This window comes from Parasteatoda tepidariorum, chromosome 3 (assembly GCF_982258835.1).
Source record: "Parasteatoda tepidariorum strain Cologne lab strain chromosome 3, Ptep-v5.0, whole genome shotgun sequence".
NCBI classification, from domain to species: domain Eukaryota; kingdom Metazoa; phylum Arthropoda; class Arachnida; order Araneae; family Theridiidae; genus Parasteatoda; species Parasteatoda tepidariorum.
The window spans coordinates 117,680,046-117,824,224 of NC_141757.1; positions in this window are offsets into that span (position 1 = coordinate 117,680,046).

Consider the following 144,179-nt stretch of genomic DNA (forward strand, 5'->3'; position numbering starts at 1 on the left):
AAAATAATAAATTAAAGGGAAGTTATGCGCTATAAAATGGCGAATATGTCATTATCCTGGCTGTCATTTTCCAGGCTTAGGAATTCCGTGACATTGAAGTGTTACCAGAAATTTTTTTTAACTGCTAATACTGTAAGGAGGGACAGGAATGCTAATACTGTAAGGAATATCTCATGAGAAAATATACCTGATTTAACACAAATGAATAAATAAATGAGTAAACAAACAAGATTGCGAAGTTATATTACCTTTTTTATACTTCAAAATGTTAGTAACACTGTAAGAAAAATATAACAAACCTGAAAACATTAGGAAAGCACGCGGGAAAACAATATCTCAGTTTCATAAATCATATTCAAAATGCAACCTTTTTTTTCTAAAATGAGGAATATCACAATCCGGAGGGACTATGTCAAAAGTTTTAATGTATCCCTATCAATAGTTTTTAATCATTGTAAGCAATCATTGTTCACTTAATTTAGATTATTCTGTCAATTAATCACGTAATCCTTATCTATTTGAAATACTATCGAAAGTCGTAAAAATATAAGAACTAGGATCCTATTCGTAAATTTATTTTAAATAAATTGAAAGAATTTAGAATATTTTTACTTTCATTAAGATTAAAAATTTAATTTTAATGAAAAGATCTTCGAAATAGATTTTATCTCAAGACAAAACCAAAAAAATACAACAGTATTTTTTTTAATCTGGAGTTTCCATTTCTTATGTTATATTATCTTTGCTTTTAAGGTTTCTCTTATATATTTTTTACTGAATTTGATGGAGGCCTACAAATTTATTGAAAAAAAAAAGATTTGTTGAAGAGCATTTATTTGACCAGCAGTATATTCCCAAACTATTATTTACCAATTATTTTTATAGATATCTATTTCATATATATATATATATATACACAACCCAGCATCAGTTTTTCCCCCACCTCCGAAATAAGCTTAAGCTGTCATCTTGAATTTACCGAGAGGGTGATGGGGTCAAAAAGGGTAGAAGCTTATGCAGTATTTTCTGAACAAATGAGGATCTTTCCCGTCTACTTTTCATGCTCTTTCGAATAACCCCAAAATCAAGTTAACTAGACTAGTAGTTCAGAAGTTATAGATTATTTAGTAAGTTATGTATAAAAACTTCTTAAATACTTATAATCTCTTACTACTACTCCTACTTCTACTTCGTTTTCTACTACTTCGTTTTCTACTACTTCGTTTTCTACTACTTCGTTTTCTACTACTTCGTTTTCTACTACATCCTTTTCTACTACTTCATTTTCTACTACTTCTTTCTTCTACTTATTTTTACTACTTCTATTTACTACTTACTTCAGACATCTTACTTATAACTTCTCGTCAAAACTTTTAATAAATGCCCTTTTGTATGAGACTACAGTTTTTTTAATGAATCATATTCATGTTATCTAGATAAGTAAATCGCATGAATTTTTTACACTTAAATAAATTAAATTTGAAAACAAGTCTACAGAACCAATAGTTTTGAAGATATATGTAAGATTTACGTATTTATGAGTATAAATGAAAAATTATAACATTAAATTACTTCATTATATATTATTTATGAAAAGTTATATAATTTGAAAATGACCTAATTTAGTTTCGCGCGTTATACCCTACGTGGGATTACTACTTTACTTGTCTAGATAGGTATTTCTAATGTGTAACCAGGTATAATTGAAAACAATACTTTTTAATACTTTAACTTTTATAACTTTCCTTTCAACTTATTTTTGGTGTCAATGGAATTAGCATGATAAAAACACTGTATACAATGGTTCACTTCTCCGCGAAATACAGTGATGGAGAAAAGGAAAAAGTTACTGAAGAAAGTGATAAACTTAAAAAGAGAGGACTTAGATGGTTTTATTTCAGAATATAGACATAGAGTATGATATAAAAAAATCATAATCAAAATGAAATAATTAGTAGACTACATTACAAATTACTTTATCTGTCATAATAAAATATCAACACTAAGATAGTTGTTAAAAAGTATAAAGTTGGTACAATTTTTAAATCAGTGACCAATGTAAGATCCTTTGCTTTCTATTACATTTATCCCAGATAGAGTTCGTAAAATGATGGTATTAATATTGTTCCAAGACATTTTGATTGCATGAATCAAATCCGAATTGCTCTTGAATTGTCGACTATATCTATATACAACTCTTACTAATATTTTCCAAAGATATTTTGCAGGATTTAGATGTGGGATACGAGACGGCCTCTCAAGGGATTTAACGTCATTTGCCTTTATCCAGGATTTAATTGAGTATGAAGCATGGATTGGCGCAATTTCCGTTGTAAGGTCCAGTTACCAGATGTTATAAAAGGAGAACAGACAATGAATTATCTCCTAATAAATCCCAATACATAATTGAAATTATTTTAACCTGTATAAATAAAATTGGAGTTGAATCACCCACTGAAAAAAACGGTCTGAACTCTAACGGACCCACCACCAAATTGATGTTTGGAAAATGAAGTTCAGTCCGTAAGTAGTATCAAAAATTAGTCATATGGTTGATTCAAATTAAACTTCTTTTCAGCTGAAAAAGACCGCATCACTCCAATTTGCACCTTTAAGATGTTTCTTTGCAAATGCTAAACGAGACTGTTTGCATAATTTAATAAGCAGAAGTTTTCCTTTAATATTTTTAAGTTGAATGATCGGATTATTACTTACTTCAATTATTCAAAATTTCTAACCTCGCCGCTGCTACATGCTAAGTTCATTTCATTTTTTATTTACGCAGATGACACCTCATCCTGACAAGAAAGATTCCAGATTCGTCTTTCTGGCCTTGATGATTTTTTTTTTGCCTTCCAATACGCTCTGAACTGCCAAAGCTTTCAGAATTCCTGACGTAATTATTCACTGCTACCTTGGACCTTCCTATTTTTTTGCAATTTGAGAACCACTTAAGCCAATTTCTTTGACAATTAAAACTCTACTTTGTTCAACTTACATTGAATGAATTCTCTTTAGTAATTTATTGCGAGTGCAAACTACCAAAATCTTCTTTTATACATCTTGGATTTGCTTCTTGTAACTGAGCAAACCGCTTTCTCTCATGTTTTTTGTCTGATAATGATGTAATTAGCATCGACTTTTATCCTATTTTTTTTTCAATGATTTTATCAATTTTGCCGTTATTTAAATAACATGCGGAACAAATATAAAATTGATATTCAAAGCAATTAGGCTTCACATTTTCAAGTTTTCAAATCTGTCCCGAACAGCAGAAAACAATTCCCAGTGTTTTTCTAATTCTTTCAGTATTGATATCAGCTTATCAACTGTATTTAGTAAGACATATTTTTTATTATGATATAAAGTTCTCCCAAAAATAGATATTTTTAGTAGAATGTAAGACTCTTGAGAATTAAAACCTATTTTCATAAAGATGAAAAGTTTTCGTAGAGGTGGAACTTTAAGTATCCGACTAATTTTGCTTTTGATAAAATGTACGATATATTTTACTTCGAAATAAAGATTTATATTTCATTAATTCATAGTATGTAATATTAATTTCATGAAAAATTTTATATTCTATTTTAGCCAAATATCTTAATTAAAATGAATATATGACTTCAAAATAAATATAACATATATTAAATGTTCGAAATTTATGAAAACATTTTGAAATATCGAAAAAAGTATTTTTTCAGTCCTAAAACATAGCATTGAAAGAATTTAGAAGCATATGTCAAAAAATCTTATTTGTTATTTAGATTAATTTAGAGTATTTCGATCTCGATAAATATATTTTACTTGCGAAAAAAGTGCAAAATCTATTCGGAGAAGTGTTTATAATATTTTTACTTTTATTTGGATTAAAACTCCATTTTAATGATATCTTGTTCAACATAGGTTTTATGTGTTTCAAAAAGAATCAGAGAAAGATAATGCAGTATTTACTACTATTATGCAGCTTTATTTTTGTTAAGAGTTCATTCATTTTATTTCAGATCTTAAAGAAGTGCAAAAACACGTCAAATAATATTTATGAATGACTGTTTTGTGCTAGATTCATTTTCATTAAGTTGTAACGTTTTTGAATAGTTAAAATTTGATGTGTCGATTTAAAAAGTTTTTTTTATTTGTTTAGGAATAAAGGCATATAATTTATAAATTCTGTGCAAGTAATATCTAATAAATCTAATATCTGACTAAAAAGTTAACCAAACAGAATCTAGCTAAGAATATTCAGTAATTCATCTAAAGGAAGGGATGAGCATCATGGTGGGGGTGTTTTTCAAGTTTTGACAGAATTCCCTAAGTTCCTGCGATTGAAAACCTGAACTCTGGTTGCGGTTGGAACTTTTGGTTGGAAAACTGAACCTGATGTACGCGAACATTTTTGAAAACGTTCCTCTCTCCAATCTTCAGCAATGTTTCGGGCAAGACCCAGTTCGCTTTCAGCATGAGAACTGCTCCAGTCCCACATCAAGATTTGAACAGGCAGGATTTGATGAAATAAGTGCCCTAAACATGAATTGACATTCTCAGAGTCTTGAGTTAAACCCCACAGAGAATGGAACTGATTCGAATGAAGATTTTGTAGTCAGCCTATCGAATACTCACATCGACTGCGATGTCAAAACCTGAAAACTCCTATGGGCAATAATCAAAGTCTGGGGATTGGGGTGGGAATCCTGTACAGACATGTGACGATGCAAATTATGGGGTAAGCAACATCAATTTATTTTATGCATTGGTATTTCACGAATTCTTGCATTTCAGTGCTCGGATATTTTGGACCAGATAGAGCAATTTTTGAACCTTAAAAATTATCTCAGGAACTGTAAATAGAGCATATACAATAAGCTGCAATGACTGAAGAGACACTTTCAGTTTTAGAAAATTTTCAAGAAATACGATGAAATAGGAAATAAATATCAAGAAATAAATATCTTATAACTCAAGAGGTCTTTAGGTCATACAATTTTAGCAAAATTTAAAGTTTCCAGAAGTTTAAGATGAAGGTAATAAATTATAAAATAGTGTTTTTTAACATCGTATGTCAGAAATTATTGCAGTAAACTATTAACGTGCATCGATTACTTTGGATTAATTATTTGCAATTATAGTTGGATTAATAATTTAAAATTTTATTAATTGATTATTTTCAATAGTTGCATAATAATTCATACGCCTAGCTTAAATATTTATAAAGATATGGACATTTTTATTAACAAATTTCTTTTGAAATAATGATTTGAAAACAGAACGTATGATCACAATATATATACATATCACATATGATCACATATGATCACAATATCAGCATTTTTGAGTAGTTGAATATCGCAATATATGAGCATTTAAAGCAGTTCTTACATAATCGGAAAATGTCTAAATTAAATCATCGTCTTGTGAATCGTATTTGGTAACTTATGAAAGAAACCTAATTTGAATATCTTGAAAATTTAAAATATTTCAAGTAATTTTATAAGTAGGTTTTACAAATTTGAAAAGAAAAAGTTCTGAACAATAAGGGATTTTAAACAAATGTCATTATGTACTAATAAGCAAGATTTATTAAAAATTTCTTTTGTTACATAGACGACTGTTTTGAGATAATATCAATTGTGCATAAATTAAGTTTTACGATACAAAAGAAAATTTGCAGAAAACTTTTCCTTAACATTTTTTCAAAAAATACAAAAGCTGTTTACAAAATTTCGTAAAACTTTTTTGATTTTCAATACATTCAATCTTCTTTTTCAAAAATTACCAAGCATAGATCACAACAAAATTATTAAAAAAAATATTTCTGCGCATGTGCAATAAAAAAGGTCTCATTTATGTGCCCATATAAAGGAGACCTTTATATGATATGAGTATGCGTTATTTTTAACGATTTTTTCTAAAAATTTTTCAAAGATAATCTTGTTGTTACTGAAAAAGTTTCTCAAAGATTTTGTCTAATTTCATTGAATTGTTTCCAATTATGAAAAAAAAGAAGACATTAGTAAAAATGCAGGCATCTCCATTAATAGTTTCACTAGACCTATTAATGGAGCAATGCTTTTCCCTCAACTCAATCATAGATTCAAACCTCATTAATAAGTACGTGACATTGAGAAATCACATGATCTAAACACTTCTAAAGTTATAAAATAATCCTCCAGGTAATTCTTATAATATCAAACTGAAAGGAACTTAATTATTGGAGGGCAGTATATGTATAAACACATCGGACAAAAAATTAGTTACCCTTAGAGACAACATCAACAACCCATAAAACATAATTAATAGCATGTAACACCGCCTCTGGATACAATAACCACCTGGATTCGGTAAGGAAGTGAGTCCACAAGGTTTTGCAGGTACGTCGAATCCAGTATAGGCCACTCGTTGAGGATTTGATCAACCAAATTGCAATAATGTTGATTTCGGCGGTTTACCCGTTGTTCCAACATGTCCCACAAATTTTCCATGGGGTTCAAGTCAGGTGATTTGACAGGACAGTCGAGATGTAATTGAGAGACTGAGTGTTCATTAAACCAGTAACAATATTCTTCCTGCCCGATAAACTTCGCTGTTGTCATCTTCAAAAATAAGGGTATCGACAACACACTCCTCATGAAGATGTTGATAGAAAGGCAGCATCTAATCATCCAGAATGTTCAAAGAAATATGTTGGTTCATGTTAGTGGCCACCTCAGTGAGAGGGCGCAATCCTTACTAAGAAAAACACCCTCAAAGCATGACAAATCCATCCTCGGCTTGAACCTGACCTTGCACACAGTTCGGATGAAATCCTTCATTTGCTCTTCGGTGCACTCGAAGACATGAGTCTTTTGAATAAAGGCAAAAACGTGATTCGTTAGCCTATATTACATTCCGCCAGTCAGCAACTGTCCACGATTAGGGACTTCTAAGCCCACTGAATTCGCACAGCTTTACGTGTCTGTGTGAGCAATGGCCTCTAACGAGATGTTTGACTCCAAATGTTCATTACATGCAGCTCCAGTCGCAATTTTCTCACACTGACAGGTTGGGAGGGAGCTTCATTTATTAACTGAAGCAATTCCTGTCGACAATGCTTGTAGACACGTTGAACAATCCGCATCGAAAAACCGACAAATCCTGCAACTTCATTCACCGTATGACCATGGGCACGGCCAAACACAATTGCCTCTGTTTGCAACTCTATCACATCCTTACACTTATCCATAATTACACACAATTTCCTCTTCAAACAAAAATATTTCACTGATAGCTACTTGCTTTTGATCACGTTGAAGCAGTGTTCACGTAGTTGAGTACGTTACTTGACCACTGCGCCATCTAACGAAGCTTAACGATTTGGTGCTTGCGCGATAGGACGACTAATTTTTTATCCGGGGAGCTTATATATATATATATATATATATATATATATATATATATATATATATATATATATATATATATATATATATATATATATATATATATATATATATATATATATATATATATATATATATTATATATTATATATATATATATATATATATATATATATATATATATATATATATATATATATATATATATATATATATATATATATATATATATATATATATATATATATATATATATATATATATATATATATATATATATATGCTATTAAAAATTGGCTTTTTAATCATTTCATAAGTAGAAATTCTAAAATTGTAGGGAATTACATTGTAACGTCATTTATTTTAATATTCCTTAAAAAATCTTAGCGTTATTGGAGAAAAAAAATAAGAAGAAAATATTTTGGAAACAAATCAAATTTGCTTGCTTCACTATTAAAAATGTTTTGTATGAGACGCTGCAATAATATTGTAGATGTATAATTGAATTAAGCGTAAAATTACGCATGCAATAATAAAAAAAACTGAAAATACATAAAAAAATTAAGATTCTTCTTTTCCAATTGTATTGTCTTTCCCTCTGTTGAGAGTGATTAAAACTAAAAATGTAAAAAAGAATTTCCGCGAGTTGCTCCTTTTATATTAACGAGATAAAGGAATTCCTTCAAATAAATGTGGCACCTTGCATTAGAGAAAATTAATTTTGAAATTGGTAAATAAATTGTGAATTTAAAATCTAACATTTTAAATCTAACATTTTAAAAATGGTACATTACATTACCTACCAGGTTCTAACAATGCTATTTTTTTCCGTTCTACGCCTTGTTTCTGTTTCAGATATAATTCCCAAAATTGTTTCATTATGTTTTATGAATTTCAGTCATTTTCTTATCTTGATATTTGCGCTTTAAAGCCGTATCCAGTCAACATTACAATAAATTCCATACTCCTTCAAATTCTACTCTAAACTTAGATAATAACCAATTTAAAATGCTGAAGAAACACTATAAAATGCACCGATACAAAAGTTTCTGATCGAAAAATGATAAAGTGCTTGGTTTATTTAAGATTTATTACTTTTGAAATATTAAAGAGAAATTCCAATAGAAACAAATATGCAATACTTGTATATTTTTTTCATTTCGTTTAAACTCCCATGCTCTAATTCTAATGTGGAAGAATATTAATGTGTAGACTAAAATCTTATCTAAACTAATTATACATCAAATGGTTTGAAACTAGGATATCTTACTTCTATAGATTTTTATAAAATTAAATTTTACCGAAAAATATAAAAAAATTTTTTGGTTAAGATTATTTTTATTGAATTAAAGTAATGCAGAATTATAATATATTGTCCTTAAAAATGGACGGTAATAAAAATTTTATCCTGTTATGATTAAATAATATATTAAGCATTTAAAGTTTTATTTAATAACATTAATAACAATTAATATTTGATTTTGAGAGTTATTACGTTTTGAATGGGAAAAGTGTTTTATCTTAGTTGCTTAGTCTTAGTTGCTTAGTCTTAGTTGCTTAGTATTAAATTAAAAGTGTTTTATAAAGGTTGCACTGCATTAGCTTCAATAATTGCAATTTTTAAAGCAAAAATAGAAATACTGCGTTATTCTTAAAACAATATATGTAACTTATGGTTCAACAACTATATTTTGTTGATTTAGATTGATTCACATTATTGATTTTTGTCGATGATTGAAAGTTTGTGGTATTAATGGAGTTACAATATTTATACTTGTATCAGTATTTTGTGAACAGTTAATATAAGTTGTTACAATTGTCATCTGTTTGTCGATTGCGTTATAATCAAAACACTTAAGTTTTATTTTTTTAGTTTCCTTTTAAAATTGTTGCATAAAATCTTTTTTTGTTAATAAGAATGGAAATTACGAGCGTCGTATATCTTATGATAAATAGTCATCAAGACTTAAATGGCCGCTAAAATTCTAGTTCGAGGAACTAAAAATAAATTAAGAATATAAGAAAGGTAAAAAAATGAATTGTAAAATTCGTAACTCATCTTCAAATCACTAGATTTTAATTCAAATTTATTACAAGCATAAAATTTACAGTCTGTACTGTTAAAAATCCGCGTACGATTGAAACTGTTAAAAATAATGAATTATAAATCTAGAAGTACTGCAAGCATAATTTATAATTTTTCTGTGAAAAAAAATGACTGATTGAAATAAACTCTTGAGCAGAGATTTATCATATTGAGATGATGAATAATAATTTATGTTGTTTACAAATAACACACAGAACAGTTTATGTTTGTGACAGGCTGGGGTGAATAACTGGATGATGAATACTAATAGGTTAACGAGAAATATTGTTTTCTTTTGTTTTTCTCATCAAAATCGCTCTAATTATTTACGCCTTTGGCTAACAATTTTCTGAAAATATATGGTATAATAAATAACAAATTATGTATCTAAATCTGAGTAAAATCAAATTAGTGATGGAAAAAAAGTATTCAAAGACGTTATACTTGCCATAATAATTAATAGAAATAAGTTACTTTTTAAATACGCCCAATATTGTACAATGTTTTCTATAATAACTACATTGAAATGCATATTTTAGAATTCTTTCATAAAAGGAAGTAAACGTATGTATCTTTTGAGACCAAAAAATAAATATATTTAGAGAGGAGAAACAGCGATATCGAGTTCTAACGAATCACTATTGATGCAGGTAGCATTTTGCTGCATTGTTTTCTTGGAAGAAACATAAGAATAAACTAGGAAAAGCAATATCGGGTGAAGGAAGCGCATGAGTCAAGACAAGTTTGTGTCGTCGTGATCTTTCAGGAATCCTTTTCTATTGTTGATAAAACGGTGAGGGGCAATCGAATGTGGCATCTGTGCTGTACTTTGCGAGAGTTGAATAAGAGGATAAGGCTATCATCTTCTCACAGAGTACTAGTTCGTATGTTACACGAACGTGTACTACTACATACTTTACTAATACGTATTTTACTCGAACGTATATTATAACGCGTATGTGTACTACTACGTCTACGTGTACTACTATGTGTACTACTACGCGTACAACTGCGTATTTTTATGTTCTGAACACATCCTCCTAAGTTTCGCTTTAACTACTTTCATATGAACTAATTAATCGGTGATACATACAACCTAAAATTTTTGCACTGCAACCCTACAGTAATTCTGTCGCTATTAGGCTTGTCTGCTTCTTATTCGAGTAATCTATATGCTTGAGAGTTTTGTGCTAATATGCGTTTTGTGCTAAATTATTATTATAATAATAGCATCACTATTGTTATTAAATTCTTACAAATATTTGTAAATCCTGTTTAACTATTGAAGTCAAATTCTTATTTAGAATCATATTTAAACGTAATTTTTTAAATTTTTTGTAATACAGTTGGACCCCGATTTAACGAACCCCTATTTAACGAATTTCGCGATTTAACGAATTTTTTTTCAACCCCAGCAAAAACAGAGTCAAAAACCCATAATTAACGAATAATTAACCTCGAATTAACGAATTATTTCAGCATCCGGAACAAATATTTTTCATTAATTTTAATCAGAAAAATATTGCATTTTTTTTGTAATTGGCAGATTCTAAAGGGAAAAAAATCTTTCCTGGGAGGAATAAAATAGAAAAAGTGCATATTCGTCTCAAACAAAAGAAACGCCCGCTACAGGGGAAAACAAAATTCGTCTTGGGGAGGTGGGCAGAGTTAATAAGACATATTACACATGCAAGGTCATTTTCCGGGGGTTTGTCACGTGGGCTATGAGTCAAACAGGAAATTCCTTTCTTATCCTTGATAGTTGTTTATAACTAGTAATTTTTAATCATACATATGTACAAAAAAAAAATTTTTTCGAACCCCGATTTTACGAATTACCCCGATTTAACGAATAAAATTTCCGGTCCCGATGAATTCGTTAAATCGGGGTCCGACTGTATTTAACTGCCAATAGTTATCATAGAAAGATTTTTCTTAAAACACGTCATCTCTTATGTATATTTGGATGTATATATTGTTGTAAATTGTATTTATTATTTAAAAATTGTTTAATTACATTTTTTGATAAAATGTTTATTGCATTTATAATATTTTTAAAGATGTAAAATAAAATTCACTTTCATCCATCTACCCAGAAGTGAATTTAGATACTTAAGACATTTTTTAATTTATGTATAATTACTGCAATCAAAAACTGCAATTAAAACTGATTCGCATGACGCGTTTGCATTTATTAATGGCACGATGTACACCAATGTTTCTTTCAAAAAATTTTCTAAATCATTTGCAATATACTTTCTTTAACTTGCTATTCCCTAAGGTGCAAATAATAAATTAGATGCTTCTTGTTTCAAATTACGAAATGAAATCTCATTAAAAACAAGTTTTCCTTGCATCAAGTTTTCAAACCTGGAAAATTAATTAAACTCCTTGATATAAATCAGTAAATCATTAAAATGTTTATAAACACTTTCTGTATCACAATTAAATAAATCTGATTATTACGAGGTAAAGCTCAAATCAGCTAAGCGTTTAGTTATTTATAGTGATGCAATAATATTTGCGATACATTTAATTAATTTCAGTTTCAATTCACTCCATTTCTGAAAGCAAATTCGATTTTTTTAATCTCCTGATGTCAACCGTTTAAATTAACGGCTTTTCACTTTCGGAAAATAATTAAATATTAAATTTTAATATATATGTAATAATTATTTCCTTACTTCGTAGAAATACAGATTGAAAAGGATACCAAAAATTATTTTGGTTTCATTTTGCAAATTTTAAGGTAAAAGGCAGGAAGCTAAGATTTAGTTTTAATAATAAGAAATAATTATTTTTTGTTTTGTTTTTCGAGTAATAATTAAAATTATATATGTATATATACACACTACTGACCATTAAAATTGCTACATCAGGAAAGTGACACACCACAAACATGAAATTTGCAGGACGGATAAAGCATGTTGTGGTATACAAATGATTATCAGCTCATTCATTAAAGCAAGTGGTGGTAGCGACCCGTGCAATGTACATAAAAGTTTCTCATACAAAAAGTTGACAGCAAGTTTCTCATACAGAAATTGAATCAGAGCGTTGTTCTTCGGTAAAAAAAGGTTTAATGTCTCGTGTAAGAAGGCGAAAAGCCTACCAGCGCTTGTCTGAGTTTGATCGAGATCGAGTTGTCGCCTACCAGGATTGCTGTTTATCGCACCAAAGTATTGCTGCTAGCATTGGTCAACATATAAGGCCTACTTCTGGATTACCATTATATATATATATATATATATATATATATATATATATATATATATATATATATATATATATATATATATATATATATATATATATATATATATATATATATATATATATATATATATATATATATATATACAGGGTTTTCAGGTTTTATATATACAGGGTTCAAAATTCATGACTTCGAACATAAACAAGATATTTATATTCTGCCTTTTGCATGTATTACTACAACTAATAAAGTTTTTTTTCAATAGGCTGAAAAATTATACGTGAGGATGTGGACACCACAACAGAAAGCTCAATGCATCTCATGGTTCATAGAGACGAAATCAGATACACAGGTTCAACGGAACTTCAGGACAAATTTCCAAAGAGATCCACCATCCAGACTCTCCATCCGTGCATGGCACATAGGCTTCATGAGCACCGGATCAGTATTGCATAAAAGTGGAGCCGGACGACCCAGCACAATTCCAGAAAATGTGGAGCGAATACGGCCATGAGACGCATTGAGTTTTCTGTTGTGGTGTCCACATCCTCACCTAAAACTTTTCAGCCTATTGAAGAAAAAAACTTTATTAGTTGCAGTAATACATGCAAAAGACAGAATATAAATATCTTGTTTATGTTCGAAGTTATGAATTTCTGAAGTTGTAAGGATAATTTTGGAACACCCTGTATATATATATATACAACAAAATAAATAAATACAAGAAAACACAAAGAAAGTAAAGAAAAACAATAAGTTTCATTTATTGCGCATAAGCTGCAAGTAAACTGAACTCATTAGATAAGTTCAAAATGAAGATAAAACAAAGGAAAGTAATAGACATATGCAAAGGGGGGGATAATAATGAAACAAATAATAAACAACTGATTAAAAAAAAGATGAAATTTAAAAAAAAAAAAAAAGAAAATAAAAGATATAATCTTTTCATCAGCCCACGCGATTATATCCTCAAAAAAGAGTGCTTTCTGATATTGTATCAATAATATGGCCAACGCAAAACATATTAATACAATAGTGTGAGAAGCACTCAAAAAAAATTTTTTTACAAAAATTACAACAAATTAAATAGAACACAATAAGTAAAAATAACACGTAAAAACAGAAAATAAAATAAAAGAAAAAGAAAAAGCAGTATAAAACAAAACAAATACTATAAAGCGAGTAGCATTATAGTATTTGTTTTTCATTATTATTTCCCCCCCCCCCTTTTGCATATGTCTACTATTTTCCTTTGTTTTATCTTCATTTTGAACTTAAATATATATATATATATGTAAGTTCAAAATGAGGATAAAACAAAGGAAGATTACAGACACATTAAAAAAGGGGGGAAAATAAAAATAAAAATTACAATAAAAATAACAAAAAACTGGAAAAAAAATAGCAAAAATAAAAATCCGAAAAAAAAGAGATAATTTTTTTTTAAAAATCCTGAAAATAAGAGATGTAATCTTTTCATCAGCCCACACGATTATATCAGTAAAAAAAAAGTACTTTCTAATATTGTATCAATATAGGCAAAGCAAAATACATCAATACAATAGTGTGAGGAGCACTCAAACAATTTTTACAAAAATTACAACAAATAAATAAGATAGAACACAATAAGTAAAAATAACACGCAAGAACCGAAAATAAAATATAAAGAAAAAACAGAATAAAACATAATCTATAAGGCAAGCAGCGAATTCAAATCAACTTACATGAACGGGAAATTTTTCAAGAATGACTTAAAATATTTTCGTAACAAGATTGTCAGATTGCAAAATATGAAGACAATAGCGCAAATTGAGCGTAACTAGATGAGTTTTGTTTTAAGGTGCGTTCTTGCTGCATTACTGAAGTGCGTTTGATTTGTTAGTTACCAAGGATGGGCTTGAAATGGATGTGCGCAAGGTAATATTATACTGGATAATTTAATGAAGTTGACTATAAATAATTTTAGAAATAAAATAATTATTTTAAGAAAAAATTTAAAATAGAAAAGAGAAAGAAACTTGAATTGCCTGTTTCGCACGCAATTTTTGCCACGGATTTGCCCGAAATGGATTTGCAAATGGAAAAATTATATAAATTAACAAAGAAATCTTTTTAGTAAATAATTTTAGCCACGAATTTGCCCGAAATGGATTATATTACTCCAAATAATTTTCATTTTTTTATCTTCATTTTGAACTTATTTTATGAGTTTTATTTACTTGCAGCTTATGCGCAATAAATGAAACTTATTAATTTTCTTCGTGTTTTTTTGAACTTATTTTGCTGTATATATATATATATATATATATATATATATATATATATATATATATATATATATATATATATATAAGCTCCCCGGATAAAAAATTAGTCGCCCTATCGCGCAAGCACCGAATCGTTAAGCTTCGTTAGATGGCGCAGTGGTCAAGTAACGTACTCAACTACGTGAACACTGCTTCAACGTGATCAAAAGCAAGTAGCTATCAGTGAAATATTTTTGTTTGAAGAGGAAATTGCGTGTAATTATGGATAAGTGTAAGGATGTGATAAAGTTGCAAACAGAGGCAATTGTGTTTGGCCGTGCCCATGGTCATACGGTGAATGAAGTTGCAGGATTTGTCGGTTTTTCGATGCGGATTGTTCAACGTGTCTACAAGCATATATATATATATATATATATATATATATATATAAATCCAGCAAAAACAAATCTGTAGGTCCAGCCTCACTGCTGGTAGTCAGCAGCTTAAAGTGACGGGTCTGTGCAGGATCTAAGTCACTTTCGATAGTACTAAAGTGAATTGCTGGCCTCCTGTCTACCCAACAAAGCTGGACTACCTCTTCCCAGTAAACCCAGGATTCGTCATCTAAAAAACGCAGGGTGAGTGATTGCCCGACATTTTCCAGCAGAGGTTAATCAATGAATCAATAATTGAGGGCCAGCAATTTATATGCATCTAGCACCATTCCTTCAGTCTATTGAGATTTACTAGTGGCCATTGACCTAGTTACAGGTTCAATTAACACCCTCAAATTATCTTTATTTAATTAAATTCAATTAGCTAAATAAATATCTAGCTATCTAATACATATTTGAATAAATTATTAATAAATGAACTAAGAAAATATTTTTAGGTAATTTTTTCATTTAAATTGATTCTTGTAAAGAAAAATATTTTTTACACAGTTCAACCACTTTGTCCAGATGATGTGTCTTGCATAATCTATGTTTCCACTTAATAATAAAACTGCAGTCCAGTTTTATATCTCACAAGTAATTGTTCAAGTTTTAACTTGTAATCAATAAATGTATATAAATTACTAAGCATAAAATAAACATATAATGAAGCTGAAAATGGATTTTTAAAATAAAAGCTGTGCATTTCTAAGGAATCTAGCGATACTATTGTACCCTAAGCAAAATTAAATACAGCCTACAGCCGATAATATTAAGAAGCTGTCTACAGATGATGATTTAGTGCGGAACTGATCATGAATTCATGTTTTACTGATTATATTTAGTCTTGCAGCAAATTTAGCAAAATATAAGTGTATGGTACAAAAATTTACTAACATAGTCATCTGATTATCTCATGTAATGAATTAAATGTACCCAGAAATTAGCTAAATATATAATCAACATTGTATCTTGCATACATTTTATTATACAAAGACATATAAATACAAAGACATCCATAAACAATACAAATATTACACAAATTTCTATTTATATTTAATATTTAATTTTAAAAATAATAAAGACAATAGAGAAATAAATATCTTTGTCTACATAGAATCACTTGGAATAGCGTAGAAGAGTTCTGAAAAACTTCAATAAAACAACTGCAACAAACAATGCTTGACATTTTCAATATCCTGAAAGAGAGGATATTAGAATAAAAATTATGCAAGTCATATATTTTAAACAACATAAGTATTTTTATGAAAATGTGCCTTTAAAACTAAAATTTCCATCTTGAAAAGTTCTTGCTTTCATCAATTCATTAATAATTTTCGACTCATCAAAATACATATTGTAACACCATGCAAACATACACCTGCTTTTTAATTTAGAAAGATATTGAACATAAAATTCCGTTTTGAATGAAATTATAGAATACTGACTCCCGAACCCCTTAAGATTGACACCTAGTACATGAAAATCTGACTGTTAAATGAAAAGTTATACAGGGTGTCACTTTTATTTTTTACACTTCTTTTCTCAGAAAATACTTAATTTTCAAAAACATACTGTTTTTTTTCATTATTTATTTTATGGAGCTCAATTTTATTACTTTTAATATTTAAAATAATTATGATATTCTAATGTAAATTATTGTTTCAAGGAAAGGTATAGAAGAAAAATTACTTTTAAACATATATTACTTACATACACGAATTTATCAATCGTATTTCTTTTTTTCTTTACTTTTATGATTAAATTTGTAATTGTATTATTTTGACAAAAAACTTCAAAATTTTCAACATTTTTCATATTAAAATGGGCATGAAAACAATAATATGTAATGAAATCAGTTCAGTAATAAATTAAAAAAGGTTGCTAAAAATTTGCTAGATAAAAAGGCTGATAATTTTCCAATACTTTAATAAATTTATATTTCTGTGAATTTTTAAATTACTTTAATGGTGATGCTTTGTGAAATTCATATATTTTCTTTCCTTACATAAAACACAAGAATTAGATAAGAATAATGATGGATTTGACTGTGTAGCGATTTCCGTAATTTCTCTATACAACTGGCATAGATGTAAAACATAAAATGAAAAGTTTACATAAATATTAATAACATCTCTGAAGAAATTTCTTTTCTCCAATTTTTTTTATTTATTTAGTTACTTTTTTTAACTAAATTTTTTTTGTTCAATACTCCATTACTACGCCTACTACGGAGTTATCCCTTGGAATAAAAAACGGCAAGGTGCTTCCTCACAGAAAAGGGTACACTGAGTTTTTAAAGGGCTCTTAATTAACACCTTAAATATTTAACAAAATGTTTACTACTATGTAACAGCTGAATCTGACTTTCAACGACTGTAAAATTACCATCTTATACTATTTTACATGTGCATTTCAAAAAGTAGCTCTCACCCATTATCAAAATAAGAAAAATTAGTTGTTTATGGAAAAAAAAGACATGCTAAAAGAAAATCATTGTGCGCACTTTAAAAAAGATTGATTGTTATACTTGAGAGCTTTTTCTATGATTTAAACTAAAAATTATGTGAAAAATACATATTTAAAGGGACGTTTAAAAAAAATATTTATTTCAAAATTTAACCAGGTGAGAAACATTTAGAACAGAAAAATCCTAACAGAGTAAATATTTGTATTGGTATCAGAATCAAACCTATTAACACGAATAATTTTAAATGTGTGTAATTACCATTTACACATATAATTTTTTTAAAGGAATATTAACAGACAGTGTCATCAAAGGGCAATGAGGACGGATGGCCCTTCTCGAGGAAGTACACGGCATACTACATGCATTTGCATTTTCATTTGATACAGAAAAATTAGTTGTCATTTTCAGTAGATTAGTATAGCAGGGGTTCCACATTAACCACTTTCAATATATACTTTTCGAATTCTTGTAAAAAAAAACTTTGTAATAAGATACATAATCTCATTACACAATCTCACATTAAGGGTCACAAATGAAAATAAACAATCCAATCTAATGAATAATTCGGAGGAGAACTGGACTGAAAATATTTAAACCTGTTTGATTGCCAGAGGACAGGAAAGTTAAAAAAGAATCTTTAAAAACTTTAACATTTCAGTATGCAATTAAATTGGTTCTGATGTTTTCCATCTCATTTAACTCATAAGAAAATCGTGAGATCTCCATAATTTTTTTGCTTCTTTCGCACTTAAATGTTAGTTTAGAGATTCTCAATGTGTTTGCATTTTAAACTTCTGTTTCAAGAAAACTTTTCTTTTCGAAAAGGTGTATTTTTTCCCAAATAAAAAGATTTTCTACTATTTAAGAATGGATAAATAAGTGAAATGTAGGTGTTATTAACATTATTTTTTAAATACTATAAATTAAATTTACTTACACATTTTATTAAGAATTTTGTTAACTTTTACGAGGCATTTTACTTGTTTGGATTAAAAAATTGTTCTTATCGCAAAAAATTGTTATCGAAATAATCTTATCGAAAAAAATTGTTCTTCCAAATAATGTCTTAGCAGATATTCAATATTGTACAGTTCGCAAAAAAAAAAAAATGAATCACCCTGAATAACTTTCGTTCTAATGATCGGATTTTCACGAACTAAGTGTCAATCTTAATGGTTTCTGGGAGTGACCTCAAATATGTTAATTAATTAGTGCTAACTATTAATTAAGTTACGAAATCGGACACAAAAACGTACTTTCTCTGAATAAACATATATTTTTTTTTACATATTTGGAAACTAAACACTTGAATTAGGGGGGTAGACAAAATTTTAAAAAATTGGGTGGTAAATTGGGCCGCAATAAAGGTTTATATATTTAGCGATAGTCCAGAGAACCGCCAAAAAAGTCGCCTGCGCAAATAAATATTTTAAGATAACCCATTGACTAATTCAAAAGAGGAGTGCTTAGTTTTACTAGGTTGCTACGCAACCAAGCTTTGATAGTAAAAAAATTGAAATAATGTTCAGTGATTGCTCGGAGAGGTTTAATTTATTGTTAATAGAAAATATCTCGAAGTTTCTTGGCAATAAACAATTTTTTTAGGGAATTTCTGTCCAGAAAGCAAAAAAAAAAAAAAAAAAAAAAAAATTTAATCTCCCTTGAAAAGTACATTTGAATCGATTTACAAATTATTTATGATAGTTTTTAGAATTTAGATACATGAACTTTTTATCTGATATTATTTAGATTACACTGTTTTTACTATATTTATTCGAGGATTTTATACTAAAGTCAAATGAACATAACTTATTATAGCTATATACAAAATTTTAGGGATAATCATTTTTACAGCTTTAATCGAGTCTTCTAGGCAAGAAAGTTTGAAGGAAAAAAAGTGTTTGAAAAATAAAATGTAGATGGTATAATAATTCTAATGCACATTCACAAGGTTTTCTATAATTTACGATATTTCTTTCCTCTATAACTCAAGGAATTGCTGAATGTTTAGTGTCATTATAAAAAGATTGAAATATGTTATGTTTAAGAATATGATATTGAAATAATATGTTGCATATTGTAGGATTCATTGTTTAAAAAATCGCTTCATTCTACTAGATATTTAGGTTACATCGTTTTCTTTGGATAAAGATGATTAGCAAATAGCATCCTCATGTTTCGATACATTCTGAAACTTATACGTTCGCCATTTCACCATAAAATGTCGCACAGCATATTCTTCAATTACGATAAGCTACATTTACCACCAAATACTGCTACTATGATTATTTATGCTTTCTTATATATATCTGATACTCTCCTTTTAAACAGAGCTAGTAAGATCCTTAAGATACTGAAATGGGCCCCAAAAACTTAAAAGATAAAATATTTAATTTCATTACCTCAAAATATCTGGTGTCAAAATGTTAATTTTTAAGTTAAATATAACTTTTACAATATTGATGTTCGTACGTTTTTAAAGACCATATGAATCCTGATAAAATATTAAAATGCATATGTTTACTTTAACGAGTGTAAAATCCTTAGCAAAATAATGATCATGACCCAAATGTAAAACAGTATAATTGACGATAAAAACTCAACTGGCTTCAAAACATGTGAAGAGGGAAGTAAAAGTCGACATGTTTCGAGATTTCAAATATAATCGCCCATTCTCAAGACTTGTCAGGCTTGGATAACTTGTGACTTTTATTATTGGACGCTCAAAACATGTCTATTTTTATTATCATCTATTATTTTTTTAAATCAATGAAGTTTTTATATTTTCGATTCAGTTTCTTGGGATTATCCATTTAGTTATACAACATATTAAATTATTTCACTCGATATTAAAATAAGTTTTACATATGTTATAGGGACAGGATCTTAGATTGAAGAAATAATAATTCACTACTTTGCAAAAAAATCAATGTAGTAATTTTTTTTTTTTTGCTGCAACCCATAACGTTTTAATTTAAGTACATAAGAAAATTCCCTATACAATTGAAATTTCAAAAGTCGAATGTGAAAATGGAATGTCCCCTAGTAACCAGGAATCGAAATTAAATAGTTACAAGGACAACTTTTTTAAACAAGTTAGCGTTTCCGTCCTACTCGAAGTTGTTTGAAAAAGGTATTTTTTATATATCGATTCCAAAGTTTATTCTACATATATTTCAGGGTATACTTTCGGAGTATTTCGATCGAGTTTATTTTTACACCCCTATTTGCTTAAAATTATTAAATAATTTACTTAAAATAAATTATTCAAGCTACAAGATTTAATGCATTTATAGTATAATAATAAACGGAGCTTCCAACGCATATCCTTAACCTTAATACCGCTATCATTAAATAAATGGAATAAGCTTAGATAAATAATAAAAGTTAATTTTTCCCTCGTTTTAATTTTCAAGGAATAATATGTTTCGATCAGACAGATATTATTCTGGAAATAGCGAAATTATTGAGTAGGTCCCTTGGAGCAATATCATTCTTATCCTCTTTTGACGAAATATAGGAAAAATTAGTTTTCACAGTTTCTGTAAAAGGTATGTTAGCCTACTTGTCACGTTTTTTTTAATTTTTTTTTATTAAAATAAGTTTGGAAATTGTGTATTTTTTATAGCATTTTTTTTAAAAATCAGATGACTCTAAAATTGGCACAGCTTCGGAATCCTTACAAATTTCAATTTTTAGTATTTCCTGCTTAATAAAATAAGGCATTTTCCTTATAACAAATTATACTACAATAATATCTTGGAAATCATGCTAAAGTAAAAAATTAAACAAAATAGTTTAGTATATTATCAGAAAAAAATCTACTTGGTATCATAAAGCGTGAAAGATATAATGAAATAATTAGTGAATCACACGTGGTCAGATAATAAAAAATTTAATTTCACAACTTAGATAGTAGGACGACATTTAAGATACTGAGATATTTTAAGACATTAAAAAAATTGGCTACGTATTCCACAGCTTTTTATGCTCGGTATCTTTATCCTCTTTGTAGTGACTTATAAAACATCAACACTATTTTAGATAATCTAAGTTCAAGTCACAACAAAAAAAAGACAATCAGTAATTTATATTCTTTTTTCAAAAAAAATAGTATGCTAAGTAAATAATCAGCTGTTTTGCATGAAATAATTTTAACGAGCTGAATGTTTTTAATTTCTTAACAAGGTTTTATTCTTAGCTAGCAGACAATAATTCTTTAAAAAAAAACTTGACTATAATTTAAAAAGGACACCTAAATTATAGAAAATCTAAATTGAAGTTCTAAAAAAATTTATTAGTATATTAATGAAGAAATAATAAACGTAAAATGGTAAAGAATAAGATTTTTAAAATGTTAAAATTTAATTAAATAGTTGGTAAAATAGTTTTGCGATACACTTCCGGAAATGTCTTTTAAGATTAGGATGATATAGGGTTAACCAACAAATGAAGGAGCATTTCATAGATATTTCTTAGAAATAAGATTTTAAACGTTTTAATTTAGATTGATTGGTAACAGTAGCTTACTACCTAACAATAGGAAGTCATCTAACATTGCATTTAGTTATCTGGTCTTTGAGTCTTCTCTGAAAAATTTTTTGAATTTGTTAGTATCTGTTCAACGCCTTGTTTCTTTGACAAAATTATAAGGTCAGTGTCTGTTGTTATCCATTTAAATTACAATTAATTGCATATAATAATGCTTTTTTTTTCTCATTGTGAGAAAAAGAATTCAAAATATGGTCATTGAAGTTACGTTTTATTTATTTTAAGCATCATAACATAAGCAAGTACTGAGATTAGGGGGTGTTTATTAACTGGATTACCGAACGATGAAAAACCAATGAATAAACAAGTGTTCCTTTACTGGGATTTTTTCAAGTTAATGAAAATAAAAGAAAATTTTTAATTTTCTTGTACCTTTTGTCATATTATAAATCAAAATTATGTTAAAAAAAAAAAAAAAAAAAAAAAAAAAAAAAAAAAAAACTTCTAACCAGTGAAGGAACAGGCATGTTCCTTCACTGAGAATAGATTTCCCAGTGAATGAATAGTATGTGTGAAATATGATTTTACATGGATAATTAGTAGTTCAGCGACATAGAGGACTCCTAAAATTCAGTTAAATGTTGTATGAATAGTTCCTATACAATTTCATTTAAATATGCAAATTTAATTGCTAAATTTATTTAAAGAATTATAATAATAATTAATTTATTATTTATCTTTATAAATGTAGTGATTAGTTATTACAACATACCTTAGACTCCTTAATAAACTATGTTTATTAACTAAATATAACAACTAAATATAATAATAAAAGCTTGAATGGAAAATTTCTTTGCAGGATTTTGTGCCAATAATTAGCTAAATTATTATCTTATTGGCGTCTTTAATGTCCTAACGGGAACTGGTAGGAAAAATCCATTTAAGGAGAATTATCTAGGTGAAAAATGGGTAAAGTTTTTTTAAGGCGACATCCACCGATAACTCAGTGCAATGCGAAGATAATTTCAAAAGGCAAAACTTCCGTTAGAGAATAATATTCGAAATACTGGTTTTAAGAACTTCAGAAGAATCTTTAGGAGAGAAGTAGCCCTGGCATCCTTTTATAAAGTGATTGCATTTACAATGCGAATGAAACAAGAGTTGAATACTGCCCTTAAACGGGAAAAATCTGCGGCCTTAAAAATTATAAGGATTTATATTCTAAAGTACCTAGGAAAGAAAAAGTACCTCCATTGGTAGTTTTTCCTTACAGAAGAATTCGTTGAGATATTACAGAATCAGTCCCTGCTACATTTGGAAAAAGCTATTAATGAAATGAAACGATGACCGCAGCAACATTTTACAAATATATTGCAAATGTTTCTACCCATGGCTAATTAAAAATGCAATGAAATTCCTTATTTTGCTTCTTCTGGATAGGTATAAATCTCGTATCAATTTGAAACTGAGCAAGTTTTGTTCCTCAAAACAAATTTTCTGGTTTAGTTTTCTACCTAATCCATGGAAATCTCTCGTTAGATCTTGAAAACAAAAGAATTGTAAAACAATATGTCTAGAAAATTTTACATCCATTTTTAAATAAGATTTGAGGCATCAACTGATGAAGTTAAAATGCTTTTATGAAATGCGATATTTTTCCATTCGATGTAGAAAACGTTGACTGTAACAAATGCATGCAAAACAGACACCAAGAGTTATTGAGCAGGACAACTTATCAACAAAACACATGCTTCGTGAGTAACGATGCGCTATTTCTTCAGAAGCTTGAGAAGGAAATCTCACAAGTTATGTTCCAAATTTTTAAAGGAACATTGACAGAAAAGTTTAATCTCCCAAATATCGAATAGCCTGTGCTTTTCTCAATATTGAAGAATTTATTTCAAAAAGAACAATTGTATAATCAAATTTTGGCTCTGAAGCTGAGACAACTAACATTAATAATGAAATTATCTTGAAAACTGATTTTGAGATAAGTCCTCTTGAGGCATTGTTAGTTGCAAAAACAATTGGTTTCATAAGTAACTACTAGATATAAGTCAATGAGAGATTGGTTTTACTCAAACTTCGAAACTCCTTTTTCTCATTTATTATCCAGTGAGGAATTTTGGAAATGGAACTGGAAAATCAAAAGAAATTTCGAAGATACATTTACATTGGACAAAAATTTGGAAAAAAGAGGAAGGTTAAATCAAAAGAAAAAGAAATAAATTACTCATGACGAAGAGAAAAAAAATACTTAAAAAGATTAAGAAAAAAGCTTAAAAAATATGGGGAAAAGAGTAAACCAAAAAATAATCGAATTATAATAATAATAAAAACATCATCGGATTACACAATGATAAACATTCATAATTTAGAACGGACTATTAAACTGTGAGAAGAAAATGAATTTTTTTTTTTTTAAATTATGTATTCAAACACATTTTACTTTCCATTCCATGACTGAAAAAAAAGTAATATTTTCCACATTAACTATGGTTATATGTCGTAATTCAAAGAAAAGTCTTGTTTTTAGACATTTGCGTGGCCTATGGATTCCTAACGAGCATCAAACATTCTTAAAATTAAATGTTCATTCACTGGAAAATTTAGTGTTTATTCACTGGTAAGAACTGTTCCTTCACTTGGTCATCTTACTACTTATTATTTAAACCACCAAAAGCTTAAAACAATATTATGTAAGTTATCTAACCTTTTTTTACATAATTTGCATTTAATAACAAACATGTCGACACCATCATTTAGCTAAAATTACAAATTTTGAAATTTTTATGAATGTTTTTAAAGGCAAGCTAAGCTTAAGTGTTCCTTCATTGTTTAGTTTACCCTATAATATGTTGAGAAATTTGCGATGTTGTGAGAGATGTTTAAAAATGTTGACTACGTATTTTTATTAATATTTATGAAATATATATTCAAGAAATTGATAAATATATTATTCCAAATCTATGCATACGTATGTATATTATTGAAATTGTATTAGTTATTGAAAAACAAAATAAAAAATAATCTCAAAACTAGACATTTGTTGAATAAAGTTTTTTTTATTCAAAATTCTTTACTAAATTGCAAATAAATTATTAAATGACTAAAAAAGAAACATCGTATTTTATCGTGTGAAAGAAATAAAAATAAAATCTTAGCAAACGATTATTAGCGAAAAAAATATGAATGAAATTTTGCACTACGCGCGCGAAGTCAAGTTCCTCCCAAGTTTATCACATTTTAATATTAATCGCCCCAATTAGTTATTTCTTTATAGTCGCCAAATTATTTTTTTAAAAATAATCAATTTTAATTTTTCTCAGCTTCTAATAAATAAAAACAGTTGCAACTTTAGATTTTTCAATTGAAAAATATGTAGATTAATACGGTATAAAAAAATTCATACCCTATAATTCAATATTTTTTCATCCTCAATTTAATTAAATAATAAAAAATAATAAATAATAATTAAAAATTATTTTTTGCATGAAATTATCTTTGGGTAAATGAGTTTTATGAGTGGGTGCAATTTTTTTTGAATTGCTTCAATAGTTTTGAAAATATGACTGAAAATGCAAAAAGCGAAATTAACATTAAAGGGTACGAACTTTGAATCGCTCTCCTGACCAAACTATGGGGACCACATTTCCCAGATTGCGGCTACCCCCTATATTTTGAAGATAAGAAATCCAAATATGTAGAAAAAAATGCATGTTTATTCTGAGACATATAAGTACGTTTTTGTGTCTGATTTCGTAACTTAATTAATAGTTAGCACTAATTAATTAGCATATTTGAGGTCACCCCCAGGAACCATTAAGATTGACACTTAGTTCGTGAAAATCCGATCATTAGAACGAAAGTTATTCAGGGTGATTCGTTTTTTTTTTGCGGACTGTACAGGTTAGTTATAAGATGCTTAAAATAAGTACTTTGTCGTTAATTATTTCTCTCTTTAACCTACTTGTTTTTAAGCTATGTTAACAAGATAGGTTTTTAAATATAATTGTGTTTTCACAATCAAAATCTTATTGTACTTAATAAAATTTAAAAAAAATATTTTATATGCATTAATAAAATTTATAAATATAAAAATTATTTTTCATTGAATGGGGGAGAGAATTATTAAAATGAAAATTACTATCCATTATTAAAATGTAACACTACATAGAGTGACCTATCACCTCTGCGCCACCTATTTTATGCCTTTTGCATCTATACAAAGGTTTTCAAAGGTCCTTGATCATTATATAGTAAAATAATCATAAGTATAATTCTTTATGCATCATTCCGAAAACAAATATTTCAATTCAGCACACATTTTTTTAAAAATTTTGATTATTTTTTTTTGTTTGAATAGAAAAAAATATTCAAATTTTTTTAGAAAAAGTTTTCAGATAAAAAATTAAAGCAAATAAACAATCTTCGTCAGCATATATGGCAGTACTTTTACTTTCGTTACTGGTACCGCCGGTACAAGTAAAAAGTACGTACTTCGTTACAAATTTTTGGTTACTTTGAATTTTCGATTTCCCAGAAATGTACTTTTAAATCGTTACTTTTTTAAAGAATACTTGTACTTTTACTCGTTACTTTTTAAAAGTAACGTTGCCATATATGTTCGCTACAGATAAAAGGAAGTAAGGTACTGGATCTAGTAATATAATTTTTTCATTTATATTCTTCATTCAGTACATTCAGTACATTTTTATTCCCCGTGGGACTTTTTCCCCTTTATTGTTTCTAGGAAGGCATTCTATGAATTTGAATAAAGTGTCTTATCTATCACACCACCCATATTGAAACCACCATATATATACCACCTATATGTTTTAAAAATTTATCATGCACAATTTCTTTCCCACCACCAATTAAAACGTTAGTTTTTGGTAAAGGAATGTTAAGCTATAGCGATTACTATTATTCAGTTTCAACGAAAACAGAGATGACAAAAACGTTCCTCGAAATCATAAGGAATTAGAAGGTTTAACCGCTATTCATGACTATTTGTAGTTTTACCCAGCTATTGAAACTTTTCTAACTAGCTTTTCTTATTTGCATGAACTCAGTGTTTTTAAAATCTTTTGGACTTTTTCTCTTGGTCCCAAAGACTGAAGCATAATGAGAATTTACTGTATTTTAAAAATGAATTTGCTTAATACATTAAAATGTCCTTAATCCTTCTTTAAAATCATAATTCTAATAATAATAATTAAAATAATACTTCTCAAAATATTAAATTATTTATGCACACCAATGATTCTGCAGATGATAAAAAAATAGGTTGATTGGTAAAGCAATTAAACTATTAATAAATTTAAAAATTCGTCTATATCAGTGGAATTGATTGGTAACAGTTGCTTTTCTTAATTTCATTGATTTAAAATAGAACAGAATTTAATTCGAAGAAAACTCTTCCAATTGATTAAAATTAAATTTTGGTCCTTTTATATGGTTCGTCGCCTATTGCAATAACTTAAAATGTCTGCGCTTAAACTCTCACTGTGCTGCTGTCAGACTGACAGGCAAACAACATTTATTTTGCTCAAGCCGAAATAGATTATGTCAATAAAATAAGAAAATTATCTGTAAAAAAAAGTTGCTTAATTTTTTCGTTAAGCTGTGTTTAAGCTGTACTTGTTAATTTAGATTTAAATTAGTGTTCAATGCTATCTAATATTAAAGCATATTGTGTCTAATAAACTAATAATTGTATCAGTCTAGCACTTTTATACTAAACTCGATATAAGAATTTGATATTTAGCTTAACAAAAAAAAATTCCTTTTAGTGATAAAATGACTAAAATCTACTTTCAGAGATCTGCTTGATGTCAATCGTAACTTGTTTGTCAATAGAATACGAGTTGAATTTGGAGCACTTCAGCAACTTGGAAAGTGAAGTTGATGAGCACAGAGACGCAGTAGAGATTTTAGTACTTTACTCAGTTGGAAAATAGTAGAAATTTCAATTGCAAGTTACTATTGTAGCAAACATGAAAGCGAGTTAATTCAATTAATAATACGCACATTAAATAATAAAACTTACAGAAATTCACGGAGAACTGGCACAGGTTTTCTAACATTTAAAGAGCTAAGCGAAAAAAAGGGCCTTATTTTCATATAAATATTAGCTTGAGATATACAGAAAAATATTTTTCGCTTAACTTTTAGCAAAAATTTAAAAAGCATTACGCAACGGGCACCCATAAAGTTTGAATAAAAATTATAATAATATTTTTCAGAAATTAGAATGAGAAAAATAACTTGTAGGCCAGGAAATTTTATTAACGGAATTGTCAACAGTAAAACAACAAAATTTTCTAAGTTAGGCTCTAGGATCACACAATATAAGGTTAGCGTTGAAAATCTTTCAAAGAGTTAAATGAAATTTATTATTTTATTTCCACTAAAAGATTCTCTGCAAAACATTATTGTAAATTTAGCTTTCAGTGAATCTGAAGCTTTTCTTATTTGCATGGACTTACTGTTTTTCAAATTTTATAAATTTTTTCTCTTTATCCCAAAGACTGGTGCATAAGTGAGAATTCACTGTACTTTATAAATGAATTCGCTTAATACATTAAAATGTCCCTAATCCTTCATTAAAATCATAATTCAAATAATAATAATTAAAATATTACTTCTCAAAATAATATTAAATTATTTATGCATATCAAAGATTCTGCAAATGATAAAAAAAAATAAGTTAATTGATAAATCCTTTTAACTATTAATAAATTTAAAAATTTGTCTGTATCAGCGGAATTGGTTGGTAATAGTTGCTCTTCTCAATTTAATTTGTTTAAAATAGAAACAGTTTCACAAAAAAGCCATTTTTGAAATTTAATTTATTTTGAAGAAAACTTTTCAAATTGATTATAATCAAATTTTTGTCGTTTCCATATGGTTCGCCCCCTAGTACAATAATTTAAAATATGTGCGTTTAAACCCTCACTTTGCTGTGGTCAGACTGACAGGCAAACAACATTTATTTTGCTCAAGCCGAAATAGATTATGTCAATAAAATAAGAAAATTATCTGTAAAAAAAAGTTGCTTAATTTTTTCGTTAAGCTGTGTTTAAGCTGTACTTGTTAATTTAGATTTAAATTAGTGTTCAATGCTATCTAATATTAAAGCATATTGTGTCTAATAAACTAATAACTATATCAGTCTAGCACTTTTATACAAAACTCGATATAAGGATTTGATATTTAGCTTAACAAAAAAAAATTCCTTTTAGTGATAAAATGACTAAAATCTACTTTCAGAGATTTGCTTGAAGGCAATCGTAACTTGTTTGTCAATAGAATACGAGTTGTATTTGGAGCACTTCAGCAACTTGGAAAGTGAAGTTGATGAGCACAGAGACGCAGTAGAGATTTTAGTACTTTACTCAGTTGGAAAATAGTAGAAATTTCAATTGCAAGTTACTATTGTAACAAACATGAAAGCGAGTTAATTCAATTAATAATAAGCACATTAAATAATAAAACTTACAGAAATTCACGGAGGACTGGCACAGGTTTTCTAACATTTAAAGAGCTAAGCGAAAAAAAGGGTCTTATTTTCATATAAATATTAGCTTGAGATATACAGAAAAATATTTTTCGCTTAACTTTTAGCAAAAATTTAAAAAGCATTACGCAACGGGCACCCATAAAGTTTGAATAAAAATTATAATAATATTTTTCAGAAATTAGAATGAGAAAAATAACTTGTAGGCCAGGAAATTTTATTAACGGAATTGTCAACAGTAAAACAACAAAATTTTCTAAGTTAGGCTCTAGGATCACACAATATAAGGTTAGCGTTGAAAATCTTTCAAAGAGTTAAATGAAATTTATTATTTTATTTCCACTAAAAGATTCTCTGCAAAACATTATTGTAAATTTAGCTTTCAGTGAATCTGAAGCTTTTCTTATTTGCATGGACTTACTGTTTTTCAAATTTTATAAATTTTTTCTCTTTATCCCAAAGACTGGTGCATAAGTGAGAATTCACTGTACTTTATAAATGAATTCGCTTAATACATTAAAATGTCCCTAATCCTTCATTAAAATCATAATTCAAATAATAATAATTAAAATATTACTTCTCAAAATAATATTAAATTATTTATGCATATCAAAGATTCTGCAAATGATAAAAAAAAATAAGTTAATTGATAAATCCTTTTAACTATTAATAAATTTAAAAATTTGTCTGTATCAGCGGAATTGGTTGGTAATAGTTGCTCTTCTCAATTTAATTTGTTTAAAATAGAAACAGTTTCACAAAAAAGCCATTTTTGAAATTTAATTTATTTTGAAGAAAACTTTTCAAATTGATTATAATCAAATTTTTGTCGTTTCCATATGGTTCGCCCCCTAGTACAATAATTTAAAATATGTGCGTTTAAACCCTCACTTTGCTGTGGTCAGACTGACAGGCAAACAACATTTATTTTGCTCAAGCCGAAATAGATTATGTCAATAAAATAAGAAAATTATCTGTAAAAAAAAGTTGCTTAATTTTTTCGTTAAGCTGTGTTTAAGCTGTACTTGTTAATTTAGATTTAAATTAGTGTTCAATGCTATCTAATATTAAAGCATATTGTGTCTAATAAACTAATAACTATATCAGTCTAGCACTTTTATACAAAACTCGATATAAGGATTTGATATTTAGCTTAACAAAAAAAAATTCCTTTTAGTGATAAAATGACTAAAATCTACTTTCAGAGATTTGCTTGAAGGCAATCGTAACTTGTTTGTCAATAGAATACGAGTTGTATTTGGAGCACTTCAGCAACTTGGAAAGTGAAGTTGATGAGCACAGAGACGCAGTAGAGATTTTAGTACTTTACTCAGTTGGAAAATAGTAGAAATTTCAATTGCAAGTTACTATTGTAACAAACATGAAAGCGAGTTAATTCAATTAATAATAAGCACATTAAATAATAAAACTTACAGAAATTCACGGAGGACTGGCACAGGTTTTCTAACATTTAAAGAGCTAAGCGAAAAAAAGGGTCTTATTTTCATATAAATATTAGCTTGAGATATACAGAAAAATATTTTTCGCTTAACTTTTAGCAAAAATTTAAAAAGCATTACGCAACGGGCACCCATGAAGTTTGAATAAAAATTGGAATAGTATTTTTTAGAAATTAGAAAGCGAAAAACAACTTGTAGGCCAGAAAATTTTATTAACAGAATTGTCAACAATAAGCAATAAAATTTTCTTAGTTCGTCTCTAGGACCACAAAATATAAGGTTAGCATTGAAAAGCTTTCAAGAAGTTAATTGAAAAATTTAAATTTCCACTAAAAGATTCTCTGCAAAAAACTATTATAAATTTACTTTTAAAGAGCTAAACGAAAAGCAGTTATAACTTGCTCGGAAGCAGTTATAACTTGTTTTCTCAATAGAGTACAAGTTAAATTTGGAGCACCTCTGCTACTTGGAAAGTGATCAAATATACTTTTGAGAAGTTTTATTTGTCAATAAAATGGTATTGTATTCTGTCTATAGTGGTCAGGAAATGATTGTAATTTAAACTGTCAACAGTCACAGAGCTCCTGTAGATTTTAGTACTCAAACTAGTTGAAAACTAGAAATTTTGATCACCAGTTACCAATATGAGAGCGAGTTCATTAAATTAATAATAATAAACACAGTAGGTAATAAGAAATCTTATAGAAATTCATGGAGAACTGTCACAAGTTTTCCAACATTTTCAAAGCTAATAGAAAAAGAGTTGTTTCTTATTTTTATTGATAAATAATTTTGTTTTCATATTGTATCGAACTTTTATGTATTTTCGTAATCCCTATAAAAATTGTGCTTTTTTTATATGAATATTAACTTGTAATTCACAATAAAAACATTATTCACTTAACTTTAACAAAAATTATGAAGTAACTTAACATTGATTTAAGAAAAATAAAAGAATTTATAATATTTTTTTTTTGTGTGTAAGTGGGGTTAACCAATATACGATTAAGCATGAGCAACTGTATGCTAAAACACTTTCCATAATCCTTATTTTTTTAAAATATTTTAAGTTGTTTAACAATACACAGCATGATTCTTTGTAATTACTTATATTAACATTTACGAAAGATTTTCTCATCTTAATTTAAACTATCTAATATAAATTATTAGACCTTTACCTATTTTTACACTTGAACTTAGCTCAAAAATTTTATTAAAATTAAATACATAAAACAGAAAACATTTTTAATATTACTGTACTAACAGTAATTAGTTAACTAAATTCTAAATATTATTTAACTTAAAGCAATAAGTTTTAATGAAAATTCTTGATTATTATATAAACCTATTCTCATAATATACTTAGCTAAACCTGATTTATATCATATGCTACAACAGATTAGGAATTGCACTTAAAGCGTCATCGTACAGCAGAATTTATATTTGTATTTGGCGTGCTACTGCTCGGTTGTCGCCAAAACTTTGGCGGCGATCTTGGCGTTTATAAAACATTTGTCTGTAGCTTTTCATTGAATTAACTTTAAAACTTTAATTTGCTGGCAGCAGACAACTTTAATTTGCTGGCCCAGGGGGAGATTCAGACAGACGCGATGGGGCGGTTTGTGAAGTGCGGGCCCTGCTATTCCTACAATGCTGGAAAAAGTTCAGAGGACTGCCCAGCAATCAACCCAGCGGACAATAATATGCACCGTCACGTTTCAATCAGTACAAGCAGTATTTCGCCAATGGCCAGAACTTACGTTTTGGTTGTATATATATATAGATATATATATATATATATATATATGTCTGGTATGTTTTGGAAGCGTTTTTCTTAGATAAATTGTACTCACTGATATGACAATTAACATGAACTAGTGTATTTTAATAATCTGTATTGTCAGGTAAATGTCTTTCATTTTACATCGTAATGATAAATAAGCTGTAGATACTCTTATTTTCAAGATGAAAGCAGTGCAGTTCATCGAACTGGAAGAATATGTGTCGGACTTTAATAAATACTCTTACACAGTATTGCATGTATTTTGGTCTGCAAAATCACTTGATCTGAACCTTACTGGAATTCTTTTAGGCCTTTTTGAGCAGCATTAACATCAGAATTCCACTATGTTTTGTAGAGTTGTGCCATAAAATCTTCAAATACTAACATAAAATAATTGCGACGTGGCTGCAAAACCTCATGGATTTCCTTTTTTTCTCTTTTTTTTGTTGCAAAATTAATGTGGTTATCAATACAATAGGTGGATGTACATAGTATAAAACAATGATTTTTATTGTTTATATTAGGACGACCATTTTTTTGTCCGGGTAATTGAACTTATCAACTGAAAATTAAAACTATGGAAAATTCATATTGGTTTGAAATTATGTTTGATTTTTGTTTAGATGAAAGTGAAAGTGATTGAATTAAGATGTGTATTAAAATAGGCTTATTTGATAGGAAGAGTTTAATATTACCTTGAAAAAAATAAATTATATAAAGAAAACAAACATCAAATTTCCCCAAACTAAAATTATTCAGCAACAAAAGTGCAAAAGTGTCGATCTTTTGTGTTTCTTTTAGTAAATGAAAGCCATATTAAATTGTAAATAATACATTTCATTTTAAAAATACTTCTTCATTTTACTCTCAAAAAAAGTTTGGGTTACATTTGGAAAAGAAAGTTTCTTTTGATCTGAAACTTTGTGAAACTTGTTTCAGAAATTGTTGTTTGCTGTTGTGACGCGGTTTCTTAAATTGATTCCTTTTGGCACTAGCGCAATAACTTTTAAAGGAAATGCTTTGTTAAACTCTCTTAAAACTTGAAATGATTGATCACAAACATAGTAGTTTTGTATTCAAATAAATGGCATGGCTGGATAGAACTTTTGTAGTTACGCTTTCATAATAGAACGCGCTCAAAGAAAATCCTTGCTGCATACTGAAAATAAAATGGTAACATTAAATATCAGGTAATATATACAACGATTGGAGTAATTTATTATTTCAGTTTTCCTTTTCGGGTTGTTAAGTTGCTTGGAAATAATTTCTGAAAAATGTTTTAGAATGTGCTTGAAACTACAAAGTAATATTCGAAAGGTAATTTGAGGTATTTGCTGGGAAAAATATTAAATAACTTAATTTGCATTTTAAAATGTTTGTGAATTTATTTCTTCTATACTTACTTTGCATACAATGATTATTATAATTCGTATTACTATAATAGAATTACAATTTTTATATTTAATAATTCTAATTATCATTTATATTGTTTCAGCAAACTTCATAAATATTATAAAATTCGTTACCATTCCATAATGTAATTTTAAATATGTCTGCTGAACCGTATTTTGATTTTTCACATCCAAGAGTCTCAATTTTAGATGAAGGCTTTAAATAATAATGTAGTTAATATATTATTACGAATTTGCTTCGAAGTTAAACTTTTTCACCTTCTAATAAACTTGGACTTAAAAAAGATTAATTTTAATTTATATTTTGTTTCAATCTACACAAATATAATGAAATATTTAATAAAAAATGTTTATAGCATTACGCTGAAACAAAATTCTGTTCGTTATAAAGTTATATAAGTACTATGAGTACAACAACTATTGCAATTTAAGATCAATTATTTACTATATTGAGTTTACATTTAATTACAAAAACAAAGCATTTACTATTTTTGAATTTTGAATGCAAAAAATTGAGTTTTAAAGTTTTATTCAAAAATTAAGTTGAGGAGTCATAGTTTCAATAATTTGGAAAATATTTCAATTTCGTTTGTAAATGTTGACTTGGAATGCAAGATTGGGAAAAAACAGGTCAAATGTTAATTATTTTGTTTTATTTGTACTTGCTATCTTATTTTTATTGTACTTGATGTCTTATTATTATTATTCACTTATACATTTCTCTTATATTTATTTTCTTCTCCTTGCCAAGGCTTAATACGTTCAATTCTTTATAATCTTGTTGCTAAGGTGGTTGCCAAACAATAAATAATTATCTTTGATTTGTAGAGACAGCTTCGGAGCACTATTGGCAAATATATCATTATTTGTAAATTTAATGAATGCCGATCAGTATGAAACTTAACATTTTCAATATTTTTTTGACCCTTTGTGGTCGTACTTTGTTTATATGTAGTTATTATATTGATAGGGATTATTCTCTGTTTTAAAAACATAATTTGTGGAAAAAATATTTTTCTTACGAAGAAAACGTTACACTCATCATTTAAATTTGTTAAATATTACTTAAGATTTTATCCACCCCCCATGGACTTAAGCAGAAACAGTATTATTTAATATATAATATCAGTAGATTTCTGCACTGGGATGATTAAGTGCAGTGTGAGTGGAGGGGACCGAGATACATCATATAGGTTACGTACACAACGTATGGGTTAAGCACGCTTACATAGCTAGAGAGTTACTAGCTTTAGTATTTTTTTTTTATTGTTTTCAAAATATTGCAGAAAAATACTTTATTGCAATATTCTGTTCGATCACGTATTGAATATTACATATAACTGAAACTTTATTCCCTTCTAAAATATATAAATGTGAAATAGCAGTCATTCAAGCGCTAAAAAATATGTCCCCATTTTCAATACTTGCTAGATGTGCATAAGAAGAAACAAAAGTGATTTGGGCTCTAAAACGTAAAGTTGGCAACAAAAATTGGAAAACTAAAGATGAGATATATGGCTAGATAAACCACAGTGGCCGAGAGAGAAATAAAAGGAAAAAGCAGAACTAGAAAAACCAGAGTGGCCGGGAGAGGCAAATTAGTGTAAAATGCATTTCTACCCACGATGAAGAGGTCGTGAAGAATTAATGTCGTTAACAGGAGAATTATCATTTATATGAATACAAGATTCCAAATCATTATGATGAGCTGATGCGACTAGAGTGAAAATAGTTTTGGCCATTTCGAAATTGAATTTATGGCCAAAATTTCTACGATGAGCAGCAATTGATGATATCTCGCAATCTTGAAAACGGAAATTTCTATCATGTTCCTTAAGTGTAAATTTGATTTAAGAAATTAATTAATTAACTTTTGATTTTAAATTTGGACCAAAAGAATTAGCAATTTTATATTTATTTATTATTTTTAAAGCAAGTTATATATTTTTGAAGCGAATGAAATTTTCAATCACATAGTATCTAACCGTTTCAGCTCCTTAAGATTTTATATTTAGCATATTCAACTTGTAATTTTTTGCAAGAATACAAATTTTAAAATTCGCAATCCTTTTTTTTATACAGAATATGATGTTTTTTGCTGTTATGTTTTGTTATGTTATATGAGAAATCTCATAAAGTTTTTACCTTTGAGTAATTAAATTTCTATAAAAAAATAATATAATAAAATTTAAATAATACGACAAAACAAATTAGTGAGCGTTCGAGTATATTTAGCAAACACTTTAAGTTTGAAAAGCTTCTAGAAGTCAAATATATTTAATTTTTATACCACCACACATCTCTTGAAGAAATAAAATATAGCAACCATATAAACATAAGTGTTCAACAAAATTCGTTTCAACAATTGCTGAATTTCGCCCAGGAGCGAAAGCGATTCCTGATATTTGTTAAAGCAACAATAGAATGAAGACACTCAAAAATGATAAAGTGTTTTACTTTTCTTTCATTTTTAAAGCTCACTTCTGCAGAAGAGGAAAATTGATGTTGGAAAGAAAATATCTTGGTTTTTTCCGCAAAATTACTTTGTTTTGTGATTGGCAAAATAAAATAAAAGTTTTCTGTTTGTTTTTGGAAATTGGCTTGTGGTTTCAAAAATTCCCACAAGGCTTCAAGTGTAGAATTCGCTAAAGAAATAAATATGTGATTTATAGATTGAGTTGAATTCTGATCTAAATCACTTTATTTGAAGAGTTGTAGGTCGCCTTTTCAAAAAAATAGAACTTAATAGAGTTCTATTTTTAAAACTATTTGCATTAATATAAATTTATTTTTGAAAATATGATTTGAAATGATGAGAAACAAAATTGTAAAACTTTCCTTTAAGGTTTCAATAGTAAAATATGCTGAAGGAATAAATTGTAATTTAAAGATTGATTTGAATTTATATCTTAAGCATTTAACTTGTAGCGTAATAAGCCATTTGTGCAAACAAAATATAAGTTACAAAGTAGAAATAAGCAAAAATCTTAATTTTTTAAACTATATAAATATAAGAATTTTCCATATATAAGGTTATTGCTGACCCATCACAACTGTTAGTTACAAGTGATATAACAAACATAACCAGGTAAAGCTAAAAACTTCGAAATGAAACAAAATTTAATCTATGCTGCGTTTATGTTGATTGATGTGGGTATAAAAATTTCTTGAACTGTGTAAAGATAATAACTTTTGTTTAGCCGTTTGTGAGTAGGGTACAAAGGAAAGGAAAAAAGAAAGATGATAGTAAAGTAGGGGGAAAACCCCAGGTGTGCACAACGTGGATATTGAAACATACTAAGTGGATTATTTTTTCAAGATAATCTATGAATGAAAAGAAAGATAACCTATTCATAAATTAGATTTCCCCTACATTTTTTATAAAGAAAAAAAAAACAACTTAACAAATTACAATAATTTTAAAATATATATCATGCAACCATTTTTCTAGGTGCCACATGACCATTATGTATTAGAATACTTTAAAAAATTCTTACTAGGTATCAATATTAAATATTATTAAACAAAATGTATATGCTTCATGATTTAAAATTGAACATTGAATTAAAGATACAATCCCAATCAAGTAAACAAATATTTTTTTAAAAAGTCATATATATAAGAAAATAAATATATATACAAAATATATATATACAAATACAAAATATATATACAAAATAAATTAATAGAAGGAAATCTTATTTCCATATGATGTAGCTAAGAAATTGAAGGGAAATATTCTATGACCTTAAACTGACGGTTTCTTGAAAAATTCACAAAATATTTATGAAGTTTTACATAAGCCTGAATTCTAAATGCATTTTCAAAAGAAATACAAGTTTAAGATTTCCTATAAAAAGTGTTTCCTTTAAATAAATAAAAAATTGCTTTAAGAATTTCACACATTTTATTCGTTTGAAAATCTAAACATTAATACAAATTTAGAAAATAGTATACAGTGGTAAAAATTTATTCAGAGTCTTGATTAATTGTATATAGTCATTTATTTTGCAGTTATATGTCATTAATCTATTGGATTTTCTTAGTAAATAATACAAATAAATTACACAAATAATAAAAAAAGGAATATCGAAATGGTGTAAAGAATGTAATGATGTGTAACATGATTATAGATATTTGTTAAGTGGATTACTGTTCGAAAGCTGATTAACAATCAAGAAATATTAATTAAAAGTGTTTTAATAAATCTGATTTTTACTAGTTTTGTCTGTTCTACATAGCTCAAAAGAATTATCTGATAATTTTCAATATATTTTTAAATAGCACTTCATTTAAATGTAAAAGTTAATCTTTAATTAAGAAGTTACGGAAATTTTTTTTAATTTTTAATTCCAGAACTGGCTTTAATTTCAATAATCTGAGAGGTTTGACGCGACTTTGAACTTCCGGTGTGTCTCTTCGCTTATATCTGGTGTGTGACCAGGCTTGTTAATCTAGAAAGTTTTATTGTTATGATTAGTGTTTAAATTTACGAGTAATTTTACCATTTATAAGGTCTTCTTTAGTTTATAAATTCTGAAACATAAAAAGCCTTAAATAAATTTAGGAAACCTAATATCAGAGCATAAACAACTAAAAAGATTTGCCATGTTACGAATGTTATTCCCTATTTGGCTAGATTTGTGTTAGATATTGCAGTTTGCTATTTCTTAAGTAGCATTATAACATGCTTGTGGAGTTTTTCAAATTCGTTTTCTGATAGAATTAAACGGAGTGAGCAATAGTTTAAATGAAGGAACGCGTAATATTTTAAATATTGCAGGTATAGTAATATTGACGAGTAAAAATAAATCTTGGAGTAAAAATAAATCGTCGGAAGTAGGAACACGGAAATTGTTCGATAAATATGGAATTTATATGAGACTTGTTAAAAACAAAAAAAAAGTTATGTAATTGTTAAAAGTTGGAAAGCTAATTTGGCAAAAAATACAAGTAAAAATATTGTTTGTGAAAAAAACAGTTTATCTCGTGATATTTACCAAAATTTGATAATTTACTATATCACTAACATTAGTTTGCTTAAAGGAACAAATCGCTTTTCAATATTCTTGTTTAAGGAGAATTATAAAAACAATCGAAGCAGAAAATTTTCTAAGCAAATTCTATCATATTTGTATGATTTTAAATCAGGCGATATTTACATTTAGGCATTATCAATGAGTTTTTAAATGTATTGTGTCCGCGTGAATTCCCATAAATAACTGACAAACAAGGGGCATAGAATGATTAGCATATAAATTAAGCACAACGAAGCCTAATAGTCTACTAGCATGAACAATGATTTGCTAATCTCTCAACAACTTGTGCTTTTGTCTTATTTTGGCAATTTAATTTATTCTGAAGTTCTTTTATTACAGTTTATTGCATTCCTTCAATTTTAAGAAAATAAAAATATCAAAAAATTTCCTACGAATAGTTACTTATTTAGTTTCAGGATCTTTTCTTCTACGGGTTAAGAAAAAAACTTCAGAAAACAGTAAGGAGCATTATTAGTTAATAATAGAATAATAATAGAATAAACAATATATGCGGTTGCATTTTTTTTAAAGCCAACATAGCCAATAACTATAACTTATTTTTAGTACTGCGAAATGTTTTATCATTTACTAGAATGTTTCTATAGTTTAAAATGAATTTTCCACTTCGCAAAAAGTTTAATTTGAACTAATTTTGCCATTAAAAAAAGTGTTCTTTATGGGAGAGTAAAGAGGAAAATAATGCGTATGCCTGAACTCTTGGATTGAATTATAAATTTCTGTTTTAATCTATTGTTTTATAATATTTTCTTCATATAGTTTCTTAAAAATATATTAGTAAATTCGAAAATATAATTTATTAAAGATATAGAATGAAAAAAATATATTTAATAGTTTCCTTAAAAAAACAAAAATAGTGTATTTTTTTGTTCTAAAATAATATTAAGCAGAACCAAATAGAATAATTTTCGTTTTAAATTAACAATAAATAGCGTTAATGCCTGATGTTCTAAATAATATACTCAAAAAATAGTATTTTATGTATAGTTTTAAATTTATTAATTTTAGTTAAATTACAATGTTTCTTTTAAAAGAAAACAAGCAATTCAACTAGCAATGATACAATTCTCGCTCTTGAAAATGAAACAAATATAAAAGAAATTTTTAGATTGCTTAGTAAACTTTAAAGCTGTTATTATGATAGCTCAGTACATTTTGATTTCCTTTTTTTACTTTTTACATCGTCAGTCTATGGCAGTTAACTTTGATTACGTAATTCAAATTTGTTTTCGAATTAGCGTTTCCGATTTCTGCACTATTAAATCTCGCATTTCATTAAATCTGATTTTATCTCTAGAAAATTGAATCCAATTATTTGACAATTATGATACTCAGGTATTTCGGAAAATCGGTAACACTGAATTATTGGAAGATCTTTTCAAATCTGTCTAAGTTTATCAACATTAAACTGCAAGCAAAATTGACCAGAAGCAGAGTTAAATAAGGCGTCGTTCACATAGCTAGTTGGATAGCTGGGGGTAGCGAGTTCAATCCTAGTGGCTGAATAAATAACTGGCGTTTGTATTTGGCAAGAGGCAAGTCTTTAGTTGCTAAAAATTTTCTCGCTTGCTGAGATGTGAAAGTTTGGATAGAAGGATACCAGTTCAAATACTGTCCACTTCGTCTAACCGAGATCAAAGTTACGTCACATTCCTAACAAACCATTAAAAAATAATCCTAAGGATAGGGCTAGTTTCATGACCGTAGCTGGGGGATGATGCTGATCAGAGTAAGGGGATAGTTATGAAATTTTTAGTAATTCTAAGATCCAAAAAAATTTTAATTAAAAATATTAATTATAAAATACTATTAAAAATTAAATTTTAATGACTTTATTTCATTTTTTTGCGAAATAATTATTTTAAATTTTTTTAATTTTTTATGCATTTTTTTTTATTTCCGATTTTCTAAATTAAAAAGTTTACTATGTTCACGTATATTTGTTTAAGTAATAAATATATTTAAAACCTCAAACTGTTGTTTTTCAAAACGGGTTTTTATGCAAATTGCTGAAATAGGAAATTGTTTTTGAACATAATTTGATTTTCCAGAAATAAACCTCATTTCTTTGAAAAAACAAGCAAACAAACCAGTGTATTTGAAATTTTTCATGGTAAGAATTGCTTGAAAAATATATTCCAAACAAACTTAATTCCTAATTTTAATTTCAAAGCATAAGAAAAACATCAGAAGATAAAGTTTGGAATAGCGTGCGCAATAGGTAGCATTTGACGAGGAAAATATTTACCTAAGCCTTAAGCAAGTACATATTTGCCTACAAACTTTTCATCTTTTTCGGTACGCCATACTCTAATAGAAAATAAAAATAATTAAATAACATGTCAGAACATGCAATCTACCATATATTAGTAAAATTTGCATTTACAAATAAATTTAAACGCGAATGATTTCTTGTGCTACTTTGTTAGTTTTGCATTCATGATTTTAAATTTGTTTATTATTTTTTTATTTTGCGCATATACTTTAGAAAAAGAATGTACAAATATTTATATAAATTGTTGAAAGGGAAACAGTTTTTCAAAAATAACAAGAATAACACGCAGGATTTCTTAAAAACTCTTTGTTTACATACTAAAAATTATAATTATATTTTTATTTTCTATCAACAAATAACTTTTTATTTTGCTACAAAAATAGAAAAAAATAAAAAAAATCACTTATAAATCTATAACGAAATTCGATTTCTAATTTAAAAATAACTAACTCTAATTAGAGTTCAAAAAATTTTGCATTAAATTTGTACTAGTTATTTTAATAAAAATATCTATTTTTACTGAAAATATTTTTTTAAAAATTTAATAGATAAATGAATTATTAGAGAAATGTATTTTAAAACTGTGGAGCTGCCGAATTTTGATTTTCCGTCAAAATGTTTTCCTTTTTTCTTTTTCACCTTGTGCTGCAAACAACAATTTAATCTTTAAAGTTTCGTATTTGCTTGAAAGAAAGAGAAAAAAAAACTTTCAGAGATACGGAAATATTGAGAAACACTTTTTCTAAAATAAAATTACAATCTTAACAGCTTTCACTCCCTCCCGAAATATATCAAAGCTTATATCTTGCTAAGATACGCAACCAACGCTTATAAATGATGTTCTTCATTAAATTAAGTCAAACGCAGCCTAAAACTGAAGATTACTTCTTACGGTTTTTTAGATTAAATCTTTATAAAAAAAACAATTAAATAGTTGTTTAATTGCTTAATGTAACTGTCTCAATAGAATATTTACTGAAATAAAAGCTAAGCTCTGTTCTAAAAAGCAAAATTAATAGCTAAATTGTACCAAGGTAGTGTGAAAAAGCGTAATGAGTCACAACAATGTTTAATTAATTTTGATAGTAGGCATTACTTTTAATATTGTGCTTGGTGCAGTTTGAATATGTACCAAATATACTAATGTATACTATTAATATATTTAGTACTTATGACAAAAGCACCCGCACTGTGCAATTTTAATATAAATACTGTTTAAAGAGGTTTTTTTAGTATAATATAAAAATTTTAGTGGGCAGTACAACTAAGTTTTTTACCAAACTGTACATGGTATATATTATTAAAACTAAACATATTAAAATCTATTATAACTATATTTTTTTCAAATGGTATAAGATAAAAAAGGCAATATTTACGAAAGAAATAAGCAAAATTTAGGAAGTTATCAAACAGCAATATTCAAAGATAATAAGGTGCAAAAAATTTATTTTACACTATGAAAAAACTTGGTCAAAACTATTGAAATATTGTGAACTTTACCGTGTTTCTGGCTGTGGATGAGGACCAAAAAGCAAGGTAATTTTTACCAATGCTGTTTGATAATGACTTTAGCTAAAATTATTGCAGTAAATGCTGTAAAAGTTAGCAATTTGATCATGATACCTTAGAGCATTGCATAAAAACCATTATTCAATTTAAATTTACTTTTCATCTAAATTTACTTTTCAGCTTTTCAACTTTGATTTGAAAGATCAGAATTTCCGCAACTCCCCCCCCCCCCCAAAAAAAACAAATTACTAAAATTACTGTTTAAATACTGTGTATTTTTGGTTTTATTACTGTGTTACCATGTTACCAGTGTTTCTTTTTTCTCCGTGTAATGGCTACTTATACAAAATTTGAGCAATTTATTTACAATTACGTGTCTTTTTCTGTAATTTGCTTAAGTTTTCTTTAAAAAAATAAAAATGACGATAAAGCTTTTAATGATCAACTTACCTTCAAAAATAAAAAGAAATTCCGAAATTATGTCATCAAGTTTATGCCCTAAAATGCCAAAAGTTCAGTTTAATCGTTTAAACGAGTAACTAATGTGCATTAAAAAAGTTAAAGTGCTTAATAAGTGTTTTATGTCTATTCCAATAACTACTCTTTTTTTTTAATTTGCCATCCATTTAATCCATATTTTTTCATTTTATTTTATTAAATTAAGTCATTTTGCAGTTTCTCAAAAAGAAGGTTGTTCGCAAATTCATATTTCTTTTGTTAATTATTTAAGATATTTTTATTGACAGCAATTTGTGCTCATATTAGAAGACGTTTTAATCTTTAGGGGGAGCATAAAGGTCGAGATGCTCTAAAGATTTGCTTTATATAAACCTTCAATGATTTCTGTTATTTGCTCATGTGTATTCCATTTATGTTATTTAATTTTTTTAATCCCTAACCAACGAAACAAATGAGTTATACTTTTAAGCTACCTGTTTGCAATCAAATTTAGTAATTGTTGAAAACAGTTTTGATTAAAAAAAATTCAAAATGAAAAGATTTCGCTGAATGCATTGAAGACTGTATTTAAATTTAAATTCATGAAATCCAGTAATTGACACTCTCAAAATTGTCCTGGCAGAGAAAGTTACATCTATGAAGCAAGTGTTTACTTCTTCTGAAACAGTTAAGCGTTGACAATCAAGTAATTGACACTCTCAGAATCATCCTGGCAACTTAAGTTGCATCTGTAAAGCAAGTATTTACTTCTTCTGAAGCAATTAAGCGTTAACAAGGTAATAATATATCCAGAAATAGTTCATTCCGACATGCATAACTAATAAAAAAAATCATTGTCTACTCCTCGTTTCCCTATTTAAAGAATAATTTTATTGAAAAAAATATTTATAAATTTTCCTTTTTCTTAATTATATATTCTTAAATTAACTATCTTTGTAATTAAAATTCTTTATGTAAATGTTTCCCTTTGGATGGAAAAGAAAGTGGGCAACAAAAAGAAAGCACTTCTTTGACATTAAAATTCCGCATTTTCCAGAAAGGGTCTCTTCTCTAAGCTATTCACTAAGCAAAGAGTCGGGGTGCATTCCCTTAAGTTTCATGTTTAAGCTTAATATATATATATCATGTCATGTCATGAAACTGTCATGAAAACAGCATTTTTATAAATTATCTGAATAATACAATTAGACGAAACTACTTGAAAAATTAACTATCCTTAAAGCTAGCAAAACTCATAGTTTAAGTACAAATGTAAAGCGGACTAGATGCAAGATTACTTAAGTAATCAATTGAAATAGCGTTATATTTTATCGTCACAGTTAACGTTAAACATATATGCTTATTCTTATTCATCCAAAAAGAATTTTAATTTCAAGGTCTTTAAATTTATTAAATTCTGATACTAAAGCATTTAACACGAACTATTAATATTAATAATAAATAATTGTTCCCATATTTTTTGACTCCGAATTTCAAATTGCCAAACTTAATCTAACTTAAAACAAACTAAGCTAACTTGCTAACAAACTAAGCTAATTTGAAAATATCATAAATTTTATCCAAAAAATATTAATTCTTAACGGTTATTAGTTTCATAAAGGCAAGTTTGCCAACACGTAGAACAACACCAGAGTATGATTCACACGGGTCACTGGCTGACGATAATCCACATATTCGCATCGAATATAACAATATCGTGAATATCATACAGACCGATAATGATTCCCTGTAATATTACTTTGAATGATTCAAATTTTTTTCTGCTAAACAAAAATAATTGACACCAGTGTAGAAATTAGATTAATTTGGAAAATATCGCGATATATTTTTAACAATTCATCGCCATAATGAAAATTATGTACTCATTAGTCATAAGTATGAACAGTTTGTGTTGGAATTGCAGAAGATGAGAAGTTGGTTACCTACAACGGATAGACTTCTTAAACGTACATAAATTACGTATTTGAGTACAAACAGTAAAGTTTTAGATCAGTTTAGTCTCAACTCCTTGGTCTAAATACTAAGAAAAGTTATTAATAGCACAACTCTTTTGGCTAGACTTAAAAAAGTTAAATAAAGCTGGTTGGTAAGCTAAACTCCATTTAAATTTCCAGTTCGTGGCAAAGAAAGGCAAAGACGGATTTTAACTATTCAACTCAAAAACTCATTTACTTGGCTCTGTTTCTTTTCGTTCTTGAACATTGCCCTTAAACTAGATTTTTTTTTATTTAAAATGTATTTTTTACTGTTTTATTATAACCATGTGTTCTATTAACTTGAAGAAACTTATAATACCTAAAGGTTGTTTCGTTTTATCCAGAAAAAACCTTACAAATAAAATTTATTGGCTCAAAATTATTAATATCGAATAAGTGTACAGTTTGGTTTTCACAAACTTATTATTTTGATTCATTTTAGATCAAAGGTGCCATTGAGACAATTAGCTTATCTGTTTAATTTAATTTAAGCATGTGTTGTTCTAAGCATTTTAATAACAAATTCAGTATGATTCAAACTAAAATGTAAGATCTAAAAATTAAACTCTCTCTTACTTGAGCAATATGAGTTTTCTATACTTACTATTTCCTTAATTTTTGCTTGCTAGATGTCAAATCTCGAAATACTTGAAATGTTACTTAATTAAAGGATGGCCTAGCTGGTCACCGGAGGTGGCAAGTACTTTAGAAAGTTTTAAAATAAGAATTTCAGAACAACATCAAAATAAATCTTATCCTCTATTTAAAAAGTGCTCTTTTCACTATTTGTTTATCTGTAATTATTTTAACTGGTTTTTTCCAGTGCAGGTACGCCAATGTAACTTTTTCTATTAAATTAATTACGCTTTCTTTTTTATAAGGATGTTAGGTCTTTAGTTTCATTTCATAGAGCATAAAACTGTACTTTGATTTACACTTCAATAATATTTCGTAATTCTTTAAAAAAAATAAAAATATATATAATCTAAAACTAAATAAATGTATAGAATTTGCATTTCGGATTTTAAACTGGGGTAAGGAAGCGATCTTCTTACAATGATGAAAGAAATACATAGAGTGAAACAAAAGGAGAATTATTGCTCTAATATGTTAAAACATCTCGATGTTTAAAACCACCCATATTATTCGAAAGTCTGCAAATGACACGAGGGACGAAATTCATTGGCAATAGTTTCTATTGAAAACACAATCTCAAAAATAACTGATTTTGAAGAGTCTAAAACTGTTTGCGTTTGCTAACGAAGTAAATTTTAATGTTTTTGCTTTTATATCTGTAAGTCTTAATAGATTATGCTCATTAAAAATATTACCTATAATAAATATTTTTATAGCATATTTGAAATGATATTTTTATTAATTAAACTAAAGACTTTTTTTTTCAACTCAAATTCCTTGTCGCATTGAAAAAATCTTGGAAATAATGTGCATAAAAAGTGAACACCCCGAATAGTTTCTGATCTAATAATCTTATGTTTATATTTTGAAGTTCATTTCTTACCGTACGGGGAGTTATTCTTTAGTATACTATTGGTCTTGTGCTGTCGATATTTTAAGCGAAGAAATCAAACTGAAAAACAAAAACGTACTTTCACTGAATAAACGTACCTTTTTCTAGGCAGATTTGGATTCTTTGGATATAGACACAACATGTTTAACTGGAGAAGGATTAAATGTTTTGGTCCCTTAATGCTAATTCAATATCCGGTATGCTGTATATCCGGAAAAATTTTAAATAATTAAAAAACATAATAGCAAAATTCTTTCATGCTTTAATAGAGCAATTGTTACATAATAATTCGTCACACTTAAGTATTTTTATTTTATCTAATAATTGCTAAGAAAAATAGAATAAAAGTTAAGCAAATATTTAAGTTATTTTTAAAGGTGTAGATTTACCGATAGCACCCAAAATTCAAATGGATTCGATTAAATAGCATTTAAGAATACACTTTTCTTACTTCCATTACACAGAAGCTATACGGGAGTTTATATTGTATTTTGTTATTTTAAGCAACGAAGGTGAAGGGAAATTTCGTATACTTCACAAATTGATTTATTTTTACTCTTTAAAAAATTAAGCGAAAATGACAATTTTTAAAAATTGTCTTAAGCTATCTTTGGGGAAGCAAATTTTGATATTGTATTTAAAAATCATTTGATTTCTCAAAAAATTTCTGAAGGTGTAACAAAATATTTGAAATGTTCAATAAGCATTAAAAGGCTCAAACTCTTACACTGTTTGAACTTTTGGAACCATATTTCTCAGATCGCGGCTACTTTCCTCCCTAGTTTGCGAGTGCAAAAATTATTTAAGACTTAAACTTCGAACCATTAATTTTCAGTGCCAAAAAATATAATTAATAAATCAAAAGTTATGGTATTCCTTCTTTTTTTTTTACTTTGAGTTCTTGAAACAAGAATAAATGAAAAAAAAAATTAATTTAGAACTAGATACCTTAAAGTTTCTATTTTGATTTGAATAAATATTCTGAAAAAGAAACCGTTCATAGAAATAAAATAAAAATCTTTGTTCCCATTTTTGGAATTTTTAGAAAAAGATACAAATATAAAAGTCGTTTCAATACTATTGAAGTCTTCTAGAAGCGCAATTTTCCAGTACTTCAAAGTGTAGAAAAATGTGTTCGAAATAGTTTTTCTAGTGTTAAAAAAGTCTGAAAAATCTATTGATGGTTTGGCATATAAAAGAAGTACTTTAAAGAAAAATTCTACGTTAACATCTATATTCCAGAAAAGGTCTTCCTCATCTCTTTTCTTCTTTTTTTAAGTTAAAATAACGATTTTTTTCGTTAAGCTGCAGTATTTTTGTATTTTAAAAAACTATTTTGATAGAAGAGTTTTACTTATTTATAACAGTAGAGTATTTTGTCTTTTTATGCTTATAGTCCTCAGAGGGAAAAAAATCCCACCCAGAATAGCTCTTGATATAATACGGAATTTCAGTTTTAAACTGCAAGTTTTTCTTTTCTCTTTTTACCTCGTATCACTTCTTATGTATGTATTTTACGTTGAAAAGGTGGTTACTTAAGATAAAATTGGACAGAATGTACTTTTTCATGTTTTATTTTTTCATCTGATTCGGCTCTCTATTCTTTAAAATATGGATGAAGTGCACCGTAAAAGAATTCTCAGCTAAGTAACTTTCTGTTAGACACAAAATATGTTCTAGTCACTGACTCTAAAAATGAATTTGCACCCTTAAAACTGTATTGATTAAAAAAATACAGATCTGCCTGTGAATGCTTTCCTTAAAGTATCTGTCCACTGACCTTAAATTAAAATTTGTCTCGTAAAAATGCTGGAGACTCAGGTGATTTATTTATCAGATCAAGGCTGACCAAGGTTTGTTCCGTTAAAAAAGTTGAATGAATGGAAGTAGTGTAATGGTGGTACCTGTCGAGGAGGAGTTTATTTGTTGTCCATGATCATGAATGCGAAGGTAGTGCAAGAGAAACGTTCTCATGCCCTTGCTTGTAACGAATCGTAGATCCGTCCACAGCTCAATGCTGTTAAAATCTTTAATAAGCTGGAAGTTTCATTTAACTGTAATTTTCAATAATTTTGCTGTGGTTCGTTTCAATTTCAGGCCATAAGCTTTTATCTTGAAGGAATTTGGCCGTATACATTGATGACCAAGTCTCCGAATTTAACAGAAATTTCTTATAGCGCTACTACAATCAGCAGATCAAGTGAAACAACTATTTTAAGAGAACAATATACTATTTTTATAATTGTTTTGAATAGCTAATTCTTATGATCATCAGACATTTCTTATTGTTAGGTTAAGTATTATTTATTGTTTTTCCCTGCTTAATGGACTATCTTTGAAAAAGATAATTTATAGCTACACCCTTTGAACTTGAAAAGAAAGCGAAAATTTAAAATTAACGGATCAATTAAGAATTAATGGGTGTAACTGCCTATCACTAGCAATTTCACTCATCGTTGTTAAGCTGAGAGAAATTTTAGTAAGTGATCTATGCGAACAGTATGACATTACCATAAATAAGTGTTAGTGTGTATAAAAATTGCAATAAAATATAGAAAAATATTTGAAGATTATACATGTATTCTTTTATAAGTTTAAAAAAAACATGAGCGCTTTTTGCAGTTAAAGGTTGCTGTTACTCTCTTAAAATGAAAGAGTTATTTCCCCTACTCAAAAAAGAGTTAAATTTTTTTAACTCCACTTGATTGAAATACATTCTTATTTGAGCGAAACTCTTGCTTTGCATTAACTCAAACTTGAGTGGTATTTATTAAGCAATATTTGAGTGCTTTCAGCTCAAACTTGAGTGATTTATTTATTATTTAATTGTGTGCGAGATATAAGCTGGAATTTCTATCGTTTTATTTTAAAAAGCAAACAATAATAAATCTAAATAAAATTGTTATGTTCTGTGATCTAAATAGATTATGTCTTCCTTTTTATTTTACGTTTAATTCTTTTTTTTTCTGGAGAATATGTCATTTAATATTTTGAATTAAGAAGAATTAAAACAACTTTTAGTTCACAGCGGTATTTCTGAAGAAGACGCTGTTTTACTTTTCAGTAAGTAGATATACTTTGTTGTTTTTATTTTGAAAATACTTTTATTTTGAATGTGTTATATACACATTCCATTTAAATTAGCTGTTTTTCAGCGTTTTTTAATAAAATATACTATTCTTGTAAATTATTTGTCAAAAAAAAATTTAAAATTGAAAGTGTTAAATGTGGATGATTATGAAATATTAAAAAAATTTGATTCCTTGCTAGAATCTTTGTCAAAGCATGAGGGAATATATTATATCTGATAAGAGTTTTAGAATTTTTTCAGATTTCATATTAAAGTTTTAACATTTTATTTTAATATTATAAATTTATATCCATGTTTTAGTTTTTTTGATGTATAATTTTGGTACAAAACATTTCTGGATAATTAATTTCATATCATTCTATACTTCTTTTATAAAGGATATTTACGAAATTATTGTTCATACAGTCCATAATTGCTGTTATTTAAATTGCTTTCTATTAATAAAGTTGACTGTCTTTAATTTATGAAAGTTCACGTCTGCAACATCCATTCATTCAAATCAGAATCTTCAGATGTTCAATGTATTTTATTATAAATATATCATTCAAAGAAAAAGTGGAAAATATTATATTTAAAGAAATTAAGCAGCATTTTGAATTTTTCTGTTTTTATCCTGTTTTTAGCTTTTATTTAATTGGAATTCAGAATCAATACTATCTTCTTATTTCATAAAGTATTTATCACATTATACAAACTATTTTTCCTTTGTTGCTAGCATAAAAGTTCTTACCACTTTTCTTCAAATTTAATTTTCGAGGCAAAATTGAAAATGCAGAATTAATATTTAATTAAAAGTACAATGCTAATTAAAGTATTTGAAAATGCAAATAAATTAGAATTTTACAATAGTTATAGATTAATAGTAAAAAAAAAGGAGAAAAATTAAAAGTAATATTTATTATGAGATATAGTTCTATTTGAATTTATATACCTATATCCCAGCTGAAAATAAACTGTAGTTATTCTACAGAACTGAAGTAATTTCGTAGTTTTTCTAGAGTTAACTGCAAATTTTCTGTAGTGCAATCTTAACTGTAAAAACTCTGCAGTTATTTTGCAGCCAATGCGAAGTAATTTCTCAGTCATTTATTTCGAAAAAATTTTAGCTATTGTCTACAAAATTACTGTAGTTTAAGTGAGGTCACTTGAAAATCATAAATTTAGAAAAAACTGAAACTTTAAATCCGTGGTCATTCTGCAGTAAATTTGAAGTAATTATGCAGTCATTGTTTCAGAAGTATACTTTCTGATGAATCTGCAGAAAAACTGCAGTTACTTTGCATTGCTGTAAAATTGAAAGAGTTTGATGTCTTCAATCTTGCTTTCCTGGCTGGTATATTAAATTTTTATAATGTTTTTTCTTTTTGATTATATATTAATTTCTTACAATTAGGTAAAAATTCTAAACGTATATATTGATAACGGAAATAACGTATACTATCTATATTCATAATGTAACGGGTAGTTTATTTGTAGCCCTAGATGGCGCTACCCCTCTATCCCAAAAACGATATCAACAACTATTTTTATCTGACTTAATATGAGATGACGCAGGACGAGCTCTGTGAACCATCCTGGTTCCCCTTTTCCTACTCATTTTGAGTAAACACTTTCTAGTTCTTTTTGTTAGTTAATGTTATGTTTTTTTTACTCTTCATTGTTAAATGTTTAATGTGATTTTATAATTAAAAATATTGAGCTCATAGTGATGATATTTTTATTTCATCATCTTGCGTCTATTACAACTGGCGCCTCACGTTGGGGGCCATTTATGTAGTGTAACGGAATATCGGCTAGCTCAAATACGTTGTAAATTACGACAAAAGTGACTAAAAGTGCACTTAATAAAGAATTTTAATTAATAACCACAGACACAAACATAAATTACACTTAAACAAAAAGTAAAAGAAAGAATTAAAATTTAAGAAAACTCGGGGATAGGGGAAAATTCATGTTTAAGGTTTCATATCTGAACTTGAACTGAGTCTCGGTGGTGAGGACATAGGTGACACCACAGGGCATCGCTTGGTTGCTACAGATTTGCTACAATAATAGTTAAGATTCATAAAATACATACTTGATTTAATTGTAATTATTTATAATTCAGAAGCGATGCAATTTAATTAATTTAAAATATGCCTAAAATTAGGTATTTAAATATTTCTGTATTTTAGTAATTTTATTAAAAATGTCGTTTTCATGAATTTTTATTATTTATTTCTTTTTGACTTAAGAAAACTATGTTTGAGCGAAGTTTATGGTAAAAACAATATTAAAGTAAAGTCAAGTAGTTAATGTTAATTAGTTAATTTTTTTATTCGAATTCATACTAAGCTAGGATTATTGCAGAACAAAAATTATACTTATTTTTTTCTAATCAAAATAAATATATAGTTTGGATTTTAAACAAATTTATATTAAAAGAGTTTGTAAAATTGAGTTTGAAAAATGGTATTTAATCCAGATTTTTTAGCTTTTAACGTCCTCTTCAAAAATTTATTAATTTCACTTAGTTTCAGAAATTTGTCTTAAAACAATTTAGGCAATTTAAAACAATATACCTTTTTTATTGCTTGAAAATAAAGCTTTATAAATTAAACGAATAAATTTGTTCGAAAAAAAATGACTCATAGTATTTTCAATTGAACCTAAAGGAGCATAATATTTATAAAACTGCCAACTTTAAAAATTCGTTTAGAGCTCCTTTCTTTTAAAAATTAAACTTCAAAGAAAAATGACGTAACTTAGGGGAAAGAAAAAAAAAACTCAAATCTACAGTGGTTAGGAATTTTTCATAAAAAAAAACCTCTTAAGTAATAATTAATTTAATTGTTGTTTTACCGTATACAATCAAAATAATTGGATAACCACAAAACGCTGCTATTCAACCTGCTAACTCTGAAAAATTTTTTTAACTGTGTTTTCACCTTATCTGATTTAACAAATTAAAACTTTATTCTCGCCAACAAGACCCAGCTCATGAAACTAATTAGTTCTTTGTAGCTGTCTTGTCACAGAACTGCAGCCGAGATGGTTAATCGGTCAATCTCACGACAGACGGGATGCCAGTACGAATCCCAGCCAGTGTCGATATGCTCACAGCGAAAGCTTTCACAAGTACTATATTATCTAATTCGATATTTAAATTCAATAAACATTAAGATAAAAAAAATTCCTATCTAAGGCTTTCTCTATCAAAAGGAATTTTTTTGAAACGAAAACTATAGTATTTTTTATCGCTTATGATAGATGGCACCACTAAATACAAAAATTTCGAATATTTACAGTAAAAATTTTGACTGCAATTAACAAACTGAAATACTGAAAATCGCTCAAACACGAGTTAAAATCACTCAAGTTTGAGTGAAAACGATTCACTCAGGTAATACTGAAAATCACTCAAACTCGAGTGAAAATAACTCAAGTTTGACTGAAATTTTTTTCACTCAAATTGAGCTATTTCCATATAACTCTTTCACTTGAGTGATTTTAACTCCAGATGAGAAGGCCGGTTTTTTCTAGATGAAAGAGTTAAATAGCACTCAAGTTGAGTTATTTTCACTCGTTCATTTTAAGAGAGTAGTCAATATATGAATAAAAGCCACATTTTTAAATAGTACAAGTGAATATTTTTAGAGGAAAACACCACGCTGGCCATCATGTTTGATATTTAAACAACTTTTGAGCACCCATTAAAGTGACAGAGGCAGCTGTTTTGCTAATACTGGTTTTGCAATAGGTTTGTGTTTGCTAAATGAGTGAAATAATAATTTTAGTAATGATACGAGTCAATCAAATATACAAGTCAATATACGTGCACGTATTACTTGATTGGCCTTCCAGTTTTTGCTCCCAGCTAATTTTAAAAAGCAAATTCAATTAAAGTAACACTTCGGTAAATGATTATTAACCTCCTCCCCTTTCCATGTACAATAAATAAATAAATAAAAACGGAAACTAGCTTTGAACAGACGAAAACTAGCTACCATTAATGGTTCGCAGACAATGAGTCCATGTGTAGACGCCTGAAGCTTTACTCCAATGAGGCATTACTTTGCTTGTGATACAGAAAGACCTATCTGGCTCCTACGTAGGTTCTTTTTATACATGTAAGGATCAAGATTTTTTCTAGCATTTATTTTAAGTCTCCAACTACGTAAATGTTTCAAAACATTCTGAGTTGAGCACTTATTTTGCTTTAAATAATTTAAGAAAAAACTTATTTTTTTAAGAAAAATTAAGCGATTTCCACCCAGACATAAATTCAAGATAAAAAAAACAGTATATGTTAGATGTATGGTTTAAATGTTAAGTATCAACTTATTTCGTTGCTTTTTTTCGTAAAAATAAAAACACAACGTTCCAAAGGCTGTAATGTCTTGATAATAAATGTATTTGTTTTAATTGTTTTTTTTTTTTTTTTTTTTTTTTAGTATCTTTAAAATAAAGTGGTTGCTGTTAAAATAAAATCACTGAGGAAAAGAAATATTAAATTTGGCGTGTTAAAGTCTTAAAAGTTTTAAAATCAAAATCGCTTGTGCAAAAGAAATAAAATACTAAAAATAGTATTGGCCATATTATAAAAATCCCATTATCGAGTATTTCTTCCTTCTGTAAAGTGTAATAATCGAATAGTAATTTTCTTTCTTACTATCTTCCAAATATTTCAGTACGTTTCGGCTTCAACTATAAGAAGAATTTATACATCCGAGGAAATAGTTGAACTGTTAAAGCTAAATTGAATTCCTGCTGCCAGATGGAATAAAAACATGTCATACAACGTGAAAATGAAAAATACGATTTTTTTATTTATGTCTGACAATAACCCATTCTTCTACATACTTTTATGCTGGGGATATTTTCTTTGGAAAAATCCTTGATCGTATATCTCGCTGTCCAAAGAATAGACTGCCGTCAGTGTTATAGATTTTTTTTTACTCTGATACAAAATACTTTAAACAGTGAAAAATTTCGTTTCTATTTTCTTGACATTTACATAAACACGTTGATGTGTGGAGCTTTTGGAAAATGTGTATTAATACATTTGTTTTCAGTTAAAAATAGTGTCGACTGGAATCTGTAGAGTACAGTAATGTAGTCATAGGGGTCTTCAAAAGAGAGCTTTTACATTACGTTAATTGTAACGCTAACCTTATACTCTGCTGCTTGGCGATATTGCGCATTCTCAGAAGTAGCGTGTTGCATATCACAAATAGCATATGGACGTTAATTTTAATGTAAATATTTTAAAAATGGTGATAAAGATAATATTTTAGTTGGTATAACAGATGAAATATTCTTCTTCGGAGAAGTTTGAGCTTATTTTAACTGCATTATACGCATATACCATAAGTACTCCCATTTTTACTTAGTTTACTATCGCCGGTTGCAATATATGCATACTATATGTACGCTTAAATTTATCGTGATTTATTGCAGAGTGCAATAAATTTAAAAGAAAAATGTAAGTGAGCGAAAGTTTCAATTTTATAATACAAATATTAAACTTTTGTTTAGCGAGAACTGATAATGGATGAAAACATAAATGTTTTCTGTTTATCGCCAACATAAGCTACTTCTATCGATTCCTACCCGAGTTGGCAATTCTTCCTTTGCTTATTATTAGTTATTTTAACACTGTTTGTCATAACTTTGCTGTCAATTAGCTGAAACAAATGTCAAGAATCAGGTAGCTTTGTTTACTTTTCCTATTCGTTCTCGCTGAACTAAGTATAGAAAGTATAATTTTATTATAAAATTAAAATTTTCACATTGTTGACTGTCCTTTAAAAACTATTGCGCTATGTAGTTTATAGAAATGAATATAGGACACAGTATATATTGCAACTAGAATAAGCTTCATTTAAGATTTATGCTTACATTTTCAATAAAATTAAAGTTTAAGGATTTTTGCACTTTTTCAGATTCATCCTGTCCTTTCTTCTGAATAATTTAGAAGTAGTTCAATAACGCTACGTTCTTACTTTTTCCTACACGAATTATAACTGTTTAATAATTAAATTTGCCTTCTAAAACAAATCTCATTTCTTTGCTACAATTGAAACCTATTTCTAAAATTAATTAAGCATTATTGTTGTTGATAATAGTATGGTAATTCAATCATAGTATTTTTCAATAATAATTAAGGTCAATAATAGTATTCCCCTTAATCGAACTAGTTAGATATCTCCATTAGTTTTGCGTTTTAGTATGTAGTTTATTATTATTTTTTTTTAATTTCAATTAGTTCATATTACCACTCTATCCAAGACACATTATCTATTTCAAGATAAATCAATTTTAGTATCTACTTGATTTGATTTAAAATGTTACAGGATGAGCTTGCGTCTAAAAATTATCTCAGCAACTAATATTAACTCCCTGAGTGTTAGTCCCAACTTTTTCAAAACTTTTAACTGCAAGCTTTCTTGCACACATAAACTGGTTTCCCTTATATTATTCAATGGAAGAATAGTGCTTAGCAAAAATAATTCCGTAAAATTTTACCCAGAGGCTGAACGTAATCGGTTTGGTGAGAAAATGCAAAAAATGAGTTCATATTTTTTTCTTCCTCTCCAGTGTTTACTGGAATGAAACAAACAATTAAGTGTTTTTTTAACGATGTTTCATTTTTGGAACGCAACGTAAGGACGTTTAACCGCTGGTGGTCAAGATCGCTTCAATTGTCTTTGATGCATATCTTCGTTCAAGTTCATGAAAATCTAAAACAACATTTTTTTTAAAAATATTTTAATAATTTAAACTATTCTCTGAGAATGAAGTTATTATACATTAACGATGTTGCTGTTGCTATTTATGTCACTTACCAATGCCACCAAACCTGATTGAAATCAAGTGAATTTTCAAGGCAGGGGTAGAGTTTCTTATTTTTTCTATGTCCAAGAACATAATTTCAGCCACATACACGGTACAGTCCGCTTTATAGGAGGAGCAAATCATTCTCCATTTATTCATCCACTGATTGTAGCTTTGACCTAAACCAGAGAACGATCAATCTTCACTTCAGTATCCTCAGAGGTAGGGATTTGTTATGGGAATTTGGAGGACTTTGCGACGCCGAAGGATATATCGTGTACCCCTCTACACTTGAAACTTAGGAATTCTTCGGGCGGCCGGAACGATACATTATACATATTCTATAGGTATGGTTTTTAAAATACGTCAACAAGATCACGAAGACAATGAGAAGAACACAATAGTTCATAAAATTTGTAGGAAATTTTTTTCGACTTTTTCAATTCTGTTGGTTCATTTAATTTCCATTTCATATTTTTTAATTTTTTTAATTGGGATTTGACTTCGTCATTTTTAATTTGCACTGAACTCCCTCCAAGATTTTATTTTTAACTTTATCTTCTACACTTATTACTGTTAAAAACAATATTATATTGACATTGAAAAGTATGGCAGGTTCTATATTATTTTCCTTTATGTTTCTGGTATCAATTGAAACTCCTGGTTCACCAGGCACTAGCTGGCAAACTTCAAACTCTTCCAAATTTGAATCAGAAAATTTTTCCTACCAGGCTATTAAGTCTTGTATCGTTATGCATCTTTTAGACGTGTTGCTAAGAACAAGTAAAATTTGTAAACAAGTAAAATAAAATAAAAATTCTCTAACGCTTCTTGTGGAGGCGGTGATCATCATTCCAATGCTTTTTTGCCGTTACAGATATGTCTTAATTTGGATGTAATAAAGTGATAATAATTTCAGAGAAGTAAGCAATATTACTTGAGAAAAATTGATTTATTAAGTAAATATTAGATTGAAAATAGCCATATTCAAAATATAAAAATCAAGAAAAACCCCTTAAAGGGATAAAAAAAATCATTCTCTTCATATCGAGGATTTCTATTAAGATTGATTTTCCACGGTTGGGACTGGGAGGCCCAAAAGGACACCCCCAGTCGCCAAAAATTGGAAATTCAAAGTGAATGAATTTTTCCCAATGAGCAGTTAGGAACATGGGAAGAGCTCAAAGTAATGTGAATTATTGAAAGAAAACATAGCCAAGAATGAAGCCAACCCCCCCCCCTAAGATCAATATTATATTTGAAAATCATTTGGCGAACGTGAATCACCAAAAAGGCTGTGAGAATTAGTATAACCATGCAACTGAAGCATTGTTGTGGTAAGAAATAAAGAATAAAGAGTTATAAATGGAATTTTTTTTCGATTTGGTCGCTACAGTTAATTAATGAGTCTTACTCGTGAAAATTAGTATTGAAATAAAAAGTTAGCCGATACACTGATCGTAAAGAAAAGAAAAAAATATTTTATATTTGCTTTCTACAAATTTTAATCAAAATTAAATAATTGGTGTCCTTTAATTAAAATTTGGTTAAGAGTGATTAAAAAAATAAGTTTAAGAAATCAAAGAAATTTTAAAGCTAGGAAATATGTCATGCCTATTGTGGCATCACACATTTTTCTATAGTTCTTTAACTATATTAACAATTTAATTCTCTTTCATAACTTTTATTGATGGTTCCTTTTCAATCGTAAAAATGAATTCATCACGTAAATAAAATAAATCCCAAGAATCAGAAAGAAAAAACTTTCAATAGCAAGAATATTTTCATTAACTCTGTTGGGAACATATTGATAAACCCCTTTGTTAAATTTCAACACTATCATTGTCAAAGAAAGTCTAAAAAATAAAAGAGCCCCCCGAAAGCTATCATTTTATAAATTTTAATAATAGTTAGCATGGGGAAATACAATTAGCGCATATCTTGCATAACTTTCTGAGTATTCTGCCACGATCACTTTGTTAACAACCAGCTGCAATTTCGTGTCAACAAAAGTTAAATATTCATCAATTATACTTTTTTCCTTTTAAGCATCATTATTTTATCTTGAATAATTGTCATAATTCAAATTGTATCAGCTGCACCCAACATATTTTAAAGAAACAGTTGAAATCTAAAAATAGAATCCTTGAAATGGAGGAGTTCTAAAAGTGGAACTTTTGATTTTAAACTGATATTTTGACTTCAAAATTTCTAAAATAAAACTTTTATTTTGGTGGCTAAAAGAGGGACACATTATCCCTTTAAAAGCTTCTAGTTATTAAAAAACAGTTATTAAAAAAGATATTAAAAAATCTTAATTTTCTAAATTATATTAAACGCAAGATTAAATTTTACAAATAATATCAAGGATCCAAAATTCATTAAAAATCAAATACTTATGAAAACGAAACAAAACTAAATGCAAAAAATATATTCAAATACAAAGTTTAAATGTATGAAAAAATGTTATTCGGACTCTAATCACTCATTAAATTCAATCTCAAAGTCCTAAGTTCTTGTTCTCTTTTCAGAACATTAGCATATAAGCGGTTAACTGTGCAATATCAAAATAATAATTAGTATTAAACTCATACTTATTTAGTTTGCAAAAGGAAAGTATTATGAAAGTGAAAAATGCTAAAAAAAAAGCTACCTAAAAGGGTTCCCTATTCAATTGTTTTGTGAGAAACAATACAAAATAAAATCTGAAAACAAATGCAATTTTTTAAAGAGTGGCAGATACTTGACTTTATTTAATGTTTATAAAACATTTCTTGATTTCTTAGATCATTTTTTCTGATGCTTCTTATACTAATTCATTTATTTTGTTTTTCCCCCAAAAAAAGAGCTTTCAATTCACTTACAATTACTCAAACCAACAAGTATCTCTTATTCTCGTTTATCTAAACTATCACTATATTTTATTTGGAAACAATATCTTATCTAACCAATACCAAAAACCATCCTTCAATACTGATTTACTAGATCATGAATCATGAGGGCTTAGAAAATTTGATTGTTTTCTCTGTATCAAAGATAAACCATGAAACCTGATGAAGTCTGCTGACAATCTAATACAATCCAAATGGTATTTCCTAGTTTCTTCTTGAGCCAGACATAAATTTACCAACTAAACTTTGCGTCAGCATATCGTGAGCAATTTACAAAATATATACGAAAAGAAGTAAAAACAAATAGTCCAGTATTGGGTATAAGCCTGATTCGAAGATCTGGAACGAATACGTAACCGTCTAAAAGATATTGCATTTTGGCTGTAAAGTCGAACTTTGAATATCAAGTAGTTCGGCGAATATGCAGTGCTGAATGCTTTCGTGTTGTATCTTATACGCACTGCGATTTATTCAATTCAGTTGTAAAATAATCTGAATAAGGCATCATTATTGCGTATTAGTAAATTGTAAATTAAACATTATTGTTTTTTTTTTTTAAATAATTTGGTCTGAATTTTGGTTTGGGTATATTTTTTCGGTTATCAGTTAATAATAATCTCGAATTGGCGAGTTCATTGCCTGACGAATTCATTTTATTCTTAAAATGAATTTCCTTTTGGTTCACTTTTTCGCTACAATTTTATTTTCGCAGATTCAAGTTTGATTTCTAAAGAGTGCGAGATAGTATTTTACTACATCCAGTCTACAATTAATGACTATGTTACAGTGAATGACCGAAATTGGTGGTTGTTAACTTTCACCGGTGAATGTTGAAAATCTCGTAGTCGCTTTGGTAAATGTCCGTGATATATATTAAGTCTAGTTAAGTGCCACTTCCCGGTATGCCCTACATCAATGTTTTTTTCAAGGTCAAGTGCCAGTGCCCAGTATTCATTTAACCGGTATTTCGAACATTTATGCTTCTCCTATTCTATCGTCAGCAAATATTAACATTTTGAATAAATATATTAATATCAACGAATAAATTAATATCAAATCGAATATAACAAACATTTCAGACATTCCCCAAAGCGGCTACGTGATTGTTGACATGTACCGGTGAAAAAATTGAGCTAAAAAAGTATTGCTTTTTTACAATAAAGAATAAAAAAACGTGATACACACATGTGAATAATTATTCTTTAAAGCGATACAGCTTTTGTGAATAAATAAAAATTTATATCCTTTTCATATACAATACAAATTATAATTTATTAAATTTATTTTTTACTTATTTATTCAGCTTTCAAATAAAAATAAAAATGTTCTGCAATATTCACTATAAATTACATTGCGCCCATTATAAATATGGCTGAAGGCACGATTTATTTCAAATAAAAATCTAATTTTAGTTTTACTATGATTAAAATTTAATTCAATTATTTGAATTTATTTGAAAGTTCATACCAATATAAATTAGATGAAAATTTTTTATTTAGATTTTTTTATAGTGCAAAAATGTATTATTCAGCATATTTATTCAAAAATAATTTACATGGTTATCCTAAATCCTGTAATAAATAACGCTGTAATTTTTTTCTAAGCAGTTAATCCTATTTGGGACATATTAAGTAATTAGAGGTAAATATACTTTATTATATTTAATACCTGTTTAGCAATAAAAAAAAGTGTTTACTTATTAATTAGTAGATTCAAAATTTTTGGGGAGCAGGGCAGTATCTACTATGAAATCTCTTCTTTAAAAAAGGTTTGTTTTGTAATGTGTTTTTGTATTTCTTTCCTTTAATTACGTTGGTATTTGACTTATTCACGTGTTTAAAATTGTGTTCTCAAGCACTATCCTACATATGCTTTTTTAATATTATTTATTTTGTTTTAGAAAGTATACAAAAATTAACGTTTATAGTTTTTTTTTACGTTATTAACGCTTTTAGTTTTCTTTAAAAATACACAGTAAATGAGTTATATAAAAAATAAAAATATACATTTTCAAAATCAGGCTATTGAAAAATTAAAAAAAAAATAATATGGTTAATTTGAGGTTGACGAAATAAGTAAGGGGGGCTTAATTATGAGAAAATATGTAAAAAAATAAATAATAATTTTAAAAAAAGTATACATGACCAGTTAAGGATACACGAGCTTATAAAGCTAAAAAATAAATGTGATAAATAAACATATTGGAAAAATATGATAAAAAAAATATTGGATTAATATTATATAGTCAAAGTAATAGAGCTATGTTGAGGTCTATAAAATAATGGATCTAATCTTAGTAGCAGAGAATGATTGCGGTATTGCTTCAATTTCGTGTTTCTATACTGTTGCATAGCCTTCTAGAAGAGAAATTCTCTTTATAATAAGTCAATTACAATTAAAAATGAAACACAAAGATAGCAAAGGTTTAAATTGTTATTCAATGTAATATTAGCATTTTAACTTTTCTTTACATTCCACTTTTCCTCTTTTGCAGTGTACGTCAAATAGAAATTCGCTAGGATACGAACTTCTATCATGTTTGTGTTTCATATTTTATTAAAGTAAACTCCATTTTTAAGCTTTTGATAAACATAACAAAATTCCTCTGTAATTTTCCCAAAGGTAGAAAAATATTTGTTTTGGTAATAACTTTAATCAAAGTTTAAAAAAAAAAAAAACTCAGCAAGCGCCTTTTGAATAATTACTTTCAGGTAAAAATAACATCTCATATACACGTTTAAAGTATATTTGTTAAAACATTCCTTTTTTTTTTAAATATAAAAGCATCTACTAACATAACGAAGTTTTCTGATGCGTGATTTAAAAGAACACAGTACAGGTATTCCGAGAATAATTAATTTCACTCTGCTTGTATGGCTTGCAGTGTAATTAGAAACGAGACTGCTACTTTCGTCAAATTTTATAAACTATTTTCCAAATCTTTCGTAGTCCTTAAAGTTAGCTTCAAAACTCTTACGCTAAATTTAATTCTGCGAGAGAATTTGTTAAAGTAAGAGCAAATAGGTACTTTGGCGAGAAGTTCTCTTTATTTTATCATCTAAATTCTTTTTGAAATATTTACGCTTAAATATGAATTATATATTTTTCCATTTGCATCAAATCTGTCTTTATGAGAAGATATTCTTATCTCTGCAATTAACAACAAAACATAATATTTCAGGTTAAGCAAACAAAAATAAGATTCTGCCCGAACATGAAATAAAAAGAAGACTTGCATATGTACTAGAAAAAATTCTGAACGCATTTGTATTTGTAAAATAAAATTCTTTTTAATGAATAAAAAATAAAATTTATCAATTATTTTTCAGTTTCTTTCAATTTTTGTAAATTTTTTAATTTTAATTTGAAAGCAATTCAATTAATTATTTTTCTCAAGTTTATGAAATTAATATATAATTCCACATTAGATCATTTTCATGTAAATATATGAGGAGAGACCGGGCACTTCGAATGCGTCAAAATTAGTTCTTTTTACTAACGGGCAAACTCTTAATTGCACTTTACTAGTGAGGAAAAACCTACCCTATTAGCATGTTGATGTTGATTAAATCTGCGCAGATTCTGTGCAGATTAAATCTGTGCTGTCTCTAATATTCTAGTACTCTCTAATGTTTGCTACTCTCTAATATTCTTAAGTTTTTAAACTAGGTTTTTTATTGATCATTACAGTTATAAAAAATACTTTTAGTAAAACTTATACGCTTAATTAAATTGAGACAGTTTGATAGTTTCCATTACTTAGGTAAACTGAGACAATTTTTACAATAACGCATCAATTATGATATTTCACTCTAGTGTGGTTAATTGAAATAATTATGTTCACTATCTAATCAAATTAGACTAAAACCGACACTTAAATGCAATTTCTTCAACCACGTTTCAAACTCCTATTAGAGATTTTCGAAGAAAATGCAGGCTTCATACGTTATGACATACGTATATACTATTGCAGCTATCATAACACCACAACAGGAAACAGCATATTATATATGATTGTAATCAATTTTTATAAATAAAAATACATTTTTAAACAAGTTTTCCAGTAAAAAAAGCAAAATGATCATTTGCACTCTTATTTTGTTATAAAATTATTAATATGATATAGCTATTATTGCAAAATTTGATTCTTTAAACTCTATATCAGTAGATTTAGCAAATTTAAAACATTATTTATTCGATGTTTATTCAAAAAATTAAAATTTAAGAGAAACACATTATTTTTTGATTTAATACGATGTTTAAAAGAAAAAAGTCAAGAGAACGGCAAAAAAGTAAAGTATAACATAGATTTAGTTAAGGCAATTACCTCAAATTTTCAGAGTTGAAAGCTAGCAACGGCGATAATTGTAATCAGAAATCACTAACTTTTCGGACATCCTTAACATATCGTATTTCATCACTAGATCAGGTTGTGTTCGGTCACAATTTTCAATTTCTACTTAGTGTTTTCAAGCTAAATCGAGATTTAACAAACTGGAAGGTGTTGGAAATTGGATAAAATAGAAATGAGGTGTCATATTAATTTCTCCCTATCCAAAGTTAGTATTTAATAATTAAGATGTTATAATAATTCTCTGCGCTTTAGAAATTCCTCAAAATTTAAGAAAGATTAATCCAATAATAAAAAAATACACTATTTTAAACTTTGTTAAAATATCACGAATTCTCTGGCAGTCATACAGCTTAAGGGAATAATATAAAATATTGTATAAATTTCGATAAGATATTCACTTCAAAATGACACTTTAAGATATCGCTCAACACTGGCATTGTAAGATATTCGGACAAAGTAGGTTCAAATATTCTGTCAGAGTAGGTACTTTAAAAATATTCGCCTAAAATGAGTACTATAAGCTGTTCGCTTAAAAAAAGATACAATTAGATATTCGCTGAGAAGAAAAAAATATTTCTTTAGCTCTACATTAATACAATACGGTTAGAATAATTTAATTTCTGAATTTTTAAAAGACAACTCCTGCTTTTTTCTAAGCATGTCCTCAAAGAGAAAAAAAAACCTTAAAAAGAGCTATTTATTCACTATTTTCATTTTTTTAAAATTTTATTTTCTATTGTTTTATAATTTTATTATGTTATAATATTTAAATCTGTATCCGTCTTAAAGCTTAATTTCAAGGAAAAAATAATAACGGGTTTTAAGAAGCATATTAATTTAATAATTTCCACGACACTAATTATCTTAATTAGTTTAGCTTTTATTGATTTTTTTTTATTTTTTTCTTTTAATTTACATTTATATTTAAAACCCAGTTGGCTACCTTAAAAACGTAGCGTCATTTGGTTGTAGAGCAGAATAACACATTTCAGTAGTTCTACCATTAAATTCTAGAGTCAATCCAATGTAATGACTTAAAAACAAAAGTAGAAAAAAATTAGATCTTCTTATTATATCGATCTGATTTTATTTTATTGAATTTAACGTTATTTAGGAGGAGAAATGTTAATATCGTTAGTATTAATATAATCGGTACATTTTTGAGAATAATATGATGCGTATAATCTGTTGAATCAGTTTAATTAAACTGATCAAACAACCATTTAAAGTTCTATAATAACGTTTGCCCTATTCGAAATTGAACTGAAACCGTCAATGTAATTGTTGGACGTAGGGAATATATACTTAAACTTAATTGAGATTTTACACGCTCGTTTCTCAAACTTTTAATTATACTTTATTTCGTCTAGTTAACTTTGAAAACAATGCGAAGTAGACGCTCTATTACATTTAATCGTAGCAACTATTCCTTGATATGAACCGCCAATGTACAGTGAGCAAAAAAAATTAAATAAATAAATAAATAAAAACTGAACAACCTAAATAACTTTTGATCTAGCAAAATCGGTTGAATGGTTACTGAGAAATCAAATTTCAAATATACGACTTGCATACATTAGAAGGTCGTACATTAACCTTTAAGTGAGGAAAAACAAACGCACTGAAATCATTTATGGGGAAGCCATGATGAAAACGTGATTCTTTATTTATTTATTTACATTTATTTTTATCCTTTCCATAGGAAACATAAGTTTCAAGACAATAATTTGAAACACTGGATCACCAAGAAATCAAACCAGTTCAATTTCATCTTCCTCGCGAGTAATTTAAAAGAATTTTCTTTTTCACTTAAATATTATTTTGCTCATGCTCACACTCTCATGCTATCCTTTTTGACGTAGTTTTAAAAAAATTATTAAGAGAGGTGCTTATAGAACACTCTGTGTCCAAATTGTTTCGTGAAATACATTTTTAAACATTTGTTTCACATTTTCACAAAACACCATTTAAAAAAAAATAAACAACTTCTATAAGAATTCGATGTAAATATATTTACTAAAATGCATCATTTTAGACTTCTTCAAAAATATACACTAAAGATTTATTTCGATTATAGATAGAAAATACATTTAACTACATTGCTGAACTTTATATTTATTGAAAAGTGCAAAATAAAAACAAGACTGTAAAGACACTCTTTCGAAAGCTTTTATAATAATTAAGAAACCCTTTAATTAAATTTACATTAAGAAAGCGCATTTCTTGCCATAACAGGTCGTTAAAGGATATAAAAGCGATACTTATTTTTATCACTTTATTTTTTTTAATGTTATACATAATTAAAGCACGTATTTTATTTAATAATTAGTGTTAGACATTCTATGTGAAGCATAGAAATTTTCCCTCCGGCTAAAAGCACAGTCTACTTAAATAAACAACATAAATGCTTTTAGAAATGTTACATTTTACTGAACAAAAAAGAAAAATACGTCTTACGAGTAAGTCTGTTAAAGAATTTAAAAATAGATGCAAAGGATCTTGTATCAACAAAGAAATTACGGTACTGTTAAATTTGCTTACAATATTATAATTAATGTCTTAGTATTTAAAAATAATCAAAATATGAGAACAGAAGATGGGCAAATTTATATACGATGTGCAGCTTATGTTATGTACTTCCTATAACGTACTACACTTATGCTAAAGAGACGTACAATGCGCAAAACTAGAAAAAAATATTGAACACCCAGAATAACTTTTGATTTAACGATCGGATTCTTACGTTCTGAAACTCATTCTCAATGGTTTGAATACCTAACCTTATTTTGAATACAAGAAAGTTCTAATTAACTTGAGTATTTAATATTTTAAGTTTAGAAATTAGTCGCAAAAACGTACTTTCTCAGAACTTTTTATAGACTCTCCTGCTAAACTATTAAGATTAAATATTACAGATTACCGTAACAACCTATTCTGAGATTCAAGTACCCATACTCGTCTCCTAAAAAGATTTGTATATTTAAAGAAAGAACATTTTATTATTTAATTTTTAAATTTAAAATAACGTAGGCACTAAGAAATTAGTATACTTAATGTTAGGACTTGAAACTGATATAGTTGAAATTTAGTGAGTAAAAATCCAATTATTAAATCAAAAATTATTCAGAGTGATAATTTTTTTTTAAAAATTGTGTAAAATTCTTGTAAAGAAAAAAAGTAATGGCAAAAATTTATTTCAAAATTTTGTTCTTCTGCAAAAGGAAATAGTTGTTGAAAGACTTGGATTTGGTTAAATGGTTTTAAACTTTTAACATAATCAGAGTCCTTCTACACCGTACAGTTGCTATATGGTGTAAAAATAAAAAACAAAGAAGTAAGTAAAAAATTACCCATTTCGAAACTAGATACTGAAAAGTTTGCGAAAAATTGCTAAAAAGTTAAATTTTTTTGAAGAAAAAAATTACAAAATAAATGTCTTAATTTCAGCTGTGGTTTTTAACCAAGAATACTTATTTCTTCTAACTTGTTTCAGAATTTTAAGGAAAATACATAACTGTATATTTTTCTTCTTTTCTTTAATTGTCTTTTTCCTTCATCTACATTTCATTCACCTATAAAACACTCCGTTATAGGTAGGTTTTGAAATTCTGTACTGAAAGTAATAATAAATAAACCAATCTTACTTTAAGAGTCAAATTTAAAGCAGATTCTCATTTAACTTTGATTAACTTTTATTTTTCATTAACTTCGCAGTGAATAATTTTTACGTACAAGTTTAAGTAACATGTTAGACTAGTTCAATTATAAGAGGAGTTATGTGTACAACAAATAGTATGATTAGTTATTTTAATTGCACAATTGAAGTTTGGTACATGGTTCTTGATTTTTATATACTTATTTATGAAAGAAAGATATATTTCGGCAATAAGTTTAAAAAGTTGATTTTTAAAAATAATTTAATAAAAGTTTTCTCTATGAAATTTATATAGAGAGGCTTATTGAGGTGCTCCATGTATACAAATGTGAAAAATAAAAAATTGGTTTTGAAGCAAATATTTTTTTACTAAAGTTTCCAAAATAAACGTAATTTTAAAAAGTAAGTGCCTTATTTTTTTAAGTAATTCTAGTTTTCCATAAGGTCTTATATCAGTCTTGTTTTCCGAATCTTTATGTATTTCTTGTTTTCGAAAATTCCGGTTTATAATTCTAGCTTTCCATCCATTCCATTTCATCAAATGATTTATTATTTTGAATCAATTAGTAAAGCAATCTCACAAATTGATCTTGATCAACATTTTTAGTATGATTATTTAACAAAAAATTAGCTTTACTGTGCAACTATTTAAACGACAAAATATATGACTGAAAAAATTGATACTTAAAACTTGAATGAGAGTTGAAACATTGAAAATTCTTTTAAGGGCGATAACAAATGGCCATACATTTACTTATTGTCTTTTGTTTTATTTCATAGAAGTTACTTTAAATTCAAGCTTTATATTATATTTCAAAAAAAAAATTTAAATATTTTTTTTTCTCTTTCCAATTACAATTACATAATGTAAAAAGTTAAAACAAAGACAAAGGAAAAACAAAAATTTCAAAAAAAATCATTTTATCACTGGGTTCCTTGCCTCTCGGTTTACCGCTCTACTGGGAACCGTTTCACATTACAAAATATTATATACAGTGTTTTGTTGTTCTGAGACTGTCCAAGGACTTTTAGACTTTTATTGTTACGCATGGATTAAAACACATAACTATATACAGTGAGCAGGAAAAAAAAATTTAAAAAAACGAACCACCCTGAATAACTTTTAATTTAATGACTGGGTTTTCACATTCAAAGACTCAATCTCACTGGTTCGAGGTGGTGACCTCAAACATGCTAATCAATAAGTGCAGACAATATTCAAAGTAACGAAATCAAACTCAAAAACGTGTGTTCTCTGAATAAACACATCATTTTTTTTTCCAACGAATTCGGATTTCCGTCCCCTAAAATATAATAAATAATGAACCCCAAAGTAACTTTCTCTGAAAAACAATTTCTTCTGACGGATATGGAATTTTGATCAGCAATGTATAAGGGTTTGCCTCAATCCAGGAAAGAGGGTCAGAATTGTTTGACTTGGAAGAAGGTCCAAACTTTGGACCCTTTAATGCTAATTTAACTTTTTGCGTGTTTCACCATAACTCGAGAACTTTTGAAGCAGGAAAAAAAATTTGCACAAATGTAAAAAATTCGTTTGTCCAAAGATAATTACAAGGAAAAAATAAATTTTAATAACTATTAATTAGTTTTTACAATTTTATACAATAATATTCGGAAAAAAATTTTGAATTAAAGTAATACATTTTTTACATCATTTTAAAATATCTAATTTTACATAGCAAAATAGAAAATTTTAAAGAAAGCGATTGAATAGTTCCTGAGAGATCGTATTCGCATATTTAAAATAGTCGCATCTTTAAAAAGAAAGAATAATCTTAGAGTAAGGAATAGTCGTATATTTAAAATTCGGTTTCATGGAAATCATTCAACTTATTTCTCTCAAATTCTGTATTTTGCCATGTAAAATTAGACGCTATAAAATGATGTAAAAATTGCATACCATACAAAAGACGTCCAGCCAGTCATATTGAGTTAAAAATCAAAACATTTCTACCGTCTCTTGGTTGAGCCAGTCCGATTTGTAATTTGAAATATCTAAAAATAACAAACTATTGGAAGCGGTTCCTCTTGATATCAATTGATTTTTCTATTAGACTCGTAATCGTACTAAATGGGACATAATTTTAATTGTAAGACACCGGCACCAGCCTTTATACTAACATTTAGTTCAAGGTGGTCTGAGATTAACCAAATGGAGATGGTTATTTTAAAAAAGTATATGGGCATAAAATAACTACATTTAGAGAGCATTCGTCAAAATGGAACTGTTCATTTATTTACATATTAATAAATATTCCATTTACTTTTCACATTAGTTCAATGTGATTAATTTTTCACGAAGTTTCTTTTGATTAATTTTTATTTCAAGAGTCTTAATTAATAACAATGTAATTACGGTGAGTAGGATGACATGGCATAGATATTTCTCTATGAATTAATATACTGAATTACAACTAAGGTTGTTATCCTACAAATCCATGCATGTAATTAATAATGTCCATACAAGATAAAATAATTATTCACAGAGTCAATGGGAGCAGATTTCTATTGATTAAATATTTAATAGAATCGTGAATGTTGAATTTATTGTGTGTTGACCCTTGCGTATTTTGTTCATGAATGATTAAATATTTGGTTGAGTTATAAATTAGATATTTTTCTTATTACGCGGTGCTTGATTTTACCAAAATAAAATTATGGGAAATAAGGAAACAACGAATTAGGTAAGTAACAGAAATACTATTTAGTTTTCATTTAAGAATGTGCTTTGTACACCAGAAAAATTTTTGAAAAAATCCCTAAATATCACCAATTAATTAAGTTTTTTCCCAAATGGAAATAAACAAATATTGAGTACTAATTTCATCACTTTAAAGAGAGTACACTAAAAGAAATTGAAAGTATAATTTTAAATGCATAGCATTAAAAAGAACTTTTGAAAAGCGGAAACACTTATCAATATTTGTAGAAAATTTATTATTTAGAAAATTACGAATAAACGGATAGCTTTTGACCTCCTCCCTGGAGTAACTTTTGTTCTAATGATCAGATCTCCACGTACAATTAATCCATATAAATTGCTCGAGTGAGTACGGTTTCAATTGTTTGGCCAGGAAAGCGATCCAAAGTTTAGATCCCTTGATGTTACATGCATTTTTAGCAATTTTTTCAATATCTTCAGAGCTTGTGTAGGCAAATTTAAAAACATTTGCAAAACTTCACTCAGAAATAAGTTTTAATAATTGTTATGTTTTATTATTTTAGTAAATAAAGTCGAAAGAATTATAAACTTCAAGGGATACATTTTTACTTACAACAAGGGATACTTACAACATTTTTAAGAATTTTCGTTGATGAGTTAAAATTCAAAATTTAATCGAAATCGGTCCAATTGTCAATGAAAAATCAAATTTTAAAAACCTGTTGTTTATTCAAAATTTGATTCCTCAAACCTATTTTCTTCAAATTTTGTATTTTGTCGTACATAATCACACTCTTTAAAATTATGTAAAACTTTGCATGCAAGAAATAGTTACCATGATTTTAACAATACGGAGATTTGTCCCATGTATATCAGTATGATACCCGCATCACATCCGGACTGTGATGCCCGCAAGACACCAAGAACGCATGGTATCAACACTAGTATAATCATACATGAGTTAAATCACCGTAATATTTATAATATTGGACTAGATAGGCATATAAATTAAGAAAGAAATATTTAAGATTTAAAATATATAAATAAAATTTGTTGAGGAATAAATTTTAAATATATTTTAGAATCAAATTCACTAAATAAAGCAATTTACTAAATAAATTGATTTACTAAATAAAACAATGAAAAATTAATTATAATTAAAAGCTATTTTTTAAAAGAATTATGTTTGGATAAATTAATTTTATAATTGTGTGCAAAACGTTTTAGATTCAATTGAGAAAGTACCTAGAACCATTAAGATTGAGACATGAAAATTCGATCATTAGATCAGAAGTTACACTGAGTGATTTGTTGATTTTTTTGCTCACTGTTTCTTAGCATTATAATAATGATAAATCTCTTTATAAGTGGAAATACTCTTATTTTAAGTTTGAGGTTTTGAAATGAGTTATTACTAGTTTATTATTTTTTAAGTATAATATTTTCCCGTATTTACGAATCAGTATTAAAATTTTTTTTTGTAGTCAAAATTTTTTGTAGTCTCCTTTTTTTTTGTTCTCACATTGAGGTATTTATGAGCTAAAAAAATTAAGTTACAGTGAATGCAAAAGTTTTTATGTAATTAAAAAATTTAAATTTTTCAACTGAATGGTTTTAAAAAAGGTTTGGAATAAGAAAGTTTTGGAATAATTATATTTAAAGACTAATGACTTTTACAGATTAATTTATTCTAAAAATCTCATATGATATTTCGCAGTCTTACGATATAATTTCTTTTAAAGAATCAGAAACAGTATTATGTTGAAATTGATCTTTATATTAAAATTGATTAAGCATGCGTAGGTTTTCGGACTCATTTCGTAGGTTATTTTAATTGCTCACAATTTTCTTAAATATTACGTAATTTAAATCGTACGGCAAATTGTTGCCATTTCATGACTTTATGCAATAAGAGTAAAACCAAAACAAAAGAATGCACGAATATGTTCGAAATTTGCTGCACATCGATTTTTATCTATATTGCATTTTAGAAACAATTCCATCTTTCTATTGTGCCTCCAGAGAAAGAATTTATAAATAGGACGAGAAATTTCTTTTATATGGAATAAAGAACATTTCTTTGTCTAAAGAATAGGATACTTGTCCCCGCTTTTTTTACTAACTAAAAAGCACATTTTCCACTTATTCTTAGGCACAGAACTATTGATCCAGAGTATAATAGAAAATCTTTTCCAAAAATATGATACATTCAAAATCTCTTAGCAAACAGGGAAGTATTCGGGATGCGATTAAACAATCCCATCCCGAATTAAAGTAATAAGGGATGGGAATTTGTCACGAATAAATAGACTGGATGTTGACTGGATGCTTCATCCTCGATTTTTTATGCATCATCTTGGAAGAAGGAGATGAAAGGATGATGCTTGCAGATCTTATTTGAATGAAAATGAATGCTACTTGTTTATGAGGTGGAAAAATGTTATTAATGCTAGGATGTGATCGCGCTGGACAAAAGTTTGATAAATAGGTATAGGCATTTACTAGTATTAGTAGTAGGCATTTAGGGTGACATAAAACAAAAATATCAGAATGAATAGGCTGAAAAAGTATACTAAATGTTGCCAGTTTTTTTTTCTTCTTCCAAAAAGCGCCTTCGTTAAATTTGCAACAGAGTTTCCAGCAATTACCAATTCTTGCAATTACCAGTGTAGAAGGCTTGCACGATTTATTGACAGATAGTCGCTAAATTGGTCAATTGAATAATCTGTCTTTTTGCCAGCATTCTTAGGCTTATCGCAGTGCTCCCATGCAACCTCAGTCATTTTCAATTTTGTGAGCAAAGTATGTCGTTGAAAGGAAACAATCGTGAATTGCTAGTTCTGTTGCAAAATGTTATTTATTTCTGCCACATAAGATGTGATGAGCGAATTGGCCACTAAATGCTAACCACTCTATTCATTCATTTTTTGATTAAAATCGTGAGTTCCAAAATATTAAAAAGAAATGAAAATATTCAGACTAGCTTTCATTCCCGCCGCCTTTCCGTTAAAAAGCATTTACCCTTCTATCTGAAGCTGAATTGGCTTTGAACTGCTTCAAGGGATAGACCTCCTGTCCAAAATATTTACAGCTTCATACTTTAAAAATAGTTCCTGTTCTCGTCTGATTAAAATGGAAACGTTAATTCAAGATTTTTTTTCCTTTGCAACGGAAATGAGGGTTGTTTTACGCTAAAAATGCTCCCTGAAGGTGAGTTTGACCTAATAGTTGATCAAAGAGTTTCCTTGTCTTTTGAATCGGCTTCGAAAAGGCAAATTTACGGAGATTAATATAACTTCAGCCGCAATTTCGGTATAGACTAGCTGTTTAATACTAGAGCGAAATTAAACTTCAGGGTGGTTTTTCTTAACAAAACATCTAAACGCTGCTAATTTTTTTAAAAAATCTTGAACTTTTGGAATTAAAAAGTATTAGCATAAAATATTAAATATTAATTCATCATTAATGCAGTTATATGAAGCCAAAAAAACTCAAATTTATACCACTTTATCATTAAAGTACACATTTAAGTAATGTCAGACGGAGCTGTTTCAGCACAACAGAATTTTCTACTTCAGTCTCCATTTGTAATTGGAAACATTAAAATCACTTTTTACAATCAATTAAAATTCACACATCATTCAAATAAAATTCAAATCATCTTACCACAATTTATCAAGAATTACTTTTCCGCAGTTCATTTATCTTGCGAGAATCGATAACAAATGAAGTAATTGAGGAAGTGGCAGTAATTACTCTGATGAAAGTACTTTGAACAATCTGATCATCAATATTTAAAAATGAAGTTACAGGATGCCAGTAACTCTTTGTATCGATAGTGTTTCTTTGTAGCAACAGATGATAACAAAAATAAGTAATAGAATCAGCAAAAAATGGAAGAATCAGTATATGCTTTTTTTAAAATATTAGTTTATTTCGGCTGGCAGTTTTATTTGGCACAAAAGGTATATGGAAAACAATGTAGGTTCATTCTAGTTTCTTTCTAATGTAAGAAAATATCAATGTTATAGGTTTCGATTTTCACATTGTCATTTATTTTTATTGAAAAGCATCTTTAGATAACCCGTTTGTGAAGAAGGAATAATATCCTATGACAGCCACTAAGCAAATAAGAAGATTTTCTAAAGGTATTACTTATTTTTTCACTTTTTTCAAAAATTTAGCTATTTTCCATAGTTTTAGTTCATTAATGAAAATCAAATCAAATTTTTGAAATTTATAAATTTTCTGTAGTTTATATATCTTCTGATTGACTCACAAATTTTGCATCAATTTTGCGAAATTATGACTTAGGAATTTTTTTTTAGTCTCTTAACTGCAATTTTCCCCCCTTTTGTATCTCGAAAAAAAATAAAAATTCTGCAGATTTTGGGACAAACTGTAGCTACCACCACCGTTTTCTGCTATCGAACCTATGAGCACAAATAATTTCCCTTTCCCAGAAAATTAACTATTTTCATAAAGTCAATGTACATAAATTCAATGTACATAAAACTGTTTTTACCAAGAAAGAACCCTCTCTCCTTTCAGGATGTACCGTGGGTACCTTCAACCAGATTACCATTTAAGTACTTTGATACAACTTGAGATTCCCTTTGGATGATGAGAATTATTTTCTCTTTCTCAGTAAGAACAGCTTCGTTAGTTTAGTACTTTCTTAAAGTCATGAGCGACAAACTATTTGTAATAAAGAGACAACCCCATTCTGTAACTTCAATAATGAGAACTCAGTAAATAGCTCTCGTTAACATATTTTAAAATTTAAAAAAAATACCTTTAATTGCTTATCTGCATTAAGACATATTGTTGATCTGCTTTTATAGTCATTCCATTTAAATATTTGGTACGACATCACTAAATCCTTTTTTGCTAATGTTATTCAAGGTAACGCTATATTATGAATTGGCTGAGAACGGGAAGTACGGGAGAGTTTCACAAAATATTTACTGTTATAGAAAGTATTATGGAGTCAGGTCACATAATGCATCTTCAGAATGGATGTATAACGATGGACACTTAGTAGTGCGTCTGCCCTAGCATCAAAATAACTTGGGCCCTCATTGGACCTATATTCACGAATGTTGGTTCAATAAGGGTTCAAAGTAACGTTATTTCTCCGATATTGGTCCTATATAGAAACGTCCGATTCACCCGCTATTTCACTGCTATTTTACAACTAATATCGGCCCTATACGGGACAGTCAGATTCACCCGATATTTTACATTCATTATTCAGCCAATATAGGCTTTTTAATGGCTCTATGTGGGTCGATATAGGCCCTATATAGGACCAATATTAAAATCTCTAGATATCCCAATATTGGACTCTCGATGCATGTTCATATGGGACCCATATTGCATCAATTTTGAACCCAACAGGGGACAAGGTAAAATTGCTGCTAGGGTAGATTCATGGTTAATAACGGCAATTCTTTTGGTACTCGACTGAATTCTTGCATGAACACTGAACGGGAGATTAAAAAACGGAATTTTTGCAATTTGAGACGGTAAAAAAAATCGAAAAAAAATTACTGATTTCCATGCTGTAAAACTGGTTTCCTTGTACCTGAACAACCTCCAAGTAGGTGAAAGTTTCTATTAGCAACTTAATACAACTGGGATCACTAGTCTTTTCGGTGTCAAGCTGTATAAGTATGGTATTTCTTATATATACATAATATCTCGTTTGCGAGTCCACTTGGTTTTAAAACCTTATTATAACACCCGACTTGACATTCGATTTGATATCTGACTTGTTGCCTGATTTGAAAAGTGTCTTGGCACCTGACTTAACATCTGACTTAGCATCTGACCTAACACCCGACTTGATACAGACATGAAACTGGCATAAATATGCGTATAATTTTTAGGCAATTTTAAATGTGCATATACGTTCTTTTATAATTTTTGACCCTCTTCAATGTTCCTTTTGGCTAAATGGAACATGCTATATCCGTTGAAACTCAGTTTTGATGACAGTGATTATGAGATATATTCTGAATTTAATTCCCATGGAACTGGCTAGGTTAGAAGATTCAAATTCGTAATTATTAGTTACCACTGTTTCTTTAGAACCCAACTAAATAAATTCCAATTTGCGTGCCCCTCCCTCCTGGATTTAAAATTTGCAATTTTTATGAAATCTAGCGAACTAGAGCTTAAACTAGCTAACCAAATTTTACAATTATTATATTGGAATGATAAACGAAGTAATATGACGTGATACGTTACCAGTATATGTGAAAGTTTTATGAAAAGGAAATAAACTCCTCTTTAAATAGGAATAAACTCATCTTTTAACTTTGACAGATATGAAGATTCCGTTTTAAAAATTTCTGTACATACTGTACTGGCCAAATTGTTATAGTTTTTGTTTTTTTTTAGTTTCAAGATTGCAATGGGACATTTTTCTGGAAAGGATACTTTTAGAAATCGCACAATTTTTAAAGAATTCATATTCATTTTCTGAGAACTTATCTAACTACATAACAAGACCTGGTGTTTGTGCCAGTTAGCAAGTATGTTCCCAGATTCAAAGTAACTGTCGGAAAACGGAATACGTTGTGAAAGTATTCCGTTTTCCGACAGTTACTTTGTTTCTTAATGTGCAATTTGTTGTTTTGTGCAAAAGTGGTAGAATTAAATTAGTTGGTTGGAACAAGATTCATTTTCAAGATGAAAATTTCCAATTTTAAGGTACCTGACAAGTGCAAAAACATTATTTTGGGCAAAAGTTTCAAAATTTTGAAATTCCTGTTCTCCCAGTTTTCTAAAAATACTTTACTTTTGTTTGTACTCAAATTATTTACAAAGTATTTGTGCAAGGTGATAACAGTAAACAGACAAACGATTTAATGTTTTTAAATGCATTTATCTCATTACCAGTTTTTTTTTTTCTATTTTACGCCAGCTTCAACACGGTATCTCATGTTGTTTTTAAAATATTTGTCTGTTTTTCATGAATGTTTATGATTATAGCGCACATGTTTTGAACTACAGACTAAGAGAAAACAGTCGAATCTCTTTTTTATGCATGTTGCTTGGCAAGAAAATGTGCATAATTGTTTTCTTTTAATTTGCTCTTTTCAACTAGACTGATCCCTAATGATAATAATTCAAAAGATAGTTCGTAGCTCTCTAAATAAAATGGTCAACGTTTTTTTTGTTTGTTTTAGGCGATAGAAATTGTTTTACAGTGTTTAGCTAGTACGCAAAAAATAAATCCTTATTTTTAACCAAAAATAGCCATATAAAAGGAAAATAATATTTTTTATAGTTGTATAGGTTTTTAAACATAATAAAACAAATAAACTAGTTTTTTTTTAAATTTTATATTAATATTTAAAAAACAAGTTGTCTAAACTAGTCTGATACCTTGAACATGGCATGCCGATCACGATCTATTCGTTCAGCTTTCGCACCCTATCAATACACAGTTCAAAGGTCATGAACAGCTTTTGGGGTTTTATAACGTTGATTAAAAGCAAAAATAATAATGCAGTCATTTTTCACAACTTAATGATTTGAAAAGTAGAATAAATTTAGTAAAACAAAAAATATAGATTCCAGTGGAACAACTTATCATTATCCGAATGATCTTATCACATTATAAGCAATATATTTTGGAATGTTATAATGAATATAAAAATAATATAGAGCTTAGTTGCCAACTCAATATATTAAATGCTCAAAGATAAAACTAACTATTCTTTCTTTTTTTTCCTTTAACTATTTTCCAATCAGAATCAAATAAAAAAAAACCATCTGGAATAAAATCATACGATGCTTATATTGCATCTTTTGAGGTTTATTAATCTTGAGTGAACAAAAGAGAAATTCTTATTCAACAAAATTTTGTTGTCACATTCTAATGAACGCATGTTTTCTTTCACTACAAAAAGATTTATCTTTTTGTCTCTCCCGTTTCTGTCAACGGAACTTACAGTGAAATGACAAATGTTATTCAAATCCATATTTCTCTTAAAGAGCGTAAGATTTGTGCTTAGTTTTATTTTATTATATTGTTTTTAGTAAAGTGTTTTCACCCTGAACACAAGAAAAATGGCATTTTTTATACTAAGTAAAACGAGGAAATGAAAGACAATAAAATGTAAGAAAGAAAATTTTACAAAAAAATGAGATGAAACATTCAGATTACAAAGCATTTTATTGAAAAATCAATAAATCGTGACGTTTTAAGAAATTATGAAATCTAAGTATATATTTCTTTTTTAATTTTAAAAATAAAGAATACGCAAAATAGAGTTATTGTAGGGCAGGATAGGAAAAGTACTAGTTTTTATTTTTAGAATAATATCATTTGAATAAAAGAAAAGAAAATACCCCAAATGCTAAGCAACTTCAGTTGTCCCTGGGTATAGAACACCTCCTAAAGTCGAATGAAGTTCGATTCTCGGCAGTGGCTTCTTCTTTTTCTCATACCTCTACACTCCACAGGGAGTGGAGGGCCTTTGTAGTGAGTCTGCATCTTACCATGTTGGTGGCAAAGAACTTTATTCTTCTCCATTTTTTAGGCTTTGTCTTTCATGCATACCTAATACATCAGGGCCATGTCATTTTAGGTCCACTCTTCATTCCTTTACCTTAGGGTTGCCAAGTCTAGCAACTTCTCTACTTTGAAATTTTTTTCCGGTTTTCGAATAGTGGGTCCAATCTATCGCTATTTCCATTCTCTGATTTTTAATTTGACTGATTTTTCTAACTGATTTTAAATACTTTTTTGTTAGATATTTTGTGAAACCGTTTTGTATTCAAGAATCTTTTGATACATTTGTTGATAAAAGCATATAGCATATTTGTATTTGTCGATGATGGCTGGCCAATTCGTGTAGGATTACAGACTTGCTCTGATCTCAGTGTTAGTGTGAAATATCGACTATATTAGTCTGATCATAAATTGCTATCTCTTTGCGTTTGGGATAGACTTGAGAGATTTTTGTGATTCGCATATTTTTTGTGGCAAAAATGATGGTTAGTTTCAACAAAAAGTCCTCCACGCAGGCTAGTTTTTTCTTATGTTTTAACCAACATCTTCCTTGCCTTTTAGGCTAAGTACAATATTAAAGAATAATGAATTTGAACACTCATGACAAAAAATTGCATATGAATCGGATGTTCTATGCCGATGAAAAATAATTTCATAAATATATCCTTAATACATCAATTATCCCGGAAGACAAAAATAACTTTAAAAATCTTGAGCCGAAAAACAAATTTTTTTATTGCTTATTCGACTGGAAATGTAAATTATCTTATTTTTACAATAGAAAAAATTATAAGAGATCTTAAAGATTTATAGTTCTTTTAAAATTGTTTCCACAAAGCCACGTGAATTTTATACTAAGGACAACATATAAAAGTTAATACACATAAAAAGTTCGTCTTTCGTTTTTTTTTTCTAATAAAAGACAATATAACTTTATCGTTTTCTGAAATAAATTAAAAAATTAAATTTAAAAACTATTCAACAGATTTATTTTCAAAATTAATGTCTCATGGTGGATCTAAAATATATTAAAATATAGACATTTGTTTCATTTTTTCAGCACTTTCTAATCTTGCAAGATCCACTAAAACTTTGCTGTAAAATTTTTTTGTGGGCGAATCTCTGTTAATTCCATGGTACTGGAGATACAAGATTTTTTTTAAATGGAGATGCTTACAGTTCTTGGTGCAGTTCAAACTACTGCAAAATATTATGAAGAAATAAATATCCTTAGACAAACCTACCAGTGACTTACAGTTATGTTAACTTAACGAGATCATCGGAAAAACTAAGTTTGTACTATACTCAAGAAACAACGAACTTCAATTCCCAGACTTTGCTCCGTAATAATTACGCTTAGTGTTTGAGAAAGTAAGTGGTATTCCTAGATTAGTAGTAAAAATTTGGACTTAACATTAAAACGGCAGATTTTATGTTATATTCATTTTCTTTAACACGCATTTCGGGCCATGTTGACTTTTTTTTAAGTATGCTTTTTAAGCTGGATCTTTTTTCTTAAAATACGCGTTTTTAGGTTTATCCATCTTCTTAAATAAGCGTTTTGAACTATTTTTATGTTTTTAAGCATGCCTTTTAAACTTAGTCAATCTTTCCAAATACGGATTTCTCAGGTGTGTTAATTTTCTTCTAGAAATTTGACCTTTTTCTTATTTTTTATTTAAATATGCATTTTGAGTTCATTGATTTTCTTAAATACTCTTTTTGAGTTTGAGTCCATTTTTTTTTAAATACGCCTTTTAAGATAAGCTCATTTTCTTTAATGAACCTTATTAAAATACGGTTTTTTCAGTTTTGTCCGTTTTGTTATGTATGCATTTTAAGCTCAGTCCATTTTAGATACGCGTTTTGAGTGTGTCGATTTTTTTAACACACATTTTGAGCTTTTTCTACTTTTTAAATAACCATTTTGAACAATGTCCATTTTTTGAAATCCAAACTGAAAATCTCGTCGCTAAACGGTTTGAAAATATAGCAGAAAATTAGGAAAGGAAAAAAACTCGAATATCAAATAAATGATAAATATTTTTGTACATTCTTATACAACTTTATACATTCTTAAAACAGTCAAATTTATCATAAGTAACAAAATGATTAATAATGATTAGCAAGATCGTACAAAAATTCGTAAATGTTCTTTCCCACACCAAGAAAAAAAATAACATTAAGAAAATAAGAACTGAACAATGTACAAAACTAGTAAAAGAAAGAGCTTGACCTAACAGAAGCAATTTCTTACACTAGGTTAACCACATTCTACGATATAAATAAAGGACTACTTAAAAACAATCAAAGCAAAACAGAAAATTGCTCTCGAAAAAATGGGTCAAAACAAAAGCAAAAGAGAGAAAAAAAACTGCTCGAAGAACTAACAGGAAATGAGGCAAACGAAAAACTTGAAGAAATAAAACATCAAAATAAAGAGGCTTCGATCTTTTGTTTAATCGCGTTGTATTGCGGGGGTGAGGGAAGAAATCTGTCTCGCGAACAGATGCTTCAAGTTCCGCATCTGAAATTTTCCTTAAGAAAAATTAGATGAAAAATGATCAAAAACTTAGATTTCTTGAATTGAAAAAGAATTTTTTGAAGCAGATTGTTTCCCATGCTTCTTATTAGAAGTAAAGACCACGGTGAACTTCCTGATTTGATTTCTTTTGTACTCTGATTGCGTATTTTTGTCTTCTCGAAAAATTTTAGTTTTTGTTTATTTCGCATGTTATTCTTGAAAAAAAAATTTCATGCCTGATTCGTCATTTAAGTCTTATTAGTCCTTCACGCCCTACTGACCATACATACTTTAAATTTTATTCTAACACTGTTTTTTAAAGTCAATTTCAATATTTTAACATAATATGGCTTAAATTATTTTAGGAAAAATACAATTTTTTTTCCGCATCTTAGTGAATTTGTTAAAATCATTTCGCAGCTGTTTCTAAACTGTGATAATTTATTTTATATATATGTATAAATATAATTTGGAAGAGTTCTAACGAAGCTAGTTAACTACAATTTTATAAATATGCCTCTTCATATATATATATATATATATATATATATATATATATATATATATATATATATATATATATATATATATATATATATATATATATATATATATATTTGGTTGTTAGCAGAAATAGTTATTGATTTTATCAAATTAAAAATTTAATTCCAGTTTTCAATGTAAAATTAAGGGACTCAAACCACTAGGTATTTTAAAGGTATCAAGTGCAAATCTATCAAAAAAGAAGTATGTTTATTGAGATAAATCCCATGTTTGTGTTTAATTCGTAACTTAAAATATCATTTGTTTCAAGTCGTATTAGGTTGGGACGCGCGCTCAGGACTATTTCAGCCTCTGAAATATTTGCTTTTTCACTTTTTCGAGCAAACCTGTTCAACTTCTTCAGTTTTCACGTGACATCATGCATTTTTATTGAATAAAATTTTTCAAATGATTGTTTAAATAACTCAGTCAGAAGGACATTCTGTAATAGAATCGATTCAAATCCAAACAAATTATAGTGTACCGAGCAAAGTAGATGAATGATCATTTTCTTAGCTAACCTTAAAAATTTTTGCTTTTTTTTCATTACTTCATTTTGTTATAAGAACAGTTAAGTAGAAAAGGAAATTGGATTAATTCCAAAGCATATACTCGCTTATCGACATATATTCATACCTAACAGATGAACAATTGCGAAATTGAAATTCACTTAATTGTAGTCAACAAATTGATCAGCAATTTTTCTGAGAATATGAATTTATTAAATGTAATCAGTATATATTGATTAGTTGAAAAAATAGTAATATAATAAGTAATAAGATTAGCATGAATAAGTAGTTTGCTTTCATCTTAATTTAAATCAGTGTTTTTTCTTTTCATTACTTATAATTTAGGAATGAATTAATGCTAATTTTTAAATATATTGTGGATCAACTTAAATTATATTCTTTCAAATGAAGTTTTTAATTATACTTAAGATTCTCAAGATCATAAATTGTTTAAACGGAGAACTTTAATTTTCATTGAAAACCTAAATATATTTGGAATATATTTTCACATTTATTGACAGGAAATGCTAAAAATAAAAAGTTCTCTTGAAATATGATGCATAAATACTTATATTTCAAATTATTTTGTTCCACAAAGCGTTTATATTACTTTTCAAATTATAGTTTGCTCGACATCATCGGGATTTCTTTTTCGTAGTTTAAAATAAGCTATACTTATCACATTTTGTAATATAACATTTTAAAAAGAGTCAGTTTCATTAGATTTTCCATATAATTATTAAAATATATTGCCTTAGAAATATCTGCAAATTTTTTGTTTAAATGCTTATTCCCATTCTAAATTTTTGCGCAATGCTGACGTTATTGCGACTATCATGCGGTGTTCTTGACCACTGGCTGCTTTCAGAGTCTATATTTTTTATGGTAATATAAAATAATTTCATTAAATGTTCGAGCAATCCTCATTGCCACGTCATCCATACATTGACTTCCACGAACTGGCTGTAGTGGAAACGCACATTTTTTTATTCCATTGTAATATATGTTCTTCAAATGTTTGCCACGTATTGACCTCAACATGTGGCTATGGTGGAAGTACATAATGTTCTTGATTGTAACATGGGATATTTTTAAATGTTTAGGCAAATCTGACATCATATACTCCATTATATGTTAACTACAGCCATTGTAATAGTGTAAATGTTGTCATACAAAAACAAATTAAGATTGAAGAGCTGAGTAGAAAAATGTTACCGGCTACACTTTTTTAACTTTGAAAAAGTTGAGTTTAAAGTTAATACGAAATACAGATTGTTCCTTGTCTTTTGTTTTTTATACGTGAGAATTCAACTGGTGTAATAATGAATTTCTAATCCTTTCTCTTTCTTTAAACCTATAGAGCCATAACGTTGTTGGAAAATATTAATTTGCTGTCAAAAGTTCTTGGAAATATGTTCCATTTCGAAAAAAACTTAAAATTTGCGTTAGCTATATTCATTCACAAAGAGCTTCAAAATTGATATTTGACTAACTGAACTTCTATATAGTTAATTAAAACTTTGAATATATTCCTTTCTTCAAAAAAAATGTTACTTTATGTTACTTATAAAATTGTTACTGAAAACCTTTATCAAATTAGCACTTCAATTATAATGAATAATTATTTTAATTTGTATCACAATTCTAAATTATAAAGTTCCCTAAATCAAATTTATCATTCTTTAACAAAATCAAGAAGACTAAGTTCATTTGTTAAAACTGTCATAATTATAATTTACTATGTTTATTATTTCTGTGAATTTCTTGATTATAGTATTATATTTGATCTAAGATATATATGTCGATTAATAAACATATCAGTTACGTTATATGGTAATAAATAATTCATATTATTTTACTTATTTTAATTAAATGTACTTAAAAAAAATTGTTTAACCAAATAATTTTATCTAGAATATTATTAATCAACTAAAAAATTCCATCAAGCGTTAGGAGTTTTGTCTAGTAATTTTTGAAACATGAAGTAGTTTCATTAAAACTGTAAAGAAAATTTACCTAATGTAATTATATGTTTGAGAAACAAGCGAACAAAATGCAAACTTTCAGAAAAATATTTTAATTACTTATTCTACCGTGGTTTTAGTATATGATTATTAACAAATGTTTTACTGAACACATTTGGTATGAAACTTTTATTAATTTGATGCCGACTATTTAATTTTTCGCACAATAACTGAAAGTTCCTGCCTAAAAGTTTATATATTGACACCAAAGATAAAAAATATTTAACTTTCATTTGTCTATTTTCAAAAATAATGTTTCTTAAATAATATCATATAATCCTTTATAAGATATTAGTATATAATATATAATAGGTTTATAATCGTTTAAACAGGTGCATCGTAATTTTGTTGAAATTATTTACTAATTTAACTTATATTAAAATAAATGAATTTTTATTTTTTCTGAAGCATTTAACACTTTTTTCAGTATTTATTTTACTTAAAGATCTTTTTTGATAACCAGAATGAATGCAGTGTGCCACTCGCTTTAGGAAACGCGTCTATTATATAAATGTGTCTATTATATAAATTATTAAAATGTCTCTATTATATAAATAATATAAATAATTTGTCTCATTTATTAAAATATCATTCTTATATCCCACTTTAAGTGTTAAATGGTGAAATATAATATAGTTAAGAAAATTAAGTATTTAAAATAGTGTTACTTTTAGTAAAAATATGAATTTCTTAGATAGGATGGTCTGTTGTATGCTAATTATAAAGTTTTTTTTCTTTAGTTGCATTTCTGGAGCCGTGATAGCTCATGGGATAAAACGTTTGCCTTTGCATGAGGTGAACCGGGTTCAAATCCCAGCAATGGCTATTCGATACGAATTCCACATCCGGCTTGCACCAACCACAGTGCAGACCTTATGGTTAGAGTTCCCTTTCCGGCAAGCTAATACTGGGAGGTTTTCTTCGCTTTCCTCTCCATTTAATGCAAATGCGAGATAGTTAAATCAAAAAGTTCTCCACGAAGGCATATTTTTTGAAATACTTGATCCAGAAGCTCCCTTGTCTCCTGGATTGGGTTCAAAATTGCAAGGCTACGGAGTTGAACATTAGTAGTTGTAAACCAGAAAAATGGGCCGGCTGTTCGACGACGGCTATAAAATAAAATAAGATGAAATTGCATTTCTGAAACGAGATTCATTGATGCTTATAAATCATAGTAATTTAACGGTATTTATTGCTGACGAAACCATTTTCTGGGAGCTATTCGGAATGAACAGTTAAACCTAATTGAAGAAATTTTCTTTACTTGTTAGAGATTCGAATTTCGCCAAAGTCATTAAGCTCAATGCAACCCACTGATTAAAATAAGACATAGCGCTTGAATAAATAAAATATAAGAGAGTGCGGCTGAAATTCTATTATTGCCATAAATTAAAGCCAAGAAAGCTGCTTGTCAAGTAAGCACATTAATACTTCGATTATCTCGAAGTACAGATGGTTTTGAAATCGTATAAAAATTATAAGAAAAACGTTTGTTTTCTTTTCAATGATAACTCTTAACGATCATTTTTCCCCTTTGACACGAGTTTTGTAATAAATAAAAATTTGCTGCATTTCTTTCTTTTTTTTTTTTTTTTGAAAAATACTTTTAAAGATGGGTTTACTTTTCCAACGGAAATAGTTCACTTTATTTCCTCAATAGATGGCTGCACTGGTTAGCTCTGCTTATTATAGAATTCTTGTGAGTTTTGATGGTGCATAACTTGATTTGCCTCCAGGTGGCACCACTATTATAGGTTTTAAATTGCATCACATTAGTGATAGTTATCTTACATTTTAATTGTCTTTTTAAATAAAATTTTTGGTTGAATTATGTGTATTTGAGTTTATTTATATTTAATTAGTATTGTTTTATCACTTTAATAAAGTATTATTTAATTCGTGACTGTTTTTATCGTTGAATTATTTTTTTATTTTATTTATTTAATTTTTTTTAAGACGTTCACTTGTGTTGCGCTAATGCTCGTGGAAGGAAAAAGGTCAGCCTAAGTTTCATTCGCTTTGCTGACACAAGGATAAAGGTTTTGCAGAATAGCTGAGCGAGTTGATGAAGGAAAGTGGTGAACGAGGTTAGGCCGGCGAGGCTAAGTTAGAATCTGATTGCCTTTCCAAGTCGTCCCATTGCTGCAAGTCTGCTGATTCAAGTGTGCTAACTGCCATTCTAGAAGGAAGCTTGAACGGAGTTTTAGTGTGCTGTATATCAGAAACTGGAATGTTGACCTGATCCACGAATTCTGGCGGCAATACTGGTGGGCGTTCAAGGGATTTGCTCCGAAATTTGATTTGAATTTGAAAACTCTAAGTTCAATTTTAGTATAGTCTTAAAGGACTTTTATTTTTAATTGCTTTTAGTAGATTTTAAGATAAGTGTGCCTTTTATTTTTAATTGATTTTACTGGATTTAGACAATTTTGAGCCTTATATTTTTAAATGCATTTTATTGAAAATATAATTTCGTATTGCTAAATTTTAAACCTGAAGGAACTAATAATTTGTACATGTGTGATATCTACGTATTAGCACTTGTTTTTGTTTGTAAATATTTAGTAACAATAAAATTGTTTGTGAATGTTTATTGTTTCAAATAATTCCTTGATTGATCTTCCTTTGAACCTGGGTAACACTGTTACCAAAGTTACTATATTGATCACTGGATAGCGTGAACCTAAATTTTAGAGGTAACAGTACAGTTTAGATTTCGTTCATGTTATTCACTGTAAAAATGGAAATTTATTGTAAAGAACATATTTTACATTACTATTTACCTGAAAAGGCGGTACATAACAAGCGTGAAAAACATTAACTCACAGAATGATGCATGAATAATATAACAGTGCGTCAGAATTCATTAGTAGGAATTAGCATGTCTTATAGGCTAGCAGAAACTGTAACTTGAATTATAAATACCTTTGATTTTGAACATTATTCTTTTAAAATAATATTAATTAATCAAATACATACTTGTTCAAAATGCAAAAGAGGGACGAAAAAAATTGTTTCAGTTTTTTGGTGTCCATATTTCAGACATTTTCAAAGCTTACAATTAAATCCGATGTGTGCCGGCATTAAAAAAATATGTCACAATAGGCAGACATAAATTCTTTAGAAATAATAGAAACAAGTTAGAGAGACTGCCAAAGGGAAATTGAAAATATAATAACTTTACGAAATTCTTTTCATCATTTGAAGTATTTGTAATTTAACTTGTCAAACAGTGATAACCGTAAGTGATAGGAACAGCCAAAATAACTTAAGTTTTGGATTTGAATCTTATATAAAATGGACTGCTTTTATTATTTAAAAAAAAAAAAAAAAAAAAAAAAAAAAAAAAAAAAAAACAGAGCTCTAAATTGATTTCCTTGCATTACTTTTTCCAAAATTCTAGCGCCGCATAATTTGAAATAAGAATATAAAAACTACGTTACGTTTTTCAGTTAATTGAGAAACATTATAATTTAGACTTGTTTCAAACAAGTAAATAAGGAAGAGATTAACCCATGAAAAGAAGTAGACATTTCACATATTATATCTATAAGAAAGATTTAAATCTATAATAACATGGAATTTTTGTAATTATATAAAATAAATTGGATACAGAAATTGAATTAAATTTTGAACTCTAATTTTAGTATTCCACTGATTATCTTTACTTGATTTAATATCAGGTTCACTACTGGTGCTTGAGAATTCGACACTTTCAATTAGCGTTAATCGTTTTCAATGGGATCTTGGAGCAAGAGAGAGTGCAGAATTTGTTCATTTATTTGATATAGTTGGAACAAAGATTCTCTTGGTTTTATTTCATAAGGTAGTACCAATAATTACAAGGAATATTGAGAGTCAGTAACATAATCACTGCCAAAAAATGTAGCCGAAAAATCTTTTTCTGAACGGAGGTAAAGGTTTATTTTAAGTTTATTAATAAACTCATTATTTTCTAATTTTTTGCTGCTTTATTATAAATTGAAAAAAAATCAAAGTAGAATAGGAATTTATATTGTGGTCTGAAATAGACAAATTATGATTATATTGAAATACTAATTGTGTACTATCTGACCAAATGCTCCCTGGCTGCTGACTCTGATCACATTGTTTTGTATGATGAGGTTGGTCCCCTCTTTTGCAATGTTGCAGCCTGCGTATGTTTGGGGAAACTTTACACTAGTTTTTCACTGGCGGATAGTGAAGATAGTAATTGAGTGTTGGCAGAGGGGATGGTCATTTCGGTTGGTTACGTAATCTGCGTCCTAATTCGTTCCAAAAGTGTTCTATGGAATTTAGATCTAGGCCCTGGCATGGTCAACTAAGTTTTTTAATGCAACCATATCCTAGTCTAGATGTGAGAACAATAACAGTTATCCTGATGGAAGAGAAATGGGCCTTCCTCGAAATATTACCAGGGAGTTTAGTGAGCAGAATTGTCGAATGTGTCTACTTCTCAGAATTCGTGCTTCTAATTGCAGGAACTTAAGGTCCCATGCCAAACAATAATGAAAAATCTCCAGATCCACTTCCTTAGAGGGAACCTAGGATACTTTTGATCAGATTGTGTATTTATAATACTATTGAACAAAAGAAAAAGTATTGCAAAATTTTTAAATAACCAATTATGGTTAATATGAAGTTGAACTTGCTTCAACTGATTTCTTTAAAAGGCTTATTTTTGCCTAAGAATTTCACTACAGATTGAAATATTTAAAATTGATATTTTATCTAATTGCTATTCTATTAAATATGCACTTTATTTCTGATTTTGTGATATTTTCCAGTATTAGTCGGTATAAAGTTGTTCTTTATTGGTGTTTTAAAAAATAATGTCAAGACTAATTTGTCAATATTTTATTAAGCATCCGTGAACTTTCTATATCAGTTATAAACTTAACTAATTGCACTGATTTTTTTTTCTTATCAATTTTCTTTATCTAATTGAAATAATCCAAAGCGATACTAAAGTATCATGGGTGAGCTGCTGATGACCGGCGGCAGACACGTAGAAGAAACCTAGTTTAACAAATCTGGCTTATAATAGATACTTAATCTGCGATGGAAAATACGGCAGGTATAGAAATTTGTAACGATAAAAAAAATAGCAACACTTTTCTTAACAAAAATTTTTTTAATGAACTTCGATGAAAACATTATTATTAGTGACTTAAAAAATTAGTCTGGCACAGATAATCATAAAATTTGTAATTTCTATAAGCTGGTGTTTTATTCGATTTAAAAAATTTTCACTTTGTAAATCAGGCGGGTTAAATTCTGTATTCAAAGCAACTAAAGTTCCATGAACAATGTAATGCTAAGTCCTAAATTTTTTAGAGGTATCATTTTTACTTCCAAATGTTTCTTAACACTATTTCCCGATAAGTCCTTTACGCGTTTACTCTTATTCTTTGCACACACATTTAAAAGATACTTAGCTTCAATATAGAATACGCAAACGAAAAGTAATAAAAACAAATTTCCTTATTTTTTCTCGGAAAATTAATTTATTAAGTGTTGTGGAACATACTACGCCAGAATGTTTAAATATGTGGGAACGATTTCACATTGCAAACAAACTTGGTAGCAGTTTTTTAGTTTCTGCTATATATCTTTACACATTCATTTTTCTCAGTTTTATAGATAAGTATATATTTCGATCCCAAATAGATAAGTATAGTTATAAATAGGAACTATTAGAGGGAAAAAGCGTACTACTGTTTTATTGTACTAATAAGATTTTTATAAGACAACAAAATTGCTATCAAAATGATTTGATTTAAACAAAATTGCTCAGAAGTCTATTTTAATAAATTATACTTTTAAAAATTAAAAACGCACTTAAATATAATTTTCAATACTATATAATAAAATTAACAATTTAAAAGAAATTAAATTACGTTTATTTTAGTAAAAAAATAAATCATTGAAAATTTAAGAAAAAAGAATTATTTCAAAATAAGTAAATTTTTCCATGACTTCAACAGTTAACTAAGACTTTTGTGCAAAAACCTAGTTAGAATTTTATTTTCATCTATTTTTTATCGCTTAGAATTTACAAACGCGTCTATGTCTGGTAAAATATTGATAGTTACCATTGAAAGTTAAAATTAATCTACGCCAAAATTATTCTCATAAAATTGCAGTTTATGCACCAGGTATATAAGCATTTACATCTTTAAGTTTAAAAACAAATGTCTGTAACCTGATTTTAGCATATATTTTCTCTGTCCCTAGAAATAAAAAAATAAATCTTTGCCTAGAATGCTACGATTTTTAGAGATTTTTTTTTTATCTCTCTTCTTTTCCAATTTTAATTAGTATCCTAGAGGAATATCAGTGAGAAAAATAATATGAAAATGCTGTTGAACAATAAAAATGTAATCAAAAATACTTTTTTTTTACACCATACCAGATTGATGCATGTTTTTTTTCGTTCCATTAAAGCAAAATGAGGAGAATAGAATGTGATTTCACTCACCTTTCTCAACGAAAAAAAACTAGCACATGAACGTAATTTCTGTAAAATACGTTTTATTAAAAAATAAATATGTAACCAATAAATATTTTTTTGCGCTATACCACACAGATGATCTGATTTAAATGGAATGGATTTAAATGGACAGTCTGATTTTTATGAAACGATGAGTAGAGATAATTCTACTTCTTTAATTGACTAACATCTTGTTGCACATTAGTGCATCTTTATTCGTTCGTCTCTCTTTTTAGTTTGAATTAAATCAAATGTCGAGAAAAGTTAGTAGAATTTACTTGATCAAAATTTCTTGATAAAACATTATTTACAAATTTTTATACACTTACTTATCTTAAGTGGACATAAGAAACGTAGCTTATTATAACACGCAACAGGAATTAATTAAATTTATTATATAATTATTGTTTAGTTATGTTTTATCCAATACCCTATAATTGCAGTGCTGGAGCAACTCTTACTATTAAATCAAGATTTTAAGAGCTTTTCAATGATAAGTGAGATGAAACACATTACAATTTCGTTAAAAATATGCCAATAAGAAGCTATTGGAATATGTTAATTAAATCAATTAATCAAGTGTTAATTAAATCAAGTGTTGGGAAGAGATAATTAAATATAATTACTTGAATTCTTGTAAAAGCACTATTTAAATTTTTAGATACATATATTTTAACAGAAACTTAATTTATTATAAAAAGAAACATGAATTAATCAAATTTAATTTTTAATTATTATTTTTCCCAGTTCTGAGAAACACTTTATAAGTGTAGTTTTAAAGTGACTTTAACAATCAAATCAAAGTTTTAAGAAATTTTAAATATCAAAAGAAATACATGAAAAATTTCATTAAAAAATATGACATTAAGAAGTCATTGGAATTCTAAACCATAATTTAAACTTAGAAAAATCATCGTAAATTCCACTTTTAAATTTCCCATAATTTGCTCATTTATTCAAGAATTCGAAACGATTCCGAATTAAATTACAGTTCTAGGGCATTTTGCAATGCAATATGATTCGATAAAAATATAATGAGATATCTAAAATAACTTCCTAATTATCTTTCGAAGAAAAGACAGAAATCTAAAATTTTCCCTTTTCGAGGGAATGAAAAGAGTTCAGTTTTTATTATTATGATGAAAAAAATTCAAAGAATGGAAGATAAATGAAAATTATTAAATAATGGTTATGAATATTTTTAAGCGTAAGATTTATCCCATTATTCAGCACTGTATTGTATATTAAGGACTAACCATGATTATATGAATAAGCTTCCATTTTAATTATTTACCATTTTTATAAAAGATATAATTAAACAAAGAAATTTCAAAAATGAGTATTATTTCCATTCTTTATACTTTTTAAATAAGTTGCAAAGGAAAGCATGATTAAGAATTTTTGTTAAGATTCAGAATTTTTTCAAATTAATCAAAATGAACTTCGAAGTTGCTTCATAAAGTAAATAATACGATTTTCCTTTAAATTTAATTTAAAAAAAAATCATTCTCATCATTCGTTGGGAGAACATATGAGCGAGCGTAATAAAATAATTTTCATCATTGAATTGCGTGTTTACTGGAAGCCGTTTGTATGGAAAATAATGATATATTGAGTGAATAAATGATTGAAAGAGTGAGGAAATGTTCACCAATAGTTTTCTCGAATTCCATTCATTTTTTTTCAATTGGAGGATTTAAAATTTATTAATTATATATTTTTCGGAATAAATAGTACCATGACTGACAGACGTAATTAGGACCTTTGTTTGTTAAGAAAATAATTAATTATGGCGAATGAATGATAGAAAGTGGTACGACAAATGTTTCATTTTTGGGATTTAATTAGTAGAAACAGGTCTATACTACCCGCCACAATATATATTTTTAATAAAAATATACTTATTTATAATTTGGCCATAAGTTAGAGCATAGCAAGTTTCTAAATATAAAGTAATGAGTGAGTTAGTGAAATAATAAATAATATAAAATGTAAATGCTTGATGCATAGCAGATATTTAATTTCCGTTTTACCACAATAAATAATCATAGATTACCAAAAAAGACTTACAGAATGGGCGAATGAATAGAATAATTGAAGTAAAAGTGTGCAAAACATTGATTCAGTTTCCTAATTAATAAAACAGGTTTTTACCCAAGAATTTGTAATTCGTCAGTGTATAATCACATTTTTTTAAATGTTAGAAGTTTTTGAAAAACGACAAACACAGGGTTTAAACTTAATAAATTTGCACTTAATAAATCTATGCACACTTAATATGCTAAACTTAATAAATCTATGCACAATTTTAAAAAAAGTATCTAATGATACCAACTATTATTTAAATTAGTCTATAAATACTTGAGTAATGTATAGATACTTGAGGCACAGCATATATTTAGGTAGAGTTTAATCGCAATAAGTAATAATATATTGCCGGAAAATAATCGTATAATGAACGAATTACAAAATGAGAGAAAAAAAATGAATAATATAAGTGATAACGCAAAAACATAAATCATTTTTGAATTTCGTAAAGCAGATTTCACCCAAGAATTTATAGTTCCCCAATTTTTAATAAAATTTTTTAAATGTTAGTGATTATTTTTGAAAGGAACAGAAAGCGGCTTTGAACTTAAAAAAATTGTAAATAAATCTAAGCACCTAACTCAAACCCTACCACTAAACCGGATTTGACTGACATCGAAATATTTCGATAAACTTTATAAAAATATCTGGATTATGATTTCTCAAAATTAAATTTCATAAATTCATTTTTGATCACGTAATGACTAACCTGCTATGTGGTGTTATAAATGCTGTTGATCGTTTTTATCGTTTATAATAACTGAATAAACTTTATAAACTTGAAGATTTGAAAATTAAGATTAATTAGAGTTGAAGATTTAAAGATTAAAAATTTGAAAATTAAAAACATCTACAGTAATTTACTGCATATTTCAAGCAATACTATCTACCATTACTTGAATTCCATGAGACTTGTACTTTACTGTAAGAGATTTGCAGAATTATGTTCACAATTCTAGTATAAAGACTGCATTATTGCAGCTTAAAGTCGTTCAATCTTACACTAAATAAATATTTCTTATCTTGTTATATTTCCTAAAACTGAATAAATAGCAAAAGAATCTGGAAATTGGTTTTTATTTTCAAAATTGAGTGATCAAAAAAAAAAAAAAAAAAAAAAAAAAATATATATATATATATATATATATATATATATATATATATATATATATATATATATATATATATATATATATATATATATATATATATATATATATATATATATATATATATATATATACATAAACTTACATTGAAGCGAACATCTCATAACAACCGAAGGCTAAATTTAGCCCCCTAGGCGATTGGAGAAAAATAATGCTTTCGAAGATAGAAAAATTAAATTACACGAAAATCAAATTTTGAATCCAGATTACAAAAGTGTGAGGAAAACAATAATTACGTTACAGTCGAAATATTTTTCTAAGAAATTGTCTAAGAAAAATAAGTAAGGAAAATATTGTTGCTTGGGAATTTTTCTCATAAAATTACTCCTCAATAGCTTTACTCTTTTATTTTTCTGTAACACTTTAAAACATCCCATTCTTGAAAGTTTTAGTTTTGCGTGAGTTTTTCTAAAAGCAAGAAGGTGTATAAAAAATTTTATTTACTTAAAAATGATAACAAATCTTCGTTTGTACCAAATAATGAAATCAGAAAATAAAAGCTAAATCATTTTTCGTAAAAACAGGCACACATGGTATAGATGTGAATAAATGAAAAAAGTCAATGCATTTTACAAAGCTTGTTTATAAAATAGAAATAATTTCGTAGTTCTACAAACATTTATAACATTCATATCTAATATTAATTCGATAAATGTGAAAAAAAATCCTTGATTGCAATAAAAATATTTATTTAACTAACATCCCTAATTAATATTTATTCGAATGACATTTTTTTTAAAATAATCTTTTGAAGTAATATTTTTCAGATTATTATTTTAACATAATTGATATTTTAATAGCTGTAAAGTAAATAGCACAAATCTAGATAAGCAAAAATATTAGTTAAAAATTCCATTTATTGTTACTTAAAATAAATTGAATTATATTTTAACTTATATTTCAGAATATGTGAAAAAAAAAATTAATTTCGTGTCAATACTTAACTATAAATGTTTAGAGTTTATGAACTTCATATTTCTCATATTGTCTTTGATATTAAGTTAGCAAATACGTTTGGGAATGTGAAATATAAGGTTATAATTTAAAGCCATCTTTCTGAACCTTTCTAATGAAATAGGGATATTTCTTTCTCGCTGTTCAATTTAGCTTGAGAAAAGTGCATTAGAGGCACGAATAGCGAATAGGCACTTACAGATCAGAACGCGACAAATATTGACCTATGCGGATGTTATTGGTCAGTCATGAGGACAGAGTGTTCTTTCTGCTACGTACTAATAAAGTAAAACAACTTGAATGAAGCACAAATTAAGTTATATAAATGGACACAATATTTAAGAATGAGGCACAAACGTTCATATAACCATTTATGTATCGTTATTTGTGCTTTATTCATTTTTTTTAAAATTTATTTACATTTTACAAATAAAGTTACATAAATGGTCATATAATGAATAATTATTTGCGGATTATTCTTTGACTATTTATGTAACGTTATTTGTGCTTTATTCAACTTGTTTTACTTTATTTATTTTGCAAAAATAAAGTTATATAAATGGAAATAATATTTAAAAAGAAAACATAAATAAATGCACATATTATGGTCGTTTATGTATCTTTATTTGTGCATTATTCAACATGTTTCACTTTCTTCAATTTGAACAAATAAAGTTACATAAATAGAAGTAATATTTAAGAATAAAGCCTAAATAACTGCACATAATATGATTATTTATGTAACTTTATTTCTGCTTAATTGAAGTTCTTTTAATTTATTCACTTTGCGGGTGTTTGTCTAGTTACTCTTCTACTGTCATTTTACGTTTAGACATTGAGGGATATTCCTGTTTTTTTAGAATCGAAACTATAATATGTTCTTTTATGTACCTTTATTTGTGCTTTACTCACGTTGTTTTTGTACATTTATTTGTGCTTTATTCACGTTGTTTTTGTACCTTTATTTGTGCTTTATTCACATTGTTTCGCTTTATTCAGTATTGGTAGGTCTTATCGTCTACAGTTCTTGAATCTTCAATCGCAAACATGGTTTTCCAATAGTTAAATTTACCATTAGGTAGGTTCATCATTTTGTTAGTTAATTAGACCTTTGAAATGTTGATGAAAGATTTGTAAATACATTGGCGTAACAGTTAACGATAAAAACAAGCTGTCAATTTTATATAATTTCTTGCATGATAAGTATACAGTCAGTTGTGCTTAGAAGTATATTTAGTTCACCTCAACGCCGAAAATGGTGTCAAACTAAAACCCACAAATAGTTTTACTGTGCGGGTAGATACCCGTTCCTTGTTCGGCAAAATTACAAAACATTGAAAACACTGGATAATCAACATTAAGCGGTTATCAACAAAACTAAAATGCATAACTGTAAGAACATACTGTAAATGCATAACTGTATATGTTAAATACTGTGTAAATACTGTTTTAATATTACTGTTAATTTAATCTTGAAAATATGGCGTGAACAGTATCCTGGACCGTTCAAAAGAAATATTTCGCGAAATGATGACTGATATATGAATAACGTATAAATTTCAGAATCCTTGGCAGAAATGAATTCAAAGTATATACATTGCGGGTGATAAAATAATGTTTAAAGAAAGAAAAAACAAAAAATATATCGAAATCAAGCGTATATACATACCTTACATAGATACCTACTTAGAAAAGCGAGATAAAATATCTAGCTGGTTTGGTGTTTACTTTCCACTTTACTCAGCAATGACTTCACATGATTCCAATGTCTTAGTCCCTTTATTAGCTTAAATATTTTACCGATCTGTGACAATGCTTATATATACTTTTCACTTTGACTTTTTTAAATATATTCTTTTCAAAAGTAAAGAGCCTTAAAGAAATCTACATTACGGCAGTTATAATAAAACAGACAAAATACGAAACGCTAAGATAATGAAAAAAATCGAAACCGCCTACTCTTTCCTTTACATTGATCACAGATAAATATTTTTTGGTGGTCTGAGTGAAATTTTGATGGTCCTGAACCAATGAACCTCCTCTAATTTTGAGACCTTTATCTTTAAATTGTGAAATATAAATGCAAAACAAAAAATAATAAAATAAATTTAACAATTTTTTGAAATATTTAAGAGATCAGTTATGAAGAAAATGAAAAAAAAGACATATAAACAAAACTACAAACTGAGAAATATACAGTGCTGCTTCCTCAATAAGAGTCGGAGTCAAATTTTAGTGGTCTTGAACCAATTGACCTGCGCTAATTTCGAGACCTTTCTATTTTTAATCGTGAAATATAAATGCAAAAAAAAAAAATAATAAATAAAAACTTTGGAAAATCTCTTGAGGTATTTAAAAGCTCAATTATGAAGAAAATGAAAAGCAAATATATAAACAAAGCTACTTTGAAACAAAGATAAAAACTGAGAAAATATATAAACAGTGTTGCCACTTTAATATTAACTTAATTTGTAGCAAGAAATAATGAAAATAAAAAAAAAATTTATTTGTTTTTTAGATAAGATAAAATGTCATAATTTTAAAAAAAGGAGATAATAGCCATTATTTTTATTCACATGAGGCACAGAAAAAGAGGCGCAAAATTGACTTAGGTAATTACTTTTGGACTTAAAAAGAAAACGAATCTTTATTCCCAACTATAAAAGCATTTTAAATACAATTTTTAATTTTTAGTCTTTAAGGGTCAATAAAGTATTATAAGCTGGTTTATTAAGAAATAACTTTAATTCTATCTCGATATATGTATCTGAAATATTTTAAATTGTTATTTGAAATGTGAAGTTTGCAATGTTTGAAGCGATTGAATAATATACTGTTGTCATTGAGAAGAAAAAAAAGATTTAAAATAATTCCACTAAGTAGCAATTTTTTTATAACCGTCATTGAACAGCCGAAAATTTTGGGGGGGGTTTACGACTTGTAATGTTCAACTCCGTAGCCTTGTAATTTTGAACCTAATCCAGAAGAAAAGAAAACTCCTGGATCTAGTATTCACAGATATTTGCCTTCACGGAGGACTTTTTTGATGGAACTAACCTACATTTGCGTTTCATGGAGAGGAAACCCATGAAAACTACCCCCAGGTAGCCTCAAGGCAAGGAGACTTTAACTCACTATCCGTCTACTACTCAGGATATTTTGCATCAGCACTGTGTTCGTTGAAATCCGGATATGGAATTCGTATCGACCAGCCATTGTTGGGATTCGAACCGGATTCACATCATTGGAAAACGAATGCTCTATCTCCACAGCCACCACGGCACGTAGCAATCCCTTTTAGTTTGGATAATACAAAATTTTCATTCTTTTGAGTTTTGGTAAATTTGCTTTGAACAAACTATGCTTAGTTTGAAGTTCGTAATTTTTTAAACGATTAAGTACTATTGTCCTACATCACTTCACGATGTCACCAACGGCACCTTCCACAAAACATTCCATTTGTAAGATGATACCAACCAATTCCACTGATACAGACGAATTTTTAAATTCATTAATAGTTCAAAGATTCCGCAGATGATAAAAAAATCAGTTAATTGGTAAATCATTTTATGTGCATAAATATTTTAATATTATTTTGAAAAGTATTATTTTAATTATTATTATTTGAATTATGATTTTAAAGAAGGATTAGAGACATTTTAATGTATTAAGCAAATTCATTTATAAAATACAGGGAATTCTCACATAGGCACAAGTCTTTGGGACCAAAATAAAACACCCATAAGATTTTAATAACAGTAAGTTCATACAAATAAGAAAAGTTAGATAGAAAAGTTTCAGAAGCTAGATAAAACTACAAATATTCATGAATAGAGGCTAAACCTTTATGATTTTGAGGAACGTTTTTTGTCATCTCTGTTTTCGCTGAAACTGAATAGTAATCGCTATAGCTTAACATTCCTTTACCAAAAACTAACGTTTTAATTGGTGATGGGAAAGAAACTGTGCATGATAATTTTTTAAAGCATATGGGTGGTATATATATGGTAGTTTCAATATAGGTGATGTGATAGATGAGACACCTTATTCAAATTCATAGAAGAAATGTCTTCCTACAAGCAACAAAGGTGAAAAAGTCACAAGGAGAAGAAAAATGAACTATTTCAATAGATCCAGTAACTTATTTCTTTTTATCTGCAGCGCAGATTATTTATTTGCTTTAATTTTTAATCTAAAAACTTTTTTCTAAAAAATTTGATTATTTTTTTCTATTTAAACAAAAAAAAATCTAAATTTTTGTCTATTTTAAGAAAAAAATTTGTGCTGCATTGAAACATTTATTTTCTGAATGATTCATAAAGAATTATAATTATCATTGTTTTCCTATATAATGATCAAGGACCTTTAAAAACTTTTGCATATATGCAAAAGGCACATAGAAGAGGTTGCGAAGAAGTAATAGGTCACTGTTTAATTGGAATATGAGATAATTACAATAACTAATAGTCTGCATTGAAGTAATAAAATACTGATTTTTCTATAAATTGAATTATTTTTTATCTCTCATAGGACCTTCTATGGGCCGAAACGAATGTTGCCCTCTAAAATTATTCCTCATAAGGCATACATCCCACCAGTTTATTTCAAAATTGGCGAGTCACACTTCCCCTGTCTCCCTTGCTAGTTTGTGTAATAAAATCCTTAATCGTATCAGGTAAAAGCAGTTAATAAATTGTTTTCCTCACAATTAACAGTTTGAATATTATCTTATTTATGGTTATTTGACTATTTTGTATGAATAAGGTAAAATAACAATTAAATACATTACTATTTAACCATTTTTTCTGAGAAATTTCCAACTGTGTCAAATAGAATAAATATGATTGAAAATTTCATAATTCTTAATAACAGATCTTCCCATTCAACTGATTTTAAATGAACGTTAGAACTTTTATTTGAACATTTTTTGTTGATTTTTGACTGGCAGGTTTTTTCATAAGTAGCAGTATGAAAACAAGAGTATTCTTAAACTTCCTTTTCTATAGAAATGCATTTATTTGTATAAATTATTTTTATGAAACGTGACAGTTGAACTCTTCATTTGGAATCTTCAATGGGATTTCCCTTTTTAACTTATATTGTACTGGTTAATCAGTTGTATAATTTTGAAATCGGTCGATGGTTTTTGAACATTTTAAATAGAAATGTTTTGGAATAGGTAATTTATAAACTCATTTTAAATAGTTATGTTTTGCAATAGATAATTTATGAATTATCTCTTTGAGTATATTTCAGAAACACATAAAAACACGCGGAACATTTGGGAATGTATGTTTAATTTCAAACAGTAATAAAAATTTAAATACAGGTCCTACAATTTAATTTTTTTCAGTAGGTGGGCATTCGCGATATAACATTTGAAAATAAATCCATTTTGAATTATCATTATACTATATATTTTGCACTGTATAGTATTACGTATAAGAAATCCATTTGATTAACCATATTTTTTCATTTCATTTCAAAAACCTGTAATTTTTTGACAATTATAAACTTGTAAAAAAATTTCTAGACAATTAAATAAGAAGTGATTTGGAAAGTAATGACTGAAAAAAGTAAATAAACATAACGGAAGTTGAAACCAAATAAATCTGGGTACACATTAAGGACTTAGGAAACTATTGAAAGTCAATAAAAATTCAAAATAAAGCAATACTAACTTAAATCATTTTAGTTTTAGCTGGGCAAAACAATATGTCAGTTAAGAGCAGTGATTGATAAAGAAAATATTGTTGTATTGTATTTCATTTTAATCTATTTCTTATCAAATTGATCCTTTTTTTAAAAAAAAATTCCAAAAGTGATAACACGTTAAGTTATTATATAAAAATTTTTAATAAAAAATGATTTTTATCAAAATATACGCAAAAATACTGAAATAGGTGGAAATCCGTTTTTAATTTGTGTATTTTTTTATCAAATAAAGTATCTATTTGTAGTAAACGAAACTCGTTTCGAATGATAAACACTCTCTTTCTTCATTTCAAAACATACTTTGTTCTTACAAAGTAATTAAAAATCTGAAATACAGAGTATATAAAGCCAGGTGGTCCGTATTTTTCATACCACATACTACTGTAAAAATAAACAACATGCTTACTAAAAAATTCTGAAAATAATTTTGAATAGCAGGAGAAGAATATTCGATAATACACATAGGAAAATAACTAAATCCCGAAGAGAAATATTTACCTAGCATCGGGCAACAACACTTTCTGGAAGAAAAATTAAATTATGTTTACAACAGAATTAATTTAATATTGATTTTTTAGTCTTTGCATTTAATAGAGTTTTCAGACATAAAAGAATAATTAAATGGCGATAAAATGCTTGGGAAGAGAAACTGATTTATAACAACAAAGAATGTAAGTAAAAATTATTGCTTATAGATGAATAATTAAACTAATTATAAAATTTTAATCTCCGTTCTTATGTCTGAATTTATACTAAAATATATTTTTGAAAATATCTAATATATATATTTTTTTTTAAAAAAAGTATTTTTTTTTAAATAATAAAATATCTTTTCAGAATTCATATAAAATATATTTGCTATTTTAATGTTTGATTTTTAAAACTATTTTTAGTTTATAAATTACTTTTAGCTGCGCTATATGTTCGTACTACTAGTAACACAATACCTGCTCGCTTTTCTAAAAAGCAAAAACAGACATGTTCACACTTTAATGCTTAATAAAGTGTTCTATTTTCATTTGTATACTAACAACTATTGTATATGCGTCCATAACACACACACACACACAGTAAAAAAAGGAACTTCTCGGCTTCCACAGCCACCAGACTCGTGCTCAGGCGTTTATTGAGGTTATGACATGGTCCCTTCTACTAAGGACATGGTTAACTCTTTGCCAGTGTCGCCCGAATCCAGTTCGGGCAACTAGTACGTGCATTATTTGTGATGCCCAAACAAATTTCGGGCAGGAGAAAAATTAACGTTTCGATTTTGTGAAGCCCGAGCTGAGTTCGTTTCCACTTTAGGATACTTAATTCACTTTTTTTCCTAATAGATGGAATTAATGGTCCTAGTTTTTCCCCGATTACGACTTCAGTCGAGGGAGGGAAATGTGGGTTGGGTTTTTGGAATATACCATACTGTAAAAAGATTTGTAAAATTTATGTATTGAAAGTCATATAGTTATAAGTCATGTTTTTATATTATATTATACTAGTAATATTATATTTAGCTTCAAAATTAGGCTTAATTTGCTCTAATTGAACAAGATGTGTGAGTAATCCATTACTTTTTTATGTGTATATGTATGTATGTTTTTTATGTGTTTTATGTTTCAAATATTATAAATAAAGTAGTTATAGTATTTAAAGTTTTATTTTTGCAATAAAAAAAATCCTTTTCTAACTTTTATAATAATATAAAGAACAAAATGAAACAGTCAAAATATTTTTCCATTTTTGATCCATTTTTCTGAAATATGAAATATGAGCACTGTTAAGGGGTTAATCATCATCTTCAGTTATCATCCGTCTGGTATCATTCAGTTATCATCTGGTATCATTCAGTTATCATCCGTCATGCGCAAAATTCTATAGTAAATATTATTTTTAAATCAAATCAATATAGGGATTTGGTAGTAAAAGAGTCATCTCATGCGAAGTACTGCTGTTCCACAAAACTGTCAGACAGTCTTTGACTATAATTTTGTTTACACTTGTGATTCTTTTATCTGCGAATTACAAAATATATTGAAAAGCATAAGTAACTAACGGATATAAAACAGTAATATAGATAAATTTTTAAAAAAATAGTGATATTTTTTGGACATTTTACGATTTACTAGTATAATTTGCTTATCAGCGGTTACCATGTATTGGCTAAATTGGAGTTTACAGTATATTTTGCATCACCATAACGTGCCTAGTGAAAAAAAAATTTCTATCTAAGTTACACTTTTGCGTCATGCTTAGTGTCTTTAATCGTTTGAGTTTTTATGATATTTTAAAACACAAAGTATGAGATTAATTACGAAATATGAGCTTTAGCTCAGCGTAGCAGCATCTGATTCAGATAAAAGGTTTATACGATGTAGTTCAGTAGTTTTAACTAGTGGTGTTAAATTTTTATATTTTCTCTAATATCTGGGTTAAATTCAGTTATTTTCCCCAAATGGGGTTTATTTAAATGTAGACATTTTCTACAATGGGGTGGAAATTTAGATAATTTCTACAATAGGGGTTTATTAAAATATTTTCGCCTCCAATAGGAGTTTATTGAGACTTTTACCAATAGGAGTTTATTGAGATTTTTTCCAATAGGAGTTTATTGAGACATATTCTCCGATAAGAGTTTATTGAGATATTTTATCCAATAGGAGTTTATTGAGATATTTATTCCAATAGAAGTTTATTGAGATATTTTATCCAATAAGTGTAAAGTTGAGATATTTCCTCTATAATTGATTAAATTTGGTTATTTTATCCAATAAGGGTTAAATTGAGACATATTCTCCAATAGGGTTTTATTGAAATTTTGATATTTTCTAAATTGGGGGAAAATTTAGATATTTTCTCCAGTTGGGATGAAATTTAGATACTTTCTCAAATAGATGTTTATTTAGACTTATCATCAGACTTATCAAATAGATGTTTATTTAGACTTGTTTATTTAGACTTAAAACTATCTTTTAAATTAATCGGTTAAATTATCCAATATCGGTTAAATTAAGCTATTTTATTGAATAGAAGATAAATTAAGATAGATTCTCCAATAGCGGTTTATTAAGATTTTCTCCAATAGAGGTTAAATTGAGATATTTTCTTGAATGGAGGATAAATTAAGATAGATTCTCCAATAGGGGTTTATTAAGATTATCTCCAATAGAGGTTAAATTGAGATATTTTCTCCGATTGGGGGAGGAATAGAATAATATTCTTTTCATTATTGCACTTGTCTGGGTTACAAAAGAAGAATTGTGGAGCCGAATTTTCAATTAATATTTCCAAAAACTAGCAAACGAATTTTGATAGTTTCCTCCATTGTGATAAATTTCATTTTATTTTATAACAGTCGTTGAACAGCTGACCCAAATTTGAGTTTACGACTGCCAACGTTCAACTCCATAGCCTTGCAATTTTGGAACACAATCTAGAAGACAAGGGAACTCCTGGATCAGTACCCCAAAGACATTGATTTGTTATTGCCCTCTCTTTTCTAGAAGATGTTGCTTTAGAGTACATCTCATGTATTTCAGAAGCAAGTGCAGGATTTATCAAATTTGGTCACGATTACTTAATATTTCAACTTTCATAAAACTACATCATGCTGCACTGCATTATTGTGTATACAGTCAGGCAATTTCTCTAAATAACAATACATATTAAAACAAGTTTTTTCTATTAGTTCATACAAAAATTAAAGAATTGTAGCGACTCTTATTTCGTTAAAGAGTTAATGGTGTATATGGGTAAGATGTTGTTATAGAAAAATATTTTTTAAATTCCTTATAAATAAATCTGGACAAATGCATATAAATTCTTAGATCTTTTATCCAAAAAGAGAAAAACTTAGCTATTCTTTTTTTATTTAATACAGCGTTAATATGTTGAAACACTAGTGCGAAATACTTTATTCTATATTTTTTTAGTATTTTTTTTTCCTTTCCTAGTTATTATTATTATTTGTTTTGTAGAGACAAAATTGCAAAGCGAAGACTTTATTACAAACTGACTGAAGCTTTATTTAATAATTTTGAATCATTTATGTTTGAAACGTCAAATGTCTAGAGAGCAGTAAAACAAGTTAAATTTAGCATATATTTAATAAGATAAAGTAATTATTACGAAACTACGAAGTTGAAATCCAACAACTGCATATATCGTAGTAGGAAATCATTAATTTTTCAGACATCTTTAACATTTCGTATTTCTCAAGCATATCCAACTATCGCTATTTTCAATTTCTAGTTAGCGATTTGAAATTAAACCGAGATGTAACAAACCGGAAGGTGTTGGAAGTAAGATAAAATAAAGAATGGGGAGTTACATGGATTTTTATCGATTTAATACGCATCTGATCTTATTTTAGATGTTAAAATAATTTTTGTTATTTTAGAAATTCCTTAAATTTTATTAAAATATTCATGCTATCTTTAACAAATAAAAAAAGCTCTAAAGAAAAAAACAAATATGTGAAAGCACGTTATCTAGCAATTTTGCCAGAATATAGCACTCCATCGAACATTACCGTTTAACAGAAAAGAATAAAATATAGCGGTATGGAATAAAGATTTTATAATATTTAAAATTTGCAAACTCATTTTCTCTTTGCTTCATACCAGTCTCGTGCCACCATTTCAATGCTAACCATTCAATGTCACCATTTCAGTACTCCAACTTCATTGTAAGTTTCAACTCTGGGAATAACATTTAAATAAAAATAAAGCGTAGTTGTTGCTCTTCAAAAAGGTATACGAAGGTAATCGCGTTCGTGGGATCTTTAACTTTTTAGAGTGTGTACTTTTTAATACATATATGTCGAATTTCATTCGATTCTCCAGAACAGCATATTTGCCAAAAGTTCATATGCTGTTAAAGTTATTTTTAGATTAAATCTGTACTAATATAGTAGTTTACGAGATACAGCATAATTCGATACAGAAGCATAAAACTGAGACTTTGCGGTAAAATATCTCCGTATTCAGATGTGAGAAGCTTAAAAATGAGACATTGCACTAAAATATCTCTCTGTATTGAAATGTGATTTGGTCAAATTGTATTGTATTTTAAAAACACATTAATATAAGCAATCCATTTACTTTTAATTAAGGACTATATTCCTACGAGCTACATTTGAAGTTTTTACAAGAGAAAACTAAAATGGTGAGTCTTTTACGTTTGCACGTTAGAAATCAAACCATCTATTTATTTATTCATTTCGTACTGTGAGCTGTACTTACAGTAAATATTCAAATTTAAGATAAATAAGAATTTTGCTGAATAGATTTGACTTTTAGAAATACTCAAAATTAGTGTATAGTTACATCAGTTGAATTCAAAAAGTTTACGGAATGTATAAAAGAACTTTAATAAACAAGTAATTTATCCTTTGGAATATGATTCTTAGAAATAAATTTCATCAAAGAGAAAAAAATTTCATTTTGAAGTTAGATGTAAAAACATAACAGAACAAAATAAATAACGTAGCAAAAGTTTTAAAGTTTTATTGCATAGATAAACAAATAAAGTAATTCTAATAAACATAAAGCTTAAGTTTTCATAATTTCGTGACTAAAAAAAACTAAGAGTAGAAATTAGCAAAAGAAACTATTTACTTACTTGAAAAAAATATAAAATGTATTTAATATTTATTATAATATTTTGAAATTTTATTTTATTATGAATTTTGTAAATTTTTCTCTAGAAATCAATTGCAGAGATCATTACGGGCGTCAAGTGAATCTCAATAATTTTTTACATTTCATTGCTTCTTCCTTTGTTTTGAATCCTACATAGTTTGAAGTTGATCGTTACTTAGTACGTAAAGTCCTTTAGTAAAAATTAACAGCTTCTGTTTTTATCCTTACCTTCACTCTAATCCAATTTTACTTCAATAAAAGTCTATTTAATTGAACTTTAATGAATTAAACTGTCTAAATCAAAATTTGACTGTCGTTAGTATTATTTTTAACTTGTGTACATTTTTGGAAAATTAAATTATACGTATAATCTGTTGATTCGCTTTAAATAAATTTATGGAACAATCATTTCAGATTACAGTAACCATTCAGTACATAATAACGATATAGTAATGGTAGCACTACTTTAATTCAAATGGAAACTATCATAGTATTTCTTGGGCGAAGGAAATATAATACTGATCTAGATTTTATCTCTTGTCCGATTTTCAAACCTTTAACTATTAATTATTTCAGCCCATCACATTTGAACAGTGGAAAATAGTCATTCCATTTCGTATAATAATAGCATTTATTCCTAGATATGTATCGATAATGTACATACATCTACACATTATTTTTTTGGTTTTAATTTAATTAAAATTGCTTGGTTCTAAATATACAATTTTGTTTTTTTTTCTTCTTTGAAATAAGAAAAACACAAATAGTAAAGAAATATTCAATTTTGTGCATACACGATGTTCCGTAATGATGTTTTGAAATCTTGGGAAAATGAAGTTTAAAATGTACGTAAAATGTCTCAAATTGATGTTTAAGATATTAAATAACAAAACATAATTGAAATCATTAACAAAGAAGACAGGATTAAAAACTTTAAAATATGTTTAAATGCCGGAAGAAAATATATTATTAGGACCATCTTAAAAATTAAAATTGCTGGCAAATAAAAGTGAAAAAAAACACAGATTGAAAAATACAAATTAATATTTCAGCACGGGATAAGCAAAACTATTATGAAAATCTTTTACTAGAGAAATAAGTTTAAAAGCATCAAAACACGTTTGCTTGCAGGAATGATCATTGCAAGTGCATCCAAATTCTATCAAGAAAACAAATTTGTTTTAATATCTTTCATTTGGCCTTCCTCACAAATTCGACGGATAATTAGGTTGTTTTTTATTCACTTAAATATTTGTTTGCGATTTCTCAGTTTTGATTAAAAAAATGTATATTAAAGGTGATCATTGTGTTACACCCTGTGGTCCTAATGTCTTGATAAACATGTTAACTAATATTCGTTTTAAAATTTCTCAATAAAAGCAAACTTTCTGTGATGTAAAGATATTTACTGAAATACCTCGGTTACGGTCTTTCACGAAAATATATATATACATTTTCATTATAAATAATAAATATATACGACTACCTTACTAAAAGTATATTTATTGAAAAATACAAAATAGAAACATGAGTGTAACTGATCCTTCGAAAGCTTTTATAATAATTAAGAAACCATTTAATAAATTTGTATTAAGAAACGAATTTCTTTACATAACAGGTCTATAAAGAATATAAAAGCGATACTTATTTTTATCGCTCTATTTCTTCTTAAGAGTACAAGGAACCTTGAAAACTAATATTTTAAATTTTGATCCTACATTTATTAAATTTACAACATTTACTTATATCATATTTAGAAATCTGTGTGAAGAATTTCATGCAGATTACATGCGGATTACTTAAAAATATTGGACTTTTAAAATTTTAAATTAAAGAAAAATTTGCTAAGTTCAAAACGTCCCATGCACATGTAGTCTGGTTATAAAAGTCTAATTTTTTGTTAAGATAGTCGTTTCATACCTATAAATAAAAGTTAGCATCCTTCATTAACTAAATAGTTTGTATTAGCTCAAAAAATTAAATTTGAATGAATTACGCTAAAAATTTTCCAAAATTTCAATAAAAAATAAATATTTACAGCTAAAATATTTATTTCACTAAGCTTTTACACAACAAAACATACTAACTTTTAATGGTATATATATATAAGGTATCTATCTATATATGAAGTTTTATTACAAGCAGGAAAAAATTGAGCCTCATGGAACATTTTGAAAAAGTAAAATGACTGAAACTTTCATTTTGAGAAAAAAACATTTTTATTAATAAATGCTGTATAATGTTTTTTTGTTTTAATACCTTTCAGTTCATAATATTAACATAAACAAACTTTCCTGATTAGTTTTTAATTAAAAATTTAAAAAAAAAAACTATTTGGATATGATTCTACATCGACATAAAAGGAAGTATGTAAGCATATTATATAAGCAATTGTTGCATAAAAGGATTTTTTTCTAAAATCCTCCAGGACAGTAAGTAGGTCCTTCTTGTTTCATTGATTTTTTATCATTAGAGAGTATTTTATATTTCTTTGAGTTCCTTCCCAATTTAAATTGTTGAGAATTGTTGAGAAGATTGTCGCTTCTTTCAGCAACGAGTTGTTGTGGGCAGCAGTTTGAGCACTCATTTTCATTGTTTCCACATAACCAAAATTGTACTCTCTAACTGCAGCTGTTATTGCTAGTTCTAGTCTCTTTTGAACATTTGCGCCATATGCAACTACGAATGCTTTCGTTAGTATTTTGGGTGTTTACAAAGGAACACAGCGAGAGCATATCATCAGAAGCAAGGCGTTGATACACTGATAGTATCTTCTCCACAATTTCAGTTCTCCATAAGTTATGTCACGTTCAGACACATTCAATGTACACTCATTGCATTCACTGCAATTAACATTTTGCAGTAAAGTAGCTAATGAGGATAGATCAGTGAAATTTTAATGAGTAATATTACTAGAACCCCTGCTAGCTAGTGATTGTAGTAAGTTTGAATTTACAAGCTCACTTGATTCACTAATTGAAGAATTAGCCTGTCTACTTCCATCATATCAGTAGTAATAAAAGAATCTTGTAAAGGTTCATTTTGTACCATCTCAGTTTTGCATTTTCAGAAGTAGCACGTTTTCTTTTGGTCATTCTTCCTTTAGGTTTCCTCCATTTAGAAGAAATTGAATCCAATATTGAATAACAAAATTAAATAAAAATTTAACAAAAACAAAGAGATGCGTAATGAAGCAATACAATAACGTAACAGAAACAAAATAAGATAAAACAAAAATAGTATCTTTGAAAAAAGCTGTTTTGAAAATATTGGAGAACTACGTGATAAATAACGGCAATAGCAGGTCTATTAAACCAAATAAACGCATAAAAAAATTCAATCTATCAACTAGGACAATATGCTGCCACTTTTAGTAAGAAAAATGCAATTTAAAAATCAAACAATTTAAAAATTTTCTGCAATAACTATCTTTTAGCTTAAACCGAAACTAAAAATCCGTCTGCTTTCAACTACTGACTTCAGCACTTACATGAGTAAACAAAGGGATGTGGCCTAACTAAAATGCTAATATCTCGGTAAAATATAGTCCAATTTAAATAATTTTCGCTTTTTTTGAAAGCATATGATGTCTACTATCCAAACATATAAAAATCTAAAAATCGATATTTTGATCATTTTTATCGAATTTCAAGGTCACGTATTTTATTTAATAATTTCTGTAACACACTTTATTGATAGCATGGAAATTTCATCACTGGCTAGAAGCGCAGTTTTCTTAAATTAACATTAGAAATGTTACATTTTATTAAAGCATACATGAATAAGGAAGAAAAATAAATAAAATTTTTAAAAAAAATTATCAATTGATGCAAAAGAATAGTGGATTAACGTTACCGTTAAATTTGTTTTAATAACTGATAATTCATGTCTCAGTATTTAAAAACCAACCTAATAGGAAAACGATATATATGCAAATTTATACAAAGTGCAAAACTTAAATTGAGCTTTTCCTATTCAGTACTAAGTACATAGAGAAGTTCGTTATATATTGGTAATGGAACTCACTTACATGTCAACAAAATTAGTTTTTAACTTAGAATTTACTATGTGACGAAGTCATACACAGTGCCAAAAAAATATGCTCCCTGATTAGCATTTAGCAATTTTAAGAACTTAGATACAAAATTAATCGTTCGAAAACCTAAACTTAAACATGCTAATTAAATCCTGCAGACAATAGTTATTATGAAATCGAACAAAAAAGGTACTTTCTCTGAATACACTGTAAACATACAGTCCTGCTTAAACTATAAGTATATAATTTTCAGATAAGGATCTGTTTTTCAGCGGTAACCTTTTCTCTCCCCATACTTTGAAAGTCAAGAATCTAAGTCAGTCAAAATGTATGTATATTAAGTATTTTTGGAAGAGGCATAGTTTTGCAAAGCCTGCACTATTTAATTAGCATTTTTATGATTAAATACATACTAAGTATATAAAAATCTGATTATTAGTTTAAAATTTGTTATTCAGGTTTTTCACTTTTTTACGCACTACGATGAAGAAAAAGAAATTATTCCTCTACATAATTGCTTAATATTCAAAACCGAAATTAAATATATATAATAAATCTAATAATGAAAAAATATATATAAAAACATATATATAATCGAAATATATCTATATCTATATAAATATAAATGAATAAATTCTGAACCTCGTATTATAGTAAATACTGTAAAATAAGAGGGATAAAGGGATTTATGTTTTAAAGCAAAATACTTATTGGAAATAAATTGGTTTCTATTTTCACAGTGAATACTTTGCGGTGAATAGTTTTTACAAACTTGCAAGAAGTTGTGAAAAGAAGTTAGTAAAGATAAGGTTATACGTTTATTTTTGAAAATAATTTATTAAAAAATTTCAACAGTAAATTAATCTGCAGAGTTTAAAAATAAAGTTTTCCGTGCTCTTCGATTTTTTCAATCTGTATCTCATATTGAGATAGTTCTATCTGAAGCATATTATGAGTGTACTAAAATACCACTGTATACAATGGTAATATGTGATCGGAAATATTTAATTTCTTAGGAAATGTCTGAACTTTACGCTAACTTTTTAAAGCGAATCAAGGTTTTATATTTTTATAATTCCAATTTATCATAATGAATAAGCAAATAATAAATCAAAGGCTATAATGAAGGAATATTTTAAAATTTAAAACAAATGTTTGCAAAATCTCGCAAAATAAGAGGGGTTTGGATTTATCATATGATTATTTAATAGAAAATCTGATTTGGTGTTCAACTGGTAACCAGAAAAAAAAATGGATGGGAGTAGAAGTATTAAAACGCTTTTGAAGGTAATCCACTTTTGCTTTTTGTTATTAAAAAGAAAAAAAGTTTAAAAAAATCGATATTAAATACTGTTAGTCAATTTAAATTCGAGATTAGTATGTTGTTTCATATCTTAGAAAATGTATATGAAGAGAATTACGCATTAACATGAACACATGTAAATGAAACTATCCATTAATTTACGCCTTAATAAATATTCCATTTGTTTATCACACTAATTCAGTATTATTAATTTTCTACAAAGTTTCTTTTGATTAATTATTATTTCTTGTGTCGTGATTAATAATAATGTAATATACTAATTAGTTATGGTGAACTGAATGACACGACATAGATATTTCTCTGCTAATTAATATTCTAATTTAGAACTTAGGATGTTATCCTACAAATCATTGCAAGTAATTAATAAAATCTATATAAAATAAGTAATTATTCAAAGAGTTAATGCCAAATATTTGCATTGATTAAATATTTGATACTGACGAGTATTTTGAATTTATTATTTTACTTGCGTATTTTGATAATGAAAGAGAAATTATTTCGTTGGATTGCAGACTAAAAATAATGCACGGTACTTGATTTTGCAAAAATTAAATGATGGGATAAAAGAAAATTATTTTAGTACAAACGTTATCAACACTCGTAGAATTTTCAGTCTGAAATTGCGGTGAAATAACCGGCAGCTGTCTGCCTACCATACAGGTTATGGTTTGGAACATTTCTTTACCTTTAAGGATTTGAAGCCGTTTACAAATGGTACAGTTAGAAAACCACGAATACAAAACTATACGGTTTTATGAACATTTACAACTAGAGTTGTTTCTAAACCATCAAAATAAGACGGAGACATTAGAGCTCTGTGGTTGCTTCGTCATTTATGTGTGAATGAGAGTTTTGAATTCTAATTGTCTAAGGTCACCGATTGAAGAGTGCAGTGAAATTCGTCGTGTATTTATTGAATTTTTGGGCATCAACCCAAGGATTCGAACCCCTGTTCAGCCGGTTTTGAAATCGGCCAATTAACCTTCTTTGGTACAGTACGTATCCAGTGGCGACATACGAGTAGAACAAATCGTATCGCTTATTCAAATTATCATAGAGTGGACCAAGTTTACGCGAATAAAATCTAAATTCAATAATCGTAAGTATTATTAAAGCATATTGAATGAAAAAAAATTATAGATTTTATAAATTTTATCTAAACCAAATATTAAGTTTTTTTATTTTTTATAACCGTCCTTAAACAGCCAACCCAATTTCGAGTTTGCGACTTTCAGTGTTCAATTCCGAAGCCTTGTAATTTTAAACCCAATCTAGGGGACAAAGGGAACTCCTAGAAGTACAGGATGAAATTTACCTTCTTGGAGGACATTTTTTGCTTAAACTAACCCACATTTGCGTTACGTGGAGAGGAAAACTACGAAAATCTTCCAAGGTTAGCTTGACGGCAAGGGGTCTAAACCATGATCCGTCTACCACTGAGGATATTTTACGTTAGGACTGTGGTTGGTGCGAGCTGGAACCAGGAGCAACCAGGCCCCTTCTGTGATTCGAACCTGGATTAATTCATTCTGAGGTGAGAAAATTTATCCTTTGAGCTATCGTGGCGTATTCAACATTCACTAATATGTTTTAAATCAAATATTTTTTCCCTCAAATTGTCAAACAATTATACAATATATAGTTTAATAATCGTAACATTATAGTTTGGTAATTGTAACATGAAAAGATATGAATAGCTTCTATAAATTTTATCTAATATCCAAAGGTAAATTTCGTAAATAACTGTCTCTTAACCATAGCAAAACGTAGATTTCTAAACGCAAAGTCATTTTATTCTAAATAAACTAATAACTCTTAAAATCTTTTCTCAAATATTTGTTCATAAAAATTAATTTTTATTGTTTTTTTTCCCTAAACAAACATACTTTAAATTACATGTATCCAAATGTTTAAACTTTACTAAATAGCTTCCAAATTATTTTTAAATAATTAGAGCGAAAGGAAGCATGAAAAAAAAACAGTTTCACAAAATAATATACTTTAAAAATTACTGAATTTTTTTAAATTAAATAAATATCTATAGATAAAAACTTACAGCAGGATATTTTGCAAATTCAAGATACACACGAATTTTAGAGAAGTATTCTCAGACTACTAGAAATGATCTGTGATTTACATTTTTGCTTCGATATATTGCATAGTTATTAACATATAACACGCATTAATCGTTTCTTGAAATTGCGAAGTAAAGAATAAAACTTATAAATTAAAATCACGTGGATATGTTTGAAATTAACAACAAATCGGTTTTCACTATATTGCAGTTTATATCCAATTCAATCTTTATATTATGCCTCTGGAGAAAGAATTTCTAAATAAAATGAAGAATTTCTTTTATATGGAATAAAGAACATTTCTCCTTCTAAAGAATAGGATACTTGTCTTTTTTCTTACTAGCTGAAAAACACATTTTTCACACATTCTTTCTTGCAGAGCTATTGATCCGGAGTATAGCAGAAAATCTTTTCCGAAAATATGAAACATTCAAAATCCCTCAGCAGACAGGGAAGCATCATTTCTGGGATACACCTCCTGAATTTACCCGGGATACGATTAAACGCCCCCATCCCGAAAGGAAGTAATAAGGGAAGGGAACTTTTCGGAAATAAAGAGACTGGAAGTAGTCTTGATCCTTCATCCCCGATTTTTTATGCATCATCTTGGAAGAAAGTGATGAAAGGATAATGCTTGCAGATCCTAGTTGAATGAAAATGAATGTTACTTGTTTATGAGGCGGGAAAATGTTATTAATGCAAGGATGTGACCGCTCTGGACAAAATTTTGATAAATAGGTTTGCAAGTGGTAGATATTTAGGATTACATAAAGCATAAATAGCAGAATATTTAGGTGGAAGAAGTATGCTAAATATTGCTAAAATACCTCCAAAAACCAAAAATGTAAGTAAAGCAAAGTTAACATTTAACCAAAGTATAGATTTATGTGTTACTTACTGTTTTTATCAATCGAACTTGCGTATACATTGTTAGCTACGCATATATCCACATATGTAAGTTTTGAATCAATTAAGCTACTTCGGAAATCAAAACTAAGTTAGCATTTAATTTAATTTGCGTGACATTTTTTCTAGCACGATGGTCCCTAAATTTTTCACAAAAAATTATTTTTATAAAATTTGTATTTTGCGAAATCAAAAAAAGACAATCGCTTCAAAAGTGATCTTTTTTCTAATGAGGGACTTTTGGCTGTTATAGTTATTTGTATGATTATTCATTTTACTAATAAAAATAAAGGCGTGACAGAATCCCTAGAAAATTTTTAGAAAAAAAATGAGCTTCGAAGAAAAAAAGTATCTTCAAAAACTTAATAAGTAGGAGAAAAAACAATCTTACTGGTACCAAAATTTTTTCATACTCTTCAAAGATGAATTTGCAGGAATATACATTGTTTTTAAAGATTTTCTAGAAATGCATGACAACTAAAGGTAACGGCAACATTTCTTACTAATAAATGCAGTTCATTCATCCATTATGAAATTCCATAAGGTGCTACCCTTTAAAGTTAAATAAGAATTGGAATTAATATGGAGTTTAATGCCACAAGTTCCAACAAAGGATCCCAGAGCTGCAACCAAACGGGTGTTTAAATGATAACGAGTGTTATGACCATCTTGGCCTTTATTTCATCTACGAGGAGTATTCAGTTCTTTTTATATTTCTGCCACTCTAAAAATGGTTTTGATGGGTGATCGAAATTTGAAATCTTAATCATAATTTGACGTTAAAAAATTATTTACAAACGGCAAGATCATTTTAAATGTTAAAAGTTTTACAAAAAAATTACATTTACATATATTTTATCAGTGTTAAATATGGTGAAATAGGTCAAATATAAAGAATAAATATGGTTAAATATAAAGTGTTAAATATGGTTTAATATATCGAATATACTGTTCAAAGGAAAACAAATAGTCTAGTGTTAGTTCCATTAAGAAATTCTATATTTCATTTTAACTTTACATGTGCTAATTGGATTGGCCATAGTATGTTAAATGCTAAACTAACTTATAGTTTTTATTTCAAAAGATGAATTCTAATATATAGGTTTGAAATATTAAATTAATTGTACAGATATATGAAATTGGTTGCCTTTACTTCCTTGAGGAAAAAATAGTGCCTTACCATTCAATATAAATCTAGATGGAGTTCATTTTGCCCCGAGAAATAGATCGTCTCACAATACCACAAGAAATGCGTCTCTTTTCATCGGTTTAATAAGATATGTTATACCCGATTTTTCATTTCATGTAACTCAAAAGCAGGTTAATTTAAATCAAAAAAAATTTCTTTGTTTCTTTGTTTGATTTAGATATTGCCTTGTCTTTTGACAATCTTTCAAAAAAGTTAAGCTACATACTTTAACAGTAGTGTCATCGCAATTTCAATATAGGTCTGCCGGATCGAAAATGACATAAAATTCTTTTCGTGGACTTCTAATTGAAACTTAAAGAGTAGTTAATATTAAAAAAAGAGGACAATAATTGGAAATGTAAGTAAAATTAATATATAAAAATATTAATTCATCATTATTGCCTATTCAAATATTATGAAACCAGAATTACACACATTCATGTATTTTTAGTGTTTAAAATACTCATTCAAATAATGTGAGTTGGAGATAAAGCTATTTCAGTAATTTGCACAAAGGAAGTTCCAATTGCTATTTCTGTCTCCATTTGAAGGGAAACATTCTCAAAATCGCTTTTTACTATTGATTAAAATTCGTTACGGTAATCGTCTTACCAGTATTTATCGAGAATTACATTTCCGTAATTCATTTATCTTACGAGAATCGATAACAAATAAAGTACTTGAGGAAGTAGCATTAATTACTCTGTACGTAAGTACTATGAGCAGAATGATGGACAATATTCTAAAATGAGAGAACTTGATGCGAATAATGTTTGGTGCGATAATGATTCTTTGTTACAAAAATGGGAACTAAACGAAGTAATAATTACAAAAATGCATGAAATAATACACATTTAGAATAATTTTTAATAAAATGTTAGTTTATTTCAGCAGTGTTAAAAAGTAATACTACAAGAGATACATGAAAAACAAAATCAATTAATTTTGGTTTTATGTTGCGTGGAAAACATAAATGTTACAAATTGAATTTCAGCCTAGTTCGATCTAATTATTTCAAACCATCCACTCATTCAAAAGGATAAATTAATCTTTAAAGCGCAATTTTGAAAAAAAAAAACATTAAAATAGTATGACGATTTTAAAGTAAATAAATGCTAACCGCAATCCTTGAATACATAATATTTTTACATCAAATTGTTTCCAAATACAGGATGCTCTAAATTAAACTGATGGATTTCAATATCTGTAACAGAAAATCAGTTAAGGTTTAAAAAATATTTCTTGCTACAAATTCACGTGGAAATTCTTCTCTATCAAAGATAGATCTTCTCTATCAATTCTTCTCTATTTAGTTCAAAAAGCTTTTGATTGGTGGTACAGTATGTCCCAAATATCGTTTTTTTTTAACAGTTTCATTCTTATTATAAGTAAAAATTTTGTTCTCCTTTCTTAACATGTGATTATGGGTAATGGTTGACATATCGAAAGTATTGTAACACGATTTTAATTCATTGAAAGAATTTTTAAAAAAAATCCGTTATTTTAAATTTTTTTTTTCTTCGTTTGATTTACATATTTGTTAATTGCAAGCTTCATCTTTTGAAAATGCCTGCAAATATTTATACCGTCATTATTAGCAAGCGTCATCTGTTGAAACTTTGTAAGATAAAACAAAAAAACTATGGTCGCAAACAGTTACGCCCTTCATAATGAATTCATAATAAAAATAGTATTTTTTTTCCTTAAAAAATGCCGTTATCAAATTTCAAAAGCTGTTGGTCTAATTTGGGACATTATATAAATATTTAACAAATTTCTGCAGTTTTTGAGAGTATATTTTGCAATACACAGAGATATTTCAGTGGCCTAAACATGAAGATAGTACAATTATTTTTTTGAAATGCTCTCACGTTTTTAATTTATAATTTTTCCTGATTAGCTTTTTATATTAGTTATATTACGTTATTGACGCCTGGTGGCTGAGCGGTAGCGTTTCGCGCTGTCGTGCCACAGGTCCCTGGTTCGATCCTCGGGCCGGGCAAGGTTGACTCAGCCTTTCATCCCTTCAGTGGGTCGATAAATGAGTACCAAGCATGCTTGGGAACTAAACACTGGGGGTTCCGCGATCGGCTGACCACCTGACCGGAATATCTGCTCCTGCACCCCAGAGCTCAAGGTCAAGAAAACTGAGATGGGCACAGTAGGCCTTGGCCCTCTATGGGCTGTCGCACCACTGAGTTTAGTTTAGTTTATATTACGTAATTATTGTGCTAATTTTTTAACGAATTAAGAAAGTACCTAATTTTTTTATAATCTGGCTTAATGTGCTGTTATTTATAATATTCGTAAATTCGAAATAATTATATGGAGATAAAAAAAAAAATTCAAAATAGTAAATATTAAAAACTGGATTAACTTATGTGTTTCTGATCGATATTTATTTACTGTATTTAGGTTGAATAGCTTTTTTTATTTTATAAGCATTACTGCGTTTTTAATTATTTATTTTGAAGTTTGTAACATTGGAATGTATGCAAATAGTAATTTGTTTACTTTCTAATTAATTGTAGCACTATCATATCTACAGAAGCTTCCTTCCCTATAGAAAGGAAATTTTGATTTCTATTCTTTAAAATTCTAACTACTTATAGAATAAATGCAACCCTCAAATTGTAATTTCAGCTCTATGTGAGATGACAATATCAGGTTTCATCGTTTTCTAACTACTTCAAACATTATCGCGGTATTATCGAATATTGACTGATTAAAAGCCCTCACTTAAGCTCGAACACTGAAGTTTTAACTAAAGCTATTCATTAAATAAATATTCCTAAGAAACTGAAGCAGTAAGATATTTCTTGACTTAAAATTTCATTGTCTTCAAAAATATGCAGATGGAAGTAAAAGACGACATGTTTCAGGTGCTCAAAAATATGCGTCCGCTGTCAGGAATTGCCAGACGTGAAAGAGGAGTAACAAAAGTGATTTGAAACATGTAATGTTGCCAACGAAAACTGGAAAATAATGATGAGAAGTGAAACTACAAAAACAGTAGTAGTCGAGAGTGAGGCGAAAATAAAGATGAGAAAAAAGAAAAAAAATCCTTTTGACAAAAGGGATGAATCAAGGTAAAATATATTTCCAGGCGTTTCGGAGAGGTGATCAGCAATCAGCAAGGAAATCAGCATTTACGTGAATGAAAAAAGATTTCAGAAAATCATGATAAGCTGATGCTACTGAGGTAGAAATAATTTTGACATGGTTGAAATTGAATGTATGCCCAAGCAAGCCAAACATGTTACTTCTGTACTAAAGCGTTAAACTAGATAATATGGCGTCTTGCCACGTAATAAAAAAAGATTTAAAAACATAATTAGGATGACATATTAGGAGATTATTTCATGTTTTATATAGTTAAATTATTTGAAGAAGAAAAAACAAATTATTACAACGATTTGGCTTCTACTGTACTTAATAAAAAATTGTTATATCTTTTAAAATTTATTCCTAATCGCCTTTCATCAGACAGCCAGGATGCTAGATCAGCTGCGTCTTTCAGATCAAAATTTTCATTTTTATACTTGGCGAGGTTCTTTCCGGTTTGTCAACCTTCACATATACAGCATAAACATCAGAACAAGATTCTGCGGCTTACAAACTTAGTGGAGTTCAGCTTACAAAAAGAAAGAAATTGTGCATCTTAATTTGGCGTTAATTTTAATTGCTTGAAAATTAATATAAGATAACTCAAACATATAAAAACATAGTTTTTGATAGAACAATGGCATCATCTTTCGTATGATCTAAGACATTATGCGATAAAACATACAGATTGTCAAAATATAAAAATAAAGTAAAATTAAAACGGTCAGGAACATCTTAGATACACAACACAGGATAAATGTATGCGTAGTTAAAGTTCAAAGTTATGGGTAACTATTATTTTGTTTTATTTAGTTATCTTCAAATCAAATTTCAACAAGAAATAAAAAAAAATCATCTGAAAAAATCACAAATTGCTTATTGTATCTTTTGAAGTTTATTAATCTAGAATTAACAAGAGAAGAATTTTATTCTACAAAACTTTTTTTGTCACATTCTAATGAACACATGTTTTCTTTCACTTCAAAAAGATATATCTTTATTCTTCTATGTTTCTGTCAACAGGATTTCTAGTGAAATGACAAATGTTATTCAAATCCGTATTTCTCTTAAAGAGTGAAAAATCGGTGCTTAGTTTTATTTTAATTTATTGTATCTTAGTAAAGTGTTTTGATCTAGAACAAATGAAAAATGGATTTTTTTCTACGAAACAAAATGAAGAGGAAATAAAAAAAATTCTACGGAAAAATATTGCTAAAAATAAAATGAAATGAAATAAACAACTTTAAGGAGCATTTTATAGAATAATCATAACTAAAGATGAATGAATGCAATATTAGTCTTTAATTCTTTTTAATTTTGAAAATAAAGATTAAGTTCGTAAAACGTTATTGTTGGACAAAATGGAAAAATACTGGTTCTTATTTTCAGAATAATATCAATTGGAACAGAGAAACAAATCACCCAAAATGTTAAAAATGTTGGGCTAGGTCTGGAGAACTCCCCTTCTGAAGAGTTGTCTTGTGTCCGATTCTCGACAGTGGTGGGTCGAGTCATTTATTGTAAACGTTATTATGAAATATCCACTTAGTTAGACGGAGCATGGGTTAGAATATCGTATCGGGCATGATATTTTGAGCTTCTTGTTTGTAGTCTCGTGCTCTTATCTTGTCTTGTCTCTTTTATGTAACCTAAAGGAGGGTACGTTCAATAAAAAATTTATCTACGAAGGAGAGTTTTCTCCTCCGGTTAATCCAGCAGCTTCCTTCTCTTTCTGGTTATGTTCAAAACTAGAAGGTTATAAATTGATAGCACAAAATTGCAAACGAATCAGCTATTCAATGCCGTTGATTAAACTATACATATTCATTTCGTTCAAAAATTATTTGTGGTTATTGGTATGTCTAAAATATATTAACATTTCGATGTTTGTTTAATGGTTTTTAGCACGTTTCAAACTTTGTAACCCCCATAATAAAATTTCATTTTCTTTGCAAAATAATTTAGTACATTTTAACACCAAAAAGGGGGCAACTAATTTACACCAAAGTGGTTTAGAACCACCAATTTTGGTATTCATTAATACAACAAATATTTATATTTACCGCATATATATGTTACGCATAAGAGTTATTTTTACGAGACAATATAATGTAGAAATCATCAACTTAGGATGAATATATACAATAATTCTTGAATTGAAATTTGTAGGTAAATGACGTTAACGCGTAGTACAAAGACAATTTTAAGACGAATTCGAACTACGCTTTACGGAACCGAAGTGAATATATATTATACAGTTATTTAATACATTTAACAGAGACTGAATAGCTAAAAAATAAATATTCTTATAACAAAACTGATTTCATCCAGTGCATCCACCCTGAATAACTTTCGATCTAATGATCGGATTTTCGCGCTCTAGAACTCAATCTTAACGGCTCGAAGAAATCTCAAATATGTTAATTAATTAGGGCAGAATATATTTTAAGTTAAAAAATCAATCACAAGAAACGTATTTTCTCTGATTAAACATACCTTTTTTTGGACGAATATGGAATTCTGACCTCTCAAATAACCGCAATCTGGGAAATATGTTTCCCATACTTTGATCAGGAGAGTGCTCCAAAGTGAGGACCCCTTAGTGTTAAATACTTTATTTAGGTTTCAGAAAAGGTTTTATTTCAATTGTTCATTTGTTTTTAACTTGAAAAAAAGTATTCCTTAATAAGTTGTTCAACATCAAATTTGACGAAATTGTACGTCACAGTTTTTAAAGTATAATGTACGAAATATTCAGCAAATCTACAACATTCTTATACTAGATTAATTTCTTATAAATAGTCGAAGAAAAGAAATTAATTGGCAAGAACGTACAAAAATTAGTAAATTTTTTTTAACCCAACTAAGAACAAAATAACACGAAGTAAATAAATACTGCACTGTTAGAATTTTCATTCTAAAATTATGATATAGTAATTGGCAGCAATCTGTCCACCCAATTAACTGTAAAGTTCACGGTAAAGAACATTTTTTTACCTCTGTAAACTGTTGACGACTAGGATGGTTAAGAAACCATTAATACAAAACTATACTGATTTTTGAGCATTTATAACTAGCATGGATTCAAAAAAGCAGTTTAACTGGACATTACAGATCATATCGCTGCTTTTTAGTGCAGTCACTTATGGGTGAAGGAGAGTTCTAACAGTCCAGGATTATAAATTTGGAAGTGGAGGACACTGGAAGCTCTTCATGCGCTGAATGGAATGGAGGAAATATTGTGGTGCCAGCGCTGGGAATCAAACCCTCGTTCTGTCGGTCATTAGATTGACAGATTATCCCTCTCGGCTATGAATACGTACCCATCAGGAGGGAACTAAGTAGCTTCATTAGATGAGTCTAGTTGGTGAGGTAAAATCCTGGTTGCTTAACCGTATCAGGTGGTTCGCTGTTTGAATACCATCTTATTTTCGATTATTTGACTGTTTTATTTGAATGTGGTGAAATAAGAAATAAATATTTCTGTAACAATTTTTTAGAGAAATTTCTAACTGTGTAAACAATGTATAAAACTAGTAAACGAAAGAGCTTGACCTGACAGAAGTAATTTTTTTGCACTGTGTGAACCGTACTCAACGTTATAAATAAACGACTACTTAAAAACAATCAAAGCAAAACAGAACACTGCTCTTGAAAAAAAGGGTCAAAATTAAAGCAAAATCGAAAAAAAAATCTTTTGAACTCACAGGGAATGAGGCGAACAAAAAAATCAAAAATTTAAACATCAAAATAAAGGCTTCGATTTTTTGTTTAATCACGTTGTATGACGGTGAGGGAAGAACTCTGTCTCGTGAGCAGATGCTTCAAGTTTCGCATCTGAAATTTTTATTAAGAAAAATTCGATGAAAAATGATCAAAAACTTAACATTTCTTAAATTGAAAAAAAAAATTTTTTAAACAGAAGGTTTCCTATGTTTCCATTGCAAGGAAAGATTTTGGTGATCCTCCTGATTTGATTTCTTTCTTACTCAAATTACTTGCTTTGTCGTACATATATTGTTATTTTTGTTCAGTATATTCCTGGGAAAAAAATTTCGCACTGATTCGTCATATACGTCTCATTATTCCTTCACGCATTATTATTCATACGCCTATCAAAATATATTCAAACATTGCATTTTAAAATCAACTATTCTACTTCAAAGGAATATGGTATGAAATATTTTTATGAAAAATTTTACTTCTTGGTTTTTTTTAGTTATTTTAAGAAAAATCAGTGCTCCCTGATAAAACAAAAACTTTGCAGTTGTTCATAAGCTTTTGTGCATTTTTAACTGTGAATGTAAATATGTTTGTGAAGAGAATGGAAATAATCTTCGATTTCATGGCGAAAAACTGTTTTTAAAAAAAAATCGAAATCTCATAAATCTATTCTATTAACTTGGATAGTTGTTAGCTATCAAGTTCAAAAACAAACTTTTGCATCAAAAAATATCATATGTACATTTATAAGCATAATTATTTAGCATTTTTGATATTGATTATCATATCTTTTGCCTTTTTTAGATTTATCTTGAATCGTTTTACCTCTCACAAAGTGAGCTTATGGATAGTTTTTCGTTAGAAGCATAAGAAATACTTCTTTATCATACGTATTTGTAATTTATTTATTTAAGGCAGCTAAGCTTAAAGTTTTATCTTAGTTTTTAACAGCCATTATATTGGATAAATCAGGATAAGTTATTTGCTGTAACGCGTTACATTTTAAATACGTTAGCTCACACTTAACCGCGGTTAGGTGTGAGCTAACGTATTTTAAATCTGTACAAAGCTTGACAGCAAATACCATTAAAAATAAAGTTTTTTTTCTTTCTTTTGAACAGCATTGGAATTTCAATAATAAAATTGTTCCATACGAAACTACTTTTGTTGCAGAAAATGCTGTTAGGTTTTTTAAATAAGTCATTTATCTTTCTAAAATGAGTCCCAGTGTTGACTGATCGTAAGACTCAGCTCCCAGGAGATAATCGAAGTCAATCACTTGAGGCAGCGGTCAGTTAGTGGGTAAATGGCCAGCTTAAACAGTTTATATAGGAACCGAAGGTAATCAGTGTTTGTCCGTTTTAAATTTTTATACCGTAAAGTGCTTGACGTCATGCACACTCAAGATAGGAAAAAATAGAGTGATTTTATTGTCCTAAAAGTATTTTTTCTTTGTTTGAAACATAATTTTGTCACAAGAATTCTACCATCGCATTTTTCAGTATAATATTTTTAAAATTCTTCAATAATAAAGATTGTATAGTTAGAAACTATTCCATTTCATAACATGAGATTTTTTCTCTGAAAACTTATCAATAAGAGCATTAAATGTTTGCCAGTGTTTGATAAAAATGTGCTTGATAAAAAATTGCTTAAAAATTGCTAAAGCCAGTGTTTGATAAAAAATTGCTTCAAATATTTAAAATCCTTTATTCGAATAAAGCATTTAACATTTATTATAATATCATGAAAGTGTGGTGATCTAAAAACATGTATTCGCATATATTTCTGTAAACACTAGCTGTAGTCATCAACACTCGTACCTATAAGAAGATAAAGAATGGGATTAAATATTATATTTAATCATATGCATAATGATGAATTGAAAAACTAATAAGATAATCTGAATCATTTTCGAATGTGAGCATTTTGATATTAACTTAAATCAAAAGTGAAATATTTTTCGTTTTAATGAATAAAATTTCGGAAAAAATACGCAACAATTTTTAAACATATTGTGTATCGACTGAAAATATATTTTTCAAATGAGGTTTACAAGTTGAGCTTAAATCGCTCACTATCAACTAGTTCATACATACTTGACTGAGAACTTTTATTTTGATTGAAAATCAAAATTAATGAAATATTTGTAATATATCTTACCTTTTAAAGGGAAGAAGCGTTTAAGCTAAATATTTTCATACATGTGAATATATTCTTATATTTCGAACCCTTTTGCTTCGTAAACCGCCTATGATACTTTTATTCAAAATGTGTTTATTCCTTAAAATGAACTAATCTGAACATTTTGTAAGATAACTAAAGATTGCGTTAGGAAATTTTCTTCCGAACGCGTGAAATTCTTTTGATTCCCTTTAAAAATTTCAGGATAATTTAAAGATTTCATATTTTTTTCAAAACATCCGCTGATTTTTCATATTTATTTGTCATATTATCGGCTTAAATTTGTTTTGAATGTTTGCATTTATTATCAAGTCTTGACACCGACAACTAGCTTTGATGGGATTTTTCAACTTTTTGATTGTAATATTAGATACTTTTCTTAATTGTTTCCACATTTCCGACATCATTGTCCCGTTATGCGTTGATATCGACTACTAGCTGTTGGTTCAAATAAGTATTTTTTTATTGTAAGATTTACTTTACTAAAATTTTTCTACAATCCTGATCGCATTGCCACACCCTCCGTTAATATCGAAAGCTAACTAGCTGCAATAAAAATATGTATTTTCTTATTGTATTATTGTAACAAGACGCATTGTCTTTAAATGTTTCCACAAATTCCGACCTCATTGCCACATCCTGTGTTGATATCGACAACTAGCTCTGATGGGAGCACTTAGAAGTGCTGATTGCTCTTATTTCATCGAAAAGTTATCAATGTACAACATTTATCGGCTTTCTATTATTTCGACTTTTCTAAACTTTCACTTGGAATTCTGATTTTTAATGGATATTAATAAAAGCATAGACTTTATTGAAGTATAAACGATTCTATAAAACAAGGCTAAAATACTAAAAATGTTTTTTTTTTATTTTATTTTCATCAAAATCAAAATTTAAAAAAGTACCATGTTGCGCTATATTGACATCATAAAAACCATGATGACACAAGGCATTTATGAATAGGTAGTAAAATACGCACTTTTTAAAATCCTACTATCTTAAAGGAATTTAAATATATAAATATTCCTTAACTTTAAATTTTGTTTTTGGATTTTTATTGAAGAAAACTATTTTGATGAAAAGGGAATTATGAAATATTTACCAATATTCAAGTGCGTGTATGATTTAAGCAAAATGCTACACTTATACCAGTTACTAAGTTTCAAACTTATTTACTCAATTAGAAATTATGAAGTCTTTCACACCGGGTGAGAAAAATTGAATTGAGAGAAATTGATTTACAAACAAAACTTTGTGTAAAGAAATTTTAAGAAAATACTCTGTTCTTTAGGGGATTCCAACTTAGAAAATGGGTGGGCCAATTTTTGTTTTTCTGTAAGAGGGGCTCAAAATCTCTGCTGCAATTTCAGAAGTTTTCGGAATCTTATATTTGGTATTGAATTGCTCAAAATAAAACAGGTGGAGATTTCATTTTATGAAAAACTCAGAAAGAATATTTTCTCAACTTTGAGTAAATTAATTTTAAAGTTTAAAGTTGACAATAGGGAATAATAACTATATTCTTTCAACTGCTCACGTGCTATATTCAGTCTCGTTCTATCAACTGTTCAAGTGTTATGTTGGCTCACGTTCTTTCAACTGGCATAATATTTACTTCCCATAATTCATTTAAACTGACTCCTTATGTCAAAAGACAAAGTAACTCTCCTACTCGTTTGTAAATCGTTGCCTAGTTGTTTTTTCATGTTTCTGGGAACACTTGGAAAAAAACTCAAAATTGTCATTTAGTATATTCATCTTCTTAGAGCTTTAAAATTAAGACTTGGAGAAAAAACACATGTTAAACTTTATGATCTTTTTCTTGAAAAATCTAAATTTTTGGAAAATTATTTTTAAGCGCATTCTTTCAATTAGGTATTTAAATATAACGAATAACTGTTTCAATTTGTACCTTAATTGAAAGCTATGAAGTTCCATAAGCTTCATAGTCTTTTGTCTTTTTTAAACAAAATAGAGAAGAAAAAAATATATCTGGTGCCATTTATTAATAGCTATCATAGCCATATTTTATTGCCTTTAGTATTGATATGTATCTTTTAATAATAATCTTTTATTTCTTGTCCTATAAATAGCATCAGTTTCTCTACATGATAATAAATAGCTCAAATTATTTTATATAGTTTAATTAGTTTGTTTAATCACGTTTTATTTAAAAAATTTCCTTTTAAATCAAATAGTAAAGTTTTAGGAGTTTCTTTAAATTAAATGTTAACTTTTAAATTAAATATTGTTTTGTTTTGAGAAATAATAAAATTGTTCCATTAAAGACTCTACAGAAAATGAACTTAATATAATTATACTTTTAGAAATATTTTAATTTCCTTTCGTAACATAAATATTTTGATCATATATTCTCTCAAAGTTTGATTGTTTGAGCATTTACATTTTTTTCCAACGCATTTTATAGGAAACTTTTATTAGTTCGATGTCTGCAATTTAAGCTTTCAAATTTTTTCACACAATAAATAAAAAACGTCTTCTCAAAGACGTCTCTGTATGTAAATACTACTTTAATCCTGTTTAAGCAAATCCATCTGACGTTTGATAAAATCATTGTTTTAGTTACCTAGATGAAAATAAATGAAGGAACATATTATTAACTATAGAAAATTTAACACTTTTTTTTAAAGTTTTTAACAGTCTTTGAGTTCTTTCTTATTAACCAGAAAATGTACAGTGTACTATCTTTTTTTAAAAAAAGTTGGTAGTTTTCCAGCAACTTAAAATTAATCTGTATTTAAATTAATCTACAAGTAATTTTTTTTTATTGTATCATAATTTTTATAATATAGGGATTAGTTTCAAAAACTAAAAGTATAATATAAAATAATTGAGAAATTTAGCATTTAGAAGTTTGAAAATTCTTTAAGCAATAATGTGAATCTTAAGGATAAAACTGACTGCTATGTATTTATTATTAAATTTTTTTTGTATTTACATTTCTGAAAAATAATGAAATTAGTTTTATTAAATCATAATAATTTCGCTATATTTGTTTCCATTGTTGACAAAACAGCTTTCTGGAAACATCTTTGAGTGAATATTTTGTCAAACTCATGAAATTACCCTCTTCACTTGATTGAAATCTCTAATTACGCCAGAGGCATTAATCTGAATACAACAACTGATTAAAACAATTTGATATGAAGTGCAACAAAAAAATTTAAGAGAATAAGTGAATGTCAATTACACTGAGAAATTGAACCCGCAAAATCTGTTTGTCAGGACAGCTCACTAAAAGCTGTACTGTGTCATTATAAATTGAGCAGACTGTTTTCAAATCAGTTAAAAAAATGTGAGAAAACTGTTCGCGATCTAATATGGATAAAATAAAAATTACCGTAGCTCTCTATTCACGTCAATTCAGACTTTTTCTACATAATTTACTGGACAAACAGTGGACAGTGGATCATAAGACAAGGTTCCCAGCAGAACACGAAAGTCAAGAACCAAGGGTGTGTGGTATCGGATCTCGTTAAACTGCTCAACTTCGCGCGCAGGGAGTTGAAATACCAAAGCAGGAGAGCCATTCCCTTCGTAGATGATCAAAATTTTGATGGCATGTCTTCGGATCATTCTGTTTCCAAGACCAACCGTTTCCAAGGCCACGCCTTTGCACAGTGGGTCAGAAGACTATGGCCAAAAGTAAAAAATTAATTTTTCTACTAAAATATGTGTAGGCAATTTTAATTTATCCCAAATTAAGTATTCATAATCATTCCAAACATTATAATTCACTTTTTAGACCGACGAGAGTACAATTAAATAAAAAAATATGTTAAAAAAATTGTTTTACATGAAACATTAAAATTTTTATTTCAGAAGTATATATAGGAATTTCACCATACTGTTACATTTTTATCAGAGTAATTAGTGTTAAATTATAGTTCAATTTTTCAATTTGTTGGATTAGTTAATACTCTTGACAAACTTATAGTTTATATCTTGTCATTTGACATTTTACAATTTTTGAATGACTTTCGAAAATTAGTTCCAAAAAGTTCCACGAGGTAATTAGCCAAACTTTTTTTTGTTGTCTTCTTTGATGTTTCCGCTTTCGAAAAAACCTGTCCCTTTTTGCCCGTATTACAAAGGGGGACTAAATATACAGAAAAACGAAAATTATGTTTTTTTTTTCATGTTTTCGCTGTATTTTGTAATTAATTCGAGTTATTTTGTAATATTACTTCGGAAATATAATTTGCTTTTCATTTTTAATATAAAATTACGAAAATTATTAAATTTTCATTGTTATATTTAATTATTTAAACACACTATATTATTATTTTTATTTTTACTCGCCATATTTCAGCCGCCGTTTTTTTTCTTTTTTTTTGTTGGTATTTTTAGTGTATTTCAAAATTTCAACTATGAATTCAATTTGCCTGCACATAAAAATCCCTAAATACAAATTTTGAAGCAAATTTTTTCGAAATACTAATTTTGGTCACGAAACCTTAGATTCTGGCCCACTGTATGTTGTGTTGCTCCAATACGACTAAATAAACAACAACAACAACATAATTTACTGTTAAAAATTCGACAGACAAAAATAAAATAATCAGACAAAATTGGAAACTTCATTTTACATTTATATATTTACTTAAGAGGCGGAACTTAAAATGTATGAAAAAATCATGAAATACTTAAATGCAAAGATGATGCAAAAAAATGTTAACTGTCTTATTAAATGTTGGAGAATTCATGCTTAATATGCATTGTGTTTCATGTTCTATAAGTTCATGTTTGGTTGTATTTTAAGTTAGGAACATATTTAGTCTTATCATATATTTTTTAACTTAATATTAATTATTTCAAGTTTTCGATATGAAAGTACCATATATGCGTAGAGAAAAAAAAAATTTCAGTATTTTTATGTATATATAAGTCCATATTTAAAACATTTTCAAAGTAAAATAAAAACTTGTAATCCAATACAATGTGTGCGGATATTAAAAAAAAATGTGTTACATTAAGCAGAAATACCCTCTTGGGAAATAACGAAAGGTAGAGAGTGACTGTCAAAGCAAAATGGAAAATATAATAACTTTACGAAATTCTTTATGAAACATCTGTAATTGAACCTGTCAAACAGTGATAACCGTAAATGACAGAAACAGCAGAAATAACTTAAGTTCGGGATTTGAATCTTATTTAAAATGAACTGCTTTTATTATTTTAAAAACAAAGAGCTTGAAATCGATTTCCCTGCATTTGATTTAAAACTTCCTTTTTTTCCCAATTCTGGTTTTGCAAAATCTGAAAAGAGAACGCAAATAGTAGATACCATGAGAGTTGAGTCACAAACTTGCTGGAAAAACTTTCTAATCTATTTTTTAAGAAAAAATAAATATTCAAAAGATAAGGTGATAAAATGAAGCGTATCTTTTACATCTAAAGATTTAAATTTAGAATAAAGTGGATTTTCTGTAACTACGTAGTAAAAGTTAGATACAGAACAAAATCTTTTTTTTTTCATTTCGGACATTTAGTATTTTAATAAAAAATAAAAAATCATGAATCAAATAAATAATCTTTATTTGATTATATATTTCACACACTGTTTATGTTTCAAAATACAGCATTACTCAACTTTTATTAAATGAAGATTCTGAGCAAAAAAAAAAAAAAAAAAAAATAGCAGATGCTGTTTGTTTGTCTATTTATTTGAAACAGAGGTCCATAACCTTTTGTTTCAAAGTTGGTTAATAAACTGTATGAATTCTTGCCTGTTGCTATTTTGGTAAAATTTTAAAAAAAAGCTAGAAAAGAATCAGTTCAATCTATTTTTGAAAGTTCGCTATAGGATTTGTCTTCCTGATATCCATTACAGTTGAAGTGAGTGAGGGCGGACATTTTAGCTGTCTACGTAATTTGTGCCATGATTCGTCTCCAAATGTGTTCCATGGGATTTCGATCTGTGTGGTCAATCCAGTTTTTGAACTCCCGTTTTGGGAAATCATGACTACACAAGTCTCGATGGTGTAACATATAACCTGCTGATGTAAAAATAGGGAACCTCAGCACTGAGAAAAAATTCTGGTAAAATTAAAGTGTCGTATGGTAATGGTATTTCTGGTAAATCCCTTTTTAATAAAACCAATTATATGGAATTTATCCAATTCATTTGATATTTATTTCGTTCATGTAGTAATGATATACGGGAAATTCTGGTTTGAAAAATTATAGTTATTAACACACATTTAGTGAAAAATATAAAACTGAAAAGTAAATTTAACCGAATGAATGGATTTTATGCAATGCATAAAGGTATCACGGTGAAAATTTTATAATTTTACTACATTTAACAAACTGTAGCACATAGTATAAAATACTATTTTACTGTGAGTTTTACCGAAATCATTACCAAAGTGAAAAGGGCAGTGAAATATATATATATATATATATATACATATATATATATATATATATATATATATATATATATATATATATATATATATATATATATATATATATATATATATATATATATATATATATATATATATATATATATATATATATATATATATATATATATATATATATATATATACATATATATATATATATATATATAAGTAAGTCCCTTGAAAGCTAATCCTTGTTGTGAGAAGCAAGACTAATCCTTTAGACACACCTCCTGCGCACATGACAAAAAATCAGTAAGAAGGCGGTTTGGAGCGGATATAGAAAAAACGTACGTACTTCGAAGCGAAGTACAGATCCAATACTAAGATGAACTCTTAAGCATTCAATATTCGTATTATTTGTTTGTTATGTGAGTCGTCCATATTGATGTAAAGTTATTTGTTAATATATAATTTTGCTTATTTGGAAGAATTCCTTATATTACTCCTGCATATATATATATATATATATATATATATATATATATATATATATATATATATATATATATATATATATATATATATATATATATATATATATATATATATATATATATATATATATATATATATATATATATATATATATATATATATTTCCGTCCATATGGCCTGATGGAAATTCTGGATTCAGGTAAAAGTTTCTAAATTTTATGTTCTTATTACCACGCATTTAGTAAAAAACACCAAAACTGGTATGTTTAACCGAATAGTAAATGGTTTTTATGTCACACTTCAAATTATCATGATAAAATTACCAAATTTTACCTCATTTACCAACTTCTATTACGTATTATAAAACCATAATTTATTGTTAATTTTACATAAATCTTTACCAAAACATTAAGTTAAAAATGCTTTTGGTGTTCCCATAGAGCCAGAAACACAATAAAATTTACCATATTCTGGTAGTTTTGACCATATTTTTTTTCTCAGAGTGAAATAGTGTTATAAAGTTGGGTGAACAGCATTATTAAAAATTTCCATGTCCATCTCAGAGTTCATGCTTCAAACCGCGGGTATTAAATATACATAAGAAAATGAAAAATATCTTTCAGCCGCTTATTTGAATGAGTTTGTGGTTGCTTTTGACTTGTGTATCTAATATGACTTTTCGTAGGCGGTTTGAATTGTTTTTGGTCGCCTTTAAGCTCCCACTCTTACGAGATATTTATTGTTGAGACTACGAAAGTATCACTCTATAGCGAACCTTCTAAACGCGTTCTTAGTTCTGATTCCATAGCATTTGACAATATTATTCACTTTGACATTCTTTTATATCTTAACAAAACCGATGTAATAGTAATTTGACCACAAATGAAATTACGAGTTTTTCTCTCTGTTATCAACTTAATTATTCATTATTCCTCAGAACTTCTTATTTCCCCTTCTACGTTTTCTTAACTGATTGAAATATTTCAAAGGGATACTAAAATATCGTTAATAGGTTTCTAATAAATAGTAAAAAATGCGTTACAGAGATCTAATTTAAAGTATCTAGTTTTTAAAGGATATCTTATGAAACTGTGGATATCTAACATGTGATGAAAAACCCAGGATATATAGAAACATGTTCAGTTACGAAAAAAAATTAGTTATTAGTTTCGAAACTTTAAGAATCACTGACTAAGAAACTTCTGAATAGACCGAAACTTTATTATTATCGATAATAAATCCTTCTATCTATGGATAACACTAGGATTTCCTTTTCTATAAGCTGACATTTCATTTGCATAACAGAAAATGAAATTTGGAACTAAGCTGGTTCAGTAAGGAATACTAAACCGCCAGATTTCTTGATCCATTGTAATTATAAGACTCACATTAAGGGGATCATTTTACATAAAACTCTTTCCTAATATTGTTTCCTAATAAATAGTTTACTGATTTTTATCCGTTAATGGAATTTTTTAACGTAACAGCTCAATGCGCAAAACTGTATTTCCCCAAAAACCCGTGCTGCATTCACTAAAAGTACTTTTAAAAAATGCTTTCACGAGCAATTAAAAAGTGGATTATCATTTTACTGCACTAACCATTTTTCCATGCATAACTTATATCTTCTCAGTTATGCAAAAATCGAGATATCCCAGACAATTAGGATAAATAAAAAAAGTACCTCGCTTCGAATTTAATAATGTAGAGATTATCATGACTCAAGATAATGACAATCAACAATCATTCTATTACGGAAAATGAAACCGAATTGACAAAGAATCAATAAATTTTGATGGAAAAAAGCAAATGTCACACTAGAAATAAAATATGAATTTGCCAAAAATTATATCAACATTTCACTTTGATGATAACAGATTTTGTTTCCCGTCGCATGAGATTTTTTTAACAGGACTTAAATTTTTTCACATCATTGATTTCAAATCTGCAATCCGTAATCCTCTATAAGCTTCGATTTTTTTACAATTTAATAAAGTATTCTCTACCATGATTTTCCTTTAACTTCACACGAATGACTGCAAAGTTTTCTTATTTCTTTGGTACATACGAAGAGGAAAATACCTTCTAGTTTATGATGAGATAAGTATAAGGCCATAAGTGTTTTTCGTAACTGTTTCTTTTTCCTTTCAAAGGAGCATGAAAATGTTTACATATGTATGTAAACCTATATTTTCTTTATAAACATGAACATCTGGACAAAGAATACGCGAAAGTAAAAATATCTTTTTGAAAAATTTTGTAGCTTTGAGTACAAACCTAATTTCAGATTTGAAACTTCTACATCCCAACTAAGCAAGATGCAGTACTTGTATAAATACAACAGAAATGTGTTCCCCATGTTATTTTTATGGCTTATTTTAATCATTATTTGCTCATTTAAGAACGATAAATTTCTCCCTCAAATTCCAGTTCATGTTTTTTTTCCTAACAAACTTTAATTTCAATACTTTTTATTAAAAAAAGGTCTAATATCTTACTACATATGCAGTTATAAACAGTGCCAATATATTGGCAAATAAGACTTATCAATCTTTAGTGCATCTAAAATATATGACATAAAACTTGAAGCAATTTTAAACGAATTTAATACTGTTTTTAATGTAAAGCTCAAATCGCAAACAAATGTATTTTTAACTATCTTGATATTGCACGAAAATTTAAAAACACGTTGCTGCGTTGCTGTAACTTGGAAACATCAAAAATAAAGTAATAAAAACAAATTTTATAAAAGTTTCATGGAACATTAAGTTCTGAAATGTAGTGGAACATACTAAGCCAGAATGTTTGAATACGTGGGAATGGTTTCGTATTGCAAACAAACTTAGAAGCAGTTGCACAGTTTCTGCTCCATATCTTTTCACATTCGTTTTCTCACTTTGATTTGTAAGTAAACATTTTGATCCCAATTAGATAAATATATAGTTATAAATAGGAGCTATTAAAGGGAAAGAGAGTGCAACTTCCTTTTCGTACTAGGTGGATTCATATGTATAAGGTTGTTTAAAAATATGTTTTTATAAGTGTAAAATAAAGGCACAAAATTACTACTTTTATAAAATATATATTCGAAAAATAATAAATTTTCGAAATACTGACCTATTTAAATTTAATTTAAATATTTTTGGGAGAGAAAATAAAATTTTAAGTAATTTGTTTTTTATTTTGGCAAAAAATACGTAAAACAACACATTAAGGTTACGTCTATGTTATGTCAAAGCATAACGTCGTTATATCCGATAAGCGCAATGATCAGCGTGAACGTAAGTTGCATGAGAGGACTTCGTCATGAATTTAGTGTTTGTGTGAAACTCTTCTTTTTTATAATTACGCGTTTGAACCGTTTATTAAACTAATTAATTTAAAATAAACATTATTTGTATTGAAAATTTGATAAATACTAAAAAGAAATTTTTTTTACAAAACTATAATTCTATTTGGCTAATCCTGAAAAATTGCCAGACGTGATGCCAAATGGCACTTAATTCATGATTACGTATAGCTGGTATCATGACAATAAGTGCTGTTTTATTCAGGACAAAAAATATACTAATTAAAGTGTTTAATCTTAGTTCACTGGTTACCTCATATAGAAGCTGTGGCAATATTTTTCTAAGTCTTCCCGGAGGAGATAAGTGCCGGAAAATTGATCGTGATTGCGACTAAATTGGGGCTATTATAAGTTTTCCAGGAGAAATACCATTACGCTGAACGAATAGTGCAAATTTTAAGATAAGTACATCTAAAAACGTTATAAAGTAATTCAATAATTTTTTATAAGAATTATAAAATAATTTCCTCAATGTGTAACGTTTTATCAGGAAAATGCTGATACATCAAATGAATGAATGAGTAAGAGATTGAGCGAATTTATGAATGATCACCAATATGTTGTTTTGTTTTCGATTTTATTTTCAAAAAAAATATAAATGCATAAAAAATTATTGTTTAAACATTTTCTTAGCAATAAGCATTACCATGACTGACTATATTATTTTAGACAATCGTTTGCTAAGAAAATAATGGCATTTAAAGTGATTCAATGATTAAGTAAGTATTTAATTGAATTTGTAAGCAAATAAGTAATCATCGACGAAATTATTGAATGAATAGAATAATAGAAGCAAGTACGTAAAACCGAAAATCATTTTCCAATGGAGAAAACGTTATATTTCCGCATTAAATCACATTTATTAATTTATTAAATGTTTGGGCATTTTTGAATGGACAGAAGGATAAACAATTTTTCAAAAAAATATCTACTAACATCAAATTTAAACCTTTCCCCTATTCTGTGACTCGAAAAAATTTCAGAAATATTTTGACAAAGATTTCTCAAATAAGAAAAGTCATAAATAACTTTTATTATTTTGCTGCCTTTTTATTTTAATATATGTAGGTTTATTAGTGATTTTTATCGTTTTCATTGTTTAAAATATTTGTATTCTTCTTATAAAAATTAAACGAATGCGTTTCATATTTTTGTGTATAAAAAGTTTAAATTTTTAAAAAACTTGTATAAACAACCGTATAATTTAAACAATATAAGAATTGTGTTGATTGTCATGTCTAAGACATGTAAAGGCATGCATAATTTATTATTCCATTTTTTTAAAGACATTATATAATTCATGTCTAAAGTCTTTCAATTCTACACTAGATATATCTTTCTTATTTTGTTATAGCTTCCAAAACTGAATAAAACCGAGTCGAGAAAAAAGCATTTTTATTTCAAAATTAAGAGCTTATAGTAAAGAAAAAATACAAACTACTTCAAAGGAACATTTCATAACAACCGAAGGCTAAATTTAGCACCCTAGGCGATTGGAGAAAAATAATGCCTTTGAAAATAAAAAAATCAAATTACAAGAAAATCAAATTTTGAATCCAGATTGCTAGAGTGTAAGGGAAACAATAATTGCGTTACATTCGAAAATATTATTTTAGAAATTGTCTAAGAAAAATAAATAACGACAATATTGTTGCTTGGGAATTTCTCCCCAAAAAATAGTTCAATAGTTTTATAGATCTATTTTTCCAAAGCTCTTTAAAAAATTCCTTTACCTGATGTTTTAGCTTTGAGTGACATTTTTTAAAACCATGAAACAGTATAAAAATTTTTATTGCCTTAAAAATAGCATGTCTCAGTTTGCGTCAAATAATGTTATCAGAAAATAAAAGCTCAATCATTCTTCATAAAAACACGTCCAACAGCATAAATGTATAGATATACCAAGAAAAATTGTAACGTTCCATACGGAAGCTTGATTAGAAAAAGCGAAATAAATTACTAATCCCGTACGCATTTTTAACGTTGATCTCTTATTATTAAACGATAAAAGTTAAATAAATGCTTTCTTAACATTAAAATATTTTTAAATAACTATTATTTAAATAATATTTATTCAATTAATGCTTGTTTGTCATTTTTAAAAATAATCAAATATTTGATCTTTGTTGATACATTCCAATAGCTAACTAAAGTAAAGAAATATGTTACGAATACATTTTTAAGTACCGAATTGTTGTTATTGTTGTTATGTAAATTATTAAAAAAATGACATCACATTAATTGTGTTGAAGATTATTGTGAGTATTTGTCCAAAAATGTGCTTGTTTCGGAAGCAAAATACTTTTGTAATGAAGCTATTAAATTGATTCTAATGCGCATGTAAATATGTGTTTTCAATAAACGAAAGCAGAAAAGGTAAATAAATAAAAAACGAAGTGCAACAGTAAAAAAGTAAATAGAAAGTGGAACTTCATGCACCTTAAAACTTTTGGTTGATCTCAACAACAATAAAAGGGGTAGCAACTTCGCACGAAATTTTTTTAAAGCAGCAAAACATCAAAAGTAAGTGTAATATTTAGGCTAAGTAACTTAAAAATTAATTAATATATTCAATCGTTGATACTGATGCTAAATTAAATTAAAATAAAAAATTATGGGAAGTATCCTGAGAAATTTAAAGTGCTCAATTATGAAGAATACGAGAAACAAAAAATATGAAAAAAGCTTCCTTGAAAAAGATATGAACTCAAAAAATATATCATAAGTTTTGCCTCTCCAAAATGTATTTTACTCAATTGTAGCAAAAAAAAATAATGAAAATAAAATGTCAATTTTTTCATTTTATTAGATGAGATAAAATGTCATTATTTAAAAAGGATAATAGCTTTTCGTTTTATTCACGCGAGATACAGAAAAAGAGGCATAAAATTGGCTTAGGTAATTGCTTTTGGGCTTAGAAAGAAAACGAATCATTATTCACAACTATAAAAGCGCTTTAAATACCATTTTTAAAAAAATTTAGTCTTTAAGGGATAATAAAACTCTTCGATCATTTTTATTGTCTCAGATAAGTATTATAAGATAGTTTATTAAAACAATAACTCTTTAATTCCATCTTGAGATATGTATCTGAAATATTTTAAATCGTCCTTTAAAATGTGGAGTTTGTAAAATTTGAACTGAATAAGTAATATAGAGTTGCAAGAGGAAGGAATATATTATTTCGTAATTAATGTATAAATTAGCCTTTAGTCTTTAAATCCTAACTCTTTGGTTTTGTCTATTAAACATTTTTGTTCTTTTAACTTAATGTAAGGCAGCATGAAACAAACATGACTAACCTAGGAGTGGTATGATTTGAATGTTTAACATTGAGTATCATCTTTGTCAAAATTATAGCAACTATTGTCCACACAATCAGTTTCAATAAGCGTAAAGCAAAACCACTAAAATTTAAATTTATGGAATTATTTGGAGGAGAGGGGAAAAATTTGAATTAGACAAGTTTGAAACTTGAAGGTGTTTTTATCGATTTCATTTTAAGCCCCTTGTGTATCATCTAACAGTAAGAGTGATTTTGATGTATTTTACCTTGCTTACCCCCTTCGTTTTTTTTACAGTTTTCTGTTCTTTTCTCTCCCAAGTTTTAATTTGCGGTCTTTAATGTATAGTTTCATCCTTGACAGAAATCCAAGATATATATGGGTCATTCTCACAAAAACTGTCATTTTTCGGTTCATAAAATCCCAAAAAAATAAAATGAATAAAAAGCTCTGAAACTTTTTTTATTAATAGAAATATGTAATGGCATTATAAAGAAAATATATATCCTTTAAATTATACTTAATATTTAAATTAATTAATTAATTTCACTATTTGAAAAGTGAGGGAATGACATTGATAGTGAGGGAATGATATTTTATTTCAATACATGTTTTTCTCTCAGTTACAGCTACCTCAAGTTTGAAAATGATAACATATTAAGTATATCTATTATTTATTATAATTTAGTTTTATATATTTAATAGTTTTTACAGGTTTGGGAAATAAAATTGGCTGGCACGATTGTCACATGGAATGGGTGGTAGAATTTTTTTTTATGTCTGTGTTTGTGTATTTATGTATGTCTTTTGGAAAGGGCCATTTTTATTTTCCTGCATTTGTGGGAGCCATTACATCAATTGTTACATTTTTTGAATGTAAGATCTTTACTTCTGCGGTATTTTAATTTTACATGTTACAAACAAACTTAATTAATGATTTACTGTTTTTTTCTCTTTGTATAAAATGCCTTAGATTCTATGTATTCAAATTTAAAAATATAAGATTGATAGGTTTTTATGTTAATCTTTAACATTTGTACTACGTACTTTAACAAGATTTATTAAAATATTTGAAGCTGGAAAATGTATTTATGTGTGAAAGTGATACCTTATTTTTCTTGATGAAGTTTGACAAAGTAAAATTTTATTTCAAAAGGGCTAGAAAAAAATATCTTATGCAAAATATATATTTTTGAAAGTTCTTTATAGTTACTGCTTTTTGATTTTAAAAAAAAAACTGTCTGGTTATTTTTTGCGCAAAGATTTTAAATTTTGGACTCCTTGGATACTCCTTGGATTTCTTCTTCTGATCTCTGTTTGAACCCTGCCTATTTTATAAGTTCCCAAATTATAATGTTCACACAAAATTGATGCATCACATGCAAAACACGAAAGAGAGCGAAAATTCAATATGTTATTCCTTGCACTGTATGCAACTTGGTGAACTTTCATTGTGCCAGTGAATGGTTTAATTTTTACCTCAATTAATTTATCACATTTTTTTATATCCTCAATTGAAACTTCAAATAAAGTTACTGAGCAATTTTCTTTTAATACAGAAACAAGTGTTTCGTAATTATGCACATCTTTTCCTTCTGCCACTCTCCGATCTGCTGTTCTTTTCATAACAGCTCCAACTCCGTCGGGAGCTCCTTTTCCATGTCCGGATTCATTATAGTTCCAAGTAAAGTTTAGAATACCAGGAGTAAGCTGTTTTATATGTTGGGATATCAGATGAAACATTTTTCTGTTTCTATATTGGGCTGATGGCCCATCACTTAGCATATGAACATGTTTTACTTCACTTGTACTCATAATCCACTTTGTTGGAGTTTTTCTTCCATTGTTTCCTTTTCACTCTTAAGTTACGACTAGTCATTTGTGAAGCAGGTTTCACTCGTCCTCTTTCCTTTTTTTCCAGGTATTTAATTCGCTCTTTCTGTTTTAAAATTAAAGAGGAATTTGACTTCATTCGTTCTCTTCTTTTTCGATCATATTCTTATTTCTTTAAACGAGCTTCTTTTTTCGTTAAGCTATCCATAGTTAAGCTATCTGGAAAATAGATTCTAATATTTCTTAGATTGTTCTTAAAACAGTCATTCTGTATTTATTAAAATGCCTAAACTAATTAATTCAAGATCATAGTTGCATTATAACTGCTGTCTTATTTCATGCTGTGTAGAATTCACGAATAAACTTGGCACTTAAATAAAATTCATCAAATTATAAAATTATAATTGTAAGTTCTCCAACAAAAGTAACATATATTTATATAGCATATAATTTATAAGTTACAACATATAATTTTAATAGAAATTAATCAGGTTAATTAAATTTTTCATTCAAAAATATTTTTAGGAATATGATAACTTCATCAATATTATATTTTAAATAAAGTTAAATTAAGAATGGGCTAGACTTTAGAATTAGACTTAATACAATATATTCCGCAATTTTTAATTCTATTTTTATTAAAAAAAGAAAAACCAAGAACAAACTAAAGCAAAATTTAACAATATACTCATCTTGAATCATTCCCTCACTTTATACATTAGTGAGGGAATGATAGTGAGGGAATGACAAATTCAATAAAATTTCAAAATAACAGTTAGGCCTAATTGATTTCTGAAATCAATCACATACAATTATATTCATACAAGAAAGCAAAATATAATTATCCACTTTTTCGATGAATTTGTATTTTATTTTATTTTAAAAAACGACATGAGGGAATGACAAATGTAAAAAATTTTACCTGGTTTGATTCATTAAAATTTATTTTACAGCAAAGCTTCTTTAAGTTGAAAATGGAAACATACTGGAATTTTGTTCTATGATGTCAGTTGTTAACTTCTGAAGTTTTTATTAAAATATTTTTATTCTAAGAAGTTTGCAGACGATAAAAACATTGTTGTGAGGGAATGACGCGAAACGCTGGGGACAAAGTTTAAAATAGTGCTGTGGTAATATTTTTATCAGAAATTAAACTTAAAATTTATTTTCTGAATTCTATATTTCTATATTCTGAAATAAAAAACACGAATTTGTAAATTTATTTTTTTTACTTCAGAAAAAAAAAATTTTCTTTTTTTAAATCAGCAGTGGGGACAAGTGAGGGAATGACATATTGGTATATTTTAATTACCTAAAATAAGTAAGGTTGAACTCCGACCCACCCCAGGGGGGTATACGGAGATAAAAGTAAAATTATTACAATAAAATTTCTCGAAAAACTAAAGTTACAGTAAAATTTCGCCAAATGACAGTGGTGGTGATCAGTTAAAAGTGGATTAACAATAAAGATTGACAATTAAAAACATGTGTTAAAGGCAATGAAACCCAATAGCGCCGGTGTAAATGTCGAGAATTAAATGATTATAATAATAAGGAAACAAGAGATAAAAAATCTCAAAACTAAAATCAATGAAAGCTAAAAGTCCAAATAGTAAATGTCTAAAAGTAAAAGTCTGACTAGAAGTCTATGAAGTCTAAAATCAAAAGTAGATAAAAATTCAAAATGTAAGGCTAAAAGTTGATTAGTAAAAATTAACGATGACATGCTCTATTGTTGGTTCATGACTGGGGCCAGTTGATCTGGGGCTAGAATGTCCTCGAGGGTTTGTTTAATAATTTGAGTCACAATTTTCCTGCAGGTCAATATAGCGAAGAATTGATGTTCCTCTTCGCAGTTATTCATGTGGGTTCCACGAAGTGCCCGGAATCTTGGACAGTGCTTAAGTAGATGATCAATGTCCTGTCTCACTCCACAGTAAATGCATGAAGCTGATTTTTTGAAATATTTTTGTTGATAGGTCCCGAACACCCCGTGGCCAGTAAGGAGCTGGTTTAAATAAAAATTGGCCTGCAGGCGCTTTATGCTTGGGTCTTTGAAAAATTTATAGGTTTGTCTTCCCTTGTCACTAGACCTCCAGTCATTTCTCCAGCGGTTAAAAGTAATGTTCTTAATGTAAGATTTAATTTCGCATTTTTCACCCGGGATCTCAAAATCAATCTGGCCAAGCTTAGTGGCTTCCTTAGCAACCAATTACCTAAAATAAATAAAAAACAAAAATTTATAATTTTATTTTTATTCCTTTGATAGCTTGCATTCTGAAGGACACTTTCCCTGAATTTTTTTTTCGTAAGCTGTAAAACAAACATAAAATATACTGGGGACATGAAAATGACTGTTTTTGTGAGAATGACCCATATATATATATATATATATATATATATATATATATATATATATATATATATATATATATATATATATATATATATATATATATATATATATATATATATATATATATATATATATATATATATATATATATATATATATAAATATATATATATATATATATATATATATATATATATATATATATATATATTTATATATATATATATTATATTTATATATAATTATATATTATATATATATATATAATATATATATATATTTTTTATTTTTTTTCCATATTTTCTTAAGTTTTTAGCTTATATATATATATATATATATATATATATATATATATATAAATTATACAAATTAACAAAGAAATTATTTAGTAAATAATTTTCGCAATGGATTCACCTGAAATGGATTTGCACATGGGAAAATCATAAAAATTAACAAAAAAAAAAATGTGGATATATTTACTAAAAAAAATTTTTTTTGTTAATTTTTATAATTTTTATTATTTTTTTTGTTAATTTTTATGATTTTCCCATGTGCAAATCCATTTCAGGTGAATCCATTGCCAAAATTATTTACTAATTAATTTGTTTGTTAATTTGTATAATTTTTCCATGTGCAAATCCATTTCGGGCAAATCCGTGGTTGGAATTATTTACTAATAATGCCTTTACTAAATAATTTCCTTTGTTAATCTATACAGTTTTTCCATAATCCATTTCGGGCAAATCCGTGGATAAAATTGTTTGCCAAAAATTTCTTTATTTATTTATACAATTTTCCATGTGCAATTCCATTTCGGGCAAATCCGTGGCTAAAATTATCTACTAAAATTTTTTCTTTGTTAATTTTTCCATGTGCAAATCCATTTCGGGCAAATCCGTGTTAAAATTATGTATTAAAATTTTCTTCTTTGATAATTTAAATAATTTTTCTACGTGCTAATCCATATCGTGCG